Here is a 144,179-nt window from a genome sequence, read left to right as displayed (position 1 = left end):
GTGCTTACAGATAAGATGATAACTGTTCGCCACATCCTAAGTTCCATGAGACCCTAAAGTTTCGCTTAGCCACAAGATGGACGGGCTACGACCATAGAAAACGACACTAAGTCGTTAAAATGTGGCCAGTACCCGCCCATAGCAAGTCCCCGTTCTCCTCGCCTGACCCATGAGCACTGTGCTTATGTCGTGTTTGGGGAAGGTATGATGTCATCCACACTGATGACGTACTTACTCACCCAGCAAGAGGAAGAACACCTTAGTCCTGTTTGGACGTACCCAGGAACGCCGATTGTTGTGCCTCTTGAGGGTGCAGTGTTATCTCGAGAAGGTGGACTTCTCGATGAAATCCCAAGACGACGTAAGTCTATCATACTCAAGTCAAGACGAAGAACCACCATGACGAGGAAGCCTCGACAACGACAATGAAGCAACAAGAAGTCAACCACCGACCACACACCGACTACATCAACGACGTCAAGAAGCCTCGACGATTCAAGATGATGAAACCCCTGGACAAGCGAAAGGATTAGACGACCTCTCCTTGGTTCAAATCAAGGACGCAAGTACTAGAAGGTCATGATGGAAACATGTTAAAGGTAATTTCCGCTTGCTGAGTCGCAGACCTTGGGAATGGATGACTGATCTATACTCTTGGGAAGCCAGCTAATCCAGAAACCCTCGCTCACCCTCCCAGATGGCAGGACCTGTTCTGGACTCTGAGCCTCCGAGCTTAGACTCGTAGGTGAGACCCAACTCGGAACCTTTCACGAGAAGCCGTACGAAGACTTTGTGAGTGTGCTCTAACTCGAGACATATTGATGTCACTAACCGGCATGCGAAGCCTAGGACCAGATCCCAGACACACCATCTTGCCACGTATTCTGACTTTGGAATACACTCGCAAGCCAGAACCTTGCACAAACTTAGTTCACCAAGCCCTTGACCTCGGTCAAGCCTAACTTATTGCCAGATCCCGCTCACGACCAGTCAAGGACGTGCGGACAATCGAAGTTGTATCATCAAGCACCTCAAGACCACCACTTCAACATGGGGACATGAAGACTACCTCCGACTCAAGATTTTGTATCTCACCAACCCCTAGCCTAGAAATCTCGGGGACGAGATTTTCTTAAGAGCATAAGGTCTGTCACACCCTGTTTTTGGCTTCCCTGACTAATTACCTTATTTCAAAATTTAGGACCAATTAATTTTTTTTTGAATGCTAGTGATGCTTGGAGTGACTATTGTCTGCCTCTTTCTTTAATTGCATGTGATTGATCCCCATTAATTCTTGACATCCTCCTAATCACCACCTCACTCCATGATTTCCTGCCTAATGATCATACCATGTGTTTAGGACAAATATCTATTTTTACCAAATATTATTTTCACCAAAAAGCTTTTCTTTGAATTAAACTTTCAAACCCCTGAGATGAGGTTTGTACTAGAAGTCCTCAAATTAGGGAGTTTCTTTTGCATCAATTATTTTATTTAAAACCCATTATCAAAGTGTCTTCCAATAACCACCATATTATTAATTTAAAAGTTATTTTATTATTTTATTTAAAAGCCTTTCTGTGAGGCTAGAAATGGTCTCCTATGAAGGAAAGTTATTTTTATTTCCTTCAAAATATTTCAGAAAATTTAGGGAAACTCAGTGGATATATTTATTCTATCTTTATGAGTTTCAACACATGGTCATGTTCAAAATATTGGGAAAACGCCTCCAAAACCATTCCTGCCTATTTCAAGCTTTTGGAATAAATTCCAGTAAAATTCTAGCATGTCATCTATGATATTCTTGATGATCTTGCCAAGTTTCATTTCAATCCAAGTTGATTTGACTCCCCTAATCACTCTAAAACCCTATCTGTCGAGAATCAAATTTGAGCAACTCTACATTGTGAAGTGTCTCCAACTGTGCTCAAATTTATTGGACATGTTCCAATACTCCAATGAGGCGTCCACGCCAAGTGGTACATCAAAAAGAATAGAGAAACTTGTCCTAAGACCCTCAAAACCATCTCTGTTGATTTTTCACTTTGACAAACTTTACATTATAAAGTTTGTCCAATTGACCGCAAACTTTTTGTGCATGCCTTAATTCTCAAATAATGCCCCTAAACGAAATATTGGATTTGTGGGAATTCATTTCAATAGGGTTCTAAGCAGAAACCCATTTCTGCCCATTTCTAGGGTTTTTCACGTCTACATTGGAAAACTCCTCCAGCAAATCCCACATTTGGTGTGCAAGCCTATTTTCATCTATTGTTTGACCCTGCTAAGTTTCATAGCCATTGGAATTCATCTGGTGGCCCAACCACAGATCAAACACCTTGTGTGCACTCACTAATTTGGCTTATTTTGCCCCTTCCACTTTATTCCTTGAGCTCAACTTTCTACCACAGCCTCACATAGTCATATTTTACCTCTAGTAACTTCCCCATTGCCACTGGTCAATTATTGGAGAAGGTTCCTTTGTAAGTTTCTCCTAGTTTCACCCTTGTAAGCACTATTTTACCCTCTTGTTTCACTTGTGTTTAACCGAAGACCCCCAATTCTTTCCAGAGCCTCCCTTGTGTGCCAAGGCAACATTTAGAGCAAAGATATGGCCTTCTCATGTGGAGAAAATGAGCAGCACTTCTTCAAATGGATTTTTGGATGAATCATGGCTTTGAACAGCAAGTAGTAGCTATACTCCCTTCCTTGGGCTGAAACTTTCAGTATTAAAGTCCTTCCATGCCTAACACTGCCAGACATACTTTCTCCCCAAGGCTTCCCTCCTGAGACCCACTTTTATCAGCTCCAAGTTTGTTGTTAGAAACTTTGCGGCAGTCAAGAGCCATTCAAATCAACTCCACTAGCCACCAAATTCCAGAGTCCCCTTCCTGATAGCATGTCCCATCTCCCGGACAGCTTTGGCTGGTTATTGCAAACCTGTGGGCGTGAGTGGGCGTGGTGACCACCACCCTGACCTGTATACCGGGTGCTCTGCACCTAGTTTCTCTCCTCCCGATCGTTTCTTGGCGAGGCAGGTTGTCCCAGCATGTCCCAGAGCATCGTGTTGACCATTCAAAGCATCTCCATCCATCAGGTATCCTCCAAGAACCCTCAGGCATGCGTGGCGACCATGCACCGAAAGCTGCAGAGAGCTCTCGAGCTCTCTCGGCTCCTCCTCACCCACTTAGAGCCTCCCAAGAATCTCTGGCTCCCTCAAACCCTCGTACTCTCTCCCTGGAACCCCTCTCAAGCTCCCCTTCTTCTCCCCAATCCTCCCCTCTTCCTGCCATAGCCAAGGTAGAGGGGTAGAGCTCGGGCCTCTGCGGGGCTAGCACGCTCGGAGTCTCCCCTCGCTTCCTTCCTCCCCTGCCGGAGACCCCCCGAGCTGCCGCATCTCTTCCACATCTTCGTCTGCCCTTCCCCTTCACTCCTGATGCCGAAACCAGGGGTAGACGGCCTCCCCGTATACCTCGTCGCCGGGGCTCATGCAGCCCTTCCCTGTAGGTGGTGAGCAGGGGAACGGGTGTGGCTAACCGCCCCGAGCGCCGACGGCCGGCGCATCGCCGGGGAGTGGCCACAGCCGCCTAGGGAAGCTCCTCACGCGACGGTCTACCCTCCTGCACCTCCTCTCTGCGCGTGCTGGAGGTAGGAGAAGCTCCTGCACGCGGGGCCCTCTCGTCAGTGAGCCAGGGCTGGGCCCAGCCGTCTTAAGTGGAGGCGGGTTCCCCTGGAGCCGTCTTCCTAGCGTCGAAGGCGTAAACCCCGTAATACGCCTCCTGCATGGCCCTGCGCGCCAGGCCGAGCCAACAGGCCGGCCCATTTGCTTATCTGCCGCCCCTGGCGCTTGTTAGCCCAAGGGATAAGAACCCCCCCTTTTCCTTTTCCTTTTATTCCTATCTTATAAAATCGATATCAAATTCATGCTAACTCCAAAAATGTTGATTCAAATTTCTGCAGGTCCCAAAAATCAAGGCCTATCCATATCTATGCCTTGAACATTTTTCCAAGCACTTTTCCTGTTGTATTATTTTCAAATTTCAATCTGTACATTGAAAACTCCATCTTGCAAAAATCCTAGAAGATTCAAATCAACTCCAAATGGAGTGATTCCATCTCCCAGAGCCTTCTAAAATCCTTCTCTAGTTTTTGAACCTTGGTCAACATTTTTGTGTAACTTATTTCTGTTGCAATAAATAAAGAGCTCCTATTGCTATTTATTCCTCATTGTAAAATCTCTAGAATATTCATACCATCTCCAAATCCAGTGAAACCACTTCCTAAATATTTCTAAAATCATTCTCTGTTAAATGGGTGCCTCCACTCATTTTTAACAGAATGATTTCTGTTGGCTTGTTCAATGGACACCTATTGCTCCTTTCACTTATTCAAAAATCCTTGATGATTCAAATATCCTATATCAAGCTTCAGGTATTTTTCTTATGACCAGAGAGGTCCAAGAAAAATAAAACTTCTATTTATAGAACACTTTTATTCTGCTTGCTATATGTCTTACCATAGTTGTTTCCGACGATAGTTGACGGTATGCGGAGTATTCGGAGTTGGAGCGGAAGACCTCGAAGACCCCGAGAACTTACGTGAGCAAGGCAAGCAGCCCTTTGACCATGACTTGAGCATATGAATTGATGCATGCTAGAATAGCAAGTACTTTTCCGTTGCATGTGATCACAGTGCCGGTTCATCATTGGTGCGATGGTACCGAAGGCTTCATCAAAGCACTTGCATGATAGTGATGTTATACATATGGCTCCTCGGATCACAAACATGATGAGCTTGACCCTACCATCTATGAGGATCATGCTACTGTCATGTTGACTAGTAAAGTTATAAGATCATTGCATTGAGCTTGACCTTACCCCTTGAGGGTCATGTTAATACCATGTTGACAAGTAAAGTAAAAGCATTTTATCATGAGCATGGTGATGAGTTAAATCAAAGATTTTATGAAAACCCCGTCGGGTGCCACTAATGCCCGAGGGTGATGATGAGTTGGTGATCACTTTTGGTGAAGTGATGCACCGGTGTTCTTGTGTGAGTATGGTTTTGGAAATGGGATTAGATTTATGATGTGTCGACCCTCCCAACCTTACCAGTACGACCACGATACCCCATTATGGGACGGGGCTTTGTTGATTACTCTGGTCGGTGCTAGCAAAGAGCCACATTACTAGTGGCAGGAGTGATTGTCGTCACTCTCGTGATGGGGTCGTGCTAGGTAGGACGACTATGCCATTATTATGAGTTCCAGGCACACCATTGGTCCCCGCATGGTTGATACTGTCGAGAGTCGGTGCTCGTAAGACGTACAACATGTGGGCTGGGTACCAATCGAGTGGACCTCTTTGTCTAGTATCGTCAGGGGAAAGATGATGATCGGGTACTTACCTCGGGTATATGTGATATACCGTGAGTCGTGGATGACACGGAAGTTTCCCGTTTCTCGTGGGTCCAGTGTACTACCTCTGCAGAGTGTCAAACTATTCGAATAGCCGTGTCCACCGTCAAGGACAGTTGGGTGGTGCTGCGTAAACTACGTCCAACGTTTCCGCATAAACCAAGTGTGTGTGTGAGTTCGGTGAATGGTGTTAATAACCGGAGTTACTTGAGGAATTGATATGACCTAGTTCGGTGACTTGGCATATAGGGTGAACCCGGTGTGTTCAACCCTTGTCAGATATCTCGATATCTGTAACCTGTTCTTCAAGAGTAGTTCTTTAACTTGTTGCATATACCTGATCATTCCACCAAATTGCATTCCACCAAAGATACATGTTACTATTATTCTTCACTATCAATGTTCATATCATGGGCTGTTTGCGAGTACATTCAAAGTACTCATTGGCTTGCCACTGGTTATTTCATTGACCAGGTGTGAAAGACAGGATACGGTGAAGATTAACTCGGTGACGTTGTTGCGAGCTAGGACGCTTCCTAGTCAGATTGCTTGTAGGTTAAGGCGGATGGCATGGGTTCAAGCTTTCAACCAATAATTCCGCTATTGGTTCAGCTTCAAGTGTAGGCCTTTAAAGACCTATACATGTAGCACCCACCCCCCCCCTCCCCGCGTGTTTCCATGGCGCCGAAGCCAAGCAAGGGGAAAAGCGTCGTCACGAAAGGCGATCTGGTGAAGATGCGGAAGAAGCTTGACGTCTTCCCCCCCAGGGCTGGATGCGGCGACCCTGATGGAATTGTATTTGCTAATGTGGGCGAGGAAGACGAAGGCGCATCCAGCTACCCGTGTGCATCCAGGTTCTGCCGGCGATGAGCCAAACAGATACCCTTTCTTTGCAGATTACTTTTACTGCGGCCTTTGTCCTCCCTACTCTGACTTCTTCGTAGAGATCATGTACACATATAACCTCTGACTCTTAGATATCACGCCGAATGTGGTCACTTGTATGTCCGTCTTCGCACATCTCCGTGAGAACTTTATCGGAATCACCCCCAATGTAGCCCTCCTACACCACTACTTCACCCCCCGAATCCAAAAGGTGGATGCCCTCTCTGGTTCCATTACATGGATCCCCACGACAAGGACCAAGGAGATTAACGTAGATGGAACTTACTGCGAGAAGTGGGGGGAGTGGCGCGGGAGGTGGTGCTGGCTTGTGGAATATGATCCCCAGGCTTTCTATGCGCTCCAGACAACCAAGATAGTGTGCGGCAACGACTGGAGCGATCTCGACCCTGAAGATGAGAAGTTCTCACTCGTCACCACTAGGACTCTGCGCCTCAGGATGGCCGGGCTCACGATCGAGATGGTGGCCGCGGATTTCCTTTTGCGATGCATCGCCCCTCTGCAGAGCAAAGGGAGGCTAGCCTCGGACTACAAGAACGTGGCAGACATCATGAGCCTGCGTCCAGGCTGAACGACAACCTGACGTTCATGCAGCACACAGGCGTCTGCCGGAAGATTTTCAAGTCCGATGGGAAGTTCAAGCTGGCTGCAGGGATACTTCCCGTGTGCAATAACTCCGCCATAAGCTCAATCATTGCCATGATGCTACTGTGCAACACCCACGGCCTCGACCCGACTTGGCGTGAGCCGAATGCAGAGTAGGCACAAAAGTGTTTTGACAACCTGACGGAGATCTCCATCCGGGAAGAGACCCACATCTACCGCCCACCATTGATGAAGAGATGGCGTATATCGCCAGGAGGGTCAAAGAGGCGGCTCTTGCCATGGTGGACGGCATCATCAGCTTCGTGGCGGAGGAGTCCAACAAAGACGAGGCGGTGTCGGAGCGAGCACCCACCCGGAAAGGTGAAGTTGCCAGGGAGCACATTGGCACGGCTACCGGGGGTCCTTCTGCTAAAGGTCCAGCCGAGGAGGAGCTGCACGAGGAGCCCCCGGCTACCAGGAAGAAGCGGGTTCTTCACAAGGCATCCTTCGGTGCCCCATCCTAGCATCCTTACCCTCCTGTCGCAGCCAAGCGCCGCAGGGTTACTCCTCCACCTTCTCCCATAAGCACTGTAGCAGAGCTCGAGTTTGACCTCTCTGCCTTCAGTTCGGAAGAAGAAGAAGAGTAAGGGCCCTGCCGCATCCTTTAATTTCTGCAACACCAATTTTGCTTGGTCTTCTCATCTTGCTCCGGCTTGTCTTTGCAGGGATCCCGAGCCATTGGTGCGGAAGTCTTCAAAGAAGGCAAAGATCTCGATGGGCGATGAGCCCGTGGCAAGCACCTGAGGTGTGCTAGAGGCTACTCCCACCAGCCCGGAGGACAGCCCATGACGGAGCCCTCAACGCAGCCCCAGCATGGTTCCTCTACACGTTTCCCACTGGCGAGCACTGGGACAGTTATCTTCACTACGGACATCACTGGGCTTGCTGGGTAGGAGCAGCGACAAGAAGAGCCATCGGAGGCTGCTCTTAGATCCACACCTAACGGAGGATATGGACATCGACTCCGTCATCGAGGAGATCGCCAAGGGTGTTTCCGTCGAGGCCGATAGGGTTGCCGCTGGCGAGCACGCCAAGGCTGCCCAGGAAGGGGCCGCCAAGGAGTCCGGGGGGAGGACCGGTGAGGATCCTGGTGGCCGTACTGACGGCATCCCTGCTGGAGTAGCGCCAGGCGCTACGCCAACCACTGAGCCCTCGGTTGCCGGGGGAGCTGATGCGGAGGATCAACCACCAACACCCAAGCCTACGTCTCCATCCAGGTACCTCGAAGTTGGTCAGGACCAGTTCGTCAGCATGTCGGGGGCGATAAGCACCGGGGAGCCCGTCGAAGGAGAAACCTTTGATGGAGAGATCACTACTACTGTCGGGCTCAAGGTCGTGAGTGACTCGGGAGCCGACAACAGTATGTCTAAGGAAGAGTAGCTCCTCCAGGTCATCGGCAACAACTTCCACCAGCTCCAGGCGCTTCACCTTGCCCGGAAGGAGAAACTGGACACCAGGCAAGCGACCGTTGATGCAGCGGAGGCAAGCTTCCAGAAGTGCTCCGAGGACACCCAGGCTTGGTTGTCCGAAGCCCATAAAGAGCTACACGCTAGCCGGGCGCAACTAAATGAGGAGCGGGACGAGCATCTCCTAAAGCTGTCTAACATGGAGCAAGCGCAAGAGGAAGCATCGAAGCAGGCTGCCGCAGTGGAAGCTCGCTTGAGGCATCTCCATTCAGGAAGAAGATTTTCTCACCTGCGAGTAGGCGTTCACCAAAAAGCTTCGCCGCAAGGACGACGAAGTCGAGAGGCTCATCGTGAAGTGAACCCAGGAGTTGGAGTGGAAGCACTAGGAGGCCCGCGCGGCTCAGGCCGCGGACTACGCTGGCATGTTGAAGGTTGCCTCCGATGCCACCGCTGCTGCACAGGCCTCCAGGAATGATCTTGCCGGCACGGTGGCAAGGCTGGAGATGGACCTCGAAGGCTACGGCAAGGAGATCTCGATTCCCAGGACACATAGAGGGAAAACTCTCTCCATCCTGACGGAGATGCAAACTACCGTCCCCGACAAGACTATCGGTGTTCTAGGAATGAGGGTACCCAGACCTGCCTGCCTGTGGCCCAGGGCAGGCTTGCTTCATTGAAACAAGCCAACGGGCCTGACACCGTTCTAGGCAAGGCCCTCGTGAGGGGCCTAGCCTCAAGAGGAGGAGGAGCGTCAAGACTCGCAGGGGGCCTCCTCTGGACCCCTCCGGAGCGGCGGATATTCTGAGACAAGGCTAGACCTCGGGAGTCAAGGGTGACGCCATGGAAGGACAAGTGAGCAGCAAATGGTAGAACGTAATAGTTTCCCCTTTAGTGCAAAGGAGGTGGGAGCATACCGGGGTTCCAAAGCCATCTTCCAAAGGTTTCCCTTTTGGTGCAACGAAGCCACCGCCGCCCGCCAGTAGGGCAAACGTCATCCTCGGGCCCGTCCGTGCATCGCGGGCAGTTACTTTGTAGGCGAAGACCGCCTTTTGGCAGTGGAGCATGTTCCCATGTTTCCCTTCAAAATTGGCCGTTGTGGGATCCCTTCCCACCGAAGCTATGAGGGAAGAGGACCCGGGCCTCTGTTATAAATAGGAAGGGTAAAACACTTGGTAGGGGGTCAGTTCATTTTGGCCCAGGAGCAACACACAAAGCCACCCTACCTCCGGAGGCTCGAGAGCACTATACTAGTAGATGCACCAACCTCCGCCAGAGGCAATCCACCAAAAGCAGGAGTAGGGTTTTATGCTTCGCAACGGCCCGAAACTGGGTAAACTGTTGTGTTCTGTGTTCCCCTCACCATCGAGTGAGTCCTTCGTCGTTTCCATCGAATAGCGAGCTAGGCGAGGTTGAGCAGGGCGAGATCTTCGTACATGCCCAGGTGATCGAATCCTTCGGGTTTTGTGGAGCTCGACATCCGACATTTGGCATGCGAGGTACGGGGCCTGTCGAGGTTTCCTCCAAGCTCCATCTTCACAAAGCTCCGCTGCTCTGAAGGCTGATGCTCGTCGGGCTCGTGCGAAGCGCCATGCCACCCGCGTTGCCCAGACAACGCCCATAGGTGCCGCTGGCGCGTGCCGGTCGCCGTCACCCATGGTGAACTCTGCCACCGGCCCCGAAGTTCAAGAGCAACAAGGTTCCTCCCAGCCGATGACCGAGCAGGCCGATGGCCGCACCACCACTCCCTCACTAGTCCAGCCTTTTGGGTCGGTGTCGCACGCCCGGCCAGAGATGCCCCACGGCCGGCGCGCGCTTGCAATGGCCACTGAGTTACTACGCTACCGGCCTGCTCCTGACGGCCACGACGACTGGCTCCAGCGCATCACGGAGCTCACCGCCGCCACCGATGACTCCGCAGTGCTCTCCTTCTCGCGTCGACCCCAACCGTCCCTGGCAAACGATGAGGAATAAGAAGCGCCACCCCCACCTCCGCGGCGCAGCATGGGTCCCGATCCCAGATAGGAAGCTCGACCCCGCGACCTGCCTCGCGAACCCAGGGAGGTACCTAGAGATGAAGCAAGCTGCCAGGTGGTTCCCCTGCCCCGCACCGATGTGCGCGCGCCCCCAGCGCTGCAAATTCCGCGTCATGAGTGTGCTCCGCTCGGAGCAGATCCCGAGGAGCAACAAGACCTAGCAGCTCCCGCGTGCACGGTACTCGTCGAACCAGTGGGGTGCCACGCCATCGCCCTCGAGCTCTACCCCGCTGCATGGTCCTTCAAGTTCAAGCCCGACCTACCTCCACGCTACGGCGACACCCAAGACCCTCATCGATAGTGGAGCAGGGATCAATGTCCTCTCGGTTGAGACCTTCGAGAAACTCTAGTTGCCGTACGAACAGTTCATGCCGACCAAGCCCTTCTCAGGAGTTACGGAGGGGTCCACCATGCCCATTGGTCATGTGCACCTGCCTGTCACATTCGACGAATGCAAGAACTACCACACCGAGATCATCGCCTTTGAAATCGTGCACATTCACCTGCCATACAATGCAATCCTCGAATACCCGGCACTTGCCAAGTTCATGGCGGTGATCCACCATGGTTACAATATCCTCAATATGCCAGGGAGCGGCGGCGTCATCACCATCCCCTGCGATGAGAAAGGAGCGGCGGCGGCGGAAGAGCACTCGAACGACGAAGAAGACGAGCTGCCTCATGAGGACCCACGCAAGAAGAAGAAGGAGCTCCTCCTCATGAGAGCCTTGGGTCTTCGGGCTCAGTGTCGGGGGATGGGGCCATGCCCCCCATCGCATAGGAACGTCTGCATGGTGCCCCTTGGGTCGGGGTTGGGGGCTCCCACCGGGGGGGTCCTTGGCCTGACCAGTGAGGCGGGGGGGGGGGGGTGTTCGAGCACATCCCGAGGGCGCACTACGGAACGCGTCCACCCAACTCCCATGAGTCCGTCATTAGAGCAATCTAAGAACTTCGATTGGCCCAAGCCAAGCGATGTGGTGACTACGCAACAACACCAGTCGCAGTCGCCGTCATGGCACGGTTGGCCGGCCCCATGTCTTACGGCCCCTTCTGGCCTATGATGGCTGACTATCGGTGGGTGTACCCATACACCAATTCCTTCAAGCCCTTCGGGCCGGAGAATGCGCCTGCCACCTACCAGAGGCTCCAACGGGCAATGCTCGTACCCCGCCTGCTGGGACACCACGAGGAAGAGGAGGAGATGCTCGGGTCAAGCGAGGGCCCCAAGCCTCAGGAGGCGGCGGACCCATGAGGTTCGCGACCATCAAGATGGGAGATCAAGCGACGACGGTGCATTTGGTACTTCAGTGGCCCGGCCGCCAGTTGACTTTTTGTTGGTTGCCGCTAGGTAACTTTTTGGGTCACCCAGTCTGAGGGCACACCAGAGCCATACGGCCTCCCCGAGCTTAGGGCACTCCCCCAGCTGCTACTTTCATTTATGCATCTTTGGTTGTTTCAGTCTCACCCATTTCAAATCCTAACGTTCCACCTTGCTTATGTTGTCCGGCGGTCGGGCCCCCGCTTGGGGGTTCCGGTCGAAGTTTATCCATGCAGGCCTCCCGAGGTAGCAGATACACAAGCTCACTCCTGAGGAAGAAGAAGTCAGCCGGGTTTCCCAATGACCCAAACGAAATCAACTCAGTCCACCAATGACTCGGGAGTAGGGACACTCACGAGGCCATAGCTTCCTCGCGACCTCCCATATACACCCCCACCGTGACACTCTCACGTAATAACGAGCCGAGGATGTATACGTCCAGGGGCCCCCGAGGACACGGAGAGGTCTATCCCACGCCTAGTGGAAGCCCTATGCTTTGCGTTGTGGAGAAGCTTAGTCCACTAATGAGTCGGGGTTGGGACACTCGCAAGGCCAAAGCGTGCTCGCGACCTCCCATATACACCCCCACCGTGACACTCTCACATAATAACGAGCCGAAGCTGTATACGCCCAGGGCCCCCCGAGAACACGGAGGGGTCCATCCCACGCCTAGTGGAAGCCCTATGCTCTGTGCTAGGCAGAAGATGGTGGCAATCAACACAGTCCACCAATGACCACACCCGCAGCTGGCACCGACGTAGTCCGCCAATGACTATGCCCATAGCCGGCCCCAACACAACCCGCCAATGGTTGACCCTCAACTGGCAAGGAAACCAACACAGCCTGCCTGCGACTACACCCACAGAACTTTAGGGGGACCCACAACAGGAGGTACGGAGCCGCTCGCACGTCAAGGGGGACCCCTGAGCATCGCGACTCAGGGGCCTAACTGTGCGTGTAGCCACTTCCCCCTTTGGGCCGTCCTTGGATTACGGTCGGTTCAATCGGAGGGACGTACGTGCGGGGTGGTCCCTGCCGACGCAGAGCCTAGTGTGCTCGAAAAACCACTTCAGATCCCTTAGGAAGAACGTTGGAGTCACTCATATGTCAAGGGGGACTCCTGAGCATCACGACTCAGGATCCTGAACTGCGCCCGTAACCCCTTCCCCTTTTTGGTCGTCCTTGCTTTCCGGTTGGTTCAACCACGCGGAGGTATGCGCGGGCGGGCCCTGCCGACGCAGATTGCTGAAGTAGTTCGAGAGTCTCAAATTATCGGCTTCTTAGGAGGAGCATTGGAGTCACTCGCACGTCAAGGGGGACCCTTGAGCATCGCGACTCAGGGGCCTAACTGTGCTCGTAGCCCCTTCCCCTTTTGGGCTGCCCTTGGTTCAATCGTGGGGAGGTACGCGCAGGGTAGACCTTGCCGACGCGGAGTGCTGAAGGTGCTCATAGTTTCAAAACCTTTGTCGCGTTCTCCTCATGAGGGCAGCTCGCGCGTCAAGGTGGAGTCCTGAGCATATTTACTCAGGAGCCTAACTGCGCTCGTAGCCCCTTCGCCTTTGGGTCGTCCTTGGTTTCCGGTCGGTTCAATCAAGGGAAGGTACGCGCGGGGTGGGCCCTGTCGACGTAGAGTAATATGAGAAACATGACAGAAACAAGGCAAAGAAAACATTCACGCATTCAGTTATTACAAATCATGACCAAGTTCATCAAAACACAAATAAGTTTAACGCCTCCACGACACACGATGTGCATTGGATGAAGAAAATAGGGACAAAAAATCAGGAGGAGCCACTGTCGGACGACCCCTCCACAGGGGGCTGGTCATCGACACTAGAAGCATCGTCGGCTTCCACGTCACCTGGAGCCGAAGGGGCCGCAACACGGGCGAACCTCCTCACCAACGCCTCCACAGGGCCCTTCACCGCCTCCCCGACGCAACCGCGGGCCATGGTAGGGACCGACAGGATCACAGAGTTGAGATCGAATACCGGCTTGCGAAGATGAAGGTGAGTGAAGAAGCGAGTCAAGGCCGCGAAGAAGAGGTCATGTCACTCGTTGTCCAAGATCTTATCCACCTGCGCAATGACACCCTCCGGCACCACGACGAGCCTCTTCGCGAGCACGACAAAGCCGTCATCCGGGGTGGCCAGAGGCTCGTCGAAGCCGTCCTGGCAGAGGGAGCGGAGCGCCATGCGAAGCTCAAGGTCAACTTCAGGGAAGCAGGCCAATTCATGGCCTTCTTCCCCTCGGCCGAGGCGAGGGCTTTCTCCTGGGAATCAAGGATGGCCTTCCTCGAGGTGAGATCCTTCTCCTGCTCTTCCAAGCGCGCCTGCTTCATGCTCAGGCGACTCGCCTCCTGGGACAACTCTCCGTCCTGCCCGGCGATCTTGGCCTCGCGGGCCTTAAGTTCCTTCCCCTACACGCGATGCTGCTCGTCCAGCTCGTCTTGTTCTCCTTGGAGGACGTTCAGGCGGGCTTCCACCTCTTCACAACATACGACAGCCGCATTGGCTTCCTTCAATGCCTCCTCACGTGCGACACGGGCGACCTCGGCCTCCCTCTCGGCCTTCCCCACCTCGACCACGACATTACTCAGGGCAGTGAAGGCCGCATTCAAGACACCTTGTGGGGACCCCGACTTACTAGTCGAGAATCGCCGTGCTTAGTGATCCGAGAGATCTATGCTCACCGAACACAGATACTGAATAAAGAGTCTTACATCCAAGTACTGATTATTAAATCACGTGATCGAAGGGTCAGGTTCACAAGACAGGGCCTAAGGCCAAATCACACGATACACTAATAGCGGAAAACAAAGGGCTAAGCGGTGCCCATGCCATCAAGCCTACACCGACAGTCATTCTGACTCCAAAGCGTCCTAGTTCGCAGGGGTGTCTCCGAAGACATACTCATCTCCAAACTCCGGTCCTTCCATGTCTGGTCAATAACAAAACCTGTGGCAAGCCAATGAGTACTTTGAATGTACTCGCAAACATCCCATGATATAATCAACGAAAGTGAAGGATAACAATATCATGCATTTCTAGTGTAACTGATCTGGGTGGAATGATCATGAATATGCATCAAGTTGAAGAATTACTCTTGAAGAACAGGTTACAAATATCAATATATCTGCTGAGGGCTGAACCATCCGGGTTCACCCTATATGCCAAGTCACCAAACTTGGTCATATCGTTGCTATCATAGCAACACCTTTCTCATGACCACACACACACATACTCACGCAAACTTGGTTTATGCGGAAATATCAGGATGTAGTTTAAGCAGGACTACCCAACTGTCCTTGACCGTGGACACGGCTATTCGAATAGTTTACACTCTATAGAGGTAGTACGCTGGACCCACGAGATCCGGGAAACTTCCATGTCATCCACGACTCGCGGTATATCACATACCAGAGGTATGTACCCGATCAATGCCTTTCCCGTGACGATACTAGACAAAGAGGTCCACTCGATTGGTACCCAGCCCACATGATGTACGTCTTACGAGCACCAACTCTGGACTGTACCAACCATGCGGGGACCAACACTACTGGAAAACATATATTTGCCATCTACTACTTCTTTGCCATCTGCTGGCTGATGGCAAAGACTCTCTTTGCCATCAGCTACCAGAAACCAGACGGCAGAGAGCAGGCTGATGCCAAAGGTACTATTTGCCATCAGCCAACTCTTTGCCGTCTGCCAGCTCATGGCAAAGAGCATGCAGGTAGACGGAAAAGAGCATGGGCGGCCCACCCCGCAGCCCCACTCTCCCCCCTAACGACCACTTTCTTTGCCGTCTGCCTGCATGCTCTTTGCCGTCGGGAGGCGGACGGCAAAGAGGGTGCCCCCTAACGGCCGTTAGCCCCACCCCCATGTGCCTCTCTCTCCCCCTAACGGTCACCCCGACTCCCCTCTCTCTCACCCCCGAGACCACCACCGCCGCCACGCCCTCCTCCGGCCTCCCTGCGCCTTCTTGCGCCCTCCTCCTCCCCGGCCGTCGTGTGCCCTCCTCCTCCCCGGTCGCATTGCACCCTCTCCACCGCTGCCCTGCGCCCCCTCCTCCACCCCGGCCGCCCTGCACCCTCCTCCACCGCCGCCATGCGCCCTCTCCTCCTCCCCGACCGCCCTGCGCCCCCTCCTCCACCCTGACACCCCTCTCTCTCACCCCCGACACCACCATCATCGCCGGGCCCTCCTCCGGCCTCCCTGCCCCACCGCCGCCGCCGCCGACCCCACCCCCACCCCAGCGTCCCACCCCACCGCCGCTGCCCTCCTCGCGCCCCTCACCGTGCCCCTCCTCCCCCTGCTGCCCTCCTCCCCCTGCGGCCTCTCCTCCCCCTGCGGCCCTCCTCCCCCGGTTAGTTTTCTTTCTTCTTTTTTTTAATAGGTTTTGTTTTAATTAATTATATGTTTTACTGAGGTTTTGGCTTAGTTTCAGTTTCGTTTAAGTTCAGTTTTAGTTTAGGTTTAGTTAGGTTTGTTTCCTATTTAATAAAGGAGAAAAGGAGAAGAAGAAGAAGGAGAAAGGAGAAGAAGAAGAAGGAGAAAGAAGAAGAAGAAGAAGGAGAAAGGAGAAGAAGAAGAAGGAGAAAGGAGAAGAAAAAAATGAGAAGAAGAAGGAAAAGAAGAAGAAGGAAAAGGAAGGGAAGGAGAAGAAAGAAGAAGAAGAAGAAGAAGAAGAAGAAGAAGAAAAATAGGAGAGGAAGCGAAGAATAAGAGGAAAAAAGAAAATAAGAAGAAGAATAAGAGAAGAAGAAAACAAGAAGAAGGAGAAGAAGAATAAGAGGAAAAAAGAAAAAATATAATAATAATAAGAAGAAGAAGAAGAAGAAGAAGAAGAAGAAGAAGAAGAAGAAGAGAAAAAGAAAAGAAGAAGAAGGAGAAGAAGAATAAGAGGAAAAAAGAAAAAAGAGAATAAGAATAAGAAGAAGAAGAAGAGAAGAAAAGAAGAAGAAGGAGAGAAGAATAAGAGGAAAAAAGAAAATAAGAATAATAACAAGAAGAAGAATAAGAGGAAAAAACAAAAAAGAAAATAAGAGTTAGGTCACATATTTTTTGATTATCTTATAAAAACATCATATTTGTGTTGATCGGGTGAATTTCAATGTGCAGTTGTTCGACGACCTCCACGTGCGTTGGACGAGCTCCTCCCCTACGTTTGCTGGTGAGCACAAATGACTTCTCCTCCTACCCCCTTAATTTGCTCTGTCCCGGTCTTCGTGCCGATGAAACTTGCTAGATATATATAGGTTTCTTCAATCATGAGTATGCGTGACCAGTATGTGTCTCCCGTTCGAAAGGGCGACATCTATAAATATGCATCTCTTTGCATATTTATAACCGCCATCCTTTCGAATTGTCCAACATTATCCATGGACAGCCCGAGTATATGTAGATTGGGTTCGTTTTCCCGTATGCTGTGCTCTGGATCCGATGCGGAATTTCGTCTGTGCCTCCCTGTTGTTCTCTGGATGCACATCCTCTCTGTTTATTGCGGAGACATGTATCAGGAGAAGAGCGGGGAGGTGCTGCCGAAATTTTGCGTTGGATCCGGAGCAGAGCATGGGAAAACGAACCCAATCTACACATACTGGGGTGGGATTAGGACCTATCTTTACCTATTAGCGTGTAGGTTGCCTGGACGTAATAAAAATGGCGAACCTGATTAACCGATGAATATAAATGCTAAATTATATATAAATATATTTCTTCTGTCTTTAGTAGCTACGCAAGATGAGTGATCGTGCGTGGATGTATACCGGTCACCCTAGTCAGAAAGAGATGACGCAAGAATGGTTTTTAAAAACAAAGGAATTTGTGAAAGCCGCATTCGCAAATGGCCAGGAAAGAAACTATTGCCCCTGTCCTGGATGTGACAACTATAAAAAGACGACACAGGCTGTAATGATTAAACACCTGCAAAGGAGGGGTTTTAAGCCTAATTATACGGTGTGGACATTTGATGGTGGGTCTATACAACGCACAAGAGCTGAGGTGGTCCATCATCGCACGGACGAGCATGTTACTGGGATCGAAGACATGGTGCAAGACTTTGATGATGCTCGGGATTCGGAAGATGAGATGGAGGAATCTGCAAAGGCCTTTTATGAAATGTTGGAGTCTTCAAAATGTCCTCTCCATGAGCACACTGAGCTCTGTCAGCTGGATGCAATTGCACAAGTAATGACTCTGAAGGCTCAGTTCAACTTGGGAAGAGAATGCTACGACGCGATGATGACACTATTTGGACGTTTCCTACCCAAAGGCCATGTCATGCCTGCAAACCTGTACCAGTCGGACAAAATACTTCGGCATGACGGCAACCCAATACAGTTGTTGGCCTGTATTTGTCATTCCACTGAATCTCCCCCCCGGGCAGATTATGCAAAGAAAGAACATATTTCTGACGTTGATAATTCCAGGGCCCAATTATCCGAGGAAGAATATGAATGTGTACCTGCAACCGCTTAAGGATGAATCGGAAGAAGCTTGGGAAAATGGGGTCAAGACATACGATGCCGCTAGAAAAGAAAACATCAAAATACATGTGTGGTACATGTACTCTATGCATGACTTGCCAGCGTATGCGCTATTCTCTGGATGGTGTGTGCATGGAAGGTTCCCTTGCCCCCAATGCAAGTCAGCTCTTCAGTTTCATTGGTTGCAGGAGGGTCGGAAGTATTCTTGCTTTGACTTGCATAGACAGTTCCTGGATCCTGACCATCAGTTCAGAAAAGACAAGAAGAACTTTACCAACGGTAAAGTTGTCAAAACATTGGCACCTCCTGCGTTCACAGGCCAACAGATCCTGGTTCATTTAAACGCCCTCGAGCCTGATCCAGAGCGTCCAGGGTATTTCAAGGGGTATAATTCAAAACATGTCTGGACTCACAAGCCATGCTTTTGGGATCTGCCTTACTTCAAAGACCTCCTTCTTCCACACAATATCGACATGATGCACACTGAAAAGAATATCGGAGAGGCTATTTTTGGTACATTGTTCGACATAGATGGGAAGACAAAGGATAATATTAAGGCTAGAGTCGATCAAGAGACACTATGTCATAGACCGTTACAAAACATGCGAGAAGGCAAAGGAAAGCAAAAGTGGTCGAAGCCAAAGGCCTGGTTCAATCTTGGAAGGCCAGCTATGAGGGAAATTATCTTGTGGGTCAAAATGCACTTGATGTTCCCCGATGGGTATGCAGCGAATCTAAAGAGGGGAGCGAGTCTTGAAAAATTAAAAATCTTTGGTCTCAAGAGTCCTGATTGGCACATATGGCTAGAGCGGGTAATGCCGGTGATGTTACGTGGCTTTATTCCTGAGGATGAATGGCTAGTACTGGCGGAGCTGAGCTATTTCTTCCATGTTCTTTGTGCGAAAGAATTGTCGCCTGGCGTGGTAGAAGACATGGAGGAGTTTGCACCGGAGTTGTTGTGCAAGTTAGAGAAGACCTTTCCACCGGGCTTCTTTAATCCAATGCAGCATTTGATTTCACATCTACCGACAGAGGCAAGATTGGGTGGGCCCGTGCAAGATCGTTGGTGCTATGCAACTGAGAGGATACAGAAGACCCTTCGAGCTAAATGTAAAAATAAGCGTAGAATTGAAGCATCGATGGCTGAGGCATTCATTACTGAGGAGGTGGCAAACTTTGTGACAACACACTACGAAGCCAAAAATCATCATTTGCATAATCCGAAGCCTCGGCACAATGATGGAGACCCTAAAAAAGGTGGGTCCAACCTCAGCCTATCCAAAGGGAAGCTTGCACCAGCCGGTGCTTCGAAACCAATAACGTTGGATATCGAAGAATGGCGGAACATTTCGTTGTATATCTTCAACAACCTAACAGAAGTGTGGCCGTACATCGAGTGAGTTCTCGGCACATTTTCCCGTAACTTCTAATTCATTTGAACTACTCTTATTCCCGGATATTTCAAATAGTCGTTACGTCGTCAAATTCTCAGATGGAGCGGTGATCGAAAATGATTCCGTCGAAGAGTATGAGCTTCTGTCAAAGACAGGAGGCGACTATCCCGGTTTCATCTCTTGGTTCAAGCAAACGGTAATTATCAATAATGGACCATTTCATTCTTGGGATAACTTGCGGCTAATGCAACAACCGTTTCGTATTAAACTTTTAGGCTAATTCAGAGTGTATGGACGCCGAATTGAGACAAGTCGCTAATGGTTTTGACTATAAGGTCCGTTCATTTGAGAAATACAACATCAACGGGTATCTCTTTCGTACCTTTGGCAAAGAGCTATCTATGCCCGACCGGAAATTTACAAATTGTGGTGTCTCTGGTATCGGCGAAGGTGTTATCGAGTATTATGGAAGAGTTGAAGCAATTTATGAACTTCAATTCTATGGTGAAAACCCACCGAACGTCGTAGTCTTCAAATGTTATTGGTTCTAGCCGAAAAAGACTAGAAGGACTCATGAACATATAGGACTAGTCGAAATCAATCCAAACGCCCATTTAGATGTTCCCGATGTCTATATTACGGCTCAACAGGCGACCCAAGTTTTCTATCTACCGTGGGCATGCCAAACGGATAAGAATCTGGAAGGTTGGTATGTTGTTTATGAAGTGCCACCACATGTCAGACCACCTCTCCCAAATGAACAGGATTATGAACCTCACATTAACCCAAACACATATGATGGAGAATTCTTCCAGGAAGCACGTCTTTCCAAGAAACGTTTCAAGAACCGCCATGCTTCATCCAAGAACATGGAAGTAGACAGCGACAATGAATTCGACTCCAGCCCTGAGCCGAAACCAGAAGACCTGGAACTCGTAGAGGTTACTGATGCGGATGACCTGTCAATGCTTCCACGATTAAAGGAAGGCCTTTCACCACTTCACGCCGTTGAACCCGATGAGCACGTCATTCATGAAGACATGCGTGATAGTGATGATGATGACCCATTTATTGATGATGATTATTAGTTTGTAAGATTCACAACTTAAATTATATATATTTGGATCGTTATTATTCATGTACATATTATTATTCATGTCAGTCATTCGATTTTTTTATGTTGTACTAATTTCTTTTAATCTTTATCATGGCAGGTGTTGAAAGAGCGCTCGACGGGTTCTTCCCAGGCGCCCCGCACGAGGGGTGGTACTTCCCTTCCAGCCCTATCTCTTCGTAGAGCCTTGGCAGACAATCTTTTGACACAAGCCGGGGGTTCTTCTTCGTCGGCGGCATTGCCCACTCGGAGAGGTGCTGGTCGGGTAGGGAGGAAGGGGAAGGGTACAGGGAGAGGTGGTGGCCGCGGAAGATCTAGGAGGACTGTTGAGCCGTCCTCGCCACCACCACGAGCTCATTCACCCGAGCATCGGACTAGTATGGTCGATCCATTTGCGCAGGAGGCTACGGGGACTCCGGTCCAGGAGCCTGGTGTTCATGGGCATTCGTCCCATGAGACTCCGGTCCAGGAGCAGCCTCAGGTCGAGGTGCACTCGGCCGAGGAGCAGCCGGAGGAGACTACGGTTCCGGAGGCTTCAACCGACGTGGAGAGGCCCAGATGGGAGCCTTGGCCGGATCATACCGAGTTGCCGGATTGGACCGAGGGTCCGGGTGGCTCAGGGGGCGGGGATGGCGGGGATGAGCTTACGGATAGTGAGGGCGATGTGCAGGTGGACGGGGCCACCGTGTACAAGCGTGGTAGTACACGTCTCCCGGTCGCCCCGGCTACCCGCGAGCAGAGGTCGGTGATTAAACCTGAAGGAGATAGGTAAGTACATTTACCCTTTTTTTAGCTTTTGCCTTGAAGTTTGTTCAAATATCTAATGCGCTGACCTTATCATACTGCAGGGGATGGGTACACCCTCTTGGAGTCCGCAGGCCGAACTCCGTGCTTGGTGTGCTTTGCCGGACAAATTTCCCGGGGTTTGTCACGCTGCCTGGTGAGGGTCGGTTCCTACACTAGGATTTACCTAGGAGCACTACCAGGCTGCGCAGGCCCCGCCGGAGGAGATTATTGATGGTGTCTTGTGCCACACGAGGGCCGAGATGGTGATCAAGAGCTTCTGGGTAAATTATCCTTTTACAGAATCTAAAATTAACAATATACCTAATTATTGTACTAATCGGTGTTTTCACGTTTGATTGCAGACCTTCTATAGGTGTGAGGATGGATATGAGGAGGAGGCGGCTAGGGTTCTCGAGGTCGAGTCTAGGCGGTTACTACAGAACTTGCGCCACGAGGCTTGGCCGCAGGCTATTCGAGATTACTACGCCACGCGTGGTATTAAGAAGGAGAAGAAGGATTGCCGCAAAAAGTTTCTGAAGAAGGAGCAATAGATGAAGGTAATTACCTATTCTTAAGTCCTTCTATGTAGTTTTCTTGATTTCATTCATAGGCGTAGCGCTGAAAATTATTTCTAATAACTTACAGGTGGCCCTGAGATGGTGTGTGGATAAGATGGATTGTTGGGAGGCGTTGGTTGATGAGTGGTGCACAGGCAGCTGGCGAGCCATCCACGAGAATGCGAAGGATCGGCGTAGCCAAATGGTTGGTGTGCCACACCATCAAGGCAGCGCCAACTTACTTCAGTTCGGACGAAACTGGGTATGTCATTTGCTTCATGATTCATGCAATTCATTCTTGATGCTAATATTTTGTTCCTCTCTTTTAGGCGCATCACAATAAGACTGAGATGCCACACTTGTACGACCTTTATGGCATGGCCCATACTGCCTCGTACAAGAAGGCGAAGGCATTCTCTGAGTCTGACCTGGAAGATCCCAGTAACTTCACCAACATATCATCCCACCAGAAGCTTGTGGCATACACGGACGCGGGGAAGGCTACGAAAGGGGGTGACTTTAACCCTAGCCAGGAACCTTTGGATCCAGAGTTGGTGATGATATCTGGTGGCGGGAGGCCCCATGGCTCGATAGCCATTGGAGATGGGATAATACGTTGTCCACTCACTCTTCCGGAGATCAAGGCGCGCCAGTCGAGCACATGTCCTAAGATAACGCCTCGTCCACGGCCAGTCGAACTTGCCATCGAGGTTACTTGTACGGACTAAGAACACTTTCATCCATTTCATTACGTGTGTCACCATAGATCATTACTGTAGTAACGAGGAATGGTTTTTCAGGCTGCTCTTCAGAAAGAGAGAGCGGCAAACCAGGTTGCTCTTGAGAAAGAGAGATTGGCAAGCCAGGCTGCTCTTTAGGCTGCTCTTGATGAGAGGGACCAGACCACGGCACGATTGCTTGAGGAGGACAGGGCCCGGAAAGAGGCGGTCAATGGGCCCTGTACGAGCTTTTTGTGGTATGTTTTTTTTCACATTAGCCAAATCATGTGTGTAATGTCTGTTCCAATACTAACTAATGCGACCCACTCTTCAGGGTCTGTGCGAGAAGAGCGGTCAAGTCCCTCCGCCGATGCCCGTCTTCTCTTCGATTGGCACGGTGAGTTTCATTATAAACTAGTATTAATAATTGAGTGTCATCATGCTAACTGAGACATTGAAAAATATCTTTTCTGCAGAATAACTCCCGAGTGGCATCGCACGACCCTTCTCCAGGGCAACCATCTCCAAACGAAGCCGGTGCGAGCAACTGTGGTGTTTCTCCTCCTTGATGACCACTACGGTAAGTTTCTCCTCCAAACTTAGCTTGTTTTCCTCTAAAATGAGATAATTAGCCCATTTAGCTCCAAGAAGACATAATTAGGTAATTTAGCTCCAACAAGAGGAGAAGAAATAGGAAAAATGAAAATAAAGAAGAAGAAGAAGAAGAGAAGAAGGAGAAGGAGGAGAAGGAGGAGGAGGAGGAGGAGGAGGAGGAGGAGAAGGAGGAGAAGGCCAAGGACCTTCCAGTCCTTCTCCTCCTCCTTCTCCTCCTTCTCCTCCTTGATTTCTTCTTCTTCTCCTCCTCCTCCTCTTTCTTCTCCTCTTTCATATTATCCTTGCTTTAATTTCCCCAACAATGACATAGTTAGTCCATTTAGCTCCAAAATACCATAATAAGCTCAAAATGGCATAAGAACCTTGGTTAGCTCATGAATATTATATACTTAGCATGTTTTCCTCTAAAATGGGATAATTAGCCCATTTAGCTCAAAAAAGACATAATTAGGTAATTTAGCTCCAACAAGAGGAGAAGAGGAGAAGAAATAGGCAAAATGAAAAGAAAGAAGAAGAAGAAGAAGAAGAAGAAGAAGAGAAGAAGGAGAAGGAGGAGGATGAGGAGGAGGAGGCGGAGGAGAAGGCCAAGGACCTTCTATCCTTCTCCTCCTCCTCCTTCTTCTTTATTTATTCTTCTTCTCCTCCTCCTCCTCCTCTTTCTTCTCCTCTTTCATATTATCCTTGCTTTAATTAACCCAACAATGACATAATTAGCCCATTTAGCTCCAAAATACCATAATAAGCTCAAAATGGCACAAGAACCTTGGTTAGCTCATGAATATTATATACTTAGCTTGTTTTCCTCTAAAATGACATAATTGGAATATTTAGCTCAAAAAAGACATAATTAGGTAATTTAGCTCCAACAAGAGGAGAAGAGGAGAAGAAATAGGCAAAATGAAAAGATAGAAGAAGAAGAAGAGATGAAGAAGAAGAGAAGAAGGAGAAGGAGGAGGAGGAGGAGGAGAAGGCCAAGGACCTTCTAGTCCTTCTCCTCCTCCTCCTTCTTCTTGATTTCTTCTTCTTCTCCTCCTCCTCCTCTTTCTTCTCCTCTTTCATATTATCCTTGCTTTAATTTCCCCAACAATGACATAATTAGTCCATTTAGCTCCAAAATACCATAATAAGCTCAAAATGGCATAAGAACCTTGGTTAGCTCATGAATATTATATACTTAGCTTGTTTTCCTCTAAAATGGGATAATTAGCCCATTTAGCTCAAAAAAGACATAATTAGGTAATTTAGCTCCAACAAGACGAGAAGAGGAGAAGAATTAGGCAAAATGAAAAGAAAGAAGAAGAAGAAGAAGAAGAAGAAGAGAAGAAGGAGAAGGAGGAGGAGGAGGAGGAGGAGGAGAAGGCCAAGGATCTTCTATCCTTCTCCTCCTCCTCCTTCTCCTCCTCCTCCTCCTTCTTCTTGATTTCTTCTTCTTCCCCTCCTCCTCCTCTTTCTTCTCCTCTTTCATATTATTCTTGCCTTAATTAACCCAACAATGACATAATTAGCCCATTTAGCTCCAAAATACCATAATAAGCTCAAAATGGCACAAGAACCTTGGTTAGCTCATGAATATTATATACTTAGCTTGTTTTCCTCTAAAATGACATAATTGGATTATTCAGCTCAAAAAAGACATAATTAGGTAATTTAGCTCCAACAAGAGGGGAAGAGGAGAAGAAATAGGCAAAATGAAAGGATAGAAGAAGAAGAAGAGATGAAGAAGAAGAGAAGAAGAGAAGAAGGAGAAGGAGGAGGAGGAGGAGGAGGAGGAGGACGAGGAGGACGAGGAGGAGGAGAAGGCCAAGGACCTTCTAGTCCTTCTCCTCATCCTCCTTCTTCTTGATTTCTTCTTCTTCTCCTCCTCCTCCTCTTTCGTCTCCTCTTTCATATTATCCTTGCTTTAATTAACCCAACAATGACATAATTAGCCCATTTAGCTCCAAAATACCATAATAAGCTCAAAATGGCACAAGAACCTTGGTTAGCTCATGAATATGATATACTTAGCTTGTTTTCCTCTAAAATGATATAATGGGAATATTTAGCTCAAAAAAGACATAATTTGGTTACTTAGCTCCAACAATAGGAGAAGAGGAGAAGAAATAGGCAAAATGAAAAGATAGAAGAAGAAGAAGAGATGAAGAAGAAGAGAAGAAGGAGAAGGAGGAGGAGGAGGAGGAGGAGGAGAAGGAGAAGGCCAAGGACCTTCTAGTCCTTCTCCTCCTCCTCCTTCTTCTTGATTTCTTCTTCTTCTCCTCCTCCTCCTCTTTCTTCTCCTCTTTCATACTATCCTTGCTTTAATTAACCCAACAATGACATAATTAGCCCATTTAGCTCCAAAATACCATAATAAGCTCAAAATGGCATAAGAACCTTGGTTAGCTCATGAATATTATATACTTAGCTTGTTTTCCTCTAAAATGACATAATTAGCCCATTTAGCTCAAAAAGAAGGAGAAGGAAGAAGAAGAAGAAGAGAAGAAGAAGAGAAGGAGAAGGAGAAGAAGAAGAAGGAGGAGGAGAAGAAGAGAAGAAGAAGGAGAAGGAGGAGAAGGAGGAGAAGGAGCCCTGCTTCTTCTCCTTCTTATTCTCTCCTTCTTCTCCTCCATCTTCTCCTTCTTCTTCTCTTCTTTTTTCTTCTTCTCCTCCTCCTTCTCCTTCTCCTTCCCCTTCCCCTCCTCCTCCTCCTTCTTGTTTTTCTTCTCCTTGTTCTCTTCTTGCTTATTCTCTTTCTTCTTCAATTTAGCTTATTTTTCATATATATGTTGTTGTTCTTCTTCTTCTGACTTTCTTATTCCCATTTTGCAGATTGGATGTACTACATGCATGGAAGCTGGCGTTGGAGTGCTTTAGTTTCCGTTTTTATTTGAGTTGATGAACAATGTGTTGGTTCTTTGTATGTGTTGACGAACAATGTGTTGATGAACAATATATGTGCAACTATATGTATGTATATATGGATGAAACTTTGTATGTGTTGGTTCTTTTGATATATGGGATGTACGTTGATGAACAAATGGCATTGATGAGCTTTATATGTATATCATATATGTGTTGTGATCTATTTATGATATATGTGCTATGAATTATACGTATATGTGTTGTGAAATAGAAAAAATAAATAAAAATGTGACAATATAGGCTCTTTGCCGTCTGCCAGCTGATGGCAAAGGCCTTTGCCGTCAGCTGACCGACAGCAAAGGTGCCACATGGCGCCCAGCTGTGCAACCTGGGCAGTAGCAGCTGGCCATATAGTCTCTTTGCCGTATGCTTCCTGGGGGGCAGACGGCAAAGAAGTGGGCATAGAGGAGGAGGTAGACGGCAAAGAATGGAGAGAGGGGGGAGGGGAGGACCCGGCAGACGGCAAAGATGGACGTGGAGGCAGACGGCAAAGATGGAGTGGGAGGGGAGGGGAGGAGAAGGCATATGGCAAAGATTGACGGGGAGGCAGACGACAAAGAGTAAGGGGGAGGCAGACGGCAAAGGCTCCGTTAACCCCTAATGGAGGCAACACGTGTCGTCTGCCGTCTCAAGAGCTTTGCCGACAGCTCCTGAGGAAAGCTGACGGGAAAGAGCTTTGCCGTCCGCCTTACGCGGGCAGATGGCGAAGAAGGACCTATGCCGTCGTAGGCTGACGCGGAAATTTTGCCGGCCGTGACAATCTTTGTCGTCTGTGGTATAGTCTTTGCTGTCAGGGATACTGTCTTTGCTGTCTGTGATGGCAGACGGCAAACAAGGTGATTCCTGTAGTGCAACGGTGTGACTGGAACTCATAAAAATGGCATAGTCGTCCTACCTGGCACGACCCCATCACGGGAGTGACCACACATCACTCCCGCCACTAGTAATGTGGCTCTTTGCTAGCACCGACCAGAGTAATTAACATAGCCCCGTCCCATAAGGGGTAATGTGGTCGTACTGGTAAGGTTGGGATGGTCGACACATCATAAATCTAATCCCATTTCTGAAACCTTACTCACACAAATACCGGTGCATCACATCACCAAAAGTGACCACCTAACTCATCATCACCCTCGGGCATTAGTGACACCTGATGGGGTTTCCATAAACTCTTGCATTATGACAACATCATGCTCATGATAATACTACTGCTATCATTACTTGTCACCATGGTATTAGCGTGACCCTCAAGGGGTAGAGTCAAGCTCAATGCAAAATACTCCGGAGGAGCCTTCGGTAAAATCATATCAAATGATTACCGGCACTTATGATCATATGCAACGGGAATACTTGCTACTTTAACATGCAAAGTAACATATGCTCAACCATGGTCAAAGGGCTGCTTGCCTTGGTCATCTAAGTATCCGGGGTCTTCGAGGTCTTCCACTCCGGTTCCCTCGTCACACGGATTTTCTATCGTCGATAAAACAGTAAATAAGAAATAGCTTACACAGAAACAGATCACAAAGTCAGTTTAAAAATCTTCCCTATTACTGATAAATCTAAGATATCATTTGAAAAATATTTACCTTAGTTTTCTTTGAAGGAATATTTTTTAAAACAACCAAACAGAAGAAAAACTATTACAATTTAGTCCTTTTTATTATTATGAAATATAATAGTTGCTGGAAAAATTCATCTAAGCATATCATTAAATACTACACATTTTTAGAAGAATAACAGTGGAAGAATTATATTTTTACACTGGTTAAATGTTTTTTGTAAAAATCTTAGAAACCAGGGTTTAAAATAAAAAGAAAAACAAGCTAGCTGGCCTCGGGCCCCGGGCGTCGGGCTGGCCTCGGGCCAGCTGATAACCTGCCCAGGCGCGTGCGCCGTCAGGTTTGAACCTGACGCACGGGGCCCTGCGGGCAGCGATCGAGGTCAGCGCGGGGGAGGAGGCTGGGCCACCGACAGGTGGGGCACACCTGTTGGGGTCCTCTCCTAACTCCGGCCAGAGAGGAGGAGGAAGACGCCGACGAGGTTGCCAACGCGCTCATGCTCCAGCGAACACGGGAATGGGTTCGCCTTGTTGTCGCCTACCTCCTGGTGGTCAAAACTACATCGGGGAGGCAGGGGTTCGCCGACGACGAGGAGGCCGCGGCGGACGAGTTTCGGGAGGTGGTTGGGGGTGGCTAGAGACTCGGAAAAGCTCGGGCGAGTTAGGGGAAAGCTTCCTGGGATCGAGGGGGTCAGTTTGGTGGGTCAAGGGGCGTAGGAACCGTCATGTAGCCAGAGATCGAGCGGAGCTCCGAGGCGGAGAGGCCTCTGTCGGTCTCAAGCACCGGGGCTCTGCTGGTTTGCTGGGGTGGCTAGGGAGGTACTAGTGATCGTGGTGAAGCTATCTGAGGGGTGCGGGAGCTAGGGGGAGGGATATTTATAGGCCCGCGACGGTGAGCAGATTCGGCAGCGCCGGTGACCCACCGTGGCGCGCATGCGGGCGCAGAGAGAGGTTGGGGTTGGAACCACGGTCTCAGGACGTGGTATTGGACCGCCCAAACCATCTGCAGCAGAGAGAGAGAGAGAGGTGAGCCGTGCATTCGTGGCCGTGCAACCTTGGCTGGTTCTGGAGCACGGGGCATGCTTCGCGCGAGCTCGAGCGCGAGAGAGGATGGGCCCTGAGGCATGCTCGACACAGAAGGGTTGTCGGGGAAGAGGTTGGACATCTCGAGGGAGGCTAGAACTGGCCGAGGGCGTCGCCCCCACCTCGGTGACTCCCTGTAGCGCGCCTAGAGCGCAGTTTTTTACTGAGGTTTAAATTGGGGTTTTTCGCCTTTCCACTTTGAACCAGTGAGGGGCCAGTTGACTGGGGTTACATATAGGTGCTGGTCACTTAATCTAAGAGTTTGAAGCAAAGGAGTTTGGTTTAGCTGCGGCTAAGGTGGCTTTTTCCTATCTGTCAGAAGGTGTTCAACAGTGGGTTTAGGCGGTTCCACCCCACCACTGGTGCTGAGACTTAACAGGTTTGGTTTTGGTGGTAACCCATGGAGTTTCACCAAATTTGAGCTCTAGAGGACAAGTTTAGGTTTGTAAACTTGAAAACACTCCAATATGACCAGATCTGTTCCTTACAAAGGGAGTGTGGGCAAACTAAGTCCCACAAATCCTAATTTTGGTGTGGAAGCCTCATTTGAGGTATTAGACACTCCTGGAAAGTTTTAGCATCATTGGACAAACTTAGCTTTGTAGAGTTGCTCTAACTTGATTCTGGACATACAGGGTTTTTGGGTTATTAGGGGTCCTTATCCACCTTTGATCAAGGTGAAACTTTATGTGGACACCAAACAAGGCTTAGGGATATCACTGGAATTTTTTTAGGAATTTATTGAGAATATTTCCTTTGGAAATATTTCAAAATGCCAAAACAGACAGAAATAGCTTTCATAGTTTTAATCAGTAAATATAATATAAAATGGGGTTTAAAATCTTATGTATCTAAAATATATGTCCTTCTGATCATCTCTAAATTTAATCAAATTTTTCCAAAGCAGAAAAGTGTTTTCCCATGTTGGAATACCAATTCTGACCTTAGAAATGGACAGGTTATTTAATTAGAAAATTGATCACAAAAAGAAATATTTTTGCGGTTTTAAAATATAAAGATAGGTAAAATCAGATTACCAAATATGAGTAGAAGCACTGCTTGCTATCAAGGACATGTAGTGCAACTCAAGGTGGTTTTACTTTGGTCAGCAACAAACAAGGTTTTTGGAAATCAGAAAAATTCCAAAGGACTTTAGGGTTTTAAAATCTTGACATGATGAAGCATACAAGCATACGATGTCAATCATGGCACTGACATCATTAGTTTTGAAAAAGTTTTCACAAGCTCAGAATTTCACAATACAGACAAGTGATAGCAAAATCAAGGTGTGACAGACCTATCCCCCTTACAAGAATCTCGTCCCCGAGATTCCTAAGCTAGGTGGTAAAAAGGTTTGGATACTCAGATCGTAGATAGTCTTCAGGCTCCCATGTAGCTTCGGCTTCGGTGTGGTTGCTCCAGTGAACCTTGAAATACTTGATGGTGCGGCTTCTGGTGCATCGCTCTGCTTCATCAAGATATCGGATTGGCCTCTCGCGGTAGGTGAGATCAGACTGAAAGTCAATGGCCCGGTGATCAATGTCCTTGTAAGGATCGGAACGACTTGGCGCTTGGAGACACTTCCGAAGTTGTGACACATGGAACACGCTGTGCACACCTGAAAGTTCCGGAGGTAACTCCAACTGATCAGCAACCTCTCCACGCCTTGCCGTGATCTTAAATGGCCCAATGAACCTTGGAGTGAGTTTCCCCTTAACATGGAAACGCTTGGTTCCCTTGAGAGGGGTAACACGGAGGTATACTAGATCTCCGGGAATGAACTCCACATTCTTGCAGCGAGAGTCCACATAACTCTTTTGTCGTGACTTGGCTGCCTTCAGGTTTTCTCGGACTAGTTGCACCTTCTCTTCTGCCCTGTGCAAAACTTCCGGTCCGAAAATCAGCCCGTCTCAAGTTTCTGACCAGTTGAGCGGGTTGCGGCATTTCCGCCCGTACAACACTTCGACAGGGGCCATCTGGAGACTAGACTGGTAGCTGTTGTTGTAGGAAAACTCAGCGAACGGCAGACAGTCTTCCCATTTGGCTCCGTGCGCTAGGACGCACGCGCGGAGCATATCTTCGAGTATCTGATTCACCCTTTCCGTCTGTCCTCCCGTTTGCGGGTGGAAGGCGGTGCTAAAAGAGAGCTTGGTACCGAGGGCCTCCTGAAGTTTCCTCCAAAACCTTGAGGTGAACTGCGTGCCTCGGTCAGATACAATCTCCTTGGGAACTCCATGAAGGCTTACTATTCACTCGATATAGAGATTAGCCAACTTGTTCCCGTCATAAGTGGTGTTAGCAGGGATGAAATGGGCTACTTAGGCCAAATGGTCGACAACAACCCATATCGAGTTATGGCCCTTGCTAGACCTTGGTAGGCCGGTAATGAAATCCATCCCTACCTTGTCCCACTTCCATTCCGGCACCTAGAGAGGTTTTAGCAGTCCTGTGGGTCGCTGATGCTCAGCCTTTACTTGCTAACACACAATGCACTTTGCCACATACGACGTAATTTCCCTCGTCATGTCGTGCCACCAGAATCTTTCTCGGAGATCTTGATACATTTTGGTACCACCGGGGTGAATGGAGTAGGGTGTATCATGAGCTTCCCGTAGGATTAGTTCCTTGAGTTCAACCTTGTTGGGTACACATAAACGTTTCCCAAACCACACCACTCCTTGATCATCCTCCAAGAATCCTGGGGCCTTGCCTTCTGCAATCTTCTTCTTGATACCTTCAATGCTCTTATGACCATTCTCGGCTCCCTTGATGTCGTCTTCCAGTGTTGGTTTGACTTCAATGTTATCTAGGAATCCAGATTCCACTAGTTCCAATCCGAAGTTCTCCAATTCTTCATATAAGGCGGGCTGCCTTTCCTTAAGCATGACATTTAAGGTGCTGGTCTTCTGACTCAAGGCATCAGCCACTACGTTTGCTTTACCGGGGTGATATTGAATGCTGAGGTCGTAGTCCTTGATTAACTCCAACCATCTCCGTTGCCTCATATTCAATTCCCTTTGGGTGAAGATATACTTCAGACTCTTGTGGTCGGTGTATATTTCACATGGCTTCCCCAGAAGGTAATGTCGCCATGTCATCAGGGCATGCACTACTGCTGCCAATTCGAGATCATGGGTGCAGTTGCCATGACAAGTATGCCACGACTCTGCCATCCTGCATTAGAACCCCACCTAGCCCGGTCCTTGAGGCATCGCAATATATCACGAACTTCTTGCTGATATCTAGAGTGGCCAATACCGGGGTGGTGGTTAGCCTCTTCTTCAAATCTTGGAAGCTTTCCTCACATTCCGGCGTCCATTCGAACTTCTTGCCTTTCTTCAAGAGCTGAGTCATAGGTCGCGCGATGCGGGAGAACCATTCTACGAACTTGCGGTAATACCCCGCGTATCCGAGAAAGCTCCTGACTTCCTTCACGTCGATTGGTGATTCCCAATTGGTTACCGTGGTAATCTTAGAGGAATCAACTGCCAATCCACTTGCTGTCACGGTATGACCCAGGAATCCAACTTCGTTCAGCCAAAACTGGCATTTGCTGAACTTGGCATAAAGTTGGTGCTCTCGAAGCTTCTCCAATACTAACCTCAAGTGTTGCTCATGTTCTTCTTCAGACTTGGAAAAGATTAATATGTCGTCAATTAATACGACGAAAAACTTGTCGAGATGTTCCATGAAGACCTTATTCATGAGGTACATGAAGTAAGCTGGGGCATTTGTCAGTCCAAAGGACATGATAGTGCATTCGTACAGACCGTATCGGGTCACAAATGCCGTCTTCGGGATGTCTTCGGATCTAATCTTTAGTTGGTAATATCCAGATCGGAGGTCGATCTTGGAGAATACTTTAGCTCCATTTAGTTGGTCGAACAAGTCTTCAATCTTGGGGAGTGGATAGTTGTTCTTGATCGTGACCTCATTGAGAGAACGGTAATCGATGCAAAGTCGGATTGTCCCATCCTTCTTGGACACGAAGAGAACCGGTGATCCCCAAGGTGACGCACTGGGACGAATAAACCCTTTCCTGAGTTGCTCATCCAGTTGCTTCTTCAACTCTGCTAGCTCTTCAGATCCCATCCTGTAAGGCTTCTTATAGATAGGCCTTGATCTGGGCATGAGTTCGATGATGAACTCGATGTCTCGGTCAGGAGGCATCCCTGGTAGCTCATCAGGAAAGACGTCCGGGTATTCAGAGACTATTGGCACTCGGTCGAGTCCTTCCTCTGATAGGTTGTTAACTCGTGGCACTCGAGTGGGTACTGGCTCAGAGACATACTTGACTTGGACCCCTTGGTCACTTGTCATGGTAATTGCCATGTTAGCACAGTCCAAGATACTCTGATGCTTGGCGCACCAGTCCATACCGAGGATTACTTCTAGCCCTTGCGACTTAATCACAATGAGATCCGCTGAGAAGCTCGTCCCATTGATAACTATCCCGACCTTCCTACACCCTAGGTTGGTCCTCAAAACTGCTCCCGGGGTTTGAATTGCCATATGCCCACGAAGCAAGGTAGGTTCTAGACCACACTTTTCCGCAAATCTTTGTGTAACAAAGGAATGCGAAGCACCACAATCAAACAATACTGTTGCTGGGGTAGAGTTGATGAGGAACGTACCCAGAATGTAGGATGGGTCTTCCTGTGCCTCTTCTGCGGAAATATGATTAATTCGCCCTTTGCTGTGATACTGCTGATTGCGGGGAGCTTGGTTCCTGCCTGGTGCTCCTTGGCCTGGATTTGGCGCATTGGGGCGCGGAGTTTCGGATTTCTTATTCGGACACTACTTCGAATAGTGCCCTGGTTGTCCACACCCGAAAGAGGTAACTTGTGCTCGAAGGTTGGTCTTGCCCCCACCATTGTTCGGCGGAGTGCTTGCTGGCTTGGCGCTGACTTGCTGAGGTTGGTAATTCTGGCGAAACGTTAGATGCTTGTACTGCTGCTGCTGGTAGTTGGGTCTTGCTAGGGCTGACTGCCATGGTCGTGGTTTCGAGCGAATCGGTCCTCCACTACCCATTAGCTTACGCTTATGGGTGTCGTCCGTTGCACGACGCTTGTCTTCCAACATGATAGCCTTATTAACCAGGTCACTGAAGGTCCGACATTCACAAACAACCAGCTGATACTGGAGGGACTGGTGCAGACCATCCATAAAGCGCTCCACATTGGCAGGCTGAGTGCTGACATCTTCACGTGCATACCTTGATAGAAGGTTAAACTTCTGCAAATACTCCTTGACTGATCCATTGCCTTGCCTTAAGGCTCGGAATTCTCGCTTCTTAATGGTCATCATTCCTAGAGGAATGTGAGCGATGCGGAATCCATCTTTGAACATGGCCCAAGTGATGACTTGCCCGGCTCGCATGATTTGAAATCCATCCCACCAGGCTCTGCAAGTGACTCCGAGACAGTGGGTTGCATAGAGGACTTTCTCGTTGTCGTCAGTGCACTTGACTAGCGCGAGAAGGTCTTCAATAGTGCGGATCCAGTCATCAGCATCCAAGGGCTCAGTCGTCTCCGTGAATATGGGCGGCGTAGTCCGCATAAACTCAAAGAGAGTTGAGCGACCATTGCCATTCCCGTTCTGTGGCGGGTGGTTCACCAAGGTTTGAGCCAGCTGCTGGATAGCGGCATTGTTGGCTTGACGCTCCTCCCGAAGAGCTTGAAGGAACTGAGCCATGGTCAAGCTTTCAGGGGGAGGCGGCGGCGGTGGAACATCGTCTTGCTGCGTGTGGTGATCTCCAGCTTTAGCTTCCCCTCCGGTTCCCTGCTGCTATCCTGAAGAGGTAGAGCCGGGGTTGTTGAAGGTGCTGTTGCGAGTTGCATTCACCATCTTGTCAGGGCAGTAGACAGGTCAATTTTTTTGTCGAATGGGTAGTACTCGAAAGGGATGACGTTCTAGTAAAAGGGGGGTCTGGTGTTGTGCTAGTGTGCAAGATTTTTATGACATTGGTTTTGAAAAGAACCACTACATTAAATTTAAAACAAGTGATGTAGTTGCTCACAAGATGCTTAAGGAAGAATGCGACTTGCATCCATCAGGTTCACACAACATCCGGGGTCATAAAATCCTGATACAAGAACTCCTACGTTGGGTACATCCTACGCTGCTAAGCGATCGACTGCGCGGTCTCATAAGCCGGCTCGGTGGGATCTTCGTCTTCATCTTCCTCTCTGTCTTCATCTTCATTAGTGCTTCCCTTCGTCGAGGGACTAGGGGAAGGAAGTAGACCATCTCGACATCTCTTGGTTGGTGAGGTAGCGAAGAGTTCGGTGTAATCTTCTGCGGTTAAAAGTCAACTCTATAGAGGAATGGCCTGAAGCGGGGGTATTCCTCCTTGGAAAGCAAAGCCAGGTGATATTACAGGTGCTCCTTCTTTCTTCACCTTGCGGTTCTTCATCTTCTCCATACGAAGTAGGTCCTTGACTTGGTGCAGCTCTTGGCGGATCCTAGTTGACTGTTTGATCAAAAGATGTGTCAAGGTGTCTGAGGAGAGGCTAAAGTAGGTCTGAAACCTCAATCGCGTCCCGTCCTCGGATGATGGGTTGAGTGTCCAACTCCCGTCTACCTTATCCTTAACAAAAGGTAGGTGACGAGTAGCTGGCTCATCTGCCATCTCAGGAAGGATGTCGCGGAGTCGCACGAGTGCCTCTCGTGCTGCAGTCTCCACGGCCAACATCAGATCCTCCATCTGTGGCCCTTCAAACAACCAGCTAGTTGGGGAGTCATTAGCCTTCACTATCACGTCCACATGATACTCCTTGGTGTTAGCGTTGACCCAGTGTTCGTGGTAGAGAAAGACGGGCGTGCGACGTACTTGACACTTCTCGAGGCTGTCACTCAAAAGGATAGGAAAGCCTGTTTCCAGAAGCATCTCGGGTACGGCGGCCATCTACAAGTTGTAGAGGAGAGGGTTAGAAATATTTAGTCGGTGCGGTTCTTGGGTTAATCTATGTGCATTAATCGTTTCGTCTATCGCCCATGCTACCTAAGGCTTCCTATAGTCAGGATGGCTCTTATACCAGCTCTGTGGGGACCCTGACTTACTAGTCGAGAATCGCCGTCCTCAGTGATCCCAAAGATCAATGCTCACCGAACACAGATACTGAATAAAGAGTCTCACATCCAAGTACCAATTATTACATCACGTGACAGAAGGGTCAGGTTCCCAAGACAGGGCCTAAGGCCAAATCACACGAGTACACTAATAGCGTAAAACAAAGGGCTAAGAGGTGCCCATGCCATCAAGCCTACACCGACAGACATTCTAACTCGGAAGCGTCCTAGTTCGCAGGGGTGTCTCCGAAGACGTACTCATCTCCAAACTCCGGTCCTTCCATGTCTGGTAAATGTCATAACCAGTGCCAAGCCAATGAGTACTTTGAACGTACTCGCAAATAGCCCATGATATAATCAACAAAAGTGAAGGATAACAATATCATGCATTTCTAGTGTAACTCATCTGGGTGGAATGATCATGAATATGCATCAAGTTAAAGAATTACCCTTGAAGAACAGGTTACAGATATCAATATATCTACCGAGGGCTGAACCATCTGGGTTCACCCTATATGCCAAGTCACCGAACTTGGTCATATCATTGCTATCATAGCAACACCTTTCTCATCACCACACACACACACATACTCACGCACACTTGGTTCATGCGGAAATATCAGGACGTAGTTTAAGCAGGATTACCCAACTGTCCTTGACCGTGGACACGGCTATTCGAATAGTTTACACTATCCAGAGGTAGTACGCTGGACCCACGAGATCCGGGAAACATCCATGTCATCGATGACTCGCGATATATCACATACCCGAGGTAAGTAACCGATCAATGCCTTTCCCCTGACGATACTAGACAGAGAGGTCCACTGGATTGGTACCCAGCCAACATGTTGTACGTCTTACGAGCACGAACTCTGGACTGTACCAACCATGCGGGGACCAACGGTGTGACTGGAACTCATAAAAATGGCAGAGTCGTCCTACCCGGCACGACCCCAACACGAGAGTGACCACACATCACTCCTGCCACTAGTAATGTGGTTCTTTGCTAGCACCGACCAGAGTAATTAACATAGCCCCGTCCCATAAGGGGTAACGTGGTCGTACTGGTAAGGTCAGGACGATCGGAACATCATAAATCTAAGCCCATTTCTGAAACCTTACTCACACAAATATCGGTGCATCACTTCCCCAAAAGTGACCACCTAACTCATCATCACCCTCGGGCATTAGTGACACCCGATGGGGTTTTCATAAACTCTTGCTTTATGACAACATCATGGTCATGATAATACTACTGCTATCTTTACTTGTCACCATGGTATTAGCATGACCCTCAAGGGGTAGAGTCAAGCTCAATGCAATATACTCCGGAGGAGCCTTCGGTATAATCATATCAAATGTTTACGGACACTTATGATCATATGCAACGGGAATACTTGCTACTTTAACAATTAAAGTAACATATGCTCAGTCATGGTCAAAGGGCTGCTTGCCTTGGTCAGCTAAGTATCCAGGCTCTTTGAGGTCTTCCGCTTCGATTCCCTCGTCACACGGATTTTCTATCGTGGATAAAACACTAAATAAGAAATAGCTCACACAGAAACAGGTCACAAAGTCATTTTAAAATTGTTCCCTATTACTGATAAATCTAAGATATCATTTAAAAAATATTTGCCTTAGTTTTCCTTGAAGGAATATTTTTGGAAACAACCAAACAGAAGCAAAACTATTCCAATTTAGTCCTTTTTATGATTATAAAATAGAATAGTTGCTGGAAAAATTCATCTAAGCATATCATTAAATACTACACACTTTTAGAAGAATAACAGTGGAAGAATTATATTTTTACGTTGGTTAAATGTTTTTTGTAAAATCTTAGAATCCAGGGTTAAAATAAAAAGAAAAACAAGCTAGCTCCTGGCCTGGCTAGGCCCAGAGCTGGGCTGGCCTAGGGCTAGCCGACAGCCTGCCCAGGCGCGCGCACCATCAGGTTTGAACCTGACGCGCGGGGGAGGAGGCTGGGCCACCGACACGTGGGGCACACCTGTCGGGGTCGTCTCCTACCTCCAGCCAGAGAGGAGGAGGATGCCGACGAGGTTGCCAACGCTCTCGTGGTCCAACAAACACGGGAATGGGTTCGCCTTGGTGTCACCTACCTGATGGTGGTCGAAACTACGTCGGGGAGGCAGGGGTTCGCCGGCAATGAGGAGGCCGCGGCGGGGGAGTTTTGGGAGGTGGTCGAGGGGGTGGCTAGAGAAACGGAAAAGCGCGAGCGAGTTAGGGGAAAGCTTCCTGGGATCAAGGGGGTCAGTTTGGTGGGTCGAGGGGTGTAGGAGCCATCGTGTAGCCGTAGATCGACCGGAGCTCCGAGGCGGAGGGGCCTCGGTCGATCTCGAGCACCGGGGCTCTGCTGGTATGCTGGGGTGGCTAGGGAGGTACTAGTGATCGTGGTGAAGCTATCTAAGGGGTGTTGGAGCGAGGGGACGGCTATTTATAGGCCCGGGATGGTGAGCAGATTCGGGAGCGCCAGTGACTCACTGTGGCGCACCTGGGGCATAGAGAGAGGTTGGGGTTGTAACCACGGTTTCAAGATGTGGTATAGGACTGCCCGAACCATCTGCAGTAGAGAGAGAGAGGAGAGTCGTGCATTTGTGGACGCGCAACCTTGGCCGTTTCTGGAGTGCGCTGGCACGCGTCGCGCGAGCTCTAGCGCAAGAGAGGAGGGGCCCTGAGGCATGCTCGATGCAGAAGGGTTGTCGGGGAAGAGGTTGGACATCTCGGGGGAGGCTGGAACTGGTTGAGGGCAACGCCCCCACCTCGGTGACTCCCTGTAGCGCGCCCAGAGCACAGTTTTGGCATGCCACGGCATGCTGGTTCGCTCTGAGGCACTTTGGACGTGTCCAGCATGTCCTGGCAATGGCTAGGGGTGTGGCTAGCCGTTTGGTTTTAGTGAGAGCTTCGGCTGGTCAAAGGAGGCAAGAAATACTGGTGTTGTTAGTCATGAACTAAGGTCTAAATTGGGGTTTTTCGCCTTTCCACTTTGAACCAGTGAGGGGCCAGTTGACTGGGGTTAGATACAGGTGCTGGCCACTTAATCTAAGAGTTTGAAGCAAAGGAGTTTGGTTTAGCTGTGGCTAAGGTGGCGTTTTCCTATCTGTCAGAAGGTGATCGACAGTGGGTTTAGGGGGTTGCACCCCACCACTGGTGCTGAGACTTAACATGTTTGGTTTTGGTGGTAAACCATGGAATTTGACCAAATTTGAGCTCCAAAGGACAAGTTTCGCTTTGTAAACATGAAAACACTCCAATATGACCAAATCTGTTCCTTCCAAAGGGAGCGTGGGCAAACTAAGTCCCACAAATCCCAGTTTTGGTGTGGAACCCTCATTTGAGGTATTAGACACTCCTGCAAAGTTTTAGCATCATTGGACAAACTTTGCTATGTAGAGTTGCTCTAACTTGATTCTGGACAGACAGGGTTTTTGGGTTATTTGGGGCCCTTATCCACCTTTGATCAAGGTGAAACTTTATGTGGACACCAAACAAGGCTTAGGGATATCACTGGAATTTTTCTAGGAATTTATTGAGAATATTTCCTTTGGAAATATTTCAAAATGCCAAAATAGACAGAAATAGCTTTCATAGTTTTAATCAATAAATATAATATCAAATGGGGTTTAAAATCTTATGTATGAAAAATATATGTCCTTCTGATCATCTCTAAATTTAATCAGATTTTTCCAAAGCAGAAAAGTATTTTTCCATGTTGGAATACCAATTCTGACCTTAGAAATGGACAGGTTATTTAATTAGGAAAATAATCAAAAAAATAATTATTTTTGTGGTCTTGAAATATAAAGATAGGTAAAAATCAGATTACCTAATATGAGTAGAAGCACTGCTTGCTATCAAGGACATGTAGTGCAACTCAAGGTGGTTTTACTTCGGTCAGCAATAAACAAGGTTTTTGGAAATCAGAATAATACCAAAGGACTTTAGCGTTTTAAAATCTTGACATGATCAAGCATACAAGCATACATTGTCAATCATGGCACTCACATCATTAGTTTTGAAAAAGTTTTAACAAGCTCAGAATGTCACAATACACACAAGTGATAGCAAAAACCGGGTGTGACACACCTTGGGTGAATGCCAGGTCTTCTAGACCTCCTCGTGAAGAGGATTCAGCATAGGCGCGGATGGTGCCGTCAGAGGGCCAAGACCATGAAGAATAGGTGGCCCCAAAGACTGCTCGACGATCACGAGCATTGACGACTTAGGATCCTGAGGTCCCTCGCAGGCCTACCCCCCCGGGCAGCAGCGTCTCCACGGCCGCTTCAGGAGGTTTCGGGGGCTCGGGGGGCTCGACGACCGAGGCCAGGGAGGCCGCTCCACGAGCCTCCACCTCCCCACCTGCAGGCGACAACGCGCCGACAAGGGCAGGTGGGGATTCAGGAGTCGCCTTCGGCTTGAGGACTGTCTTCTTCCTTTTCACCCCCGCCGAGACAACATCCCTGGACGTCAAGTAAAAGGGGGTATCCGCCAAGCGCAGACAACCGACGCACAAGGCATACCCAAGCAAGTAACTTACTCTTCGACATAGCGCCATCTCTTTCTCCTCTCCGCCCTGGCAACAGCAGAGGTGGCACGCCCCCCCACAGAGGGGGCGAGCCCGACGCTTTGGACCTCCCGCGGGCAGAAGGAAGATGCGTTGGGGACGGCTCAGCCCCGAGTTTTTGGGAGGCGAGCATGCATGCAGAACGCGTGGTGCACGGAGTCGACGCGGGCCCCCCTGAGACCTTACCCAGGCGCGAGGAGGTCCCAGTGGAGGTAATTCTGGTGGCATCATCATCCTCTAGCTCGCGCAGAAGGACAGACTGCAACAGGAGAGGCACGCTCGTCGAACGGTCGTCGACCGTCCTCTACGAGTCCCCTTCACCGGAGGGGTCACCGGATAACACTCCCACCGGACCAGAGCCCTCAGCCGGGAGGAGCCCTAGCTCGTTGAAGACAGGCATCGCAGTGACCAGGTCGGCCCGGTCATCATGACGGTATAACGGACCTAGGGCCTCGGGAAGGTTATCATGGTCACCGCCCAACAAGATCGCCATGGCCCTGCTCAGGTCCTTGGTGGGGAGGTCCCGGGAATGGACCGAAAGCCCGTCGTCACCAGCCTGGTACTCCTACAGGGGCCTAGAATGGGCATGGAGAGGCGCCAGGCATTGTGCCAAGAATTCCTTCACTATCATGCCCCCAGTCAGCCTCTTAGCGCTAATGTCGCGGGAAAAGCGCTCCAGCACGGGCGCAACACGAGGGTCGGAGAGCTTTGCCGAGCTCCACGTGGAAGTCTTCTCCGGCAACTCCTTTGACTCCTCCAGCCGAGGGTTGGCGTCCTAGAGGCTCATGAGGACCAAGCGGTGCCTGAAATTTTCCACCTTCTTCCCGGCCTTCAAGAGCACATTTCTACTCCGGGCCGCCATGAAGGAGCCACACACTGACAAATGAGAGTCGTCTTGTAGGCGGGGGCTGAAGAAAACATGGAGAAGGGCAACCGAAGGCAGCACACCAACGAAAGCCTTGAAGTAGAAAGCAAGGACGGACAGAAGCAAGATGGAGTTGGGCTGGAGGTGAAGGGCTTGGATCCCATAGTGGTCCATGATGGCAGTGAAAATTTGGGAGAAAGGCAGCACTAGCCCCACATAAATATAGTTAAAGAAGACAGGGTATACCGCCTTCGACGTGGGCCACTCCTCTACAGTGCCAGGCCAGATCAGGGTTCGCCCGTGCTCGCTGGACTCGGTCGCGGTCCATGGAAGCAGGGGGATGATATCTGCGTCCTTTGAAAGGGGGCACTCCAGGAGCGGGGAAGCCGGGGCCGGACCTTGCACCTCTGGCTTCTTCTTGCCAGTGGGCGCCATCGCTAGACTGGCAGGGAATGGTGCAACGCTCGATCTGGGGGACGCCAGTTGGAGTTGGAGACCAAGGAGGAAGAGCGAGTGGGGAAGAAGTAAAGCGGTAAGGCACCGACGCAACAAGCAGGGCAACTAATAATTTGGGCAGAGACAGAAGACAAGGAGGACCCGACACCAGCCGCATGACGTGCGCCGGCCTGTCCCACATGCATTTGGGGGCCCACATCGCCACAGTCTGCCCCCCGAGGTTTTGCCCGGAAGCCAACCCGAGCATGGCGCGGGCCCAGGGGCTACTATTGGCGTTCTCGGAATGGGGGTACCATGACCTGCCTACATGTGGCCTAGGGCAGGCTCGCCTCATCGAAACAAGCCGACGGGCCTGGCACCGTTCGAGGTAAGTCCCTCGTGAGGGGCCAAGCCTCACGAGGAGGAGGAGCGTCAAGTATAGCAGGGGGACTCCTCAGGACCCCTCCGGAGCAGCGGATATTCCGAGGCAAGCCCAGACCTCAGGAGTCAAGGGTGATACCAGGGAAGGACAGGCGAGCAATAGAAGGCAGGACAGAACAGTTTCCCCTTTATTGCAAAGGAGGTGGGAGCGCACCGAGGTTCCAAAGGCATCTTCAAAAGGATTCCCTTCTAGTGTAACAAAGCCATCGCCGCCCGCCAGTAGGTCAAACATCATACTCGGGCCCGTCCCTGCAGGGCAAGCAGTTACTTTGCAGGCGAAGACCACCTTTGGCTAGGGGAGCATGTTCCACTGTTCCCCTTCAAAATTGGCTGTTGTGGGATCCCTTCTCACTGAAGCTATGAGGGAAGAGGACCCGGGTCTCTGCTATAAATAGGAAGGGTAGAATACTTGTTAGGGGGATCAGTTCATTATGCCCCAGGAGCAACACACAAAGCCACCCAACCTCCGGATGCTTGAGAGCACTGTACTAGTTCATCCACCAACCTCCGCGAGAGGCAATCCACCAAAAGCAGGAGTAGGGTCTTATGCTTCGCAGCAGTCGAAACATGGGTAAACTTTTGTGTTGTGTGTTCCGCTCACCATCGTGTGAGTCCTTCGTCGTTTCCATCGAATAGCGAGCCAGGCGAGGCTGAGCAGGGAGAGATCTTCGTACATGCCCCTGTGATCGAATCCTTAGGGTTTTGCGGAGCCAGAAATTCGATAAAGACCACCCAACTCGACGCCGCCAACGCCTCACTTGTCGATCTAGACCTGAGGCTGGCCAGGCTGGAAGAGGCCCTTGAGGGCAGCAAGGACCACGAGAGGGACTTGACCAAGGATCTCCATGACGAGAAGGCCAAGATCGACGATGTTGCCACTACTCACGGCGACTATGTGGTTGGCATGCAGACCTGGACTGAGCGCCTTGCCGACGTTGCGGGAAGGCTCACGGCGTAGCTGTCTACCATGGGCCTTCCCGGTTTCTAGTAATCTTCTGAAGTAGGGACGTCCCAGAGCGCCACGATCACTCTGTTCTTCGATAGCTTGGGAAAGGCTCTAGAGCAGCTCGAGTCTTACGAAGCGACCCGCCTTGCCGACGAGTCCCACAAGCTCTGTCGGGCTATCCTCCTCAAGATGTTCACCAAGGTGGCGCACAAGAACCCCGGCATCAACCTCTCCAATGTGTTCGAGTGCTTGCCGAAGGACGTGGACCTCGCGGCGCTGGAGGTGTTGGTCATGCCCATCGCCAAAAAGGTGAGCCAAGTCAAGAGGGTCGAAGGCCAGCGGAGGGACTAGTTGCTCCGTTTCTTCTTTCGTTTCTGCGCTTTCCATGTCAAAGACAATGTTATCTCAAGTTAAGATCGCAACAAGCAACTATCTATGTAATATAACTTGTTGTGTCTTGGATGAATGTATGCTATTTCCCTTGTCTGATTTCTTTCCATATCGTATATACCCTACGTTGTGATGTACACTTGCCAGTGTGCACAACCTTGCCGCAAGTGCTTTGAGGAATGGGTCCTTAGGAGCCTGCTAGAGGCACCGCTGCTGGTAAGATACCTTGACGCAATCAACCTTGCTGGTGCGTACAATCCTGCCGCGAGCACTTTGAGGAATAGGTCATTAGCATCCTGCTGGCGGTGTAGCTACCAAGAAGATGTATTGGCGCAATCAGTGGGGCTACCTAAGTTGTCGATCGGACTCGAAACAAGGTAAGGGCGCAACTGATCGTGGAAAGGTTCATCCGCGTGTAGCTTTTCCATGCAAAAGTCGAAATCATCTAAGTAAAATAGCTTCACAATTCAAAATTTACTCAGAGTATTTGCAACTTAGCTTTTTGCTGTTGCACACCTTTCCGTTTGAACAGTCATCAATTAAATAATCACATGTTGGTGTCTACACCCTCACCCCCGGCAAACTTGTACGCGAGGGAACCTTCTATCCTTTAAGAAAAGAAAGAAGAGAAATAGAGGTATGGAAACTTGGCGGTTCGTTAGTTCTTGCTGGGAATGTGCATAACACAAAATCTTTCACAAACATGCATAAAAATAGACATGGAAATTGACAAGAATTGTCAAACGCTTAGCTTTATTGATCTATGCATAGGGTATGCGCATGGCTTTGTACAAAAGATTACATACCTTGACGGCAAGACTTGTCCAAAAGGTGGTTGTCGGGGCCCCCCGTCAACCGTGCATCATGGGTAGAACTTATGAAGATACTCGATATTCCAGAAGTTGCGTACCGGAATGCCATGCTTGGTTTCTAGGCAGACTGCGCCACGCGTGGTGACTCGTACAACCCGATGAGGTCCTTCCCATTTTGGAGTCAACTTGTTGGAATTCTTGGCCGACTGAACGTGCCGAAGAACAAGGTCGCCTTCCTCAAGAATTCGGCCTTGAAAAATGCGGCTATGGTAGTGGCGCAGGGCTTATTGGTAGCGAGCAGCTTGCACAACGGCCTGAATACGATCTTCCTCAAGGAGCGTTCTGTCATCTTGCCACAGTTGCTCTTGCTCAAGCTCATCATAAGCGAGCACCCGAGGTGACATGTATATGAGTTTTGTGGGGAGAACTGCCTCCGCCCCATAGATTAGGGAGAAGGTTGTCTAGCGAGTGGCTCGATTTGGTGTCATTCTGAGTGACCAAAGAACCGTCGGCAGCTCATCATTCCAGCGTCTTCCACACATTCGTAGCTTGTCGAAAGTTCTTGTCTAGAGGCATCACCGCACTTCAGCATTCGCCATTTCTGCCAGGCCGTTGCTCCTTGGCTTGGCAAGAGAGGCAAAATAGATATTGCCGCCAAGGTCATGGACATATTGCATGAAGGTGCGGCTCATGAACTGTGTGCCGTTGTCGGTGATGATCCTGTTGGGAACACCAAAGTGGCAGACTAGTCCTTTGAAGAACTTTACGGCCGACTGTGCTGTCACCTTCCTCACTAGTTCCACTTCTGGCCACTTTGTGAACTTGTCGACTGCAACATACAAGTACTCAAAGCCCCCGGCAGCGCGGGGAAAGGGGTCTAGAATGTCAAGCCTCCAGACCGAAAATGGCCAGGAGAGAGGGATTGTTTGAAGAGCTTGAGCTAGTTGATGTGCTTTCTTTGAATGGAACTAGCACGCTTCACACTTGGTTACTAGTGCCATTTCATCCTGGAGGGTTCTGGGCCAGAAGAAATCTTGCCAGAACGCCTTTCCAACAAGAGCCCGCGACCCTATGTGGGAACCAGATATGCCTCCATGTATCTATACCAACAGCTCCAGTACATCCTCCCGAGGGATCCACTTCAATTTCACACCGTTGGATCACTTCATGTACAAGATGTTGTCCAAAAACCGGCACATGTTGGACTGACGGGCTACTTTTCCGCTTCTTCCTGCTCTTCGGAGAGTTCCCCTGTTTGGAGGAGCTAGATGATGTTTTGTGCCCATGCCGGAGCCCGAGGCTCGACGGCAAGGATTAAAGGCATGTCCTCTATTGTGGGAGCATTTTTCTCTATGGCAAGGACTCGAGGTCCTGCTGGAGCCTCCAGCACCACGGCAGGCTTGGTGTTATCCCAGTCAACTTCCTTGGCGGCAAGACTCTTGCCAACAGCTTCTAGCAGCTCTGTAGGAAAGTATTGGCCGTAGTTCAGCTTTCTTCTCTTGTCTGGCCTTGCTGGTGGTGCTACGGATGGCTGAGTCAGACGGAGCAGAAAAGTCCTAGGTTCCACGGGTACCTTGAGGGCAGCACACTTTGATAGGTCGTCGGCAATGGTGTTTTTAGCATGTGGGACGTGCTCTGTTGCAGACCATCAAATCTCTCTTCCTTCTTCCTCACTTCAACAACATAGGCTTCCATCAATGGGCTTTGATAATCCCTATTAACTTGCCGGATGACAAGTTGCGATTCGCCTCTGACGATGAGCTTCTTGATTTCGAGGTCTGTCGCGATCCTGAGACCGGCAACCAGCCCTTCGTACTCGGCAGTGTTGTTTGTTGACTTCTCCCGGGGAAAGTGCATCTTGATTACATACTTGAGGTGCTCTACAGTGGTCGTGACAAGAAGTATGCCATCACAGGCACCTTGCAGTGAGAAAGCTCCATAAAAGTACATGACCCAGTCTTGGCTCGTTTCCTTGCCGGGAAACTCGTTTCATGCACTTCTTTGTCCGGCATTGGGATCCATTTTGCAATGAACTCCGCCAAGGCTCTCATCTGAATTGTTGCAGTGCTCTCAAACTTGAGATCAAAGCCTGATAGTTCCATAGCCCACTCCACAATCTTGTCAGTTGCTTCTGGATTCCGCAGAATCCGTTGGAGCGGAAAGCGGGTGAGGACGATGAGCTCGTGTGCTTGGAAGTAGTGGCGCAACTTCCTTGAGGCCATGAGGAGGCCAAAGAGCAACTTCTGCAAGCTCGAGTTTCTTGACCTAGCCCCCTGCAGGAGCGAGCTGACAAAATAAACCAAACGCTGCACCACCTTCTTCTTTTGCATTGCTTTGCTAGGCGGCGCATACTCTGCCTTGCCATCCTCAGAGTCTGACGGGCCTGGCTCGCTAATTGGTGATCCTATGCTTGACTATAATGCCTCTGTCGCTGACTCTTCGATGTCTTCTCTCTGTGCCACTAGCATAGTACTAACCACTTGATTGGTTGCAGCCAAGTATAGCAACAACGACTCTTGTGGCTTAGGTGCGACAATTGTCGTCGCACAGGAGAGGTATCTCTTCAAGTCTTGCAGCGTTCCCTCCACTTTCGGAGTCCATTTCATGTGACGTGCCTTCTTCAAGATTTTGAAGAAGGGCAGGGCGCGCTCAGCAGACTTCGAGGTGAACCTTCCGAGAGCACCAACGCAACCGGCAAGGCGGCGCATATCCTTGACGCGCTTGGGTGTCTCAATCTGCTCTATGGCCTTGAACTTGTCGGGGTTTGCCTCAATACCGTGCTCAGACACAAAGAACCCAAGAAGCTTGCCGGATGGGACTCTGAACATGCACTTCTCAGGGTTGATCTTCAAGTTGATCTTGCGTTGGTTGGCAAACGTCTCTTCTAGATCTTGTATGAGTGTAGCTTTGTCATTGTTCTTGACCACTATGTCATCCATGTAAGCTTCCATATTTCTATGGACCTATGGGTCAAAACCAATCTGGATTGCTCTGGCAAATGTTGAACTGGCATTCTTGAACCCAAAGGGCATACGTACGATACAGTACGTGCCGCAAGGGGTGATAAACGCGGTCTTTTCTTCATCTTCTTTGGCCATGAAGATTTGGTGATACCCAGAGTAGGCATCCAGGACTGACAACAGGTCACAGCCGGCAGTGGAGTCTACAATCTGGTCGATGCGCACAAGGGAAAAGGGTCTTTTGGACATGCTTTATTGACATCTGTGACGTCAATACATAGCCTCCATTTGTCATTTGCCTTGCGCACTACAAGTGGATTGGCCACCCATGTAGGATGGATGACTCCCCTAACCAAGCCTGTCGCCTCTAACTTCTTGATCTCCTTAGCAATGAACTCTTGCTATTCCAAAGCCTGCTTCTTGACCTTCTCCTTGACGGGCCGCGCGTGAGGGTAGACAGCAAGATGGTTCTCAATCACCTTCCAGAGAACGTCGGGGATGTCAGATGGTTGCCATGCAGACACATCAACATTCGCCCACAGGAAGGCAACGAGCGTGCTTTCCTATTTGCTGTCGAGGGTGGAACTTATGGTCAAAGTTCCCCACGTGCCATCCTCCTTGGCGGGCAACGACCTGCCTTGTACTTCTTCCTACTGGCGTTGGAGCTCTGCGGCACATCGTCAACAACCATGCAACACTCCGAGGAGGTGCATTTGCCGGAGGGTGTGCAAGAGTCGTTCTCGCCGGAGTTCTTCTTCCCCCAACTCCAGCGGTAGGAGCGGGTGCCTTGGTGGCACACATTGCAACTTCTTGTCGGTAGAGCTGGTTGGTGCAGATGGGCGCGTCATTCTTGTCGGAGGTCATGACGATGATGCTCATCGGCCTGGGCATCTTCAACGTGTTGTAGGCATAGTGCGATGCCTCCATGAACTTGGCCAGCACTGGGCGGCCAAGGATCCCATTATACCCCAATGGAATCTCGACAACATCGAAGACGACCTTCTCCGTCTTATAGTTCATGTCGCTGCCAAATCTCAACGACAGCATAATCTTTCCTTTCGATTGGATCTTCCCGGGGCTGATCCCTTGGAACATGCCCGTTTCTTTTAGATCTTCATCGGTCATATGCAGCCTCTTGATCACGTCGGGCGAGATCATATTCATGCCGACCCCACCGTCAACTAACATCTTTTTCACCTTGAGGTTGTGGATTGTTGGTGAAACCAACAACGGCAAACACCCTACCGCAGTTGTGCGGTCAGGGTGATCCTCATCGTCAAAGATGATGGGCCTGTGGGGCCACTTTAGTGGCTTGCGGGCATGGACAGACGGCTCTGTTGCATGCACCTCACATGCCCACTTTTTAAGGCGGCTCTGGGAAGAATGTAGCAAGCCACCCCCATCAATGCACATCATGTCCGTAGCCTTCTGGAACTCCTAGTAACTAGACCTGTTGTCCTCCTAGCTACCATCATCCTCCTCCTCCTCTCCCTTCTCGTGGCCACGGGGAGGCTTCTTTTTCTTCTGCTTGGTCTTGCCGCGGAGACTGCCACGCTTCTTCCCAGACCCCTCAGCACCTTCATGGGCCTTCTCCTTGTCTTGCTTCTCGTATTCAGCCTTCTGCTTCTCGACAAGCTGCTCCACTTATGGGCAGTTCTGGAGGTCCTAGCCCTTGGTGCGATGGATCTTGCAGTATTGTTTGTCGGAGCCCTCCGGCTTGTCGGCAGCCACCAAGGCCTGGCAGGGTGCGTACCTGGCAACATCCTTGTTGGGGGCGTCAGCCTTCGCCTTCTTGATGGTGTCGGGGCTATCGGACCCCTCGACAGCAAACACAACTTTGCTCTTATGCTTCTTGCGTTGTCTCTTCTTTGCCGGGGTGGCAGCGCCTTCTTCTTTAGAGTTGGTCTCTGCACCAGCCTCCTCGCCGGGGAGCCTTCGCCCTTCTTTTGCTCGCACACATTTGTCAGCCACAGCATATAGCTCGGCGACATCCCTGATCTTGTTCATCGCGAGTTCTTCTCGCATCTTGCGGTTCCGCACGTTCTGATGGAACGCGCTGATGATAGTGGCAGGATGAACATCTGGGATGTTGTGTTGTATGCGGCTGAACCTCTGGATGTCTTTGTGTAGAGTCTCGCCTTCCTTCAGGGGAATGAGGTGGTGATCACTCTCCTGGCCAGGAGCTCGGTGGCCACCGGTAAATGCGCCAACAAAGTCAAGGCACATGTCTGTCCAGGAAGAAATGGAGTTCCTGGGAATGTGCATCAACCACGACGTGACGTTGGGCTTCAGCACCAACATGAAGTAGTTTGCCAGTATCTTATCGTAGCTTGAACTCTAATGGGTTGGTCTTGTAGTCATACTTCTCCGGAATCTATAGCTTGAACGTGCGGGAACTTGGCCACTGGACTCGTCACAACTCACGAGTAAACGCTGGACAACCTACCTCGTAAGGAAGGTCGCCAGGATACCCTAGCGCGGGTGCATCGATAGAGGGCCCAGCACGCTTATCAGATTGGCGGCGTGCTTCCCGGGGACGTTAGGTTCTGGTACGGGCGTCTTCCTTGTGTCATTCCTTCAGAACTTGGGTCGGTCAACGCTGTCTTGTCATGGAAGAGGTTGATCCAACGAGGCGGTGACCGTTGCTACTGTCGTGGAGGGGAGTGCACCATGGTTGCACCACCCTCAGCCTTCTCAACTTGGGTGCGACTTGGCCTGGCGGATGGTTGCTTCAAGGGCCCAGCTTGCTGTGGTCCATCGCCGTTAGCATGCGCGATGAGTCTCTGAATCATAGCCCTCCATTCCTCCCGCTTCACCGGTAAAGGAGGATAGTCTAGGAGCATATGTGCTCGTGCCAGTGCTTCCGCTGGCATAGGCATCTGCGGGAGGTGAGTGGAATGTGAGGTGCTCTTAATTATAACAGAGTTAGAAGGACCAACATGGTCCCTCGACCGCACGTCATTTCTGCCAGCCTCTCGACATGCAAGTCGGCCCTGCGCATCCTGGGAATGATGTTTAGAGGTCCTGGCATGAACCGCCGTCATTGTGGCACCGTTAGTCGCGCACGGCCTCGGAAGGCTGTGGCATGTGCGCTGGTGTGGATGCCTTGGAAGGCGCCCCTCCGTCCTTGTAGTTTGCCACGCCGCCCATGGGCTGTGTAGCTCTGTCCCTAGACCGACCGGCGCGCGAGTTTCCGTTGTGGATGCGAACGACACCGCTAGGCTGGCTTGGGTTGCCAGGATTTCATGGAGGCTCGTGAGCTCCGCCTCCCCCTCCAGCCACAATCGTCCCGCTGCGTGCATGCGCAGTTGCAGGCATATCATAAGCGGACGGATCAGCAGCCATTGCACCCCTTCTCTTGAGAGCCATGGCGACGTCGATGATGAAATTGATGCCCTGACTGCTAGGTCAGGTTAGCGCACCCTCTTCCCCCTACCTGGAACGCCAAAATATCAGGGCAACAAATGCACAACACACATATGGGACCGAGAGGATCCCTAACGGTTCGGCGGGGGGGGGGGGAGACAGTTGCACCCAGAGCAGAACAAGTAGCCAAACATAAGGGAGATTTACCCATGTTCAGGTTGCTTGGAAGCGTAAAACCTTACTCGTGCGTTATGTGTGTATTGGATGTGTTCTAGAGTTTCAGCTACAGGAACGTTATTCCATCCACAACTACTATGTACCGAGGCTCCAAAACCCTAGAGGTTGTGTATGGGAAGCTATGCCAGTTTGGGAGTGGCTAGCTGTGGAATGACTAAGTGATTAAGTGCATGCCTTGGGCCTCCTTTTATTGGTCAAAGGGGTCACCAACAGTGGCGCCATAGGACACCCACGGGATGCACAGTGAAATAGTGCACCCATGGGGCGTACAGAGATCACAGTGTTATTGACGTCTTAAGTCAAACGCATTAAATGCTTCGTCAGGTATCCCAGACCCTGTGCGCCATGGGGCAGGGACGCGTGCTACGTGCACTACATATCCCCTAGATGTCGCTCGACACATACCATGGTGGGTCGACACGTATCAAGGACAGTTGGTCGCTCCGCTGGAGTGGGATCTTGCCGGGGGCATGTCTTGCCGGAGCTTCGCTAGCTCCCACCCCGGCAAGGATATTGCTGGGGTCCCAACCATCGGTCTTCAGTTTTGTTGACTTGGGATTCTTCGTGGTAGTCTTTCGCAATCTCCCGGCAAGCCTTACCACGGGTGTGGCTACAACTTCCCATGCACAAGTAAGGGGCACTAATGGCCCAAACTTTGGTGCACCGACACTCGGTGATGAATCCGCTAGGCGACGATGGAGGCAAAGATACCATCGGTAACCACAAATCCTAAGGGCGAAGGCACATGGGGAAGCTAGGGCGATGATCAAGGTGTCCTGGTGCGGCAGTTAGGGGTTCGGAACACGATCCTAAAGATAGAAATTCCAAGCATTGGGTCCTCATGTATAAATACCCCTCACTATGGGTGTCACCGATACTAAAATTTAGGTGCCATCGAGTTCCACTGTTGTCTGTTGACAGGGAAACTAAGTGAAGCTGAGATTATGTTACCGGTGGTACCTAGATTAAAAACATAGATCAAATTTGAGAATTGGTGGAACTGAGATTTTTGAGTTTGTTACATCGAGATTCAGGAAGTGGTTTTGGAAGGCAGCCCTTAATTACAGGGAACTCCGAGTGATCCTCACACAGAGGGATCGAGAAGTGCTTGTTCAAGGTTTGTGATGTAGAATGAATAGAACTTCAGACGAGAAAACATAAATAGCTAGAGAAGGGTCCTAGGCATTCTTGTCTGTCCAATTAGCAAAATATAAAACAAAATCCAAATAGCAACAATTGGACATTCTCAAATGATAAAAGATATGCAGACCAACATGTTCACACAATGAGATGTCAAATGAAATCATGATGGACCTGAAAAAACATCCTAACATCTATCAAGCACTTTGGCGACGACGAAGTCATCTATATATGACTATATTGACTTAGGAGTCAAGTAAGAATACTTGATCATAAGTTATAATTATCGATTAAGCACGAGTGGGTTTATCACTTTTACATAATGCATTAATGTCTTCACATCATTTGGAACATGCATGTACTCAAGTCTTAGAGTAAAGCTCGCCCTATATGTTACATCCCCTAAGAGGGATGAACTAACCCTAGGTTTTGTCGTACAAGACTTCAAGTAGGTGAAGTAGTGGTAGATGCTCATTGTTGACAAAGTTCATCTTGAGTTGGGACCAATCCTTGTTGTTTCTTACTCTTGTCACCTACATGGGTTAGTCCCAAATCAAAAGGAACAAACACAAAGATATCTATGGACATGGAGTGAAATACAAGGGAGGTGTTGTCCAAAGATGCTTTAATTACCTTGTCACTTGCACACCTATCAGGGAATGTGTGACTCCTTGAACTAATGCATATGGTTGAGGTTGATTGCGTATAGTTCTTGCCAAAATGAATTGGAGTGATTTTCATTGGCGGTGTCACCCCTCAAGAGCTTTCTAGTTCTTCCTCTTTGGGACCGACATCCCGTTGATGGGAATCCTTGGAGTTGTGGTAGCACTAGATGAGGTAGTACTAGAAGTGTCCTTGGGAACCCACTCCACCTTCGCTTGGGGTTCTTCAAATGAGTCGATGTCCTCTTGAAGCTTTCCCTTGGCCTTGTGGTCTTGTGGTAGAAGGCCATCTTGTGAGCATGTTCCCTTGGGAGTTGTAGGATCATACTTCTCCTCTTGAGGAACAAACTTGCGAATGCGATATGGACCTTCTTCCCAAACATCTCTCTTAACGTTGAAGTAGCCAACACCTTGCTTTTTCCGATGTCCTCTTTGCTTGCGCACAATTTCCTCAAATTGCTTACTTCCTACAAGACTCTTGAAGACACCTCTATCTATAATCCATTCCAATAAATAATTTTTTATCAAGCGTAACTTGGCTAAGAGAATCGCTAGTGGAATCAAGGGAGCTACTAGCAACAATATAATTTGATTTAGATTTAGCATAGTTTTTACTAGAAGAAGAAACTTTTTTGCCTTTGTTACTAGTGTTCTTAGGTTTAACTTGTGGAACAAAAGTAGACAAGAGTAATCATTTGGATAGATAAGAGGAACTATTATTTCAAAGATCGTCATTGATTGCTTTTAGGAACTCATGCTCTTCCTATAAATTTAGCTTCTCGAAGCGTAGCTTCTCGTGAGTTCTTGCAAACTCTCTATCATCTTCTAGAGTAGTTTCATGAGCTAACTTAAGAGTGTTTAATTCATTAGTTAGTCGTTCAATCTTTCTCTTATCATCATCATTCGATTTCTCTTAACTAGTATGAAAATTAGCAAGTTCCTTTTCAATATTATCAGTAGTATTATCAAGGAGCAATTCATATTCTCCTAACAAGTCATCCTAATCACTATCAAATTCAAAATACTCGGGGTGTGATACCTTGGGGCCTTTTGCAATGAAGTAGTTTCCAATCCCTTCATTTGGTGAATCAAATAAGTCATAGGAGTTGGAGGAAACAAGTGATATGCTGGCAATACCTTCACCTTGACTATACACAGAGTTGGAGTGATATCTTCTCTCGAATTGGTTGTCAGACTCACAGCCAGAAATCCATTCACCAACATGAGCTTGATGTATTCTTATTGAGATCTCTTGGTATGCTTGTCCTTCTTCTTCGATTCTCTGCCTCTCCTCGAATGTCTTCGTTCATAACGATATTCTCTACGCCTCGTCTCTCTGCGAAGTGACTCATCTCTTGAGCTTCGTCCTCTGGGTGACTCTTCTCTTCGTTTGTGGGGTGCCGATCATTCATTATATACGTGTCGGGGTTTTCCACAGTTGTATCATTTTTTGTCATGACTAGACGAATGCTTCTCATCACATCTTGACCTTGAGCTTCTATCTTTGCCTCTACTCTTGTAGAACTTGTTGAAGTTTTTGACCATGAGGATGATCTCTTCATTGGTAACAAGGTTGTCACTTGAGGTAGTAGGAGCATCGACTGAAGCTTTGTAAGCACCACTTCACTTGTTGTGCAACTTTTCTTTGTGTTTGAGAGGCATTTCATGACTAACAATCCTTCGAGTGACTTCAGTAGGCTTGAGATATCTGTAGTTGGGCATCATTTGGATTAATTTGCACACGGTGTCGCATCTTCCATCAAAGCTCTAAGTATCTTCTTGATGATGAATTTTTCGGTCATCTCTTCGCTTCCTAAGATGGCAATCTCATTTGTGATGAGAGCTAGCCTAGAATACATTTCAGCGACTCCTTCACCGTCCTTCATCTTGAACTTGCCAAGATGACTTTGAAGCACATCCAACTTAGATTCTCTATGAGAATCGGTACCTTCGTGCATATCAATCAAAGTATCCCAATTTCCTTTGCATTCTCAAGGTGACTCATTTTATCTAATTCTTCGAGACACAAGTAGTTGAATATGATGTCATTGGCTTGAGCATTGAATTGCAGCATCTTCAATTCTTCCGTTGTGGCATCACTATCCGGTTCTTTTCCTTCTCCAAAGAAATCACATTACACACCAACATGAACAACAACCCAAACGGCAGGATTATGACCAAGAATATGTATTTTAATTTTATGCTTCCAACTAACAAAATTAGTGCCATCAAAATATGGACCTCTATGGTGATAATTTCCCTCACTAGACGCCATACTCTCCTAGGTTGCGAAACCAATGCAATGGAGACCAAATCTCTAATACCACTTGTAGGATCGAAAGTATATCTAGAGGGGGTGATTACACTACTTGACAAGATAAAAACTTAGCCTTTCCGAATATTAGTGGGGGCCAGGTTTAGCAACTATGACTAGTCAAGTAAACCCTACACATGCATATCTAAGAGTATTGCAGTGAAAGTAAAACATGCAAGTGTAAATAGAGGGTAAGGTAGGGAGATCAAACGCAAAGGTTGACATGGCAATTTTTTGCATGGTTCCGGTAGGTGGCACTATCGTATGTCTATGTGAGTGGAGACTTCAACCCATGGAGGGTAACTGCCTCGAGAGTCCACGGAGGGCTCGACCCACAAGGGGTCCACGATGAGCAGCCTTGTTTATTCCACCACAACTTTTGTCCACACAGGACTAGACTCACTCACGATAGATCTCCACGAAGTAGGCGATGTCCTTGCTCTTACAGACATCTTGGTTCAACTCCACAACACGAATTAGGCGCTCCCAAGCGATACCTAACTAATCTAGGAGGCACCACCCTTCCATAAGATCAATCTCTCCTAAGCAATATAGAGAGTGATTTTGCGTACTAAGAAAGAGAAGGTTGGTCACCCAAACTCGGTAGCACCAATAAACATTCGGTAGTTCCAAAAAGGTAGGATTTGGCTGGGTTGTGTCTAAGTGTAAAATTGGTATGGCCGAGTGATAAATGTCGGTGGCACCTATTTTCCATAATTGGCTTCAGACAGATATATTTTGTGGAAGATTGTCGAGTATTTTTGGTGGCTATCTCTAAACACTCGAGCAACTAATTCATCATAATACCTCATCCCCTTTTCATTGTATTGGCTTTCTGATGGACTCAAATGTGTTTTGTCACAAATTGTAAAATGAAGAGTCTTCTTGCTTGAAGCTTTAGCCAATCCTATTCCTTCCTTCATCAAAGGGGAATCTCCACACAATCCTATCGCCGCCTACCTACTGGTAGTCGGAACAACGACGGAGAGGCTTGGGTCCACCGGCGACGAGGAGGCCGTGGCGGAGGAGTTTCAGGAGGTGGTCGAGAGGGTAGCTAGGGGTATGGAAATGCTTGGGAAAGTTGGGGGAAAGCTTCCTGAGGTCAAGGGGAGTGTTTTGGTGGGTCAAGGGATGCAGGAGCCATCGTGTAGCCGGAGATCAACCGGAGCTCCGAGGCGGAGGGCCCTCGGTCGATCTCGAGCACCGGGGCTCTGCTGGCTTGCTGGGGAGGCTAGGAAGGTGCTAGTGGTCGTGGCGAAGCTGTCTGAGGGGTGCTGGAGCGAGGGGGAGGGCTACAAATAGGCCCGCGACGGTGAGCCGATTTGAGAGCGCCGGTGACTCACTATGGCGCGCATGGGGGTGCAGAGATGAGCTGGGGTCGAAACTATGGTCTCAGGACGTGGTTTTGGACTGCCAGAACCATCTGCAACAGAGAGAGAGAGAGAGGAGTCGAGCATCAGTGGTCGCGCAACTTTGGCCAGTACTGGAGCGCGAGGGCACGGGTCGCACAAGCTCTAGCGCGGGAGAGGAGAGGGCCTGATGGTCGCTCGATGCAGAGGGGCTGTCGGGGAAGAGGTTGGACACCTCGGGGGAGACTGGAAGTAGCCGAGAGCATCGCTCCCACCTCGGTGGCTTCCTCTAGCGCGCCTAGAGCGCAGTTTTGGCATGCCACACCATGCTGGTGCGCTCTGAGGTTCTTTGGATGTGTCTAGCATATCCTGGGCACTTGCTGGGATGAGGCTAGCCGTTGTAGTCCCATGGGAGCTTAGGATGGTCAAGGGAGACAAGAGAAACAGGTGCTGTCGGCATTGAGCTGAAGCTTAGATTGGGGTTTTTGGCGTTTCTACTTTGAAACATAGAGGGGCCAGTTTACTATGGCTGGGCATTGATACTGGCCACCTAATCTGAGAGTTTGGAGCAAAGGGGTTGGGTTTAGCTATGTCTAAGGGGGATTTTACCCATCTGTGAGAAGGTGCTCGACAGTGGTTTGGGCTTGTTGCACCCCACAGGAGGTGCTGCAACTTAACAGGTTTGGGTTTGGTGCTAAAACATGGGGTTTCACCAAGTTTGAGCCCCATTGGACAAGTTTAGCTTTGTAAACTTGAAAACTACACCAATTGACTAGATCTGTCCCTTCCAAAGAGAGTGTGGGCAAACTAAGTCCCACAAATCCCATTTTTGGTGTGGAACCCTCATTTCAGGTATTAGGCACTTCTGCAAAGTTTCAACATCATTGGACAAACTTTGCTATGTAAACTTGCTCTAACTTCAATGTGGACTCAAGGGGTTTTGCAGTTATTTGGGGTCCTTAATCACCTTGGATCAAGGTGAAACTTTATGTGGACACCAAATATGGCTTAGGGATACCACTCGAATTTTCTAGGATTTTATTGAGAATATTTCCTTTGGAAATATTTCAAAAGGTCAAAACAGACAGAAATGGTTTTTGGGGTTTTACTCAAATAATTATAACATAAATAGGGGTTTAATATCTTATGTATGGAAAATATATATCTTTCTTATTATCTCCAAATTTAATCAGGTTTTTCTGAGGCAGAAAAGTATTTTTCCATGTAGGAATACCATTTCTGGCCTCAGAAATGGACATGTAAATAAATTAAGAAAGAAATTCTAAAAATTATTATTTTGTGGTTTTGGAGAAATAAAATAATCTAAAATCAGATCACCAACTTTGGCTAAGATCACTCGTTGTTGCCATCAAGGGCATGTAGTGCAACTCAAAGTAGGGTTTTACCTAGATCAGATAGAGTAAAAAGGTTTTTGGAAATAATTCAATATTGTCAAATGGGGTTTTTATCACCACATGATAAAACACACAAGCATACAATGACCATCATGGCACTCACATCATTAGTTTTGAACAAGTTTTAACAAGCTCAAATTTTTGCATTACAAAGAAAGTGGTAGTGAAAACGGGGTGTGACAGACCTATCCCCCTTACAAGATGCTCGTCCTCGAGATTCCTAAGTTAGGTGCTAAAAAGGTCCGGAAACTCAGATCGGAGATAGTCTTGACGCTCCGATGTTGCTTCGGCTTCGGTGTGGTTGCTCCACTGAACCTTGAAATACTTGATGGTGCGGCTTCTGGTGCAACGCTCTGCTTCATCCAGGATGTGGATTGGCCTCTCGCGGTAGGTGAGATCCGGCTGAAGGTCGATGGCCTCATGGTCAATGTCCTTGTAAGGATCGGAACGGTTTGGCACTTGAAGACACTTCCGAAGTTGTGACACGAGGAAGACGTTGTGCACACCCGAAAGTTTCGGAGGTAGCTCCAATTGGTAAGTGGCTTCTCCATGCCTTGTCGTGATCTTAAAAGGTCTAATGAACCTTGGAGCAAGTTTCCCTTTAACATGGAAACGCTTGGTTCCTTTGAGAGGGGTGACATGGTCTCCGGGAATGAACTACACATCCCTGCACGAGAATCCGCATAGCTCTTTTGTCCTGACTTGGCTGCTTTAGATTTTCGCGGACAAGTTGCACCTTCTCTTCTCCCTTGTGCAAAACTTTCGGCCCAAAAAACAGCCCTTCACCGGTTTCGGACTAGTTGAGCGGGGTGCGGCACTTTCGTCCGTATAACACTTCAAATGGTGCCATCTGGACACTGGACTGGTAGCTGTTGTTGTATGAGAGCTCAGCGAACGGCAGACAGTCTTCCCATTTGGCACCATGTGCCAAGACGCAAGCGCGCACCATATCTTCGAGTATCTAGTTTACTCTCTCCGTTTGTCCGCCCGTTTGCAAGTGGAAAGCGGTGCTGAAAGAGAGCTTGGTTCTGAGGGCTTCTTGGAACTTCTTCCGAAATCTTGAAGTGAACTGCCTACCTCGGTCAGATACAATCTCCTTGGGAACTCTGTGAAGGCTCCCAATACGCTCAATATATAGACTAGCAAATTTGTCCCCATCATAAGTGGTGTTGACTCGAATGAAATGGGCCACCTTGGTCAGATGGTCGACAATGACCCATATCGAGTCATGGCCTCTGCTAGACCTTGGTAAGATAGTAACAAAGTCCATGCCTATCTTGTCCCACTTCCATTCTGGTACCTGGAGAGGTTGTAGCAATCCAGCAGGTCGCGGATGCTCAGCCCACTACTGAAATTCAGAAATTTGTCGTCTGCCATGGCGGACGGCAAAGGGGGGAACCAGTGACGGCAAAGGCTTTGTCGTCGGTCAGCACACGGCAAAGTAGACGGCAAAAAAATCCGGTGAAGAGGTTCTTTGCCATCTGCTTTTTTAAAGCGGACAGCAAAGAATCTTTTCCATTAGGGGGCAGATGGCAAATTAATTGGGACGGCATATACACCAACGGCCCCATTAAGTGTTAACGGCAGGCCTCCCCTCTTTGCCGTCTGCCATCCCACCTTTGCCATGTGGGGGCAGACGGCAAAGAGGGGAGAGAGAGGGGGCTGGTTCCCCCCTTTTCCATGCAGAGCAGATGGCAAACAGGGGGAACCAGCCCCTCTCTCTCCCCTCTTTGCCGTTTGCCATCCCCCCTTTGCCATGTGGGGGCACACGGGAAAGGGGGGAACCAACCCCCCCCCCCTGTCTCCCCCTTTGACTTCTGCCATCCCCCCTTTGCCATGTGGGGGCAGACGACAAAGGGGGGAACCATTCCCTTTTTAATTTATTTCTTATTATATCCAGCATTTTTCATAATAATCAGGATATATATATATATATATTACATAAATAAATTTCTTTCCGTACTCATAACCATATTAAAATAAGTTTCATCCATAGTACATACATATTATGCAAGTTGCATCCGTACCAAAACATATATTACACTAGTTTCATCCACATGCATACAAAGTTTCATATATATCCATATACTACAATAGTTTCAATACAAGCTTCCATGAATCCATGGTACAAGAAATCATCTTCAAGCATTCCATCAATATAATCCAAGCTTCCCGTGAAGTGAATGTAATATGCAAAATGACAAATAAGAAAGTTAGAAGAATAATACTAGATGAAGAAGTATATATAGGATATTTCGGAGAGAAATTAGCTATGTATAGGCCATTTAATAGCTAAATTAGGTGGAATAGGTCATCTTGGAGCTACATAGCCTTGTTATGTCATTTAGGAGAGAACTTAGCTAAGTATAGGTCATTCTAGAGCTAACTTGGATAAAAATATGTCATTTTGTAGCCAACTATGATTATTAATCCATTTTGACCTTATTATGTCATTTTGGAGATAAATTAGTCATTTTAATGAGATAACAAAGGATCTGATGATGTTTTTACCTAACTATCCTAATTATGTCATTTTGGAGGATAATTAGCTAAGTATGTCTTCGTTGGGGAAAAATAACCTACGTAGAAGAAGAAAGAGAAGAAGCAAGAAGAGAAGAAGCAAAAAGAGAAGAAGAAGGAGAAGAAAAATAAGAAGAAGAAGGAGGAGGAAGAAAACGAGGAGAAGAAGAAGAAAATAGGAAGGACAAGAAGAAGGAGAAGAAGGAGAAGGAGCTTCCCTCCTCCTTCTCCTTCTCCTTCTTCTTCCTCCTTCTCCTTCTTCTTCTTCTCTTCTTCTTCTTCTTCCTTCCTTTCATTTTTCCTCTATCTTCTCCTCTTGTCCCCTTCTTCGGGCTAAATTAGCTAAGAATGCCTTTTTGGAGCTAATTATGTCATTTTGAGGATAATTAGCTAAGTATAGCTCATGTTTTATTAAATAGACCATTTTGGAGCTAACTAAGCTAATTATGTCATTTAGGTGGAAGCCTAGCTAACTATAGGTCGTTTCGGAGCTAACTTGGGTAAAATAGGTCATTCCGGAGCAAACTGTGCTTATTAAGCCATTTTGGATCTAGGTAGGCTAATTATAGGCGATTTAATACCTAAGTTAGGGGGAATAGGTCATCTTGCAGCTACGTAAGCCTTATTATGTCATTTAGGAGAGAACTTAGCTAACTATAGGTTTTATTAAATAGGTCATTTTGGAGCTAACTAAGCTAATTAGATCATTTTGTAGGATAATTAGCCAATTTAGTCTTTCTTGGATGAGTCTAAGCTATGTAGAAGAAGAGAAAGAGAAGAAGAAGTAAAAGAAGAAGCAGGAGGAGGAGGAGAAGGAGAAGGAAGAGGAGAAGAAGAAGAAAAGAAGAAGGAGAAGGAGGAAGAAGGAAGAAGGAGGAAGAAGAAGGAGAAGGAGGAGCTCCTTCTCCTTCTTCTCCCTCTTCTCCTTCTTCTTATCCTCCTCCTTCTCTTCTTCTTCTTCTCTTCTTCTTCTTCTTCCTTCCTTTCATTTTTACTTTTTCTTCTCCTCTTGTCCCCTTCTTCGGGCTAAATTAGCTAAGAATGCCTTTTTGGAGCTAATTATGTCATTTCTAGGATAATTAGCTAAGTACAGGTCATGTTTTATTAAATAGACCATTTTGGAGCTAACTAAGCTAATTATGTCATTTAGGTGGAAGCCTAGCTAACTGTAGGTCGTTTCGGAGCTAACTTGGGAAAATAGGTCATTCCGGAGCAAACTATGCTTCTTAAGCCATTTTGGATCTAGCTAGGCTAATTATAGGCCATTTAATACCTAAGTTAGGGGGAATAGGTCATCTTGCAGCTATGTAAGCCTTATTATGTCATTTAGGAGAGAATTTGGCTAACTATAGGACATTTTTTATTAAATAGGTCATTTTGGAGCTAACTAAGCTAATTATGTCATTTTGTAGGATAATTAGCCAATTTAGTCTTTCTTGGCTGAGTCTATGATACGTAGAAGAAGAGAAAGAGAAGAAGAAGTAAAAGAAGAAGGAGGAGTAGGAGGAGGAGGAGAAGGAGAAGGAAGAGGAGAAGAAGAAAAAAAGAAGAAGGAGAAGGAGAAGGAGGAAGAAGGAGGAAGAAGAAGGAGAAGGGAGGAGCTCCTTCTCCTTTTCTCCTTCTTCTTATCCTCCTACTCTCTTCTTCTTCTTCTTCCTTCCTTTCATTTTTCCTCTTTCTTCTCCTCTTGTCCCCTTCTTCGGGCTAAATTAGCTAAGAATGCCTTTTTGGAGCTAATTATGTCATTTCGAGGATAATTAGCTAAGTATAGGTCATGTTTTATTAAATAGACCATTTTGGAGCTAACTAAGCTAATTATGTAATTTAGGTGGAAGCCTACTTAACTATAGGTCGTTCTGGAGCTAACTTGGGTAAAATAGGTCATTCCGGAGCAAACTATGCTTATTAAGCCATTTTCGAGCTACCTAGGCTAATTATAGGCCATTTAATACCTAAGTTAGGGGGGATAGGTCATCTTGTAGCTACGTAAGCCTTATTATGTCATTTAGGAGATAACTTAGCTAACTATAGGTCATTTTTTATTAATTAGATTATTTTGTAGCTAACTAAGCTAATTAAGCCATTCCGGAGCAAACTATGCTTATTAAGCCATCCCGGAGCAAACTATGGTTATTAAGCCACTCCGGAGCAAACTATTGTTATTAATCCATTTTGGAGCTAACTAAGCTAATTATGTCATTTATATGGAAGTCTAGCTAATTTTTATTAAAACACTAGAAAAAACATACCATTATCATCATGACGTCGGTGAAGCACGGTGGCTCTGGCTTGTTTCACCTGCAGAAGGCTGCCCTGGAGAAGGCTCCACTATAGAAGGGTCGTGCGATGCGTTTCGGGAGATATTCTGCACCAAACATCGTTTGCAATGTGTCGTTAGCATGAGGACACTCTTAAGATCACTGCACTGAAATGAAACTCACCGTCCCCGCCACGTTAATGACTGGCATCGACGGAGGGACTTGGCCACTCTTCTCGCACATAGAGTGTACATTTGGTTTCGACAAGTCAAACTTTTTATTTATTAATGAAACGGACATTCAAATGCAAGATTTGAAATAACATGAAGAAGAAACTTACCACGAAGAGCTCGTATATGGCCCTGTTAGACGCATCATTCCGTGCCTTCTCCGCCTCCACAAATGCAGTTGTCCTCTCCTCCACCTCCGTAATATCCTTATCCTTCTCCGCCATAGCCGCCTGCATTGCCTCTCGCTCTTTCTGAATAAAAGCCTGCAACACAACTCATTGTTAGCAATGTAATCATATTGGTTCCAACGCACAACATAATGCGGAAAGACAGTTGAGTCCATTAAACTAACCTCGATGGCGAGCTCGACTGGCCGTGGAAGACGTGTTATCTCCGGACAGGAGCTCGTTTGGCGTGCCTTTATCTGCCGGAGAGTGCTAGGACAACGTATAAGGCCGTCTCCAATGGTGATCGAGCCATGGGGCCTCCAGTTGCTAGCTATCATCACCATCTCTGGATGAATAGGCCCCTCGCTCGGTTTAAATTCCTCCCCTTTCCTCGCCTTCGCATGATCTCTGTACTTCACGAGCTTGTGGTGGGAGGAGATGTTGGTGAAGTTTTCTGGATGCTCGAGGTCAGACTCAGAGAATGCCTTGACCTTCTTGTACGAGGCAGTATGGGCCATCGCATACAGGTCGTACATCTATGGCACCTCTGTCTTATTGTGACGCGCCCAAAAGAGAGAGAGAGGCAAATTGTATTAGTAAAGGGCTCAAGATAGCATTAAGAATGAATTGCATGAGGCATGAAGTAAACAACATACCCAGTTCTTGCCAAATTGGATTAAGTTGATGCTCCCTTGATGGTGTGTCACACCAACCATTTTGCCACGCCTCTCCTTGGCGTTGTCATGGCTGGCCTCCCACATTTCGGAGCACCACTGATCCACCAAGGTCTCCCAACAATCGATCTTATCCACACACTATCTCGGGGACACCTTAGTTAATAAAGAGAAATTTGAGCGCGTAAGAACCAAATCAAGGAAAGTAACTACAAAGCCTTAATAATATGAAATTACCTTCATGTAGTGCTCTTCTCCATCTTAGCATCATGGCACTTTGCCTTGTCCTCCTAATATGCCGCGTGGCATAGTAATCTCGAACAGCCTGCACCCGAGCGTCGTGCCAAAAGTTTTGAACTAGGCAGCGACATTCGGTTTCTATAACCTTTGTCGCGTCCTCCTCGTATCCCTCCTCACACCTGTAGTAGGTCTGCAAACGAGACAACACCGATTAGTACAATAAATAGCTATGGTTTATTTATAATTGTGTGAAGGAGAAATTACCCAGAACAATTGGATCACCATGTCGACCCTCGTGTGGCACAAAACACCGTCGATCTCCACCTCCGGCGGGGCCGGGGCACCCAAGTAGTGCTCCTAGGTCATTCCTACCTCTCGCTCCCGACCGGGCAACGTAACAAACCCTGGGAAGTTTTCACGACAAAGCACACCAAGGACGTTGTTGGGATTGCGGACACCCTTGGCGACAATCCAACCCCTACGGTATGAAAAATTAAAGCCAAAACATTAGATATTTGAGAAAACGCGAAGGAAAAAGGTTAAATAAGAGTAAATTAACTTACTTGTCCCCATTTGGCCTAATCGACCACCTCTGCTCGGGGGTCGCCGGCACAAGCGGGAGCCACGAACGACCACGCTGGTAGACGGTAGCCCCCTCACCCAGCTCCTCGTCGTTACCAGCTTGGCCACTTGGCTCAGCCCAGGTATCCCACTAGGTCTCTTGGGACGTAGCCTCATCCCTGCTTTGCTCTGGAGTCGCGTGGAACGAAGCCTCTGGGACACGAGTCTCGTGGGTCGAAGGCTCGTCGACCCGAGGCTCGTGAACCGAAGACCGTGTAGCCTCCACCTCAGACGAATCGACCCTAGAAGTCCTCTACTCAGGTGAACCAGCTTGGGGTGGTGGCGGAGACCGTGTAGCCTCCACCTCAGAAGGCGTGGCAGCCACCGCCCTACCTCTCCCGCGTCCACGTGTACCTTTAGTAAAACATAAATACCAACATGAGTAATAAAATGTATATAAATACCAATATGCATACAACATGAGTACAACATAAATACCAACATGAATACAACGTGTACCTTTAGTACCTCTCGGCTTCACGGGGGGTCAACCTTCTCTCACGGGGGCGCTCCTTGCAGAGTAGAGAGCAACGCTCTCCGAAGAGGTGAGGTAGGAATGGAAGTACCCATCCCATCACCAGCGGACGAAGAAGGAGCCGCGGAGTGCTTTCGACCCTTTCCCACCATCTTTCAACACCTGTCATGACCAAGAGTAAATGAACTTAGTACAACATAAATACCAACATGAGTAATAAAATTTATATAATTTAAATGTATCATAGTCATAAATACCAACATGACTAATAAAAATTGAATACCTAACATGAACTCAAAATTTATATATAGTATAATAGTTGAATACCTGACATGAACTAATAACAATCGTGCTCGTCTATATATGCTTCGGGGTCAATAAATGCATCATGACCATCACTATCACCAATAAATGTATCATCATCATCACTATCATGAAGAACATGTGGAAGGCCACCATTATGTAATCGGTCAAGAAGTGACAGGTCATCCGGAGCAGTAACCTCTTCTTCTTCCAGCTCTTCCTGTTCAGGCTCAGGGGTTAAGCCGGATTCACTGTCACTATCTACTTCAATGTTCTGGTGTGAAGTAGAGCGGTTCTTGAAACGTTTCTTGGACATACGTGTTTCTTGGAAGAATTCTCCTTCATATCTGTCTGGGTTAATGTGACGTTCATAATCCTCTTCATTGAGGGTAGGTGGTCTAAAATGTGGCGCCACTTCATAAACGACATCCCAACCTTTGAGATTTGGATCAGTTTGGCAGGCCCACGGTAGATAGAAAACTTGTGTCGCCTGTTGAGCCATAATATAGACATCGGGAACATCTAAGTGGGTGTTTCGGTTGATTTCGACTAGTCTTATATGTTCATGAGTCCTTCTAGTCTCTCTCGGCTCAAACCAATAACATTTGAAGACTATGACGGTCGGTGGGTTTTCACCATAGAATAGAAGTTCATAAATTGCTTCAACTCTTCCATAATACTCGGTGTCTCCTTCACCGATAGCAGAGACAGAACAATTTGTAGTCTTTAGGTCGGGCATAGATAGCTCTTTGCCAAAGGTACGAAAGTGATACCCGTTGATGTTGTATTTGTCAAATGAATAGACCTTATAGTCAAAACCATTAGCGACTTGTCTCAACTCAGTGTCCATAGACTCTGCATCAGCCTACAACTTTAATACGAAAGAATGGATGCATTAGCTGCAAATTGGACCAAGAAATCAAATGGGCCCTTAATGGTAATTAATTACCCTTTGTTTGAACCAAGAGATGAAACCGGGATAGTCGCTTCCATGCTTTGCGAGAAGCTCATACTCTTCGACGAATCCTTTTCGATGACCGCTCCATCCGAGAATTCGGCGACGTACCGACTATATCAAATATCCGGGAATAAGAGTAGTTCAAAGCAATTAGAAGTTGCGGAACAATAAATTACCGAGAACTTAATCGATGTACGACCGCACTTCTATTAGGTTGGTGAAGATATACAATGAAATGGTCTACCATTCTTCGACATCCAACGATTTCCCTTTCGAAGCACCGGATGGTGCGAGCTTACCTTCGAATAGGCTGAGGTTGGATCGAACTTTTTGGATCGCCATCATTGTACCGAGGCTTCGGGTTATGCAAATGATGATTTTTGGCTTCGTAATGTGCTGTCACGAAGTTTGCCGCCTCCTCAGTAATGAATGCCTCGGCTATCGATGCTTCAATTCTACGTTTATTTTTACACTTAGCTCGAAGCGTCTTCTGCATCCTCTCAGTTGAGTAGCACCATCGATTTTGAACGCGCCCCCCCATTCTTGCCTCGGTCGGGAGATGCAAAATCAAATGTTGCATTGGATTAAAGAAGCCCTGTGGAAAGATCTTTTCTAATTTGAAGATCAACTCCGGCGCCAACTCTTCCATTTCATCTAGCACGCCTGGCGATAGTTCTTTCGCACAAAGAGAACGGAAGAAATAGCTCAGCTCTGCCAGTACTAGCCATTCATCCTCGGGGATAAAGCCACACAACATCACCGGCATTACCCGCTCAATCCATATGTGCCAATCATGACTCTTGAGACCAAATATTTTCAATTTCTCAAGACTCGCTCCCCTCTTTAGATTCGCAGCATACCCATCGGGGAACATCAACCGCATTTTCACCCACAATAGCATTTCCCTCATACCTGGCCTTTCAAGATTGAACCATGCCTTTGGCTTCACTATGCTTTGCTTTCCTTTCCATTGTCGCATGTTTTGCAACGGTCTATCACATAGAGCCTCCAGGTCGATTCTAGCCTTAGGCATATCTTTTGACTTCCCCTCTATGTCGAACAATGTACCAAAACTGGCCTCCGCAATATTCTTTTAAGTGTGCATCACGTCAATGTTGTGTGTGCAAAGGAGGTCTTTGAAGTAATGCAGATCCCATAAGCATGACTTGTGAGTCCCGGCGTGTTGCAAAGGATTAGGCTCGAGAGCGTTTAACTGATCAAGGGTCTGTTGGCCTGTCAAACGCAGCTGGTGCAGTTTTTTGACAACTCTACCTTTGATGAAATTTTTCTTGTCTTTTCTGAACTTATGGTAAGGATCCACACATGTATTTTGAACTTTGTTTTGGTAGCCGGGTCGTAGGTCTTGATCCCATTATCCCAGGCTTCTTGCAACTCATCCTTAAGCGGCTGCATGTACATATTCATATTCTTCCCTGGATAGTTGGGCCCTGGAATTATCAACGTCAGGAAAATGTTCTTTCTTTTCATAATCTCTTCGGGTGACAAATTTAGTTGAATGACAAATACAAGCCAACAATTGTATTGTGCTGCCGTCATACCATACACATTGAACCCATCCGTGCTGATGGCAACTCTAGGTTGCCTTGGATCTTCCGATTTATCCTTATGTAATGCACAGAAGTGCCTCCACGCAAAACCATCTGAAGTGTGTACCAGCATCTTGTTCCCATCCGCATCTAGTTCGGTTCTTTTGCCCAATTTGTGCCATGTCATTTGTTTGGCCGTCTCTTCGACCATGAAAAGACGTTGAAGTCTTGGTACAATTGGCAGATACCGAAGAACACTAATGGGGATTTTCGTCTGATTCTTCTCACCCATACCGTTTTCTACCACAATATACCTGGAAGAATTGCAAATGGGGCAATAGTTCAAGGACGCATACTCAAGCCTAAATAAGGCATATCCATACTCACAGGCATGTATCTTCTCATAGGGCATCTGAAGTACACGGAGGATTTTCTCTGACTGGTACAGGTTTGCAGGCAGTACATGGCCTTTGGGTAGAAAGCGTCCAAATATCATCATCATCGCGTCGTAGCATTCTCTGCCTAAGTTGAATTGAGCCTCCAGAGCTACTAATTGCGTGATGGCATCCAGCTGACAAAGCTCATTCTGCTCGCGGAGAGGACGTTTTGAAGACTCCAACATTTCATAGAAGGCCTTTGCAGATTCCTCCATCTCATCGTCCAAATCACGAGCATCATCAAAGTCTTGCACCATGCCTTCAATCCCGGTACCATGCTCGTCGGTGCGACGATGAATCACCTCAGCTCTGGCACATTCGTCAGACTCACCATGAAAAGTCCACACCATATAATTAGGCGTAAAACCGACTTCTGCAGGTGTTTACCCATTTCAAACTCTGTCTGCTGTTTCCAGTTGTCGCAGTTGGGACAGGGGCACCATGTTTTTTGCTGGCCATTTGCAAATGCGGCACTCACAAACCCGCTGGTTTTTGTTAACCATTCATGGGTCATGTCTTTCTGACTAGGGTGACCAGTGTACATCCAAGCACGATCACTCATGTTGCCTAGCTACCTAATGGGCCACAAGAAATAATATATAATTCGTCACCTATATTCATACGCTAATCAAGTTTGTCTGTTTTATTACGGCCATGCAACCTACACGCTAATAGGTAAAGATAGGTCCTAATCCCACCCGAGTACGTGTAGATTGGGTTCGTTTTCCCATGCTCTGATCCAGATGCGACACAGAATTTCGGCAGCACCTCCCCGCTGTTCTCCTGATGCATGTCTTGGCAATAAGCAAAGAGGATGTTAACCCGGAGAACAATAGGGAGGCACTGATGAAATTCCGCATCGGATCTGGAGCACAGCATATGGGAAAACAAACCCAATCTACACATACTCGGGCTGTCCATGGATAATGTTGGACAATTCGAAAGGATGGCGGTTATAAATATGCAAAGAAATGCATATTTATAGATAAATATGCAAAGAAATGCATTTTTGTAGATGTCGCTCTTTCGAATGCGAGACGCATACTGGTCACGCATACTCATGATTTAGGAAACCTATATCTAGCAAGTTTCATCGGCACGAAGACCGGGACAGAGCAAATTAAGGGGGTAGGAGGAGAAGTCATTTGTGCTCACCAACAAACGCAAGGGCGGAGCTCGTCCAACGCACGTGGAGGTCATCGAACAACTGCACATTGAAATTCACACGATCAACACAAATACTTTGTTTTTATAGTTAACATAATCGGAAAATTTGTGACCTAACTCATAATTTACAAAACTATGACCTCGTGGGCCTCTGGAACGCCGAAAAGCACCTTCTCGTTCAACAGAAGGCAGAAGAGGTGTCGGGGGTCGGGGCTTAGTGGCGTCGGGAGTCAGTGCCGTCGAGGGTCGGTGGTGTCGGTGTCGGTGGCATCAGGGGCGGGGGGTTAGTGGTGTCGATTGTGGGGGGTCAGTGGCGTCAGGGTCGAGGGTCAGTGACGTCGGGGGTCTTTTCGGTCAACAAGAGGCCGAAGAGGTGTTGGGGGTTGTGGGTTGGGGGTCAGTGGCGTCGGGTGTCAGGGATTGGGGGTGGGGGTCGAGGGTCAGTAGCGTCGGGGGTCGGGGGTCGAGGGTCAGTGGCATCGGGAGTTGAGGGTCAGTGGCGTCGGGCGTCGGGGTCGGGGGTTGGGGGTCGAGGGTAGGGGTTCGGGGACCGAGGGTCAATGGTGTTGGGGGTCGGGGGTCGAGGGTCAGTGGCGTCGGGAGTCAAGGGTCAGTGGCATCGGGCGTCGGGGGTCAGGGGATTGTGGCGTCGGGGGTCGAGAGTCGGGGGTCGGGGTTAGTGGAGTCTGGCGTCGGGTGTCGGTGGTCGGGTATCAGTGGCGTTCGGGGCCGGGGGTTGGTGGCGTCGAGCGTCGGGGGTCGGGAGTCATGGGCCGGGGGTCTGGGTCGGGGATCGGTGGCGTCGGGGGTCAGCGGTGTCGGGGGTCGGGGTCGGGGGTCAGTGGCGTCGGGGTCGACGGTCGGGGGTCAGTGGCGTCGGGCGTCAGGGGTCGGGGGTCGAGGGTCAGTTTCGGGGTGTCGGGGATCCCTTTTCTTCTTCTTTCTTCTTCTCCTCTCTCCTCTTTTTCTTTTTCTTCTTCTTTTCTTCTTCTTCTTCTTCTTCTTCTTCTTCTTCTTCTTCTTTTTTCTCCCAATCCTCCCCCTCCTCTTTTTCTCCTCCTCCTCCTCATCTTCTTCTTCTTCTTCTTCTTCTTCTTTCTCCTCCTCCTCCTCCTCCGCCTCCTCTTCTTCTTCTTCTTCTTCTTCTTCTTCATTTTCTCTTCCTCCTCCTCCTCCTCCTCTTCTTCTTCTTCTTCTTCTTTCTCCTTCTTCTTTTCGTTATTTTTCTAATTATTTTCTTCTTTTCCTTTTTCCTTTTTTATTTTTTTCCTTCTTCTTTTCCTCTTTTTTCTTCTAACCTAACTAACTAACCTAATTAGCCTAATAATCTAACCAAATAAACTAACTAAATTACCCTATAATAAAAAAACTAACCTAATAAACTAACTAAAGTAATTAACTTATTAAAAGGAAAAGGAAGAAGAACTCAACGGTAGTGGGCGGCGGTGGACGACGGCAGGGGGCGGCGGCGGCGGCGGTGGACGACGGCATGGGGCGCTCGGCAGGGGGCTCCAGGGTCGCGCGCGAGGGTCGGAGTGGGCTGGGGTGGCCGGGGGCGGCTGCGGCGACCAGGGCGGGGTGGTGGGCCGGAGCGGATCTGAGGACGGTGGCGGCGGGAGGTGGGCAGGCGAGAGAGAGAGGGCAGTGCGAGAGAGAGAGAGCGGGCAGGTGGTGGGCGCGAGTGCCGTTAGGGGAGGGGGTGGGGAGCTATCCTCCGTTTGAGAGGGAGTCCCCTTTGCCGTCTTCATAGGCTGGGTGGCAGACGACAAAGGGGTGGGTGGGGTGGGGTGGGCTTCGGCCGCTAGGGTGGCACCCCCTTTGCCGTGTGCCACCCCTTTGTCGTCTACCTTTGGTTCCTTTGCCGTCCGCTGGCTGACGGCAAAGGGAAGGCCGACGGCAAACAAAACTTTTGCCTTAGGTGTTGTGTTTTTCGTTTGCTTTGTGCCAGCTGACGGCAAAGAAACTCTTTGCCATGTGTCAGCAGACGGCAAAGGCAAGGCTGACGGCAAATTTCTGAATTCCAGTAGTGGCCTTGATTCACTAGCACACGTCACACTTGGCAACATAAAATGCTATTTCCCTCTTCATGCCATGCCACGAGATTCTTTCTTGGAGATCGTGATACATCTTGGTACCACCGGGGTGAATAGAGTATGGTGTATCATGAGCTTCCTCTAGGATCAAATCCTTGAGTTCAGCCTTGTTGGGTATGCATAAACATTTCCCAAACCACACTACTCCTTGTTCATCCACTGAAAATCCCGGGGCCTTGCCTTCTTGAATCGTCTTCTTGGTGCCTTCAATGCTCTTATGACCCTGCTGGGCCTCCTTGTATCATCAACCAGCATTGGTTTGACTTTGAGGTTAGCTAGGAATCTCGATTCCACTAGCTGCATTTCGAAGTTCTCCATTTCTTCATATAAGGCGGGTTGCCTTTCCTTGGGCATGAAGTTCAAGGTGCTGGTATTCCTACTTAGGGCATCATCCACTACATTGGCCTTACCAGGGTGATAATGAATGCTGAGGTCGTAGTCTTTGATTAACTCCAACCACCTTCGTTGCCTCATATTCAATTCCCTTTGTGTTGGGGATATTACGTGCGGATAACCCGCCCTTAGTGGGCCGGCTCATCAGGGAGGCGACTCAACATTAGGAGTGCGGCTCTTCGCCTAGAAGCCAGATGGCGGTTCAAGAAGATATGAGGATGATAGATTACCAAAGGAGTTCCTGATCTTGGAACACACGGAGACTTAGAGATTGGGAAATCTGCAATAAGTGGCATGGCCAGGACTCTTGTAAGCCCTAGGGACTCGACCTATATATAAAGGCGGGTCCCGGGAGAGGTCAGGCGAGTTAGAAATTATTGGGAGCTAGGTCAGGTGAATTCTGTCCTCCTTGTAATCAAACCATCGTCAATCCACAAAAAGCAGGACATAGGCTTTTACCTCCACACAAGGGGCCGAACCTGGGTAAATCTAAGTCTCGCTTTCGCTCACCCCCTTTGAGTCAGCACCAAGGTGCGATGGCTCCATCTCTAAGTCCTTTCATGAGGACATCTGCTATGACAAAACCATGACAGTTGGCGCCCACCATGGGGCCAGCGCACGGTGGAGTTGAGTTCTAGAAAGGAGCTCTAACAGGGTTAGAGAGCTATGCGGCCGGCATCATGATCAAGAGCGGCCGCAGAAGGTACTTCTTCAACAACTCGCTGTGGGGGTAGAAGCCGATTCGGTCAAATCGGGCTATAGAGTCCCCTTCGGCAGGATCAACATCTTCATCGGCATGATTCGGACGCCCGTGCCTTTGCTGGACACCTCCACCGACATCGTCGAGCCGGCAAGGTACGTCCTCCCCAGCACACGGTGGGTCGGAAGTCTCCACGCCTTCGTCGGTTTTACGTAGGGAAGCGACATACAAGATGAACCTGCGGCCCACGAGATCACCCCCGTAAATTCTGATGGCGAGTCATCCATGGGCGAGACAGATTCAATCCATCCTCTTCATGAAGGACAACTCGGAGGGCTGTCATTAGCAATGGACACCGAGATCCTCAAGAAATCCCATCGACAAATCGTCATCTATATGGCGAGGTTGGCACAACCTCAGCCAAACCCGGCCGGCAACAACGAGACCGGTGGGACGTCGAAACCCCGAGCATGAACCATGGCGGAGTTAGCGGCGGAGGTCGCCAGCCTCATGGCGACCGCTGTCACATCTGAGAATCAGGAGTCTATCAACGCCGAGCTAGCAAAGCTGCGAGAGGCGATGGCCAAAACACAGTGGGACATGGAAGCAGAAGCCGCGAGGGTAGAGATGCAGCACGCTGCAATCGCAGCAGAGACGGAGCGGTTGAACACCGAAGGCTGGCGGTCGAGCGACAGCGGCACACGTCTGATGTCGTTCACTAGAGGAGGCACCACGGATGTATCCCGGCCGACTTACAACCAACTCGCCTTTTCGACACCCCGTGCACCCCTGATGCGGATCCTGATCGACCTTTACAAGATGTTCCGAGGGGATGTCCGGTTCCGCCACGTAACCCGCCGCCGCCTCAACCGATGGATGCCCATGCGACTCGGTTCCAGACGCCACGAGGTCACTTCTCAAATCCCGTGGATAATGTGCTCGTGGCAACCCGCCACCTGGAGTCCCTTCAGATTTACAGAAACTCCCCCGCCGAGATAGAGGCTAGAAACGCCATCGAGATGCTAAAGACGGTCGTGGTCCAGCATGCGCAGTATTCTCATAGACTCGATCGGCCGCACTCCACGCCTTAGGCGAGCCACACCAGAAGTCGCCACGAGGACTTACCTGCAATAACCAGCGGGTTACTTCGATTCCCTCAGAACAACCTACTTGGGATGGCAGACACGCGGGCCCAAGATATCGTGGACGCGACACGAGCTGCGCGTCAGGTAGAAATAGCAGCCGCGGCGGGTCAGGTCTATCCGGCTTACACCTCGACACCTCCCACACCATTGGACACCGGAGGCAAGCACATCGGGGCATCGTGTCTTGCACCAGTTCTGCGTAATGAGCGGACGCCAAAGGACTTCAAAAGGCCCCGAAATGTCCCTAATTACTCGTCGGATCTCGAACCAGGGTCATGGATTGAGAGTTACGAACTCGCGATGGACCTGCTCGACATAAATGATGCAGTTTGCACCAAGTACTTCACCATGATGCTCGAAGGGACGGCGCGTGCGTGGTTGAAAAACTTACCGCCTAACTCCATCAATACGTGGGCAGAGCTGAAAGAGAGCTTCATCAAGAATTTCATAGGGACTTGCAAACTCCCGATGACCATCGTCGACCCACAGCAGTGCGTTCAGCGGTCGGATGAGTCGGCTCATCATTGGACTCAGCGAGTCGCGGAGGTTATTCATTCATCAGAAGGCATCTCGGCGGCTTAGGCAGTGTTGATCCTGGAGAAGAACTGCCATTACGAACCTCTGGTACTGAAGCTAGGGTGACTTAAGCGGAAAGTACAGGACATGGGCGAATAAATGGATACCCTCACTAGGTATGCCGAGTCGGACGACACCAAGGATCCTGGGGAGGACGACGACAAAGTTAGTACCGCCAGGAAGGGCGAGTTACCAAAGGGCCATTCTTAGTTTCAGGGTCGGGGCAACCACCACCATGGTGGACACGGCAAAAGGAGACAACAGGAAGGTCCTACGGACTTTGTCGCTAATACTAATACTGGCAACGGACACCCATGCCAGAAGAAGCGGGGCTTCGGTGGGAAGAAACCATGCAATTATCATGAGATGCTCAATGGCTCTTGCCCGCAGCATGCCACAGCGGAGGGACAGGCGACTGACTCCTAGGAGGACTGCTAAGTAATGCAGGAATTCCGGGCAGAGGCGCTCAAAAGAGGTCAGGGTAGTGACCAGGGCCAACGACAGGAACAGCTCGGCGCCTCCGGGTCACGCCAGGTCCCGTTCGGCGGTTTTCCCAACCTGGGACCACAGGGCGGATCGCAGCCCAACACTGGGCAGTACCAAGTTCACAATGAGCAATACAACCCGCCGGGAGTGTTCCAGCAACCATCCCCGTAAGGAGATCCCTAGTGAAAGGAAGATCAAGGCGGGTTCCAGAATAACCCTAAGCAACTCAACAGCGGGCAGTATCACGTGTTCACCACTAGCGCCTGCAAGCCGGATCATAAGGTGAAGCATAGAACTTTCATCATAGCCGAGCCGGCGCTCCCACAATACCTTCACTAGTCTGAACAGCCCATAACCTGGAGCAGGGAAGACCATCCGCCCCGAGTAGACAACCCTGGCGACTTGTCTTTGGTCGTGGCTCCCCAAGTCAGAGGGTACACCCTTTCCAAGGTCCTCATGGATGGAGGTAGCAGCATCAACATCTTATACTTCGATACCTTACGACGGATGAGTCTTTTGGAGAAAGACTATGCCATCGTCCACGGTCTTCCACGACATCGTCCCCAGTAAGTCAACATATCCAATTGGGAGGATTAAACTTAACGTGGCCTTTGGCACGGAATCCAATTTCAGGAGCGAGTCTCTCCTGTTCGACGTGGTCAAAATCAAGAGCCCCTACCATGCGTTGTGTGGACGGCTGGCGTACGCCAGATTCATGGCTCGCCCGTGCTATGTTTATCGTAAACTCAAGATGCCCAGCCCCAAGGGACCGATTACCATCAGCGGAGATGGGAAAATAACTCACGAATGTGAAGAAGGAGACGCAGCTTACGCCGAGTCGGCTTGCGCGGCCGAGGAGCTCAAGTTTCACCAAGGTAATGTTGACCCGGCAGACATGACGCCCCTCAAGAGTCCAACCATCGATGCTGAGCCGCCCCTCAATCCAAGATGACGGACGATACCAAGGTCATAGACTTCACACCTGGCGACTCCAGCACGCAGTTTACTATTGGGGCGGGTCTGGACCGCAAAAAGGAAAGCGCGCTCATCGAATTCATCCGTGAGAATCGGGACATCTTCGCATGGAAACCTTCTAATATGCCACGTGTACTGAGAGAATTCGCTGAGCACCATCTTAATACTGACCCCAATGTTAAGCCAGTTCGACAGTACCTTCGCAGGTTTAATGAAGAGCGTTGTAAGGCGATCGGAGAGGAAGTCGCCCGGCTTCTGGCCGCCTGGTTTATGGTCGAGGTTTTCCATCCTGAATGGATGGCTAACTCGGTCCTGGTGCTCAAAATGAACGGCACTTTCTGCATGTGCATCGACTACACTGACATCAACAGAGCCTGTCCGAAGGATCCCTTCGCCCTGCCCCATATTGATCAAATTATTAACTCGACGGCGGGTTGTGAGCGTTTCTGTTTCTTGGACGCTTATTCGGGATACCATGAGATCAAGCTGGCGGTCGCGGATCAGGAGAAGACATCCTTCATAACCCCATTCATGGCCTTCTGTTACGTATCTATGCCGTTTGGGCTCAAAAGTGCGGGGGCGACTTATCAGTGTTGCATCCAAAATTGCTTGCACAACCAGATCGGTTATAATGTCCACACTTATGTGGATGACATCGTGTTCAGATCTCGATGAAAGGAGTCACTCTTGGAGGATCCCAAGGAAACCTTTGACAACCTGCGCGTTTACCAGATGAGGCTTAACCCCACCAAGTGCATTTTTTGTGTCCCTGCAGGGAAGTTATTGGGTTTTTTGGTGTCGGAACGTGGCATTGAAGCTAACCCGGACAAAATTGAGGCAATTACTTCGTTGGGGAAACCGTCCAACGTTAACTAGGTCCAGCGTGTGGCAGGTCCAATCGCAGCTTTGAGTCGCTTTATAAGTCGCCTCGGGGAGAAAGCCATCCCTCTCTATCTGTTGCTCAAGAAAACTGATCGTTTCGTATGGACGGACGAAGCCAGCGAAGCTTTTGAAGCCTTGAAGGCGGCTCCGGCAGACAAGGAACCCATGCTCCTGTACATCACAGCCAATTCTATGGCAGTCAGCATGGAACTGGTTGTCGAGCGGAAGGAAGATGGAAAGGAGTATCCGGTCCAGCGACCGGTGTATTTTATCAGCGAGGTCCTAAGCCTCTCCAAGCAACATCACCCGCATTGGCAGAAGCTGGTTTTTGGGGTGTTTATGGCTAGTCAGAAGCTGAAGCACTACTTCCAGGAACACCCGATTATGGTCGTCAGTTCTGCCCCCCTCGGCGACATCATACAGAATCGAGAGGCAACTGGATGGATTGCTAAGTGGGCCATCGAGTTAGGACCCCATCATGTGCGGTATACGCCTTGGAGGGCCATCAAATCTCAAGCACTCGTGGATTTCATCAATGATTGGGCCGAGTTGCAAATCCCAGAGGAGAGGCCCGATCATACTTATTGGACCATCTATTTCGATGGATCCACGCAATTGGAAGGCTTGGAGGCTGGCGTGGTGATAACTTCGCCTCAAGGTGACAAGTTTTGCTATGTCCTTCGGCTCATGTTCCCATGTACCAATAATGCAGCAGAATACGAAGCCTTGCTCCATGGTTTGCGACTCGCCAAAGAGCTAAACCTCACGCGAGTCAGGTGTTTGGGCGACTTAGATTTGATGGCACAGCAGGTTTCTTGCACCTGGGATTCAGGAGACCCTTTGATGGCGGCTTACAGACGAGCTGTGTCAGATGTGGTGGGTCACTTCAATGGCTATCAAGTGGATCACATCGACCGACGACTCAATGAAGCAACGGACGCACTTACCCGTCTCGGTTCACAACGTAAGCCAGTTCCTCCCAATGTCTTTTTGGATGTATTACATAACGCTTCTGTAAGAATGCCTTCAGAGGAAGACTTACCGGTGCCGGATCCCGAGTCTCAACTCGTGGAGGCTCTTCGTGCTACTCTAGAATGGGCGGCTCCTTATATGGCATATCTCACCAGAGGCGAGTTACCTGCCGATGAATTATTATCACGCCAAATCGTTCGTCGGTGTAAATCCATGGTCATACACAATGGCGAGTTACACAAATGAAGCACCTCAGGGGTATTTCAAAGGCGTGTCTCTCCAGAAGAAGTATGCATGATCCGCAATGAGATTCACGCAAGCGACTGTGGTCATCATGTTGGGTCATGATCCTTGGTTTCTAAAGCCTTCGTACATGGGTTCTATTGGCTGATGGCTCACGCAGACGCAGAAGAGATCGTTCACCGATGTGATGGCTGCCAAAAATTTGGACGTCAGATGCACGTGCCAGCTCAGGAATTGCCAATGATACCAATCACTTGGCCGTTTGCAGTCTAGGGGCTTGATATGGTTGGCCCGTTTAAGATGTCATCGACTAAAAAGACTCACATATTGGTGGTGGTTGACAAATTTACCAAATGGGTTGAGGCAGAGCCCGTTAGTAGTTGTGATGCAGACACGGCTGTTAAATTCTTGAAGAAACTGATTTTCAGATTCGGATATCCTCATAGTATCATTACTAACAATGGTACTAATCTATCCAAAGGTGCACTGCAAGAGTTTTGTTCACGAGATCATATCCGGCTTGACGGTTCCGCGGTTGCACATCCCCAGTCTAATGGGCAGGCAGAAAGGGCGAATCAGGAAATATTGCGGGGGATTAAGCCTCGGCTCATGGTACCTTTGGAACGTAGTCCAGGTTGTTGGGTGGAGGAGTTGCCTTCAGTATTATGGAGCATCAGGACAACTCCAAATCACGCCACGGGTTTTACTCCTTTCTTTCTGGTCTACGAGGCAGAAGCGATGTTACCAAGTGACATCGAACACGATTCACCGCGAGTCGCCGCCTGTGTGGAACAAGACAACGAGCTGGCACGACAAGGCTCGTTGGACGCCTTGGAGGAGGAACATGACTTGGCCACGTCACGATCGGCGATTTACCAACAAGACTTGCGATGATACCACAGCCGCCGGGTCAAGAGGCGGACTTTCCAAGAAGGCGACTTGGTGCTCTGTTTCATTCAAGATCATACTGGTATGCACAAGCTATCACCTCCGTGGGAAGAACCGTTTGTCATCGGCAAGAATCTTTGAAACGGCTCATATTACATGGTGGATCTTCCCCCAGATCGGCCAACTACACAGGTTTAGACAACTCGCCCCTGGAACATACCCCACCTGCGGCCTTACTACACATAGAGACCTGAGCTTCTTTTTTTTACCAGTTTCAGAAAATTGTAATTCATTATCTATGAAAGCAAGAAAGCCGACACCCACGAATTTCGGGGTCCTTTGTCGTTTCAGATTTTGAAAGCATGAGTCTTTATTGTCCTATAAGTCGTCCAAACATGGACGCTATCAAGGTCAAAGAGCGTAAGTCGCCATGTTGCACTTACTTCAAAACTAGGCCTTGATAAAGCCAAAGAGGACCAAAGTTGCCACGTTGCACGGTTCAAACATGGGTGCCTTATGTGGTTTTGAGAACTAAGCCGACTTACTTGGGGGCTACTGGTTCCCAAGTCTTTTTGCAGTAAGAGCGTATACGCTTCTGTGATCCTATGCCCGGCTTTTCCTAAATCATAGGTCACTTGGGGGCTTCCACTCACTAAGTTCAGACTGAATACCCTCTTGGATAGCGAAAAATTACCGCATTACAAATGGTTATACTGGACTATGTGTTGAACAAGTCGCCACATGGACCATTGTACTCAGGGCGAGTCAATCCGTCATTTGTACCCTGAACTCGCCTTGGTTAAAACATAAAAGGTACCGGCCGGAGTCGCACATGGAAAATAGAGAAACCATTGGTTCACTGAACCTGCTTCACGGAAGCTTGACTCGCGCCTGATCAGCCGGTCTAAAACAACAAGGCTTTTTGCAAGGGCCTTCTAAGGGTAACACTAGAGTTTTTCAAACTCGTCTTGTCCTGTCGTAGCTCATTGAGCCGGCGAAGTTTTATTTCTTGATGGCACGACCACAAGGTTTCATAATATCTTTCAGTTGGCTACAATTTATAACTCGCCCCGACTCATTGACTTTAACTACTATTTGCCATAACCCATGACGCTGGTTTAGTTTTTGCCATAACCCAGGGGGCTGGACCATTCTTTGCCGTAAACTCACTGAGTTTGCTAATGTTTTTCCTCACACATAAGATATAGGCCTTTTTATGCCAAATTGGGACACTTCCTTTTTTCTCAAAACTAAAAGGTGGTTCACGTATAGATTCAAGGAATAAATGGTGCTGGAAGGGCAAATCAAAAGGCACTAATCACCAATTGTTTCTCCACAAGATCTAACAAGCTATTACGTGGCTCACATGGCCAAGTCGGGCGTCATCCATCAATGAAGAAAGGATAAGGTTGTGTTTTTAAGGTACAAGTTACACCTTGCGAAGACTCAAGCCGTCTCCGAGTCACCTTGCCTTGAGCTCTCTCCAACTTCAATTTGTAAGTCGCCCAGTTTCCAGTTACACTTGGATAGGGCGACAAACTCATCTTCGTCATCAAGGAAGAGGGACAGATCCGTGTCAAGGTCAAAAGGATTCTTAGGCCGACAAGTAACCAAACTAGCAATTTGGTATGAAGGGGGAGTCACCTTCTTGTTCTTCTCATCATATGCGGCTTGGTATTTATTCAAATCCAAGCCGGCTGCCAGCTGACTCGCCGAGAAGCAGGATTCCTTGATAACTCGGTGGTAGTCCTCCTTGGTGAACTCCGACCCGTCGTCCTTCAGTCCAGGGTAGCTAGCGGCTATTTTTCTGGTTTGAGCTCCAGAGCATAGGCTAAACATCGGCTTAGGGTGTTCAAGATTCCCTTCCGAGCGGCTGACCTTTTCAGTTCCTCTATTTGAGGAGGCAACGTGGACAAATGACTGAGGATGTTCTTGATGGATTTCACTGGCTCCTTGCTACCCATCACCGCTTTAATTGTCAGCATGCCCCCGGTATATGGATACAAGAGGACACATCAGTATTTGATTGTTTTGGGAGATTAGATTTATTTCTTCAATAAGCAAGGTTTAGTGCTTACCAAACATGGCTACAGTCATGTTGGAGATGAGCTTTTTCAAGCCGGAAAGCTCTTGCTGGGCGGCTTCCAGTTTTTCTTTGTCTTGTTCAGCACGCTTCAGGAGGGCGGCTTGGTCAGCTTTGGTTTTCTTCTCCAGTTTTTGATGATCAGTTTTCATTCTCTCCAGTTCAGCCACGATGAAGTGATATTTTCTCTCCGACTGAGATCGTGTATCTTGTTGTTCAGCTAGATTCTTCCTGAAGTCGGATAAAGCTGACTCAGTTTGGGTAACAGAATCCTGCAAAACAAAATTAGGGGAGACAAGTTTCAAAATTATTGGAAGCAATATTCCTAACACTTGGGGGCTAATGTATGACTTTATTCAAAATCATACAAAATTCAAGACCCGCCTCATCTTTCAAAAGATGACCCGCCCCTTGGGGGCTACAGGTTGAAGATTTAAAAACTATATTCAAGACCCGGATCATCTTTCAAAAGATGACCCAGCCCTTGGGGGCTACATGTTGAAGATCTAAACTATAATCAAGACCCGACTCATCTTTCAAAAGATGACCAGGCCCTTGGGGGCTACAGGTTGAAGATTTAAAAACTATATTCAAGACCCGGCTCATCTTTCAAAAGATGACCCGACCCTTGGGGGCTACAGGTTGAAGATTTAAACTATAATCAAGACCCGACTCATCTTTCAAAAGATGACCCCGCCCTTGGGGGCTACAGGTTGAAGATTTAAAATTTATAATCAAGACCCGACTCATCTTTCAAAAGATGACCCGGCCCTTGGGGGCTACAGGTTGAAGATTTAAACTATAATCAAGACCCGACTCATCTTTCAAAATATGACCAAGCACTTGGGGCTACAGGTTGAAGATTTAAAAACTATATTCAAGACCCGGCTCATCTTTGAAAAGATGACCCGGCCCTTGGAGGCTACAGGTTGAAGATCTTAATTATACACATGAACCGTCTCATCTTTAAAAAGATGACCCGACCCTTGGAAGGCCAATGGGTGGAAGAGAATACATAAACAGACGTACCTCATTCTTAACCTTCATAAGGCGAATCAAGCTTTTGTTCATTTAATAACTCGTCTCTAGGCGTCTTGCGAAGCCAGAGCAGAGTTGGTCAAATTCCAGCTTCTCATACTGGGCAGTTTGAACTTATTGACGTCCTGATCGGAGGAGGGATGCGTTTTCCTTTGAAGTGTGCTTGGACTGTTGCCGAAGGAGCGGAGTAGCCAGTGCTGGTGATTATGACGGCGTCCAGATCTTCAGTCGCCTTGAGAGGGCTCGGCGGGTTAACCTTGTCAGCAGTTTCCTTCTAAATGATGGGCGAGTCATCCCGGACATCAAGGATATCATCCACAGGAATATCATGAGCCGTCGTTTGGTCCTCAGCAAGCTCTGGGACAGAGGGGCTCGTGCCTAAGGCCTCAGTCGTCTTAGGAGCAGAAAGTAAGTCGCCAGTTTTCATTTTCTTCGCCTGGGCTCTCAGATAAGGGCACTATGATTAAGGCGCATATCGTTATTTAGAAGAAAGATAGTTACCAAAAAGACTCACCCTTGCACACGAATCATTGGCGGCAGAGCTGGCATTGCTGAGTCGCCCGATGAAGGGGGGAAGTCTGACAGAATAAAGGTTTGACGGCTAAGGAAGTTGTGAATCGTATTTGCCACAAGAAAGGGTGATGAAACAAAGGTGTACCTCGCTTGTGCGCTACCGAGCGGTTGTCTTCTCAGGCAGCACGGAGATTAAGTGCCGCAGTGACTCCGGGTTTTGTGCTTGGGAGTGTATCTTGCCTTCTTCAAAAGTAAATCAGGGTCCATATAAGCATATGGATGTGACATGGGGACTTTCCCACAGACCCGTCTGGCTCGTCTAGGAGAAGGTGAAGGTGAGTCGGAAGAACTAGAAATTACCTCAACCGCATCATCTTGGATCTCGTTGTCTTTGCCCTACACATAAAAACAAATGGTATAAGCATGAGTCGGAATATAAAAGGGATAAGTAAAGCGGAGTTTTTTACCTGTGATTGCACTTCGACAGCTCGTAACTCGCCAACAACAGATGAGTCCTTGGCGGCAGCTTTGCTTTTGCTTGCTCTCTTCTTTTTCTTCGGCGGCGGTTTGGTGTTCTTCTGGGCTATCACTTTTGGACCCCTTCGCCAAAAGGGATCGTCTTTCTGATGAACCGAAGTAAAATTCAAACCCAGAAGCATAGGGCGAGCAATTTTTATAAGGGAAAGGAAGGCGGCTTAAGCTCTTACTGGCGGAGCCGGGTTGGAACGGCAGAAGGCCTTGAGCTCAATTTTGGCGCATTCTTCCAGAGGCTCGCCGGTTAATTTCTTTATTAATTCAACAATATCGCTCTCTCCAAGTTTTTTGTGGTGGAAGCACTGTGGATGGTTCACCGTGCCATCATATTCGCACATTAACCCGTCTCAGCAACTGAAGGGAAGGATGTTCCATTCCACCCAACAGCGAATCAAGTCAATCCCGATGAGACAATTGTTGGTTAAGGACCGTAACTCGGAGAAGATGGGGATAAATTTAGATTCTTCTTCTTCTGTGAGCTTCTCGGGCAGTTTGAAGTCCATAGGCACGCGATCCTCTCTGAAACACGGAAGTGGGTTCTCGCCAGTTGAAGAAGTGTCGCGGCAGTAAAACCATGACTCGGCCCAGCCTTTGGGATGGCTGTGCAGAAGGACTGATGGAAATCCACGCTCAGGGCGTCTCTGAATGTTGACTCCTCCAAGTTCATGATTGGGACTGTTGGTAAATTCAGTCTAGCGATTCAGGTGAAAAAAGTTCCAAAACAAAGGAATTGTGGGCTCCCTTTGCAGGTATACTTGACAAAAAACTAGGAACTGGCAAAGATTGCTGATGGAGTTGGGTCCCAGGTCATGAGGATGGACGTTAAGGAAATGCAAGACATCTAGGAAAAACTTTGACCTAGGCGGCTTAAAACCTCGTTCGAGGTAGTCAGTGAAAATGACTCCTTCTCCAGCGGCAGGATTGGGAATTAACTCGCCTGGGGCGGTTCTCCATCCAATGATTTCCATACTATCAAGATGGCCCGACTTGACAAACTTCTCGAGAGTAGCATCATCGATTTTGGTTGGTAACCAATTACACTTCAAAATAACAACCATGACTACAAAAGAAAGGAGAACAAGGCGGTTCAGTGAAGATTATGAAGTGTTCTAACTCGCCTGTTTGGGTCTATAGAGTGTTGGAGAAGGATTTGGTGACTAACCAATAGGTGACAAATATCCTAACTCGCTAGTTGGGCCAGTCATGGATTCATCTTTACGGAATTACAACTCGCCCTTTAACCGAAAGGGAGGGGGTGTAGCTATGATGATAAGCTTAAGTCGCTATGGAGGAAGAAGTTGAACGGCGACACTCAAGGATCCTTTTTTCCTTAGGGGTATTCTCGGGGAACAGACAAACATGTTTCTAAAAACAAGCAGTAAATTATAGATCTAGGAGTGGGCCAAAATAAAAAGATAATGCTCGGTAAAATGATGAAGGCTTTGAATGAAAAACGGCGACAGTGCTATTTCCTGGATCTATGGCACGAAAGATTAATGTAGCGGGAAAGCACATTAAAGCAACCATGGTTTGCTGCTATGGAAGTCTACTGTAGAAATGTAAAGTAGATCTCACGCAGAAAGGTACATTTGTTGCGCTATGAAGCTAGCTCGCAGGGACAAGGGCCATGGCGTTCTCAGTCTAAGCCTAATGGGGAAATGTGTTTACCTGAGGAAGGAGACGGCGCCGGGGACAGTCGTAGAAGATTTTGCGCCTCTTGTTGACTTGAAGACGCTTGAGAACCCACGGTGGCGATGGAGTTCCAGGTGACAGCGCGAGGAAGCCGGAGTGCTGGCGCAAGGAAGACGAAGGTTAGGAGATGGCCGAGATGGGGGTAGGTGATGATGCCCCCCCATTCCCTTGCGGTTATTTAAAGAGCCAGGACGGGAATCGAGGCGGCCAGAGCGGGAATCGAGGCGGTTAGGACGTAAATCGAGGCGACAAGTGAGTATCTGCAATGATGGCGCCTAGGTTTTCGGGATAAATAAATGCGGAGCAAGAGATCTGTTGGGTGGTTATGGCATTAAAAAACCCGGGATTAAGGGGATAAGGTGATGTCATCAAAGATTACCCGGCGGGTCAAATAAGTTTACAATGAATGGCGACTTATTGTTCGTCGAGAGACAGGGATGTTTGAGTCGCCCCAAGTGGACAAAGGTTTATTGACGTGAATGAATTCAAGACAATGTGGGGCCTAATGTTCGGGATATTACCTGCAGATAACCCGCCCTTAGTGGGCCAGGTCATCAAGGGGGCGACTCAACATTAGGAGTGCGGCCCTTGGCCCAGAAGCCGGATGGCGGTTCAAGAAGATATGAGGGTGATAGATTACCAAAGGAGTTCCTGATCTTGGAAGACACGGCGACTTAGAGATAGGGAAAGCTGTGATAGGTGGCATGGCCAGGACTCTTGTAAGCCCTAGGGACTCGACCTATATATAAAGGCCGGTCCCGGGAGAGGTCAGGCGAGTTAGAAATTATTGAGAGCTAGGTCAGGCGAATTCCGCCCTCCTTGTAATCGAACCATCATCAATCGACAAAAAGAAGGACGTAGGCTTTTACCTCCACACGAGCGGCCGAACCTTGGTAAATCTGACTCTCACTTTCACTCACCCCCTTTGAGTCGCCACCATGGTGTGATGGATCCATCTCTAAGTCCTTTCACGAGGACATCCGTCGTGACAAAACCACTACACTTTGGGTGAAGATATACTTCAGATTTTTGTGGTCGGTGTATATTTCACATTGTTTCCCAGAAGGTAATGTCGCCATGTCTTCAGAGCATGTAATACTGCTGCCAACTCGAGATCATGTGTGGCATAATTCTCCTCATGTGGGCGCAGTTGTCGTCACAGGTACGCCACAACTCTGTCGTCCTACTTTAGAACCCCACCGAGCCCGGTTCTGGAGGCATCATAGTATATCACAAATTCCTTGTTGATATCTGGAGTGGATAATACCGGCGCGGTAGTTAACCTCTTCTTCAACTCTTGGAAGCTTGCTTCACACTGCGGCGTCCATTCAAACTTATTGCCTTTCTTCAAAAGCTGAGTCATAGGTCGAGCGATGCGGGAAAATCCTTCTTCAAACTTGCGGTAATATCCCGCGAGTCCGAGGAAGCTCCTGACTTCCTTCACATCAATTGGCGATTCCCAGTTGGTTATCGTAGTAATCTTGGAGGGATCAACCGCCAATCCACTTGTCGTCATGGTATGACCCAAGAATCCAACACCGTTCAGCTAGAATTGGCACTTGCTGAATTTGGCATAAAGTTGGTGCTCTCGACGCTTTTCCAATACTAACCTCAAGTGTTGCTCATGTTCTTCTTTGGACTTGGAAAAGTTTAAAATGTCGTCAATAAATACGATGACAAAACTATCCAGGTATTCCATGAAGACCTTGTTCATGAGGTACATGAAGTAAGCTGGGGCATTAGTCAATCCGAAAGACATGACAGTGCATTGGTATAGACCGTACCGAGTCACGAACGCCGTCTTGGGTATGTCTTCAGGTCGGATCTTCAATTGGTTATATCCAAATCGGAGATCGATCTTGGAGAATACCTTAGCTCCATTTAGCTGATCTAACAAGTCTTCAATCTTGGGGAGTGGATACTTGTTCTTGATCGTGACCTCATTGAGAGAACGGTAATCGACACAGAGTGTGATAGTCCCATCCATCTTGGACATGAACAGAACAGGTGATCCCCAAGGTGACACACTCGGACTAATGAACCCTTTCCTGAGTTGCTCATCCAGCTGCTTCTTTAGCTCTGCTAGTTCTTCGGATCCCATCCTGTAAGGCTTCTTATAGATAGGCCTGGATCCGGGCATGAGCTCAATGATGAACTCGATGTCCCGGTCAGGAGGCATCCCAGGTAGCTCATCAGGAAATACGTTCGGGTACTCACACACTATTGGCAGTCGATCGAGTTCTACCTCTGATAGGTTGTTAACCCGCGGTACTCCAGTGGTTACCGGCTCGGAAACATACTTGACTTTGACCCCTTGGTCACTTGTCATGGTAATAGTCCTGTTGGCACAGTCCAAAATGCTCTGATGTTTGTCCAGCCAATTCATGCGGAGAATTACTTCTAGGCCTTGCGACTTAAGTACAATGAGATCTGCTGAGAAGCTTATCCCATTGATAACAATCCCGACCTTCCTACATCCTATGTTTGTCCTCAAGACTTCTCCCGGGGATTGGATTGCCATATGCCCGTGAAGCAGAGTAGGCTTTAAACCACATTTTTCGCAAATATTTGTGCAACAAAAGAATGCGAAGCACCACAATCAAAAAATACTATTGCTGGGGTGGAGTTGACGAGGAACGTACCCAGAATGCAGTCCGGGTCTTCCTGTGCCTCTTCTGCGGAGATATGATTAATCCGCCCCCTGTTGTGATACTGCTGATTGTGGGGAGCATGGTTCCTGCCTGGTGCTCCTTGGCCTTGATTTGGCACATTGGGGCGTGGTGCGTCGGGTTTCTTGTTGGGACATGGCCTGGAATAGTGCCCTGTTTGTCCACATCCGAAACAGGTAACTTGTGCTGGAATATTGGTCTTGACCCCATTGTTGTTTGGTGGGTTGATTACTAGCTTGGTGTTGACTTGCTGCTGAGGCTGGTAGTTTTGGCGATACGTTGGAGTTTTGTACTGTTGTTGTTGATAGTTGAGTCTTGCTGGAGCTGACTGCCATGGGCGTGGCTTCGGGTTACTTGGTCCTCCACTACACATTAGCTTGCGCTTACGGGTGTTGTCCATAGCACGACGGTTATCCTCCAACATAAGGGCCTTTTTAACCAGATCGCTGAAGGTCCGACATTCACAAACAACCAGCTGATACTGGAGTGACTGTTGTAGTCCTTCCATAAAGCATTCCACTTTGGCGTCCTCAGTGTTGACATCTTCGGTTGCATATCTTGACAGGAGGTTGAACTTCTGCAAATACTCTTTGACCGATCTACTACCTTGCCTTAAGGCTCGGAATTCCCGCTTCTTAATGGTCATCATTCCTGGAGGAATGTGAGCAGCGCGGAATCCGTCTTTGAACACAGCCCAAGTGATGACTTGCCCTGCTCGCATGATCTGAAATCCACCCCACCAAGCTATGGTTGTGCCTCCGAGACAGTGAGAAGCATAGAGAACTTTCTCACGATCATCAGTGCATTTGACCAGCGCGAGAAGGTCTTCGATAGTACGGATACAGTCATCGGCATCCAATGGTTCAGTCGTCTCCGTGAATATCGGTGGCGTAGTTCGCATGAACTCACGGAGAGTAGGGCGACCATTGCCATTCCCGTTCTGCAGCGGGTTGTTCACCAAGGCTTGAGCCAGCTACTGAATAGCAGCATTATTGGCTTGACGTTCCACTCGGAGAGCATGAAGGAACTAAGCCATAGTCAAGCTTTCAGGAGGAGGCGGTGGTGGTGGATCATCGTCTTGCTGCTCATGGTGATCTCCAGCATGAGCTTCCCCTCCGGTTCCCTGCTGCTGACCTGAAGAGGCAGAGCCAAGGTTGCCGAAGGTGCTGCTGCGAGTTGCATTCACCATCCTGTCAGGGGAGTAGACATGTCAATTTGCCAAACCATCCAAAATCATAAGAAATGATGCTCTAGTAAAGGGGGTCTGGTGTTGTGCTAGTGTGAATTTTTTTAAGCCAAAGGTTTTTGAAAAAGCTATTACATTTGATTAAAACAAGCGATGTACTCGCTCACAAGCTGCCTAAGGCAGAATGCGACTTGCATCCAACATGCTTACACGACACTCATGGTTCACAGAACCGATACATGAACTCCTACGCTCGGGGAGTAACTCCCAATTGCCTACGTTGATTATACTAAGTGGCAGACTGCGCGATCTCATAGGCGGGTTCTGCGGGATCTTCGTCTTCATCTTGATCTTCATCAGTACTTCCCTCGTTTAAAGGAGTAGGAGAAGGAAGCGGTCCATCACAGCGTCCCTTGGTAGGCGAGGTAGCGAAGAGTTCAGTGTACTATTCCGCAGTCAGGCGACGACACTGAAGAGGAGTGGCCTGAAGCGGTGGTATTCATCCTCGGAAGGCGATGCCAGATCGTCCTTCGGGTGCTCCTTCCTTATTCACCTTGCGGTTCTTCATCTTTTCCATGCGAAGTAGATCCTTGACTTGGTACAACTCTTGGCGAATCTTTGTTGACTCCTTGATCAAAAGGTGTGTCAAAGTGTCGGAGGAGAGACTGAAGTAGGTCTGAAACCTTAGTGGCGTCCAGTCCTAAGAACATGGGTTAAGTGTCCAACTCCCATCTACCCCATCCTTATTGAAGGGTAGGTGACGAGTAGCTGGATTGTTAGCCATCTCGGGAAGGATGTCACGGAGTTGCACGAGCGCCTCTCGTGCTGCTGTCTCCACTGCCAACATGAGATCCTCCATCTGTGGTCCTTCAAAGAACTAGCTAGTCGAAGAGTCATTCGGCTTCACTATCACGTCTACGTGATATTCTTTGGTGTCGGTGTTGACCCAGTGCTCGTGGTAGAGGAAGATGGGCGTGCGGTGTACATTGCACTTCTCGAGGCTATCACTCAAAAGTAGAGGAAAGCCCGTCTGCAGAAGCGTCTCAGGTACGGCGGCCATCTAAAAGATGTAGAGGAGAGGGTTAGAAAGTTTTTTGTGGGTGCAGAATCTCAAGTTATGCTCTATGTTCACTAGTCGCCTCGGCTATCATCCATGCTACCTAAGGTTTCCTACAGTCAGGATGGCTCTGATACCAACTCTATGGGGACCCCAACTTACAAGTCGAGATCGCCAAATGAACGTGCTCAGTGATCCCACAGATCAATGCTCAAGGAACACACAAATAGTGAATAATAAGAGTCTTACATTCAAGTACCGAATTGTTGCATCACATGACCGAATGGTCAAGTTCACAAGATAGGGCCTAAGGAAAAATCATACTGATACAACTAGTAGCGGAAATCAAAGGGGCTAAGCAGGTGCCCATGCCATCCAGCCTACACCGACATGCATTCTGACTGGGAAAACGTCCTAGTTCGCAGGGGCGTCTCCGAAGACGTACTCATCTCCAAACTCCAGTTCTTCCATGTCTGGTCAATAAAATAACCAGTGGCAAGCCAATGAGTACTTTTGAATGTGCTCGCAAACAACCCATGATATGAACAATGAAAGTGAAGGATCACAATATCATGCATCTTTGGTGGAATTCACCGTGGTAGTAAATGATCAGGAATATGCATCAAGTTAAAGAATAACTTTTGAAGAACAGATTACATATATCAATACCTGCTGAGGGTTGAACCATCTAGGTTCATCCTGTATGCCAAGTCAGCAAACTTGGTCATATCGTTACTTTCATAATGACTCATTTCATCACAACTCACGCACACACTTGGTTTTTGCGGAAATGACTGGACATAGTTTAAGTACGATTACCCAACTGTCCTTGACCGCGGACACGGCTATTTGAATAGTTTTACACTCTGCAGAGGTAGTACGTTGGACCCACGAGATCCGGGAAACTTCCGTGTCATCCACGACTCGCGGTATATAAAATACCCGAGGTAAGTACACGATCAATGTCTTTCCCATGACGATGCTAGACAAAGAGGTCCACTTGATTGGTACCCATCCCACATGTTGTACGTCTTACGAGCATTGACTCTGGACATTATCAACCATGCGGGGACCAGCGGTGTGCCTGGAACACATAAAAATGGCATAGTCGCCCTACCTGGCACGACCCCATCACGAGAGTGACCACATATCACTCTCGCCACTAGTAATGTGGCTCTTTGCTTGTAGGGACCCCGACTTATGAGTTGAGACCGCCGTGCTCAGTGATCCCAGGGATCAATGCTCACCGAACACAGATACCGAATAAAGGAGTCTTACATCCATACATACCGTTTCATACAATAAATGACCACCTCGGTCGAGTCTTACATATTTAGGGCCTTAAAGTCCTACACTCCAAACTGGACCAATAGCGGAATTATTGGTTGAAAGCGCGAACCCATGCCATCAGCCTTAACCTACAAGCATTCTGACTGGGAACCGTCCTAGCTCACAAGAACGTCACCGAGTTAATCTTCACCATACCCTGTTCTTTCACACCTGGTCAATGAAATAACCAGTGGCAAGCCAATGAGCACTTTGAATGTACTCGCAAACAACCCATGATATAATCAACGAAAGTTAAGGATAACAATATCATGCATTTCTAGTGTAACTCGTCTGGGTGGAATGATTATGAATATGTATCAAGTTAAAGAATTACTCTTGAAGAACAGGTTACAGATATCAATATATCTGCCGAGGGCTGAACCATCCGGGTTCACCCTATATGCCAAGTCACCGAACTTGGTCATATCATTGCTATCATAGCAACACCTTGCTCATCACCACACACACGCACACAACTCACGCACACTTGGTTTATGCGGAAATATGAGGACGTAGTTTAAGCAGGATTACCCAACTGTCCTTGATCGTGGACACGGCTATTCGAATAGTTTACACTCTGCAGAGGTAGTACGTTGGACCCATGAGATCCTGGAAACTTCTGTGTCATCCACGACTCGCGGTATATCACATACCCGAGGTAAGTACATGATCAATGTCTTTCCCATGACGATGCTAGACAAAGAGGTCCACTCGATTGGTACCCAGCCCACATGTTGTACGTCTTATGAGCACCAACTCTGGACTGTACCAACCATGCGGGGACCAACGGTGTGACTGGAACTCATAAAAATGGCATAATCGTCCAACCCGGCATGAACCCATCAGTAGAGTGACCACATATCACTCCCGCCACTAGTAATGTGGCTCTTTGCTAGCACCGACCAGAGTAATTAACATAGCCCCGTCCCATAAGGGGTAACATGGTCGTACTGGTAAGGTTGGGACGATCGACACATCATAAATCTAATCCCATTTCCGAAACCTTAGTCACACAAATACCGGGTGTATCACTTCACAAAAAGTGACCACCTGACTCATCATCACCCTTGGGCATTAGTGGCACCCGACGGGGTTTTCATAAACTCTTGTTTTATGAAAACATCATGCTCATGATAATACTCCTGCTATCTTTACTTGTCAACATGGTATTAGCATGACCCTCAAGGGGTAGAGTCAAGCTCAATGCAAAATACTCCGGAGGAGCCTTCGGTAAAATCATATCAAATGATTACCAGCACTTATGATCATATGCAACTAGAATACTTGCTATTTTAACATGCAAAGTAACATATGCTCAGGCATGGTCAAAGGAGTCTTCGAGGTCTTCCGCTCCATCTCCGAATACTTCGTGTACCGTCAACTAACGTCGGAAACAACCATAGTAAGCCACATAGCAAGCAGAATAAAAGTGTTCTAGAAATAGAAGTTTTATTTTTCTTGGACCTCTCTGGTCATAAGAAAAATACCTGAAGCAGATTTGGATCATCAGGGAATTTTGAATGGATGAAAGGAGGAATAGGTGATCATTGAAGAAGCCAACAGAAATCATTCTGTTAAAAATGAGTGGAGGCACCCATTTAAGAGGGCATGATTTTAGAAATATTTAGGAAGTTGTTTCACTGGATTTGGAGTTTATATGAATATACTAGGAATTTTCTACTATGGAGTAAATAGCAATAGGAAGCTATTTATTATAAGCAATAGAATGAAGCTTGATAAAAATGTTGACCAAGGCTCCAAAATTAGTACATGATATAGGAAGGCTCTGGAAATTTGAATCACTCCAATTGGAGTTAATATGAAGCCTATGGGATTTTTGCAAGATGGAGCTTTCATTATCCGGATTGGAATTTGAAAAATAACACAACAGGAAAAGTAATTGGAAAAATGTGCAAAGCACAGATCTTGATAGGCCTCGATTTTTGGGACGTGCAGAAATTTGAATCAACATTTTTGGAGTTAGAATGAATTTATGGGAGATTTTTGAAGATTGCAGATAAATAAAAAGGGAAAGTGGGCCTCCAGACTTGGCTATCCTCCGCACTAGGCGCTAGTTAGGCCTTCGGGCCGGCCCACTGGCTTGGCCTGGCCAGCCGAGCCACGCAGGAGAAGCCTTTGCATGAAATGTGCTTCCCACGCGGGGAGACGACCTCCCACCGAGGTGCGGCCACTTAAGTGGCGCGGCCCACCTAGCTGCCTCGCCACCAAACGGACAAGCGGGCCGGCAGCCTTCTTCAACCTCACGCCGGGGAAGGCAGAGGCAGCCTCGCCGGCGCTGCCAACGCTTCTGGCCGCCGGCTCGACTGCCCGAGCCACTGCAGGAGGCAGGGAACGGCGGCGACCTCACCACCACTCGTGTAGCCGTTGACGCCCAAGCGGGAGCACTCACGACGGCGGCAAACGGAGAGAGGCGACGGCGAGCGTTGGCAGGGCGACTCGATAGGGGAGAGAGGGATTTAGGTCGGGGGAAAGATGTGGGTAAACGAGGGGAACGCGTTAAGGGTCGCAGACCAGAGGGGAGGGGCTCGGAGAGCCGCAATTTAGGTGAGGCCGAGGTGGCTCCGCTGCGGCCATTAGAGTAATGGGGAGCTCGGGAGCTCATGTGGCTCGGTCCAGGGGTTCCTAGAGGGAGAGGGGAGTGGATCCGAGGCCCTGGTGCTCGGGGAGGCTCTATGTGGGGGAGGAGGAGCCGAGAAGGATGTCTCTGAGACAACTTGGAGTCTTGCTAGCGTCGTGGAGGGGTCAAAAGTGGAGGAGGGGATGCTCTGGTGCTCTGGGGCACCCTACCGCTGCGGAACATGAGCTAGGAGACGAAGAAGTGGTGCAGAGCACCATTAGTGCAGGCTGACAGCGTGGTCACCATGGCCACGTGTGTCCAGGGTGACTGTTTGACCTGACAAGGATGTCTCTCATGTAAGGCATGCTTTCCAGAGGTCACTGGTGGAGTTTGGAGCCAAGTGGAGCAGGTTTGAGTGGGTGATGACTATGATTTAGTTTGGAGCAACAAACTTAAGGCTAGCAAAACTGGTTTGCATAGAGAGTTAATTGAGGTGAAACCTTGTCTGGCAGTGTTTTTAATAGAAGGACTACAAGACTGCAAAGTTTCAGCTCAAGAAGGCAGGTGTAGCTCGTACTTGCTATACAAAGCCACATTTCAGCCAGAAATCAACTTGAGGAGGTGCTGCTCGTTTTCTCCACACGAGCATGCCATATCTTGGTTCTAAATGAAGCTTTGACATAGAATAGATGCTCTGGAAAGAGTTCAGGGCTTTGAGCTAAGCAGAAGCATGGGAAGAGAGGTAAAAATAGTGATTCCAAGGGTAAAATGAGAGATAGGTACAAAGGGTCCTTCTCCAATAATTGACCAGTGGCCATGGGAATGCTACTGGAGGTAAAATATAACTATGTGAGGCTTTGGTAGAAAGTTGAGCTCAAGGGTAAAAGTGGAAGGGGCAGAAAAAGCCAAATTAGTGAGTGAACACAAGGTGTTAGATCTGTGGTTGGGCCACTAGATGGATTCCAATGGCTATGAAACTTAACAAGATCAAATAATAGATGAAAATAAGCTTGCACACCAAATTTGGGATTTGCTAGAGAAGTTTTCCAATGTAGACTTGGAAAACCCCTAAAATGTGCAGAAATGGATTTTTGCTTACAACCCCATTCAATTCAATTGCCACAAATCCAGTATTTGGTGTAGGGGCATTATTTGAGCATTAAGGCATGCACAAAAAGTTTGAGGACAGTTGGAGAAACTTTATAATGTAAAGTTTACCTAAGTCAGAAATCAACAGAGAGGCTTTTGAGGGTATTAGGACAAGTTCTTCTATTATCCTTGGTGTACGACTTGGTGTGGATGCCTTATTGGAGTATTAGAACATGTCCACCAAATTTGAGAACAATTGGAGATACTTCACAATGTAGAGTTGCTCAAACTTGATTCTGGACAAATAGGGTTTTAGAGTGATTTGGGGAGCCAAATGAACATGGATTGAAATGAAACTTGGCAAAATCATCAATAATACCATAGATGACATGCTAGAATTTTACTGGAATTTATTGAGAATATTTCTTATCGAAATATTCAAAAAGCTTGAAATAGGCAGGAAGTGTTTTGGAGGGTTTTGCCCAATATTTTGAACATGACCATGTGTTTAAACTCATATATATGGTATAAATATATCCACTCAGTTTCCCTAAACTTTCATAAATATTTTGGAAGCAATAAAAATAACTTCCCTTCATAAGAGACCATTTCTGGCCTCACAGAAGGGTTTTTAAATAAAATAATAAAATAAATTTTAATATAATAATATTGTGGATTTTGGAAGACATTTTGATAATAGGTTTTAAATAAAATCATTGGTGCAAAATAAATTCCCTAATTTGAGGACTTGTAGTACAACTCCCATCTCAAGGGTTCGAAAGTTTAATTCAAAGAATTGCTTTTTGGTGAAAACAATATCTGGTAAAAATAGATATTGGTCCTAAACACATGGGATGACCATTAGGCAGGGGTACATGGGATGAGGAGGTGAGTTGGAGGATAGAGGGTGTTATTGGGGAGCAATCACATGCATTCAAGCAAACAGGCAAACAATTGTCACTCCAAGCATCACAAGCATTCACAAAAAAAATTAATTGGTCCGAAATTTTGAAATAGGTTAATTACTCAAGAAGGCCAAAAACAAGGTGTTACCTTGCTAGCACCAACCAGAGTAATCATCGTAGCCCCGTCCCATAAAGGGGTAACGTGGTCGTACATGTAAGGTTGGGACGGTCGACACATCATAAATCTAATCCCATTTCCGAAACCGTACTCACACAAATACCCGGTGCAGCACTTCACCAAAAGTGGCCACCCAACTCATCATCACCCTCGTTCATTAGTGGCACCCGACGAGGTTTTCATCAATCTTTGATTTATACCAACAACATGCTCATGCTAATGTTACTCTAGCTTTACTTGTCAACATGATACGAGCATGACCCTCATAGGTGGTAGGATCAAGCTTAATGCATGTGCTCCGGAGGAGCCATTGGTAACATCACATCAATGATTTACCGGCACTTATGATCATTTGCAACGGAAATATTTGCTATACTAGCATGCATCATAACACATGCTCAGACATGGTCAAAGGGCTGCTTGCCTTGGTCAGCTAGGTATTCGGGGTCTTCGAGGTCTTCCGCTCTGATTCCCTCGTCACACGGATTTTCTATCGTCGTCAAAAGAATAAATAAGAAAAAGCTCACTCAAAAACAGAACACAAAGTTATTCTAAAAATGTTCTTTATTACTGATAAATCTAAGTTGTTATTTCTAAATATATTTGCCTCTAATTCCAATGAAGGAACATTTTTAAAATCAACTAAATAGAAGCAAAACTATTCCAACTTAATCCTTTTTATTATTGTAACACGGAATAGTTCCTAAAAAATTCAACCAATGGTCTTATTAAATACTTCACATTTTTAGAAGAATACTAGTGGAAAATTTAAATTTTTACACCGGTTAAATGGTTTTATAAAAATCTATGAAAACTAGTTTTAAAACAAAAGAAAGATGGGCTAAGTCCATGGCGTGGCTTGGCGTGGAACTGGGCTAGTCCAAAGGCCAGCCGACAGCCTGCCCAGGCGCGCGCGCCCTCACGTTTTAACCTGATGCGAGGGGCCCTGCAGTCAGCAGCTATGGGCAGCGAGGGAGAAGGGGATGGGCCACCGACAGGTGGGGCACACCTGTCGTGGTCGTCTCCTACCTCTGGCTAGATAGAAGGAGGAGCACACCGGCGAGGCTGCCGACGTCCTCGGGCCCAAACGAGCATAGAAATGGGTCCGGCTCGTCGCCGCCTACCTGTTGATGGTCGGAACAACGACAGAGAGGCTCGGGTTCACCGGCGACGAGGAGGCCGCGCCGGAGGAGTTTCCAGAGGTGGTCGAAATTGTATCCAGGGGCACGAAAGTGCTTGGGAAAGTTGGGGGAAAGCTTCCTGAGGTCGAGGGGAGTGTTTTGGTGCGTCGAGGGAGGCAGGAGCCTTCGTGTAGCAGGAGATCGACCGGAGCTCCGAGGCGGAGGGGCCTCGGTCGATCTCGAACACCGGGGCTGTGCTGGCTTGCTGGGGAGGCTAGGGAGGTGCTAGTGGTCGTGGCGAAGCTGTCTGATTGGTGCTGGAGCGAGGGGGAGGGCTATAAGTAGGCCCACAGCGGTGAGCCGATTTGGGAGCGCCGGTGAGTCACCGTGGCACACATGGGGGTGCAGAGATGATCTAGGGTCGAAACCACGGTCTCAGGACGTGGTTTTGGACTGCCAGAACCATCTGCAACAGAGGGAGAGAGAGGGGAGTCCAACATAAGTGGCCACGCAACTTTGGCCGATACAGGTGCGCGTGGGCACACGTCGCACAAGCTCTAGCACGGGAGAGGAGGGGCCCTGATGGTTGCTCGATGCAGAGGGGTTGTTGGGGAAGAGGTTGGACACCTCGGAGGAGGTTGGAACTGGCCGAGAGCGTCGCCCCAACCTCGGTGGCTTCCTCTAGCGCGCCGAGAGCGTAGTTTTGGCATGCCACCGCATGCTGGTGCGATCTGAGGTGCATTGGACGTCCCTAGCATGTCATGGGCTGGCTGGGATGAGGCTAGCCATTGTAGTCCCGTGGGAGCTTCGGCGGGTCAAGGGAGACAAGAGAAACAGGTGTTGTCAGCTTTGAGCAGAAGCTTAGATTGGGGTTTTTGGCATTTCTAATTTGAAACAGAGAGGGGCCAGTTGACTGGGGCTGAGCATTGATACTGGCCACCTAATCTGAGAGTTTGGAGCAAAGGGGTTGGGTTTAGCTATGGCTAAGGGGGCTTTTACCCATCTGTCAAAAGATGCTCGACAGTGGTTTGGGGTGGTTGCACCCCACCACTGGTGTTGTAACTTAACAGGTTTGGATTTGGTGCTAAAACATGGGGTTTCACCAAGTTTGAGCCCCATTGGACAAGTTTAGCTTTGTAAACATGAAAACTTCACCAATTGACCAGATATGTCCCTTCCAAAGAGAGTGCGGGCAAACTAAGTCCCACAAATCCCATTTTTGGCGTGGAACCCTCATTTGAGGTACTAGTCACTCCTGCAAAGTTTGAACATCATTGTACAAACTTTGCTAGGTAAAGTTGCTCTAACTTCAATCCGGACAGAAGGGGTTTTGCAGTTATTTGGGGTCCTTAATCACCTTGGACCAAGGTGAAACTTTATGTGGACACCAAATATGGCTTAGGGATACCAGTGGAATTTTCTATGATTTTATTGAGAATATTTCCTTTCGAAATATTTCAAAAGGTCAAAACAAACAGAAATGGTTTTCAGGGTTTTACTCAAATAATTATAATATAAATAGGGGTTTAAAATCTTATGTATGGAAAATATATGCCCTTCTAATCATCTTCAAATTTAATCAGATTTTTCTAAGGCAGAAAAGTATTTTTCCATGTAGGAATACCATTTCTGGCCTCATAAATGTAAATAAATTAAGAAAACAATTCTAAAAATTATTATTTTGTGGTTTTGGAGCAATAAAATAAAAGCTAAAATCAGATCACCAACTTTGGGTAAGAACACTCCTTGCCATCATGGGCATGTTGTGCAACTCAAAGTAGGGTTTTACCTAGATCGGAAACAGGAAAAAGGGTTTTGGAAATAATTCAATATTGTCAAATGGGGTTTTTATCACCACATGATAAAACACAGAAGCATACAATGACAATCATGGCACTCACATCATTAGTTTTGAAAAAGTTTTAAAAAACTCACATTTTTGCATCACGTAGAAAGTGGTAGTGAAAACAGGGTGTGACACCCGACCTTTGCCATTTTTGGGAAGATTCCCGGGAGGTTGGTTCCCAAGTGGTGCTCCACAACCTTGTGCCTGGTTTGGTGCATTGGGGCGTGGTGCATCTCGCTTCTTGTTGGGGCACTGCGTCGAGATGTGTCCAGGCATACCACACCAAAAGCATGTGACTTTCGTGAAGTTGTTGGTTTTGCCGCCATTGTTGTTGAGAAGGTTGTATGCCGGCCTAGGGTTGGCATATTGCTGAGGCTAGTAGCTCGAACGAGCTGGAGGAGTCCTGGATTGCTGAGGATGATAGTTTGAATTCGCTGGGGCTGATGGCTAGTGGCGAGTCTTCTCGTAGCTGGAACCACTAAAGTTGCTCATCTTGTGTTTGCGTGTGTCCTCCATGACACGGCGCTTATCTTCAAGCATAAGGGCCTTTTAAACCAGCTCGAACAAAGTTGGACAGTCACAGACAAAAAGTTGATACTGCGGTGATTGTTGAAGCCCTTCCGTGAAAAGATCTATCTTGGCTGCCTCAGTGCTAGCATCATCAGGTGCATACCTCAATAAGAGGTTGAAATTCTGCATGTAGTCCTTGATGGAGCCACTTCCTTGCTTCAGCGCTTAAAACTCCCGCTTCTTCATGCCCATAATTCCATAAGGTATATGGGCAGTACAAAATCGTTGCTTGAAATCATCCCACGTGATTACACGATCGCCTTGCATGACATTGAATCCATCCCACTATGCTTTGGCAGTACCTCCGAATCAGTGAGAGGCATAGAGAACCTTCTCATGGTCCTCATTGCAGTTGACCAATGCAGGGAGCTCCTCGATGGTGTGGATCCAGTCATCAGCATACAAAGGTTCAGCTCTCTCGATGAAGGTCGGGGGCGAAGACCTCATGAACTCTGACAGAGTGGGATGACCACTGTCATTCCAGCCCTACAGTTGGTTGTTCTTGAGAACCTATGCCATCTGCTGGATAGCGGCAGTGTTGGCTTGGAATTCCTCCGGAAGAGCTAGGAGAAAGTGAGCCATAATGAGGTTGTCCGATGAAGGTGGTGGCGGGGGAATATTGCCTTGTGGCTGATCCTGGTGACCTCTAGCTTGAGCAGACCCACCGGCTTCTCGCTGCAGATTAGAGTCGTCTATGTTGGGGTTGCCAAAAGTACTCGTGCGAGTAGGAGTCACTACCCTGTTTGGATCACCCAAGTCAAACAACTTGAATAGACGAAAGGAATAGCAACAAGAGGGAAATGCACCTAAAGAAGGTTGGAACAGTGCAAGTGTGTCATACAAAGGGTCGAATGACTCATCACATAAGCTTAAGATAATATAGGCGATGTAGTTGCTTACATGTTCCCTATGGAAAAAAGCGCGAGTTGCATCAAAACACAAATATAAAAACAAACAACTAGAACACATGCTTTCATATGAACCATTACACGGACTGGACTTTGCATCACGGTTTCATAGGTTGTCCTACCCTAGGGGTTCTCGAACTCGATTAGTGAGTGCTCGGTCTCATACTCACGCTCATTTGGATCTTCCTCGTGGTCATCATTTGTACGCTCATCATCTCCCGTTGAGGGATTTAGGGAATGGGGAGGTCCATCCCAACAACGTTTCGCCAGTAGAGCGGTGAAAAGCTCACGTTACTCCTTCGCACTCATGTGGTGACGCCGTGTGGGTGAATTTCTAGCTGGGGGTACTCCTCCTCTATAAGCGACAGTGGGTTGACCCTCGGAGGCTCCATCCTTCTTGATCTTGCCTGGATTCATCTTAGCTTGACAGAGTAGCTCACAGGTGTGCTGAAGATCTAGCCGGAGCTTCACGGACTCCTTGATTAGATTGTGAGCCACACTCTCGACGGAGACGCTGAAATAGATTTGGAATCTCAGCGGTGTTCCATCTTCCAGGAATGGGGTCAACGTCCAAATCCCGCCAACATCATCCTTAACGAAATAAAAGTGGTGACTAGCTGGTTCGTCGGCCATCTCAGGAAGGATCTCGCGAAGGTGGATGAGCGCCTTCCGCGTTGTTGTCTCGAATGCTAACAACAGAGTCTCCATATATGTTCCTTCAAAGAACCAGCTTGTCAAGTCGTCATTTGCCTTCACGACCACATCAACATGGTAGTCCTTCGTGGTGGCATTGACCCAGCGCTCGTGATGGAGGAAAACAGGTGATTGGCAGACCTGACACTTCTCCAGGTTGTCCTCAAGGAGTAGGATGTAGCCGGATGCTCGGAGGTTTTTAGGGAGGTGTCAGTAAAGGGTTTTGAAAATAGAGTGGAAGAGGAAAGAAATATAGAAACTCCTAAGTATAGAGGCTAGGCATAGTTTTTGGAAGGGGGTCGTCCTATCTGATGTCCATTCTAGCTAAGGCTTCCTACAATCAATATGGCTCTGATACCAGCTCTATGGGGACCGACTTGTAAGGCGTGATCACCGAACGAACGTGTATAGTGATCCCAGAGATCAATGCTCACTGAACACAAATAAGCTGAATAACAAGAGTCTTACATCCATACATAACGTGTGATACAAATAAGGACCATTAAGGCTAAGTCTTACATAGATAGGGCCTCGAAGGCCGACACAAGAAACACAACTAGCAGCGGACATCTTGGATGAAAGTGTGAACCCATGCCATCTGCCTTAACCTATAGGAATTCTGACTTGGAAGCGTCCTAGTTCGCATGTTCGTCACTGACGAACTCTTCTCCAAATTTCTGGTCTTCCATGCATGGCCAATTAAATAACCAGTGGCAATCCAATGAGTACTTTGAATGTACTCGCAAGCAACCCATGATGTGGAACAAGAGAATAATGAAGCATGATATAACACTAGTAGGATTTTTTGCGGAAAGAAGATTTTCCCTGATGCAATAGCATGATCAATTTCTCGTGTGGTCATCCGTCATAAGGTAAGTGATAACCATTTAAATAGGTTACATGTATCAACATCAACTGAGGGACGAAGCTCCCATGTTCAGCCATCATGCCAAGTCATGTGACATAGCTCAGGATTCATGCTACCACCATTCCCCCCCCACACACACACACTTTGTTTATGCGAAACCTTATAGACGTAGTTTAAGCAACAACACCCAAATGTCCTTGACTGTGGAAACTTCTGTGTGAGGACACAACTCATGGCATTTCTCATACCCGAGGTAAGTAACCGAACATCGCCTTTCCCATGACGGCACTAGCAAAGAGACCACTCATTGGTGGCAATCCCTTGTGATGTACATCACACGTATTATCCACGAGGGCACACAATGGTGTTCCCCATGTATGTGAAAACAACCCATGGTCGCCCCTTCTTGGCACGACATTGTATCGGGAGTTACCACATAACTTCCGCCACTAGTAATGCGGGCTCTCTACTAGCATTGACTATAGTAATCAGCAAAGCCTCGTCCCATAAGGGGTTTTGTGGTTGTACATGTAAGGTTGGGATGGTCGTAAACTCTTAAATCTAATCGTGTTTTTAGAAACCACTCACACGGCTGGCCTTGGTACACCACTCCTTTATTAAGTGGTTACCTAGCTCAACACATCACCCTCGGGCATTAGTGGCACCCGACGGGATTTTCGTAAAACCTTTGAAATCATCTTCGTTTACCGTCACCATGCATGTACTCAATCCCATATGTAGCACTAGTAGAAACCTAACTACACCCCACAAGCACAACCCTCATAGGTAGGTAGGGTTATGCCCGAATGCAAGTGTCAATGAGGAATTATAGGAAATAACCTACCGAGGTAGTTACCAACTCAACATGGTCTTATGCATTAGAATAAAATTCTAAGTATGACATGCATGAAAGTACTCTCTTATACATGGTCAAGGGGCTGCTTTCCTTGCGCAACAAAGTTTCCAGGGTCTTTAAAGTCTTCTGGTCCAAGTTTCACATCCCTGAATCCCTAATAGAGTTTAGAAAACAAAACAAAAGCAAACCCTAGCAACTCCAATTCAAAACAATTCCAAATTTTGGTGACAACTCAATGAACCCAAAATGACCATTAGAAAAGTTCACCATTTCTGATGAATGTTGAAAAAAAAATGAGGGGTGAAATATATTTTCAAAATGCCTCTGGCATTTTATTTTAAATTTAAAAGTTACTGAAATCAAATATATAATTGATTTCAAATAATCCAAAGCTTCCAAAAATGTTGAAAACTTTATATATGTTTGGAAATATTCCAAATAAAACCCCAGCATGTTTCTAACTATTTTAGGAATAGTTTGGAGCCAAAAATAAAATGAAACAAAGTCAGAAATGCTTTAACAGAAAATAGAACTGGAAAAAAATAAAAAAAACTTACCTGTCGCTCACCCTTGGCCTAGCCCAGCTCGCCCTGTCGTCCTCCTCGTACCAGCGAACAGCGGGAGGTGGCCGCCGCTCTCTCCGGCGCGGCCACGCACCTGCGTGCCTGCGTGGCCGCCGCTTCGCACTGGCAAGGAAGGGATAAGCCTCCCGCGACCTCCTCCCGTGTTCTCCCCCTCCTCATTCGCCCCCTGCTCTCTCCCCTCTCGGCCACCATTAGAGCCTGAGCCGAGCTCGAGCTCGCCGTCGCCCCAGTCCCTCTCTCTCTCTCACCTGAGCTGCACAAAAGCATCGCCATGGTCTCGTGAAGCTCTCCAGCTAGCTGCTCGACGCGGAGAACCCCTGAGACGTCGTGACGCCATCGTCTTCAACCTCGGATCCCTGAAGCTTGCCGCCGTCGTTCTCCCTCCTCAGACCGTCCCCGAGCCCGCTCTCGTCGCCTCTACAATCCTAGTGAGCCCAGGAAGATTTCCACCACGTTTTCCCCTTAGATTCCGTCGTCTAGGCCCCGAGTCCACCAGAGCCCGACGAGATCCACCGCGGGGGCTCGTCGCCGGTAGCTTTCCGGTGATCGGCCACCTGCAGCATCAGTGCATTGCGTAGAAGCTCTAGGAGCCCAACCCCATGTGATTTGCCCTCGGATTCGATGACTTCATCATAGCCCGAACTTCGGCAGCCACTGAGCTCGTCGCTGGCGTCATCTCCAGCCATCTTAGCCCCTGTTCTTTGCAAAACTAGAACCGCGCTCGACCAACAGTTCCTCTAGCGCCTTCCGCCTTGCGTTTGGTCGCCGGAATAGAAAACCCAAGGCCCTCCGCCGTTCTGGTGGTCGTCGGAGCCTCGCCGCCGGTGGGTTTGACCCCATCGCCGGTGGGGTTGACTACCCTAAGGCACTGGCAAGTGGGGCCAGCCCCCTAGTTAATTGAGTTCAATAAAAATAAAAATAAAGAATTTGTTAAACCCTAAACACTCACTGGCATGTGGGTCGAGCCTAATTATCATTTTAGTTTAAAATTTAATTAGTTTCTGGCCAGAGTCACTGACCAGTGGGTCCCATTGGTCAGGTTTGACTTTCAGCGGCCAACTGATGTGCTGATGTCATGCTGATGCAATAAGTCCAATTCTCGATTTAAAATAATTCCAGAGTATTTGCAAAACTTTGGAAATTCATAGAAATTAGAATATAATTGCAAATCAGATAAATAATATATGCAAATTGATCGGAAAAATTCAATGAACACAATGGTGCTACTTTCATACATGAAAAACAAAGTTATGAAACATCATCAGGTCAAATCAATTAAATGATTAAGGTAAATATGTCATTTCAAATGATATTTGAATTTGGATTTCAAACCAGATGCAAACTAAGGTTTCACCAACCACACTGAATCATATCACCCTTCATTTCATGCCAAGTTCATGCATCATGATTGTTGCATATGATTGCTATTAACTGTATGTTGTTATTTTGGTAGGCCCCGCACCTCCGAACACGACTGATTATCCGACTGAAGGATATCACCCCTGTGTTGAGCAACAAGGAAAGCAACAATTTTGATCATCCTGATAAATCCCATGTTCTCGCTCCTACTCTTATTTATTGCATTAGGTCAAAATGCTTCAAAGCTTTTTCCACGTTAGTTGAGCCCATTCCTTTGCATGACCTGTCTTTGTCACAGTAAATAGCTAAACCTTGCAACCTAGGATACCTGCTAGATGCTTGAGCCATGATGTGTCTTATCCTGCTATGCTTAGAGTTGTGTTTGGTCTGTCATCTGGGTGATGAACAGGATCGTGAGTATGTGTTCTGTTAATAAAGGTTCTGTGTTGAACCTGATTGGTAAAGGTACCGGTGAAAGGCTATGTAGGAGTACATGGAGGGTTGTTTCATTGGAACCGTCCTTAGGAACTGAGTTCCGTGTTAGTAATCCAAGATGAGATACTACCACATGTTTTGACCCTGAAATATGACCCCGCTCGACTTATTAATCGCCTAGTACTCGATCCAGGAGTCGCAAGTAGTTTCTGGTGTTTATAGTCATGCTGGAGGCCGTGCATAGTGCTGACGTTAGAGGTGGGCTATGGTACGGTAGGCAGTGGCACGGTGTACCAAGTGGCACCCGGATTGTGGGTTTGGGAACCCTGTGAACATCGTTTGGGGTCATCGCGGAAACCTCGGCCGGACTTCCGCGCGGGTTACCCTCAAATAGGCGATAAACCTGGACTAGGTACTTATGTGGTTAACGGTCGTGGCCGACTCTCTCGCCGGGCTTCCGTTTGAAGGTTGGCGAGGTGCATGACGTGCACATGGCGATAAGTGGCGAGAGCGTGTGTGAATAAGTACACCCCTACGGGGTTATAAGCTATTCGAATAGCCGCGTTTGCGGATATGGACTACTTGGAGACATATGTTGTTCATAGATAACTTTAATGGCTACTCATAAAAGAATCAAGATAAGTGTGAGTGTCATGGATGGCATTTCCGTAGGAAGACGGGAATGATTCCATGATGGTGTATTGTTGTGGAGTTAGTGGACTCGTGTGCGAGAAAACAAAGTTGTCTAAACTGATTTAAACATAGTTTTATCTAGCCAAGAGTCAAAGTTGGCTTTCTACGTGAAACCCCACAACCCCTAGTTGATACATTTACATGAGTATATAGATTTGTTCTAAAGTCTTGTTGAGTACCTTTGTACTCATGTTTGCTTAATAAATTGTTGCAGAGGATGTTAATGACCCTAGTGGTGGGTTCTATCTAGACGTTCACGACGACGAGTAGCTGGTGTCCCAGCTATGATCTGGCCCTAGGTTGGGTCTGTAGATAGTCACGCCATGTGCCTTTTACCTTTCCATTTCTCTATACTCAGACAGTTTTATTCGTTCGCTGGCTTGTAAGACTTGTTTAAATGACTTGTGATGATGGGTCGTGAGACCCCTATCTCTATAATATTATGTGTGAGGCTCTTCCGAGTCTTCTAAATAAATGCCGTGATGTTGTATGGTTATGTTGTGATGCCATAGTTGTATCTATACATATCTCGTACGTCATGCGTACGTGTGATGCTCTGGGATATGTATGGGATTCGACACCTAGTCGTATGCCTTAGTAGCTCTCTATACAGAGAAATGCCCCTTTGTGATTCCACCGAACCCTGGTAGTTCGCTACTGTTCCGGACACATTGGTTGACCGCATGTATCCTTCTTAGCTGTTGTGTCTGTCCCTTCGGGAAATGTCACGCGGTGTAATGGAGTCCTTGTAGCTTGCTACGACTCGTCTACACTCGATAAGTTTATGACTAGATATGTCGACCCGGGTTCTTTGACGTTGGAATGCTAGCGACACTAATGCATACGTCAGTCAAAAGGCGCAAACGGTCCCGGCTAAGGTAAGGTGCAGCCATGGGGATAACCGGGTGTGAGACCGCAAAGGGGATGGAACTGTTACAAGCTGGATTCCAATGGCTTAGGATAGGGTTCCCAACAACGTTGGTATCAGAGCCTGACTGACTGTAGGATTACCAAGCCAAACTGGTCGAAGTTGAGTCTAGAATTTCTCTAGTTATATATAAGGCAATTGTTTGTGGGAGGGAACGTAAGATTCTTGCTTCTTTTCTCATGTCATTATATTCTCGTCATCCTCGTCTTTTCTGCGGGTATTAAGAACTAGGTTAGTTATCTTTCTCTTAGGATCGTGTATTATTAATCGGTAGATTATAGGACAACGAGTCGAGAGTTACTCTGAGTTTCTTTTGTTCTAGGGAAAAGAAAGTAAGTTTTGATGACCATGGAATTGAACTTGATGGTTGAATGGTTATGCCATCGTCTTCAACCTGGGATCTCCGAAGCTTGCCGCCGTCATTCTCCCTCCTCAGACCGTCCCCGAGCCCACTCTCGTCGCCTCTGCACTCCCATTGAGCCCAGGAAGATTTCCCGCATGTTTTCCCCATCAATTCCATGGTCTAGGCCCCGATTCCACCGGAGCCTGACGAGATCCGCCGCGGGAGCTCGAAGCCGGTAGCTCTCCGGTGATCGGTTGGTCATTCTAAGGCCACCAGCAGCATCAGTGCATCACGTAGAAGCTCTAGGAACCCAACCCCACGTGATTTTCCCTCGGATTCGATGACTTCGTCATAGCCCGAACTCCGGTAGCCGCTGAGCTCGTCGCTGGCGTCACCTCCGGCCATCTTAGCCCCTGTTCTTTGCAAAAATGAACCGTGCTCGACCAACCGTTCCTCTGGTGCCTTCCGCCTTGTGTTGGTCGCCGGAATAGAAAACCCGAGGCCCTCCGCCGTTCTGGTGGTTGCCGAAGCCTCGCCGCCAGTGGGTTTGACCCCATCGCCGGTGGGGTTGACTCCCCTGAGTCACTGGCAAGTGGGGCCATCCCCCTCGTTAATTGAGTTTAATAAAAATAAAAATAAAGAATTTGTTAAACCCTAAACAATCACTGACATGTGGGTCCAGCCCTGTTAATTATCTTTTTAGTTTAAAACTTAATTAGTTTATGGCCAGAGTCACTGGCCAGTGGGTCCCACTGGTCAGGTTTGACTTTCAACGACCAGGTGGCCTGCTGATGTCATGCTGATGCAATAAGTCCAATTCTGGTGTTAAAATAATTCCAAAATATTTGCAGAACTTTGGAAATTCATAGAAATTTGATTATAATTCCAAATGAGACAAATAATATATGCAAATTGATGAGAAAAATTCAATGAACACAATGCTGCTACTTTCATGCAAGAAAAACAAAGTTATGAAACAGCATCATGTCAAATCAATTAAATGATTAAGGTAAATATGCCATTTCAAATGATATTTGAATTTGGTTTTCAAACCATATGCAAACTAAGGTTTCACCAACCACACTGAATCATATCACCCTTCATTTCATGCCATGTTCATGCATCATGATTGTTGCATATGATTTATATTAATTGTATGTTGTTATTTCGGTAGGCCCCGCCCCTGCGGATACAACTGATTATACGACTGACGGATATCACCCCTCTCCTGAGAAACAAGGCAAGCAACAATTTTGATCGTCCCGATAAATCCCATGTTCTCGCTCCTACTCTTATTTATTGCATTAGGTCAAAATGCTTCAAATGCTTTTACCACGTTAGTTGAACCCATTCCTTTGCATGACCTGTCTTTGTCACCGTAAATAGCTAAACCATGCAACCTAGCATACCTGGTAGATGCTTGATCCATGATGTGTGTTATCCTGGTATGCATGCTATGCTTAGAGTTGTGTTTGGTCTATTATCTAGGTGATGAACAGGATCGTGAGAACGTGTTCTATTAATAAAGGTTGTGTGTTGAACCTAATTGGTAAAGGTACGGGTGAAAGGCTATGTAGGAGTACATGTCGGGTTGTTTCAGTGGAACCATCCTTAGGAACTGAGTTCTGTGTATGTAATCCAAGATGAGATACTACCACATGTTGGGCCCTGAAATATGACCCGCTCGACTTATTAATCGCCTAGTACTCGATCCAGGAGTCGCAAGTAGTTTCTGGTGTTTATAGACATGCTGGAGGCCGTGCATAGTGCTGACCTTAGAGGTGGGCTATGATGCGGTAGGTAGTGGCACGGTGTACCAAGAGGCACCCAGATGGTGGGCTTGGGAACCCTGTGCACATCGTTTGGGGCCGTGGTGGAAACCTCAAATAGGCGATAAACCTGGACTAGGTACTTATGTGGTTAACGGTCGTGGCCGACTCCCTCATCGGGCTTCTGTTTGAAGGTTGCCGAGGTGAATGACATGCACATGGCGATAAGTGGCGAGAGCGTGTGTGAAGAAGTACACCCATGCAGGGTTATAAGTTATCCGAATAGCCGCGTTCGCGGATATGGACTACTTGGAGACATATGTTGTTCATAGATAACTTTAATGGCTACTCATAAAAGAATCAAGATAAGTGTGAGTGTCATGGATGGCATTTTCGCAGGAAGACGGGAATGATTCCATGATGGTGTATTGTTGACTAGATATGTCGACCCGGGTTCTTTGACATTGGAATGCTAGCGACACTAATGCATACGTCAGTCAAAAGTGCAAACGGTCCCAGCTAAGGTAAGGTGGCAGCCGTGGTGATAACTGTGCATGAGACCGCAAAGGGGATGCAACGTGTTACACGCTGGATTCCTATGGCTTAGGATCGGGGTCCTGACACCAAGTCCCTCGTCAACAACGCAATCTATCTTCCCAATATCAACGGGCAAAAATATACACTCAACCACAAGCAGAGAAAATAATCTACTTAGAAAAATGTCACAACATTTTTGTAAAATACTAGGATGAGTATAGGTTCCGTACAATTATTGGCTTCTATTTTTGGATTCTAAAAAGTAGCAGAAACCGTTTTAACAAAGTGTTAAAATGCTCTAAACAAGGTTTTAAAATAAAACTGTGCATGCAACCTTTTGTAAAAATTACACAAGTGGGACCCTAAAATACTACACAATATTAGAAAAAAATTGGTGTAGGACTATTTGAATTTGAACAATTATCTAATCTCAAGTAATTTGTGAAAGACTCAGGATAATAAATAAATAAAGTCCACTATTCACCGTGGGCCAAACCATCTCATCGGAGCCGACCCAGAGAGAAACAATCCCGCGCCAGGCAGCCACGTCGCAGGCGCAAAGACGCTTTACGCCTGCAGCCGACATGGTGCACGCGTGGTTGGCGTGTTCAAACCTGACCGTTCGGCCCTAGTGGTCAGCAAAAGAGGGAGGGGGAGAGGAGGATATCACGCAGGCCCGTGCCAGAGTCACATTCAAACTCTTCACACGAGAGAGGGCGAGCTTACCGGCAGTGAGATGGGGCACGGCTGGGCTCGGCGATGACGGGAATGGTACCAGCATCGTCCTGCTATTCGATCGCTGGTGGAGGTAGGAACTCAGGTGAAGTGAGTCGCTGGCGGCAACTTCCCGTGCCCAAGGTGCTTCAGGACGATGGTCACAAGGGCTGAATCCTGTAGAAGAAGAATGCGGAAGAGGGAGAGAAACATCAGGATGCTGCCATGGTTCCAATGTGGTAGAAATGAGAGCTGGAGCGGCATTGTACCTCGGGATTCTTGGGATCCTGATGCAGCAAATCCAGAGCTTCATCTCGAGCTCAGGAGCCTCTTGCAAGGAGTGGCTGGTTTAGGAGTTCGATTAGGAGTAGCAGGACGTCGAAGGGAGGGAGACGTAGGTCCGTGCTAGCATTCTATATTCGGGGCATGGCTCATTGAGAGGTCGTGCGCCGGCAAGACTGTGGGGACTGCCAGAGGAGGAGAGGGGACCTTGGGACGTGTCTGTGGACTTCATGGACGCGGTCTAGGGTTGGAAATAGGAAGAGGAGGAGCGGGAGCTGGCTCCTGGCATGCCGTAGTGGTGGGCGCCATCTGACCGAGTCGGACGGCTGGGGGCACGTGTCGTTGGGGGAGGAGGAGCCCGATGTGGCAAAGGGTCTATGCCGTCGAGGGCGTCTCGGGTGATAGACGTAGGTGGCACGAGCTGGTAGAGGTTGGCCGCCCTCAGTGCGAGTGCACACTATAGCGCATCCAGAGCGCAGGTTTGGCATGCCATGGCATGCTGGCGTGCTCTGGCGTGTTCCACCTTGTCCATTACCATCTAGGGGAAGTGGAGATGCTCCTTGGATGCCCTGCACCTCAGGAGGGAGGCTGTGGTCAAAGGGGAAGAGGGAGAAAGCCTCTGCTAGGGTGAATCATAGGGTTAATTGGGATCTTTACCCACCACCAACATTGAACTAGGGCTGGATCTATTTGCTGCAGATGAAGGGCGGTACTCTGGACTTTTGGTAAAATTTTGGGGTGGAGGAGAATGGTGGAAGGGGTCAAAGTAGCAGTTTTACCAAATAAACAGAAGGTGTTCGATGCTGGTTTGTGCAAGATAAACCTCACCACTTGCAATGAGATTTAAGACGATTATTTGATGGGCAAAATTAGTAGGATTCACCAAGTTTGAGCTCATTTGAGAAAAGTTGACAATGTGAACATCAAAAAACCCTACAAATGAAGAGAATCAGATTTCTATGGACCTAGGTGATCAAATCAACTCGCACAAATAGACAACTTGGTGTAACATCATTATTTGGGGGCTAGATCACTCCTGTAAAGTTTGGGATCAATTGGATAAACAGGGAAATGTAAAGTTTCTCAAATTTGGTTCTAGGCAGAAAGGGTTTTGGGATTATTGGGTGGATCAAGTCAACTTGGATTGAGATGAAACTTTGGAGGATCACCACATTTATCATGTGTGACCTGCTAGAATTTTCTTGTAATTTAAATATTTTAAAAGCTTGAAATAGGCAGATAGGGTTTTAAGGGGTTTTGACCAATATTTTGAACATGACCATGTGTTGAAACTCTTATGTGTCGAAAATATATGTCCACTGAGTTTCCCTAAATTTTCTCAAATACTTTTGAAGGAAGAAAATAATTTTTACCTATGAAATACCATTTGTGGCCTCAAAAAAGGTATTTAATTAAAATAGGAAAATAACTTTGAAAAATAATTATTTTGTGGTTTTGAGAAGTCTTTTGAATAATAGGATGCAAATAAAGTCTTTGATGCAAATCCCAATGAGGGGTGTTAGAGAAGTGGAAATGATTAAATGCCTTTTGTTAAAATAACGATTTATAAAAAATGGTTTTCTGGTTCTATTCAAATGGCATTATCATTGGGAAAAGGCTTGGTGTCAGGGAGGAGGGTTTTAGAGAGAAGCACATCTATAGTGATTTAAAAACTCAATTAGTCACACAAGCAAGTTGCACCAAAATGAATCGACACAAACATGCAAAAGTTTTAATTTGTTCCAAAAAAAATATAAAAACAACATGTGGAAAAAGTGGTACAAACACAGGGTGTGACAGACCTATCACCATTACAAGCATCTTGTCCCCGAGAATCCTAGGCTAGGCGCTGAAAAGAGAAGGAAACATGGATCTGAGGTAGTCTTCACGCTCCCATGTTGCTTATGCTTTAGTGTGGTTTCTCCACTGGACCTTGAAGTACTTGATGGTGCGGCTTCTGGTGAAACGCTCAGCTTCGTCCAGGATGCGGATTGGTCTCTCACAATAAGTGAGATATGGCTAAAGATCGATGGCTCGCTGATCGATATCCTTGTAGAGCTCAGGGCGATTGGGAACTTGGAGGCACGTCCAGAGTTGCAACACATGGAAAATGTTGTACATGTCCGAAAGTTTGAATGGTAGCTCCAGCTGGTAGGAAACTTCTCCCTGTCTTGCGGTGATCGTGAAGGGGCCAATGTACTTTGGTGCAAGTTTCTCCTTGATGTGGAAGCACTTTGTCCCCTTGAGAGGCATGACTCAAAGATAGACGATGGGAGTCATCATAGCTCTTCTGTCTTGATTTGGCAGCCTCTAGACATTCCCTGACGAGTTGAACTTGCTCTTCTTCTTGATGGAGGACATCTGGTCCGAAGACCATCCCTTCTCTAGTTTCTTACCAGTTCAGGGGAGTGCGGCACTTGCGACCATACAACACCTCAAATGGTGCCATCTGGAGGCTGGATTGATAGGTGTTGTTATAGGAGACCTTAGCCAAGGGCAACCAATCTTCCCACTTGGCTCCACATTCCAAGACACATGCAAGGATCATGTGCTCGAGTATCTGATTTACTCGTTCCATCTGCCCGCCAGTGTGAGGGTCAAAAGCGGTGCTGGAAGATAGCTTGGTTCCCATAGCTTCCTAAAACTTCTTCCAGAACCTTGAGGTAAACTGGGTACCTCGATCTGGCACGATCTCCTTTGGGACTCCAAGAGGGCTCACGTTGCAATTTATGTAGAGGTTGGGTAGATGGCTCCCGTCATAGGTCATATTGACAGGGATGATGTGGGCTATCTTGGTCAGGCGGTCGACAATGACCGAAATGGAATCATGACCTTTGCTTGGTCTAGGCAGACTAGTGATGAAGTCCATCCAGAATTTGTCCCACATCCGTCCAGGCACTTGGAGAGGTTGTAGCAGTCCAGCGGGTCGCTCATGATCAGCCTTGACCCGCTGGCATACGTCACATTTAGCGACATAATAGGCTATCTCTCTCTCTTAAGGCCATGACACCAGAATCTTGCCTTGAGGTATTGGTAATATTGGTTCCTCTAGGATGGATGGAATATGGAGTGTCATGCGCCTCTTGCAAGATCAGGTTGTTGAGCTCAGCTTTGTTGGGTATATAAATGCGGTCCCCAAACCATACGACTCCTTGCTCATCCACTGAGAATAGTGAGGCCGTGCCATCCTTGATCTTCTTCTTGATACTTTCGATGCTCTTGTGTCCCTTTTGATCTTCCTTGATGTCGTCCATCAGCATAGCTTTTACTTCAAGGTTCGCCAGAAATCCTGGTGCGACTAGCTCCAATCCAAAGCTCTCAAGTTCCTCATACAAGGTAGGTAGCTTTTCCTTGATCAAAGCATTCAAGGAACATGCCTTTGTGCTCAAGGCATCTGCTACCACAATGGCCTTTCCACGGTGGTATTCAACACTGAGGTTGTAAACTTTGATCAACTCCAACCATCTATGCTGCCTCATGTTCAATTCCTTCTGAGTGAAAATATACTTCAAACTCTTGTGGTCTGTGTATATCTCACATCACTTCCCGAGAAGGTAATGTCGCCATGTCTTTAAGGCATAAACCACTGTCGCCAGCTGAAAATCATGAGTGGCATAGTTCTATTTGTGAGGACATAGATATCTGGAGAGATATGCCACGACTCCGCCTGCTTGCATCAGGACACCACCAAGTGCAGTCTTTGATGCATAACAATAGATCACAAAACTCCTTGTGAATATCATGGGTGGCCAAAACTGGGGTCGTTGTCAATCTCTTCTTGAGCTCATGGAAACTTTCCTCGCACTTCGGCGTCCATTCTAACTTCTTATCCTTCTTTAAGAGCTGAGTCATAGGTCTAGCGATGCTTGAGAATCCTTTGACAAACTTGCGGTAGTATCCCGCGAGTCTGAGCAAGCTTCTGACTTCCTTTTGTAAATGCATCTAGTGCCGCTTAGTGATTTTGGTGGTTTTAAGATTTACAGGTTAAGAGACTGATATGTTTATGAGTTTACACAGGCTCTATAATTCGCTCAGGAGTTTGAGTTATTCGATGAATATCGGCCCCTTAAAATATATGTCTTCCGGTGAATAGTTTGGTCATTCCATGAAAACTTTGATCGCGAAGAAATTGATATTCTTCATGAAGAAATTGAAGATGAGGAATTGAGTGTATCCTGAAGAAAATACACTGAAGACTTTGAAGCTTGAAGATTTACTCTTTGTGTTTCATTTTCTTTACACTTGAGTCATAGGAACACCGTGCTGTTAAAGGGGGTCAAGGTAAAACTATGGAACAAATTTCCTCATGATGCTCAACCCAAACCTACATCTACCAAAACCCTCAAAGTGAGGAATATGAGAGACATGAGGACTTCCACAGTTGAAAGTTCCGACCGTTGTCGCGCCATGCGCCACCTGTCGTAGGTCTTATCCACCTAACAGTCATATTATTTAATGGCATTTATGTCAAATCATGTAGGGATGCTCCCAGGCTATAAATATCCCCTCCCCCACAGAATCACTAGTTGGTTGGTCGCTTCAAGAGAAACTGACACTAGTCACTTAGAGCAACCCAAATCCCTCAGAGCCTTTGAGTGAAAATCATCAAGTGGGGAAATGCCCCAAACACCCAAACCCAAACCAAAACCCAAGTGATTGAGCACTACTGATGAAGTTATTCCTGTGTGGAACCGATGATTGTTACCTTTGGGGACTATGTATCCTCCAGACGGTTAGGCATCATGGTCTAGAGCATCCAGCAGTCAATTGTGGATCGCCGGGTGACCGAGTTTCTGAGGGTTTAGAAGGTTGCCCTGAAGACTTCCACGAGTGTTGGACGAGGACTGTATGTCCTTAGCTCAAGGAGAATACGGATGGGACTGTGTGTCCCGGGATTGTGTGTCCTTTGGTTCCAATACCAAGCCGCTCCAAAGCAGACGTACAACTGTCACGGTAGTTGGAACTGGGTCATCAAGAACTGTCTTCATCGAGCTACTCGTTCTTTTTCCTCAACCTTCTCATTTAATCAATTGCATGTTGAAGACTTTCATCTGTACTATTTGAAGAATTTGACTAAAGACTCTCTCTGAATTCCTCACCCCAAATTCTTCACCTGAGTTAATCTTCACATGCTTCCCTTGTAATTGTGCCATGTGCAAACCGAATCTCTCAAATCACGTTGAGTACTTTGCTGTAGGCATTTCAGCGCATCTGATCCTATACTATTTCCGCTGCACTCAGTTCATGACTGAGGACTTCCCTTGCTAGGAATTTCCTTAGTGATGAAATTGTAAAAATCGCCTATTCACCCCCCTTTAGTCGATATAACGCAGTTTCAGTTGGTATCAAAGCAAGGTACTCCCTTGTTCTGTGTGATTTTTGTTTAGCAGCCTGGAGTTTTAGTTAGGTCGACCGTAGGTATGATCAAGGTTACTGCAGGATGTCCTACCTTCGAACAAAAGGACTTCCCCTACTCGAAGACCAAGATGCAAATGCATCTTCAAGAAATTGACAATGATCTCTGGTATATTGTGGAAATGGTATTCCCTCCAGCAATGCTACTATCTCTGCCAGTAATGTGGATAAGTTCAAGCAACTTGACTCGCAAGCGAAGAATATCATCTGCGGCCACCTGAGCAAAGGTTAGTATGGAAGAGTTAGTTCTTTGGGCACAGCGAAGCTTATCTGGGATAGGCTGTCCAAAGTAACTGAGGGAGTCTCAACACACCATGAGTCTCATGTCGATGTTCTTCGCAATCAGTTCAATCACTTCAAGAGGCTTGACAATGAAAGGTGCCAAGATACCTCTGATCACCTCACTGACATCTCAAATGAACTGCAAGCACTCGGAGCTAGAGACATCACTGGCCATGAAGTTGTGAAGAAACTCCTATGATCTCTTGATCCATCATTTCACACACTGGTTCTGATGATTCCAGAACGAAGAGACTACAAAATCCAAGATCCTGCTGATAAACTTGAGAGACTCAATACTCATGAATTTCAACAAGAAGAAAAGAGAGATATGTATGGAGCAAGCTACTCAAGACCTCATGCGCTGGAGGTTAAGGCTATTTCCTCATCTGAAGAAGAAGAATCTGATTGCCGTCTTGGTCACCCTGAAGATCTGGGACAGGAACTTGCTATGCTCGTGAGGAAATTCCAGAAGTTCACAAAACCTGGTCAGTTCGGAATACTTCAAGAAAAGATATGTGGAAATCATAATCTTTATCTGAGGACTACAAGAAAAGAACCTGCCACAAATGCAAGAAAATGGTCACTACATTGCTGATTATCCTCGCTGGGTGAAAGAATCAAGGAAGAAGAAATACAAGGATGAAAGTTTTGATGACTCGAAGAAAAAGAAGAAATCTTTAAAATCCTCATCTTCGAAGTCCTCATCACACAAGAAGACCAGTTTCAGAAAGGCTTGGACACTCATTGGCAAGGAAATGGATTCTGAAGAAGAATCTGAGGAATGTTCTCATCACACATGAAGACGAAGGTTCTGAAGTGGAGTCAGAGTGTGGTGTGGCAAGTCTTGCACTAGCTACCACATTCGTCAGCAACTCAATCTTCAAACCTGAAGAAAATGATAACGTCATCTACACTGATGAATATGCTCATGACTTTGCTCCAACCTATTGATTCATGGCAAAAGGTTCAAAGGTACCAAACCACACTTCCTCCTCTAATTCTAGTGACTGTGAACCTGATGATTATCAAAAACCCAATTACTATTAACTTGCCAACATTGCACTAAGGAACAAAGTGCAATTTAAAAGGTTCAGAAACTGCTAGATAAAAGCGATGATATGTTGAATGATGAAATGAATCACACTCAAGTCTTCACTGAAGATGTTAAAAGTCTTCTGTCTAGATTTGATAGTCTTTAAGATCGTTATGGAACACTCTTGGTTGACCATGAGAAACTTTCCTATGAATTTCTTCAAAGGAAGCTTGATCTTGAGAAGCTAAGAATGTCTCATGATGATCTTCGAATGGAAAATGATTCATTGCTTGCTCAACAGATCAGTACCGCTCAGGTTGAATTCATTCCACCATGTCTCAAATGTATCAAGCATGAACCTGCTAATTCTTCACCAGAATCATCAAATCCTTCTATCGCTACAAATTCTTCAACTGTTCCTGTGCTATTAAATTCTTCACTTGAGGAAACCACAAATGCTACTGACAAAAATGCTGGATTAAAGGAATTGTATGTGACACGCATATACAAAAGTCTTAAAGGGCATCAAACCCTTTCGGATGTGCTCAAAAACAAGATTCTAAATAGGAACCCTAGGAAACAAGGCATTGCCTTCGATAGGAAACTGAATGCCGATGGATCATACTGGAAACCTGAGCAGTACGCCAATACCTCATGGGTTGCTGCTAAAGTCCCTCCCATTGATCCATCTAGTCTAACAGGCTTTGCATGTGAAATGTCATATTCCACTAATGAGACTTTCGACTCCAACTATAAACTGTACAAAAGTCAATCTGGTGAAGTATTTTCTCGATATGTTGGAACTAACTGCGGGAATGGACCTCTCCTGAGGAAAATCTGGGTCCCCAAAAGTTGCTTGGAAAATCTTCAGGTGAATATCCTCATGACAGCAGTAGTGAAGAACCAGAATCCCATATCAAATTCCTCAGATGGACCAAAGTCTTCACGAGGATCAAATTCCTCAGATGGTCAAAATTATGCTCGTAATCGCACTAATGCTTCTGATATGCAGGGAAACTACAAGGGAGATGAATATGAGCATTATTCCTCGAATCATTAGTTCATATGTCCTCAAAGAATTTCTCTACTTATTGATTCGAATACTCTAACCCACCTACTCTGAAAATAAGTGCATTAGTTTCAATGCCTCCGTTCTCATATGGTGCTCGCAGGATGATGAACTCTTTGCCACCTCTTTAGATGTGGGTGGCGAAGAAAACGACCTAATCACTTCTGCAGGTCAGGCCTCCATATGAAAGTCATCATGTGAAGAGGTTGTTGGAGACCTGAGGAAACTTCATGAATGGACGCAAGATAAAACATGATAAAATGATAACATTTCACACGTCCTCAAATTTACTGTTTGTGATGAAATTCTTGTCTGATGAAATTGATATCATATTCTTCAAGACTGAAGCATATGAGATGGTAAGGTGTACTAATTCATCTACAAGATGACAAACCCAAGAATACAGAGTGGCTTCTTGACAGTGGTTGCACAAATCACATGACTGGTGATAAAAACTTATAGATGAATATGTCACTAACTCCATCATCACTGAAGGAAATCACTTACGCTAATGAAGGTAAAAGCAAGGTATTGGGACTTGGTAAAGTGGCTATCTCCAAGGACCGGCACATGGACAAAGTCATGCTTGTCGAACCCCTTGGATTTAACCTGATGCTAGTCTCAATGCTTTGTTATCTTGATATGATTGTCATCTTTGGACAATATAGATGCGTAGTCATCATGGAATCTGACAAATCCAAAGTCTTCGAAGGCTTTAGGAGAGGAGATTTGCATATTGTTGATTTTTCTACAGGTCCTCAACCAGCCACATGTTTACTAGCAAAAACCTCAGAAGGATGGCTATGGTATCGACGACTTGGTCATGCAGGCATGAGGAATTTGCACACACTCGTGAAGAAGAATCATGTCATTGGCATCGAATCTGTCAAATTCCTCAACGACCATATCTGAGGTGCTTGTGGTCTAGAAAAATGACCACATCCAAACACCACTCGAAGACTATCATGACTACTACTCTTTCATTTGAATTGCTTCACATGGATATGTTTGGACCTACTCATTATGCTACCCTAAATAATGCAGCTTCTTTATATGGCTTTGTCATCGTTGATGACTATTCTCGCTATACTAGGGTACACATGATTATGTATAAAACTAAAGTGCAAGAAGTCTTGAAACGATTTTCCTCAAGGGCCTCGACGAACTTCGGCGTCAAGATCAAACACATCAGGACTGATAATGGGAGAGAATTCAAAAATACTGGTCTTGATATTATCTTGATAAACTTGGTATTACTCACGAATTGTCTGCTCCTTATACTCCTCAACAGAATGGCGTCGTTGAACGCAAGAACATGACTCTGGCTGAAATGGCTCGGACTATGCTTGAAGAATATTAGACTCCTCATTTTTGGCCTAAAGCAATCAACACTGCTTGCCACGTCATCAACAGGGTATATCTTCACACATTCCTCAAGAAAACATCATATGAACTCGTCACTCACAAGAAACCCAATGTAAGTTATTTCAAAGTCTTTGGTGCAAAATTCTGGATTAGAGATCCTCACCATAGCTCAAAGTTTGCACCTAAAGCACATGAGGGTTTTATGCTTTGTTATGGAAAGGACACGCACACCTAAATAGTCTTCAACATCTATTACAACAAGGTTGTTGAAATTGTAGATGTGCGGTTTGATGAAACTAACGGCTCGCAAAGAGAGCAACTTCCTCATGTTCTAGATAAATTGACTTCTGAGAAAGCTATCAAGCACAAGGCTACTGAAGATATCATTCCTACTCAGGAACAACCCCTTGTTGAAGAAGCTGTCCCCAACACTGATGAAATTCAAGCAAGTGCACCTGAGGAAAATGCTACAGATCAAATTCCATAACCCAACCAAAGTCTTCAACCAGCTCATCCAAGGATTGCAAATGAAGTGGAACTTGAAAAAATCCTTGATGACATCAATGCGCCAGGTCCTTTACACGCTCAAAAGCTTCACATTTAGTTAACATTTGTGGGCATTCCTCTTTTGTGTCTATCACAGAACCCTCAAATGTTGCTGAAACTTTCATGGAACCTGAGTGGATTCAGACCGTGCAAGATGAACTTCTTTAGTTCAAGCTAAATGGCGTGTGGGAACTCGTCAAAAGACCAGATCCTCACAATCACAATATCATCGGCACCAAGTGATTCTACTGAAACAAGCAAGATGGGGATGGTTAGGTTGTGAGGAACAAGGCACGACTTGTAGCCCAAGGCTACACACAGGTTGAAGGAATTGACTTTGATGAAACTTTTGCACCTGTTGCTAGGCTTGAAGCTATTCGAATATTACTTGCTTATGCTAACCATCACAATATTACTCTATATCAAATGGATGTGAAAATTACATTCCTCAATGGTAAGCTTGAGGAAGAAGTATATGTTGCTCAGCCCCCAGGTTTTGAAGACCCGAAGCACTCTAACAAAGTATTGAGACTCAAAAAGGCACTCTATGGCCTCAAGCAAGCCCCTCGGGCGTGGTATGATACATTCAAGGAATTCCTCATGAAGAAAGGATTCAAACCCGGTTCACTTGATCCTACTCTTTTCACAAAATCCTATGACAATGAACTATTCGTGTGCCAAATATATGTCGACGACATTATTTTTGGTTGTACTGACAAACGTTACAGTGATGAATTTGCCTACTTGATGGGTGAAGAATATCAGATGTCCATGATGGGGGAGCTGAAATTCTTCTTAGGTATGCAAATTCGTCAACAACGCAATGGCATCTTCATATGTCAAGAGAAATACCTCAAGGATGTTCTGAGGAAATTCGGCATGCATGAATGCAAAGGCGTCAAGATTCCTATGCCTACCAGTGGAAACCTCTGCACTGATGAAAATGGTATAGATTTTGATCAACGGGTATATCGTTCTATGATTGGCTCCTGATTGTACCTATGTGCATCTAGGCCAAATATTATGCGTAGTGTTTGCATGTGTGCACGTTTCCAAGAAAAAGCTGATGAATCACACCATAAGGCTGTGGAACATATTCTTCGATATCTAGCTCACACACCAACACTAGGATTATGGTACCCCAAGGGCTCAAATCTTCACCTCGTTGGATATTCTGATTCTGATTATGCTGGTGACCGTGTGGATCGCAAGTCAACATCAGGCACATGTCATTTCCTAGGAAGAATGTCACATCCCTGACACCTTAAGAAAGTTAGTCATGTGCTCATGTCTTCTTTGCATTGCATCTAAGAAATCTTCAACAATATCAAAGAAAATGGTGAAGGAAAAACTCAAACCCTAGCCACTTCTTTAAATAAAGGAAATCTCAAACCTAGTTAAAATCAATGAACCCAAAATGGCCTCAAGAAAAGTTCAACCTTTCTGATAAATCATGAAAGTAAATGAGCAATGAAGAAAACCATTTTCTTGACACTTTAAGCATTTTAAATAAACGCAAAAAGCTACTGGTTTCAAGTTTTAAATTTGAAATCAGAAACTTTAAACTTTCAAAAATGTTGAAAACATTAGAAATGGTTGGAAATATTCCAACAAATATTCTGGTGTGTTTAAAATAGTTTTTACAAACTATTTGGGAGTTAAAATAAATGGTAAAACAATGGAATAGCAAAAACAGAAACAAAACAGAAAAGGAAATGAGAAAACTTACCTCTCGCCTAGCCGGCCCAGCCCATCTCCTCTGGTCGTCTCCTACCTCGCTAGTAGGAGCAGGAGGTGGCCACCGCGTACTCCGGCGCGGCCACGCACCGGTGCGCCTGCCTGGCCGCCGCCTCGCGCTGGAAATCCCGGGGATAAGCTCCCCGAGCCCGTGGCTATCCATTCCCCAACTCATTCCTCCCCCTCTCCTCACGGTTCCCTCGGACCCCTCTTCCGCCATGGACATGAGCTTGAGCTCGAGCTGCCCGTGCCCCTAGCCATAGGATCCTCTTGCTAAGCACGCCGTTAGCTCTGCCTCATCGATCTGGTCCTCTCTGCAGAAGTCGAAGCCTCCCCGAGCCCTGCAACGCCCACGGCAACGTCGTCTTCAACCTTCGGCCGCCGGCGAGCTCTGCTCGATTCGTCGCCCTCAGCCCTTCCCCGAGCCGTCTAAGCTCTGCTTTGCACTCCCCGTGAGCATGCGGTCATTTCCCCTAAGATCTCCCCGTCGATCCCCTCCTCTAGGCCTAGTTCCACCGGAGCCCGACAAGATGTGCCGCTGCAGCTCGTCGTCGGTAGCCCTCCGGTGATCAGCTCGTCCTTCTAAGGGCACCAGCAGCTTCAGGCCGTCGCGTAGATGCTGTAGGAGCTAAGAACTGTGCGTAGTTCCCTCTATATCAAAGACCCTGACGATGGCCGAACATGGTCGCCGCAAGCTCGTCGCCGGCGTTGATTCCGGCCACCCCAGCCCTTGGGCTTGTCCCATCGTGCGTGCCATTGAGTGGTCGTTCCTCTGGTGCTCTCCGCGCCGAGTTTGGCCCCTGTGCGCCGTTTCCGAGCCCCCCCCCCCGACGTTCTGATGGTCGCCGGAGGCTCCCCGCCGGCGAGGACGACCTCGCCGCCGGTGGATCTCGGCTGGCCTGAGCCACTGACGGGTGGAGCCAGCCTCTGGACAGTTTACAAATAATAAAAATAAATCAGATAAGTTAATGTCACTAACATGTGGGTCCAGTAAGATTAATCAGCTAATTAAGTTTAATCTTAATCTAAAGCTGACCAAAGACACTGACCAGTGGGTCCCACTGGTCAGGTTTGACTTTCAACGGCCAGTTGGACCTGCTGATGTCATGCTGATGCTGTAAAAGTATTTTCCAGTATAAAAATAATTCCAGAAATGTTTAAAACTTCAAAAATTCATAGAAATTAATCTGTAACTCCAATGAAAATAATTTATATATGAAAAAGTATCAGAAAAATTCAAGGAATCTGAATATGCTATTTTCAATCATGTTTGAAAAAGTTAGAGAACCCAAACATGTAGATTAATGAATAAGTCAATTCTTATAAATACTTTTTAAATGGAATATGGAAAGTATTTAAATTTCTTTTTGTTTGACATGATCAAACATTGTTCTAATAAAAAACCAGTACCTTAACATGACATCCCATGCATGTTAACATCAAGTTGATCTGAGCATCAGGTCGAATCAATTAAATCGGTATCCGAGAATACCTCGTTTGAATTGGTATTTGAATGTGATTCAAATAAACTTCAAACCTAATACATGTTGATTATAATAATATATCACCTTGCATTCTCATGCCATGCTCATGCATCATCTTGATTGCATATGTTTGTTATTGATTGTTGTCATTCTTTCGGTAGGCTCCGCTCCCCGGATTCCACCGAATATCCGTCTGACGGATATTGTCCCTCCTCTCAGCAAAAAGGCAAGCAACCATTTTGATCATCCCGATAAATCCCATGTTCTTGCTCCTGCACTTGTTTATTGCATTAGGATCAAATGCTTATACTGTTTTTGCCACGTTAGTTGAACCCACTTCCTTTGCATGACCTATCCTTGTCACAGTAAATAGCCGAACCTTGCAACCTAGCATACATGGTAGTTTCTAGAGCCATGATATGTCTTATGCTGCTATGCATGCTATGCTTAGAGTTGTGTATGGTCTGTCACCTGGGAGATGAACAGAATTGTGAGAATGTGTTCAGTAAGCAAAAGGTTGTGTGTTGAACTTGATTTGGTAATGGTATCGGTGAAAGGCTGTGTAGGAGTACATGGCGGGTTGTTTCATTGGAACCGTCCTTAGGAACTGAGTTCCGTGTATGTAATCCAAGACTAGATACTACCACATGCTGGGCCCTGAAATATGACCCCGCTCGGCCTATTAATCGCTTAGTACTCGGTCCAGGAATTGCAAGTAGTTTCTGGTGTTTATACTAATGCTGGAGGCCGTGCATGGTGCTTGCCTGAGAGGTGGGCCGTGATGCGGTAGGCAGTGGCACGGTGTACCAAGTGGCACCGGATGGTGGGCTTGGGAACCCTGTGCACATCGTTTGAGGCCGTGGCGGAAACCCCGGCCGGACTTCCGTACGGGTTACTCTCAGATAGGCGATAAACCTGGACTAGGTACTAGTGTGGTTAACGGTCGTGGCCGACTCCCTCGCTGGGGTTCCGCTTCAAGGTTGCCGAGGTGCATGACGTGCACATGGCGATAAGTGGCGAGAGCGTGTGTGACCAAGTACACCCCTCCAGGGTTATGTTCTATTCGAATAGCCGCGTCTCCGGATATGGACTACTTGGAGACATATGTTGTTCATAGATAACTTCAATGGCTACTCATAAAATTGTCAAGATAAGCGTGAGTGTCGTGGACGGCAATTCCGTATGGAGACGGAATGATTCCACGATAGTGTATTGTTGTGGTGTTAGTGGACTCGTGTGCGAGAAATCAAGTTGTCAAAATTATTTCAAAATGCAAGTTGTCTAGCCACGAGTCAAATGCTGGCTTTCCGCATGAAACCCCACAATACATTATTGATACTTTGCATGAGTAGTTAGTTATCCTAAAGTCTTGCTGAGTACCTTCGTAGTCATGTTTGCTTAATAAATGTTGCAGAGGTTGCTAATGACCCTAATGAAGGGTTCTTCGTAGACATCGACGACGACGAGTAGCTGGTGTCCTAGCTACTATCTGGCCCTACGTTGGGTCTGTAGTATAGTCAGGCCATGTGCCTTCTAGTTGCCCTGTCTGTACTCAGACAGTTTAAACTCTTCCGCTGGCTTGTAACTGAATGACTGCTATTATGGGTCGTGAGACCCTTAATGTGTAATATTATGTGTGTGGCTCTTCCGAGCCTCTTAAATAAAGTTTGTACGTTTATGGTTATGTTGTGATGCCATCGATGTATCTATACATATCGGTATGCCATGTGTACATGTGTCATACTTGATATGTATGGGGTTCGATTACCTAGTCGTGAACTTTAGTAGCACCCCTTACAAGGAAAAGCCCCTTTGTGATCCAATGAGCCTTGGTAGTTCGCTACTGCTCGGGACACATTGGTTGACCGGCATGTGTCCTTCTCAGCTGCTGTGTCTGTCCCCTTTGGGGAAATGTCACGCGATGTAATGGAGTCCTTGTAGCTTTCTACGACTCGTCTACACTCGCTGGTGATCGACACCTGCTTTGTTGGGTCATGTATGCCTGTCCTTGTGCGGTACTGCCTCTTTGGTTTATGACTAGACATGTCAATCCGGGTTCTTTGACATTGGAATGCTAGCGACACTATTGCATACGGGAGTCAAAAGACGCAAACGGTCCCGGCTAAGGTAAGGCTGCAGCCGTGGAGTTAACCGTGCGTGAGACCACAAAGGTATGCGATGTCTTACACGCTGGATTCCTATGGCTTAGGATCGGGGTCCCGACAGCGTTGGTATCACAGCCTGATTGACTGTAGGATTACTAAGCCAAACTGGTCGAAGTTGAGTCTAGAATTGCTTTAGTTATATATAAGGAAATTGTTTGTGGAAGGGAACGTAAGACTCTTGTTATCTTCTCAAGTTATTCTATTCTAGTCATCCGCGTCTTTTCTGCGGGAATTAAGGACTAGGTTACTCATCTTCTTCTAGGCTCGTGTTTCTGATCGGTAGATAATAGGACTACGGGTCAAGAGATATTGGGTTTCTTTCATTCCTAGGAAAAAGGAAGTAAGTTTGATGATCAGAAAGTTGAACTTGATAGTTGAGTGGTTACGCTATTCCATTTTTGGGTTGTCTCAAAATTTGTTTTTGAGCATTTACAGTCGTTATGCTGCCCACTTTTGCATTCAGAGCTCTAATGCTTTTGCATTACTCTCTATTTACATATGCCTGGCCGTCCTTCTCGTCAGGTGGCACGTATGACCAGCTGCATTGATGTACCGGGTCATATGGCCATGTTGGTCAGGGTGATGTCGGTGTGCGGTTACCGCTGGTACCCCGAGTACACAGTGGAGGAACAGTACCAAGACTTCAACCAGAGCCAGTACATCTGCACTGTTAGGGTATTTCCAGATTACCCTGGAGCGGAGAAGCCAATCCATTGGTCCTATGGGTTGGGGTTCAGTGTTGACATGGCAGTACAAGATGCTGCCTATTTAATGCTGACCATTATGAGAGCGAGACATGTACTGCTGCAGAATTCAGAGTTCTGCTATGTTCCGGCCTCTCAGCCTGGTGAAGAGGGATACCTTAGTGGAGTCTATTTTGATTCTTCTATGGAGGATCCACTACTGCAGTCCACTGTTGAGATGCTAGAGAACAGAGACAGGGATGCTCGTGCTCTCCGCATGGAGCTTTATGCTACCCGTGCCCGTCTGTGGACGGCTTTGACGCAGCTGGCACCGGTAGTCCAGACGGGGTATGGAGAGATGGAGATGCTGAACCCTGTTAGGACCCATCTTCTAGCTCACGTTGACTGGCCAGCTATAGGAGGAGTCACACCTCTTCGGGGACCCCTCTTACCACCAGTCAGGGGCCCAAGGCCACATCCGTGTCCTTATGGATCCCAGGGATGTCAGGCTAGAGTGTTTCCTGATCCGCAGGTTGAGCTTCCAGGTCATGGAGGTAATCTCTATGAGATGTTCTATGCGGATGCCTGAGCTGTGAGCGGAAGGATAGTATGGTAGTAGTCGTACGTTCACAGTCCTGCGTGATTTGTGAAGTATGCCTGTAATGTGAAATGAATTCCGTAGGCCTAGATAAATAATGTATAGGAAGCTTGTAAGCCTCTGATGAGTAGTTTCATAATTTCAGTAGTTGCTCTTTGGTTAAGGTTGTACTGAACTATGTAAGGGTGTGTATGAACCATGGTGTATATATAGCAGTTGCTTGTTGCCATGCTGTTCGGATATTCATTTCCGCATTCCGTGTGTTCAGTACATTCTTAGTCCATAGCTAGTATTGATATGATATTGGTCTAAGCTGTGAGTTTGTTTGTCAGGATGGTGTTCACCAGGTTGAACCGTGCCTCTGGTCATGAGCAAGGCGAGGGTAGTCAAGCGTCGCAGGAAGACCTGCCTCACCCGCCCTCTCCGGCGGAAGTAATGCTTGAGGCAGAGAGAAACAAAAGGGAGACCAACCGACTGTTAGAGCGTATTGAGCAGAATACGACTCGACAGCCTAGGAATGTTGCAGTGTCCCTCAACGACTTTGCGAAGCTGAATCCTCCAAAGTTTCATCATTCCGTCGATCCCCTCAATGCTGATGACTGGCTGTGCAGCATCTCACGCAAGATTCGCTCTGCGAATGTGTCTGAGGCCGACAAGGTGACCTTTGCGGCGTATTTCCTGGAAGGACCCGCCAATCTGTGGTGGGAGAATTTTGAAGCAATGCGTCCCACTGAACCAGCAGCCACATGGGCAGACTTCAGTGCAGCCTTTCGTCTGCACCATATTCCAGAGGGCCTGATGGACAGAAAGAGAGAAGAGTTATGTGCCTTCACTCAGGGCAAGTTGACTGTGGATGCCTATAGCCGCGAGTTTGGTAATCTCGCCCGCTATGCAACAGAGGAGGTGTCTACTAACGCCAGGAAGCAAGCAAGGTTCCGTAAGGGTCTGAGCCCTGAGCTCCATCGTGATCTGCGCCTCCATGAGTGTGCAAGCTTTCAAGCCCTGGTCAACAAAGCGATCAGTGCCGAGACTGGTCATACTGACTTCGAAGCCACAAGGAAGCACTCCCGTGACTTTGGCCCGTCTTCTGGTTCCGCGTTTCCAAAACGCAGGCTGTGGGTTCCAAAAAATTCTCTACCGCCAAGATACACTCCGAGGCCATCCTACGTGGCGCCTCAGACGAATCAGGCCAACCCTCCAGCAAAAGCTTACGGTGGTCCAGCTAGCAATGCTGCACCACGTGCCAACCAAGTGATATGCTACAAGTGTGGAGAACCAGGGCACTATTCCCGTGAGTGTCCTCAAAATGTGGGTGCCAAGCAACCCGGAAAGTCCGTTGGGCAAGCTAAGTCGGGCAAAGCTTACTATGTGAAGCCAACTCATGCACGTGGCCGTGTGAACTATGTGTCAGCAGAAGAAGCTGCAGAGGATCCCGACGTCATGCTGGGTACGCTTCTTGTTAATCATCACCCAGCGTCCGTTCTCTTTGACACTGGGTCTTCTCATTCCTTCATTTCAGAAAGTTATGCAGAGTTGCATAAGATGTCTTTTTGTGATATGCCAATTCCATTGGTTGTCCAAACTCCTGGTAGTAAATGGCAAACCTCTAGGATAACCTATGACAATGAAATTCTAGTAGACAGGCTAGTTTTTCTAGCTTCATTGATAGCCTTGAAATCTTCGGATATTAATATCATCTTGGGCATGGACTGGATGTCAGCTCACTATGCCAAGATCGATACTCATTCTAGAAATGTCCAGCTTACCCATCCCTCGGGTGAGATAGTAAATGTCTCTACTCGAGTTGCCAAATGCCAACTCTATTCCCTAAATGCGAGCCCTCTTCCGGAACTCGAAGACATTCCGGTAGTCCGTGACTTCCCGGATGTTTTTCCAGAGGAACTGCCAGGAATTCCACCTGACAGAGATGTAGAGTTTGTGATAGATCTTGTTCCGGGAACTGTCCCAATAGCCAGAAGACCATATAAGATGGCACCCCTGGAGCGAGCCAAACTTAAGAAGAAATTAGATGAGGCCTTGAACAAAGGTTTCATTCGTCCTAGCTCTTCTCCTTGGGCTTGTCCCGTCCTCTTCGTCAAGAAGAAAGACGGAACGGATCGGATGGTTGTAGAATATCCACCAGTTAATCTGGTCACCATAAAGAACAAGTATCCGCTCCCCATGATCAACAATCTGTACGATCAGCTCGCTGGATCCTCAGTCTTCTCTAAAATGTATTTGAGGTTGGGATACCATCAAATCAAGATCAAGAACGGGGACATTCCAAAAACGGCTTTTGTTACTCGTTATGGCCAATACGAGTACACCGTCATGTCCTTCGGTTTAACCAATGCCCCAGCCACCTTCTCTCGTCTGATGAATTCAATCTTCATGGAGTATTTGGATAAATTCGTCGTGGTATACCTCGATGATATTCTCATCTACTCGAAGAATGAACAAGAACATGTCGAGCATCTAAGGCTGGTATTGATGAAACTTCGAGAGCATCGCCTTTATGCCAAGTTTTCAAAATGTGAATTTTGGTTACCAGAAGTGACCTATCTTGGACACGTAATCTCTGGTAAGGGTATTGCTGTCAAGCCCGAGAGAGTTCAAGCTGTCCTTGATTGGACTCAACCTGAATCGGTTAAGCAAGTTAGGAGTTTTCTTGGTCTAGCGAGCTATTGTCGCCGCTTTGTCGAGAATTTCTCCAAGGCTGCAAAGCCTCTAACTGAACTCCTCAAGAAGGATAAAAAGTTCAAGTGGACACCACAGTGTGAGCATAGTTTTCAGGAACTGAAAAGACGCCTGACTTCCGCACCTGTGTTGCTACCACCAGATTTTTCTAAGGACTTTGTTATCTATTGCGACGCCTCGCGACAAGGATTAGGTTGCATTCTCATGCAAGATCGTCATGTGATCGCATACGTATCTCGACAGTTGCGTCCACATGAGGATAATTATCCCACACATGACCTTGAGCTTGCAGCTCTGGTCCATGCACTAAAAACCTGGCGACATTACCTTCTGGGTAATCGTTGCGAAATATTCACTGATCACCAAAGTCTAAAATATATCTTCACCCAGCCGGATTTGAATCTCAGGCAAAGACGGTGGGTTGAGTTGATCTCAGATTACGACTTAGGGATAACTTACACCCCGGGGAAGGCCAATGTTATGGCCGATGCACTAAGTCGTAAATCTTATTGTAACAATCTGATGCTACAACAAGGTAAACCACATCTCCATGAGGACTTTCGGAAGTTGAATCTCCATATTGTTCCTCAAGGATTCCTTTCTACCCTGGTGGCGAAGCCTACTCTTAAGGATCAAATTATAGCTGGCCAAAAGAGTGACAAGGGTATATCACGGATCAAGGAGAATATTTTTAGCTGAAACGCTAAAGAATTTTCCATGAACGATCAAGGTGTTGTGTTCTTCCAGAATCGTCTAGTGGTTCCTAAGAACCCACATCTAAGGCAGTTAATCCTTAAGGAGGCTCATAATTCTCCTCTCACCATTCATCCCGGTAGTACTAAGATGTATCAGGACCTACGCCAGAGGTTCTGGTTGACTAGGATGAAGAGAGAAATTGCTGAGTTCGTTACTAGCTGCGACGTTTGTCGTCGAGTTAAGGCAGAACATCAAAGGCCTGCTGGCACCCTTCAACCTCTAGCTATTCCTGAATGGAAATGGGATAAAGTTAGCATGGATTTCATTACCGGATTTCCCAAGACCAAGAAAGGAAATAATGCTATCTTTGTGGTCATTGACCGTCTTTCCAAGGTGGCTCATTTTCTTCCTGTTCGTGAGAGTATAACAGCTAGCCAGCTAGCAGAGTTATATACCTCCCGAATAGTGTCTCTTCATGGTGTTCCCCTGGAGATTAACTCGGACCGTGGAAGTATCTTTACTTCTCGCTTCTTGGAAAGTTTTCAGAATGCCATGGGGACTCACTTATCTTTTAGCACTGCTTTCCATCCCCAATCAAGTGGTCATGTAGAAAGAGTGAATCAAATCCAAGACGATATGCTCCGATCTTGTGTTATATCATTCGGTATGAATTGGGAGAAGTGCCTTCCATTCGCCGAATTCGCTCATAACAATAGTTATCAATCAAGCTTGGGCAAAGCCCCTTTTGATGTTCTCTATGGACGAAGATGTCGAACACCTCTTAATTGGTCAGAAACCGGAGAGAGGCAACTCTTTGGCCTGGATATGATCCAGTGTGCAGAAGAGCAGGTTCGCATTATTCGTGAAAAGTTGAGAACAGCCCAGTCTCGTCAAAAGAGCCAATATGATCGTCATCATAAGGCTGTGACCTTTGAAGTTAACGAGAAGGCTTACCTTCGGGTTACACCTTTGAAGGGTACCCATCGATTCGGTATCAAGGGCAAGTTGGCTCCTCGTTGCATTGGTCCTTTTCGCATTCTTGCCAAACGAGGAGAAGTTACCTACCAGTTTGAACTTCCTCCGCATCTTTCCAAGGTTCATGATGTCTTCCACGTCTCTCAACTCAGGTGTTGCTTTTCGTATCCTATCCGTGAAGTGGACCACGAAACGCCCGATCTCCAAGATAACCTTTCATACCGAGAATACCCCGTGCGTATTCTAGATCAAGCTGAGCATACCACTCGACGTCGAAACCTCAAGTTTCTTAAAGTTCAATGGTCAAATCATTCTGAAAAGGAGGCAACTTGGGAAAGAGAGGATCGTCTCCGACTTGAGTATCCTGCGTTATTCCCGACGACTTCTAAATCTCGGGACGAGATTCTTTTGAGTGGGGGTGAGTTGTCACATCCCTGACACCTTAAGCAAGATAGTCTTGTGCTCATGTCTTCTTTGCATTGCATCTAAGAAATTTTCAACAAGAACAAAAAAATGGTGAAGGAAAAACTCAAACCCTAGACACTTCTTTAAATAAAGGAAATCTCAAACCTAGTTAAAATCAATGAACCCAAAATGGCCTCAAGAAAAGTTCAATCTTTCTGATAAATCATGAAAGTAAATGAGAAATGAAGAAAACCATTTTCTTGACACTTTAAGCATTTTAAATAAATGCAAAAAGCTACTGGTTTCAAGTTTTAAATTTGAAATCAGAAACTTTAAACTTTCAAAAATGTTGAAAACATTAGAAATGGTTGGAAATATTCCAACAAATATTCTGGTGTGTTTAAAATAGTTTTTACAAACTATTTGGGAGTTAAAATAAATGGTAAAACAATGAAATAGCAAAAACAGAAACAAAACAGAAAAGGAAATGAGAAAACTTACGTGTCGCCTAGCCGGCCCAGCCCATCTCCTCCGGTCGTCTCCCACCTCGCCAGTAGGAGCAGGAGGTGGCCGCCGCGTACTCCGGCGCGGCCACGCACCTGTGCGCCTTCCTGGCCGCCGCCTCGCACTGGCAAGCCCGGGGATAAGCTCCCCGAGCCCGTGGCTATCCATTCTACAACTCATTCCTCCCCCTCTCCTCACGGTTCCCTCGGTCCCCTCTGCCGCCATGGACATGAGCTTGAGCTCGAGCTGCCCGTGCCCCTAGCTAGAGGATCCTCTTGCTAAGCACGCCGTTAGCTCCGCCTCGTCGATCTGGTCCTCTCTACAGAAGCCGAAGCCTCCCCGAGCCCTGCAACGCCCCCGGCACCGTCGTCTTCAACCTTCGGCCGCCGGCGTGCTCTGCTCTAGGCCCGTGAGCATGCGGCCATTTCCCCTAAGATCTCCCCGTCGATCCCCTCCTCTAGGCCTAGTTCCACCGGAGCCCGACAAGATCCGCCGCTGCAGCTCGTCGCCGGTAGCCCTCCGGTGATCAGCTTGTCCGTCTGAGGGCACCAGCAGCTTCAGGCCGTCGCATAGATGATGTAGGAGCTAAGAACCGTGCGTAGTTCCCTCTGTATCAAAGACCGCGACGATGGCCGAACTTGGTCGCCGCCAAGCTCGTCACCGGCGTTGATTCCGGCCACCCCAGCCCCTGGGGCTTGTCCCATCGTGCGCGCCATCGAGTGGTCGTTCCTCTGGTGTTCTCCGCGCCGAGTTTTGCCCCCTGTGCGCCGTTTCCGAGGCCCCCCCCCCCGACGTTCTGATGGTCGCCGGAGGCTCCCCGCCGGCGAGGACGACCTCGTTTCCGGTGGATCTCAGCTGGCCTGAGCCACTGACGGGTGGGGCCAGCCTCTGGACAGTTTAGAAATAATAAAAATAAATCAGATAAGTTAATAAGTCACTCACATGTGGGTCCAGTAAGATTAATCAACTAATGAAGTTTAATCTTAATCTAAAACTGACCAAAGACACTGACCAGTTGGACTTTCAACGGCTAATCAGCTAATCAGGTTTGACTTTCAACGGCTAGTTGGAACTGCTGATGTCATGCCGATGCAGTAGAAGTATTTTCCAGTATAAAAATAATTCCAGAAATGTTTAAAACTTCAAAAATTCATAGAAATTAATGTGTAACTCCAATGAAAATAATTTATATATGAAAAAGTATCAGAAAAATTCAAGGAATCTGAATATGCTATTTCCAATCATGTTTGAAAAAGTTATAGAACCCAAACATGTAGATTAATGAATAAGTCAATTCTTATAAATACTTTTTAAATGGAATATGGAAAGTATTTAAATTTCTTTTTGTTTGACATGATCAAACATTGTTCTAATAACAAACCAGTACCTTAACATGACTTCCCATGCATGTTAACATCAAGTTGATCTGAGCATCAGGTCAAATCAATTAAATCGGTATCCGAGAATACCTCGTTTGAATTGATATTTGAATGTGATTCAAATCAACTTCAAACCTAATACATGTTGATTATAATAATATATCACCTTTCATTCTCATGCCATGATCATGCATCATCTTGATTGCATATGTTTGTTATTGATTATTGTCATTCTTTCGGTAGGCTCCGCTCCCCCGGATTCCACCGAATATCCGTCTGACGGATATTGTCCCTCCTCTCAGCAAAAAGGCAAGCAACCATTTTGATCATCCCGATAAATCCCATGTTCTTGCTCCTGCACTTGTTTCTTGAACCCACTTCCTTTGCATGACCTATCCTTGTCACAGTAAATAGCCGAACCTTGCAACCTAGCATACCTGGTAGTTGCTTGAGCCATGATGTGTCTTATCCTGCTATGCATGCTATGCTTAGACTTGTGTATGGTCTGTCATCTGGGAGATGAACAAAATTGTGAGAATGTGTTCGGTAAACAAAAGGTTGTGTGTTGAACTTGATTTGGTAAAGGTACCGGTGAAAGGCTGTGTAGGAGTACACGGCGGGTTGTTTCATTGGAGCCGTCCTTAGGAACTGAGTCCCGTGTATGTAATCCAAGACTAGATAGTACCACATGTTGGGCCCTGAAATATGACCCCGCTCGGCCTATTAATCACTTAGTACTCGGTCCAGGAATTGCAAGTAGTTTCTGGTGTTTATAGTAATGCTGGAGGCCGTGCATGGTGCTGACCTGAGAGGTGGGCCGTGATGCGGTAGGCAGTGGCACGGTGTACCAAGTGGCACCCGGATGGTGGGCTTGGGAACCCTGCGCACATCGTTTGAGGCCGTGGCGGAAACCCCGGCCGGACTTCCGTACGGATTACTCTCAGATAGGCGATAAACCTGGACTAGGTACTAGTGTGATTAACGGTCGTGGCCGACTCCCTCGCTGGGGTTCCGCTTCAAGGTTGCCGAGGTGCATGACGTGCACATGGCGATAAGTGGCGAGAGCGTGTGTGACGAAGTACACCCCTGCAGGGTTATGATCTATTCGAATAGCCGCGTCCGCGGATATGGACTACTTGGAGACATATGTTGTTCATAGATAACTTCAATGGCTACTCATAAAATTGTCAAGATAAGCGTGAGTGTCATGGACGGCAATTCCGTATGGAGACGGAATGATTCCACGATAGTGTATTGTTGTGGTGTTAGTGGACACGTGTATGAGAAATCAAGTTGTCAAAATTATTTCAAAATGCAATTTGTCTAGCCACCAGTCAAATGCTGGCTTTCTGCATGAAACCCCACAATACCTTATTGATACTTTGCATGAGTAGTTAGTTATCCTAGAGTCTTGCTGAGTACCTTCGTACTCATGTTTGCTTCATAAATGTTGAAGAGGTTGCTAATGACCCTAATGGAGGGTTCTTCGTAGACATCGACAACGACGAGTAGCTGGTGTCCCAGCTACGATCTGGCCCTACGTTGGGTGTGTAGTATAGTCAGTCCATGTGCCTTCTAGCTGCTCTGTCTGTACTCAGACATTTTAAACTCTTCCGCTGGCTTGTAACTGAATGACTGCTATTATGGGTCGTGAGACCCTTAATGTGTAATATTATGTGTGTGGCTCTTCCGAGCCTCTTAAATAAAGTTTGTACGTTTATGGTTATGTTGTGATGCCATCGATGTATCTATACATATCGGTATGCCATGTGTACATGTGTCGTACTTGATATGTATGGGGTTCGATTACCTAGTCGTGAACTTTAGTAGCACCCCTTACAAGGAAATGCCCCTTTGTGATCCAATGAGCCTTGGTAGTTCCCTACTGCTCGGGACACATTGGTTGACCGGCATGTGTCCTTCTCAGCTGTTGTGTCTGTCTCCTTTGGGGAAATGTCACGCGATGTAATGGAGTCCTTGTAGCTTGCTACGACTCGTCTACACTCGCTGGTGATCGACACTTGCTTTATTGGGTCATGTATGCCTGTCCTTGTGCTGTACTGCAACTTTGGTTTATGACTAGACATGTCGATCCGAGTTCTTTGACATTGGAATGCTAGCGACACTATTGCATACGTGAGTCAAAAGACGCAAACGGTCCCGGCTAAGGTAAGGCTGCAGCCGTGGAGTTAACCGTGCGTGAGACCGCAAAGGGATGTGATGTGTTACAGGCTGGATTCCTATGGCTTAGGATCGGGGTCCCGACAAAGATCCTTAGTTTGCTGCTCCTCAAAGAAGCAGAACTGTATATCACTCTCCACTGTTGAAGCTGAATACATTCTGCTAGATCTTGTTGTGCTCAATTGTTATGAATAAAGCAAACCCTCAGAGACTATGACATCAACATGAAGAATGTGCCCCTCTACTACGACAATGAGAGTGCAATGAAGATCGCCTACAACCCAGTACAACACTCAAAGACCATGGACATCCAGATTCGTCATCATTTTCTTCGTGATCATGTACTCAAGGGCAATATCATCATCGACCATGTGAATACTGGCGGACAGCTCGCAGATATCTTCACGAAGCCCTTGGATGAGAGAAGGTTTTGCAAGTTATGGTGTGAGATAAATATCCTAAAATCTTCATATGTTTTGTAAACATGCACACATCCTAACACCTATGCAAAATTGATGACTTAGATGTGCAACACATGAAGTAATATTTTCTTCAATCAATGAATAATATCACTCTAAGTGTGAAGAAATTAATGAAGAATTTGGTTCTCACGGCCCTACGACAATTGTACGCGGCGCCTGAAATCATCATTCTTATAAAGTGGGTCACGCCACCACCAAACATTGAAATTCTTCAAGTTGGAAATTCTTCAAAGTTGAAATTCTTCAATGTGAGACTTTTCACAAATTCTTCATAATTTTCAATGTCTTCGTATTTTCAAATTCTTAAAAAAAAATTGTGATGATCTTGATTGACTATATACGTATTATAATGACCTTTCAATGTCCTCAACAACATTCACTTATTTCTAGGTCTTCAATTTGGTATTTCTTCTAAGTGAGTGTGATCGGACCTGGCTCCCCTCTATGCTAAGCTAAACCCAGTCTATTCTCAATTCTTCATATGTGTTCTGTTTGACACTTGTGCAAAATCCTTACTGAGTCCTTGTCACATGAGGACTTTGCAACAAAATCCTCAAAATTAAAAAATTAATTTTAAACGTTACCATAGGAACGACACTCACTACTCACGTTAGGATAACCACGATCTCCACCGCTTAGATCGTGGGTAGCACGTGTCATGCGGAGATGAAGAGGCAAGGGCAGTTCCGTCCAAAGTTTTTGCTTCAGACCGTTTTCACCTGGGCTATAAATAGTCCCTTAACCCCTCCCCCTTAGTCAAAAACTCTTCCTGCCTCTCGACTCCTCCGCTCAAGCTCGAAACCTAGCGCCGCCGCTAGCATCCTCGTTGCTGGTGAGGAGCAACTTCACTACCTTGACCTCTCCGACGTCGGACTCATGCCGACTGCAGAACATCTTCCTCCACCGCCGCCGTAGCTGTCTTCATTCACCAAGTTAGGGCACTGAAGATCTGAGCCGAAGAACTTCTATTTTTACCTACTCAGTTCATAGTGTTCTTCATGCAGGGTTACTAAAATCCTATTTTACCATCCTGTTTGATCCATTTATTCTCACTGGATTCATGAAATCAGTTTTTTCTCAAAGAATATCTCAGCTGTACACACTCATGCGTAGAACACTTGATGAATTTCACGAAGCCCTTAAATTCTTCACGAGATTCCTCAATTGTGTAAATTTCTGAACATGCACAACTTTGGAACCCAAGATAAGAATAGTTAGTCAAATTCCTCAACACACTGGTCAAATTCCTCAACTTCAGAATTTTTTAATTTCTTCAAATCTGAGAACGCATATGACCTCTCCAAATTCTTCACACCTATACTCTGTTCACACATACAAAATGTTAGCTCATGAATCACTAGGTTCTCATCAACTTAACTCACTTGCATCATTTTTTGAAGAAATATTACCTATGTCCTCAAATTCCTCAAGAATACAAATTCCTCAGCAAAAACCTCAGCTGAAGAAAATGGAGGAAGACAAAAAATAGAAGGGTGGCAAGAAACTGGAACAGAACACTTCCTTTGAGATCCTGAGGAGATATATGCTGAGTACACCATGCCAGATAAAGAAATAAATGGAAAAGAGACCATGGCTAAACGTAAGATAAGTCTTCAAAGGATTGAACGCAGATGGGCGAAGGAGTGGAAGGACTACAGATATGTCACTCCAAAACATGCCCTCAAACCTTCTTGTAGAAGATTTCCACAGGGAGACGAACAAGGAACACAACCTTCAAGCATAGCCACCATTGAGGACTATCCTGAAGAAAAATGCAAGTACTTGTCTAACCTTCAGAAAAAGGAAAAAGTCGTTGTCACAAAGTTTAATGAAAATTCTGCTGCTCCAGCAACTGCTGCCACATCTTCTGCTGCTGAGGCTTCTGCTACAGAACAACCTCAGAAGAAGGTCCTCATCAAGAAACCAGATCTCAAGGCAAAACCCTCAGCCGCACTGTCAAAAGAGCAAGTTCCTCAGAAAATTGCAACAACAGCTGCCAAGTCCTCAACTACAGCAAAGTCTTCACCTCCTGTGTAGACACAGCTCAATCAACATGAAACTGAAAATCCAAGTTCCTCTGTACCATGTGCCTCAGGCTCAGCTCCAAAAATCTTCACCAGGTGTGCTGAAGAAAAACATAGCTGGTGGTAGAGTACAAGGCCAAGCCGAGGCAAGATTGTCAACATTCCTTCTGCATCAGAAGGAAGTGAAGAATATGATGATGAAACTCTTCAAGCCATCATTAGAAACAAGCAAGAAAGGGTTGCACAAGCTATAGGGAACACAATTCTCCTCGCACTAGATCCGAAAGTACTATGAAATTGACCTTTGGTATGAGGATCCAAACACACCAATTGATGACTTGAAACTTCCACCTGGACTCAGTGACATGGTAACTTCATTCATCAATGAAGCAAAATGGAAGGATCAGCAAGCCAAACAAGCTCGGGTTGTGAAGGTTAAAAAGGAGAAGGACTTGAAGCAAAACAACCTTAACCTGACGACTAAGAAACTTGTTTTGACTCAGGCAGAGTTCAAAACCCTCACTTACAAATACTCTAGTCTTCATGCAGACCGCAAAGGTGTCAGAGTGAGGTTTGTCCAAGCTACAACTGATGCAATTGATGAATACAACAACAGGATTGCAGCTCCAAAGCAACCAACAAATCCTCAGCCAAGCTATATTGTGCAACTAGCTGATTAAGATGAAGAACCAGCTGCTGATAAAATTACTCTGAATATTATAGCTGAACAATCTGCCAGGCCTGACACTGCTAAAGCAATGGCTGATGAAAATGCTCCTTCACCAAAGCCTTCAAAGGTCAAGAAAGTGACTCTTCCGTGTGCATCAGACATAAGAAAACAAAAGCTCTTGAGAAGGAAGCCAAGAAGAGAAAGGATTCAACAACTTCAAAGTCTTCAGAGGCAAAACGCCTGAAGACTATGTCTACCATATCATCAGCTCAAGTGGATGCGACTCCCCTGAATGTTGCACCATCATATATGATTGTTCCATTTGGTGAAGAGCACATCATTCCAGAACATGATGAGGAAATGGATGATAATTGCTCTGCTGCATCTACACCAATCGATGAGGAAATTCAAGCAAATCAATTTCCTCAAGTCTCAACACCTCCTCCACAAAACCTAGAAATGGTTGCTGAAGAAAAGGAGGCCGATGAAGACATTGGCAGTAGCACATCCGTTATCCATGATGAGTTTTGGGAACGTCTCACCCAAACTGGCCAATAAAAGCTCAAATTCCTCAAACTCCTGCAGCCACTGAAATTCTAACTAGCTCTGAAGAAAATAGCTCACATGTGAAATCAACACCGGATCAAGATTCAGCTGCATGAGTTGAAGAAATTGCATCTGCACACTCGACACAACAAATTCCTCAAGATGAAGAACAAGCTCCTGATGAAAATGTGTCATCTCAGGATAGAAATACTGTTAATGAAACTGCAATTGTAGTGGTAAATCCTGAAACTACAATTGTGGTGGCCAAAACACATCAAGATGAACAATATCATAATCTTCAACCAATGCCTCATCAGCCCTTCTCAAAGAGGCCAAATTTCATGAAAAAAGACTTCTATTTTGAACATCATTTCTTCACTGGTGAAAATCTTATGATCGGATTCATATCAGGCATAGAAATTTCTAGACCAGAACTCAACTTAACTACTATGCTTCTGTGCTCTATGGAAAAGGAAAATATTTCATCACACCCACATTCCTCATTGTGACATGGATGAAATTTCTTGCTTCACCCCAGTACTGATTGTTCTTCACGATGCAGGGCTATTGCCATTATGCACATATATCGGTGACTCGAATACTAATATTATTTTTTAGTTCTATGCTACACTGCATATCTCTGGTGACCCCAAAGACAACAACTCATGGGTCCTAGACTGGATGACACAGCGCACTCACTACAAAGCGCTAGCCACATAATTGCTTCGAGCAATTCCTATATCAATTCCTTCAGAACATGCAGTCGAGTTGTATGATGAAAGAGAACTACCAAATCATCAAATGGAACCCCCATGAAACCTTTGGCTCTAGGCCAACCTCCAAGGACTAGATTCCTCGTGAAGGACTTGAAGTATGTGCCCAGAACTGTTTACAGAATTTTGGCATATTCTATTGCACCTATCAAAGGGCATGACAAGGAATAAGATGTTGTTGGAACCATGAAGAATATCCTGTTCAATGTTATTCATGGCATCGAAATGAATTTTCATGATTTCTCCTTGAGGACTTTGGCTGACAATGCTTTGTCACCATTTGGGCGAAAAATATATTCTCCTTGGATCATGAGATTCATCAGAAATAGATCCGCCATCAAATATCAAGCTGACTATCAGAATCACCTCGGTTATCTGCCACCTCTCAAAGTCATCAATAAATCTTTTGAATCAGTTGAAGGAAAAGGCAAGTTAGTGATTGATGAAGGAAATCAGCCTCTCGATGGTCAATTTTGCAAGGCTGCCTCTTATTCCTCATATGATGACACTGCCACTCAAAAATCTGATGGGAGAGTAAAGCCTCCATGCCCAACAGCCCCAAGGGTGATGACTAACAAAGAGATTCTCCTCAGTCTTCATCAGAAAGTCGATAATAATCACAAGTGGGTAAAACGCCAGTTTGGCTCCATTGTGAAAACCGTCAACGAGACTCAAAATGTTGTGAAGAAAAATCACAATTATCTTCATGAGGTATTTGATCGCACTTGGTCCGTATTCGCTCACGTGAAGACTCGTGGGGAACTTGAAAAATTGGAATTCAAGTCATGGCCACCTAAGAAGAAATTCAAGTCTATTCCAGTTCCGATTCAGATAAAGAACCCGAGGATACTGCAATAGGCCCAATAAGGAAGTCGGACTCAAGGACTGCTCGCACCTCTTCCTCAACAGAGAAGTGAAATTCTTAAGGGTGTTAGTCCTCAGTTTCATCCCTTTTCGTAACTTGATGACAAAGGGGGGGGGAATCTGTGAGTTAGTCTTCACGCGGGATTAATTTATGGGCTTATAAACTTTAGTAAGTTACAAACTCTTGGTTCTTCTGAAGTGTTTGAAGTAATGAGTTGTAAGTTAAGCCCGATGTTGTTCTGACAGTTTTGAACGTTTTTCCTTGCATGCTTATTCCTCAAGTTAATTAATGCAAGCATGCTGAAATTTGTGAGACACCATTTTTCATCATGCATTTCAAATTCCTCATACTATATGTCAAATGCATGCACGAATTGGAAGATACAAGGGGAGATCTTCATGATATAAATCATCAATGTGCATCTATTGTTCAAAGCAAATTCCTCAAAACATGCACATCTTCAAGGGTTATTCTCTGTATTTTGACTTCAAATTCCTCAAACTCAGTACTTACATTTCATATTATTATCCCCGTTGAAAACGTAACCTATTTGTTATCAACCACCAAAAAGGGGGAAATTGTAAGTGGATCTAGTGCCCCTTAGTTATTTTGCTGGTTTGAAGACTTATTGGTTAAGAGACTGATATGTTTGTGAGTGTACACAACCTCTATAAATTGTTGATGAGTTTAAGTTATTAGATGAATATCGACCCCTGAAAATGTGTGTCTTTGGGTGAAGACTTTGGTCATTCCTTTAAGACTTTGATCGTGAAGAAATTGCGAAGATATGGATATTCCTCATGAAGAAATTGAAGATGAGGAATTCGGTGTATCCTGAAGAAAATACATGAAGACTTTGAATCTTGAAGATTTACTCTTTGTGTTTCGTTTTCTTTACACTTGAGTCATAGGAACACCATACTGTTAAAGGGGGTCGAGGTAGGACAATGGATCAAATTTCCTCATGATGCTCAACCCAAACCTATATCTACCAACGCCTCAAAGTGATGAATATGAGAGACATGAGGACATTCATAGTTGAAAGTTCCGACTGTTGCCGCGCCACACGCCACCTGTCACATGTCTTATCCACCCAACGGTCATATTATTAAAGGGCATTTATGTCAAATCATGTCGAGATGCTCCCAGGCTATAAATAGCCGCTCCCCACAACCACTAGCTGGTTGGTCGCTCCTAGAGAAACAGACACTAGTCATTTAGAGCAACCCAAATTCCTCACAGCCTTTGAGTGAAAATCATCAAGCGAAGAATTACCCCAAACACCCAAACCAAAACCAAAACCCAAGTGATTGAGCATCACTGAAGAAGTTATTCCTGTGTGGAACCGACACTTGTAATCTTTGAGGACTATGTATCCTCGAGATGGTTAGGCGTCATGGTCTAGAGCATCCAGCAGTCAATTGTAGATCACCGGGTGACCGAGTTTGTGAGGGTTTGGAAGTCTGCGTTGAAGACTTACCACGAGTGTTGGGTGAGGACTGTGTGTCCTTAGCTCAAGGAGAATACGGTAGGGATTGTGTGTCCCGGGACTGTGTGTCCTTTGGTTTCAATACCAAGCCACTCCAAACGAGACGTACAACTGTCCCTGCAGTTAGAACTGGGTCATCAACAACTGTCTTCTTCGAGCTACTAGTTCTATTTCCTCAACCTTCACATTTCCTCAACTGCATGTTGAAGACTTTCATTTGTACTATTTGAAGAATTTGACTGAAGACTCTCTCTGAATTCCTCACCTCAAATTCTTCACCTGAGTTAATCTTCACCTGCTTACCCTGTACTTGTGACATGTGCAAACTGAATCTCTGAAATCACGTTGAGTACTTTGTTGTAGACGTTTTTGCACATCTGATCCTGTAGTATTTCCGCTGCACTCGGTTCATGACTGAGGACTTTCCTCACTAGGAATTTCCTTAGTGAAGAAATTGTAAAAATCGCCTATTCACCCCCCTCTAGTCGATATAAGGCACTTTCACCTTCACGTTGGTCAGTGGTTTCCACTTCGTCACGGCTTCAATCTTGGTAGGGTCAATTGACAATCCATATGTTGTCAACACGTGGCCCAAAAACCCAATTTCATTGAGCCAGAATTCACACTTGCTGAACTTGGCATAAAGCCGGTGCTCTCGATGATTTTCCCGCACCATCCTCAAGTCTAACTCATGTTCTTCTTCTGACTTGGAGAAGACGAGTATGTCGTTGATGAAGACAACGACAAACGTGTCTAGATACTCCATGAATACTTGGTTCATGAGATACATGAAGTACGCTGGGGCATTGGTTAACCCAAATGACATGACCGTGTATTCATACATGCCATATCTGGTCACAAACGCCGTCTTTGGGATATCATCGGGTCTGATCTTCAACTGGTAATATCCAGACCTGAGATCGATCTTCTAGAACACCTTGGCGCCATTCAGGTGATCGAAGAGGTCTTCATCCTTGGGGAGCGGATACTTGTTCTTTATTCTGACGTCATTGAGAGAATGGTAATCAACACATAGCCAGATTGTTGTGTCCTTCTTTGACACAATACAATTGGTGATCCCCAAGGGGAGGCACTACGATGAATGAACCCTTTTCTGAGATACTCACCCATTTGCTTCTTGAGTTCAACCAACTCTTCAGAGCCCTTTCTATAGGGCTTCTTATAGATGGGTCCTGCTCCGGGCATTAGCTCAATAATGAACTCAATGTCACGATCAGGTGTCATTCTGGGCAACTCGTCAGGAAAGACATCTGGGTATTCACATAGCACTCGCAGTTGATCCATCTCAACTCCCGAAAGGCCATTAACATGAGGGGCTTGATTGGTGGTAGAGTTGGGAACGTGCTTGACCTAGACTCCTTGGCTATTTGTCATCGTAACAGTCCTCTTGGCACAGTCCAACAAGCCTTGGCGCTTGGTTAACTAATACATGCCAAGGATCACGACCAAGCCTTGTGACTTTAGGATGATGAGATCTGCAAAAAAGTTGTCACACCCCAAAAATTTAATAATATTTTTATAAATTAAAATATTGCCTAGAATAATATTTTTGAGAAATAAATTGCTTCATAGCTATTTTCGAAGCCTGTTTCCAAAAACTTTTCTTCTTAAGTAGCATTTTGAAGATCATTTGGTGCTTGAGGTCATTTTAATTCCTTATTTTAAGTAATGGGGATATCTTAAAATTTGGCTATGTTTATTTAATTTTCTAGATTTTCTATTGATTTCAGAACCACTCTTGTAACGTTGTATTCACGTGTTTTAAACATGTTTTAAATAAAATTCCAGGATGCGTGCATGGCTTTTCTTTTAAGGTAAATTTGCGTAACCAGTATTGACTAGACGGCTTGGCCTTAGAATTTTTT

This window comes from Hordeum vulgare, chromosome 1H, assembly GCF_904849725.1.
Source record: "Hordeum vulgare subsp. vulgare chromosome 1H, MorexV3_pseudomolecules_assembly, whole genome shotgun sequence".
NCBI classification, from domain to species: domain Eukaryota; kingdom Viridiplantae; phylum Streptophyta; class Magnoliopsida; order Poales; family Poaceae; genus Hordeum; species Hordeum vulgare.
The sequence above is the reverse complement of the archived record's forward strand: the minus strand, read 5'-3'. Positions refer to the sequence as shown.